The sequence below is a fragment of the Watersipora subatra genome, chromosome 5, assembly GCF_963576615.1.
Source record: "Watersipora subatra chromosome 5, tzWatSuba1.1, whole genome shotgun sequence".
Taxonomy (NCBI): domain Eukaryota; kingdom Metazoa; phylum Bryozoa; class Gymnolaemata; order Cheilostomatida; family Watersiporidae; genus Watersipora; species Watersipora subatra.
Genome location: NC_088712.1, coordinates 38,598,795 through 38,742,973, shown reverse-complemented (window position 1 = coordinate 38,742,973; position 144,179 = coordinate 38,598,795). Strand labels below are relative to the sequence as shown.

General features: G+C 34.3%; 1 protein-coding gene across 1 annotated transcript; it reads right to left on the bottom strand.

The window, feature by feature from the left end:
- Nucleotides 1–36,410: 36,410 nt before the first annotated feature.
- On the bottom strand, nt 36,411–108,619 carry LOC137397348 (TNF receptor-associated factor 3-like). Its single transcript, XM_068083637.1, has 14 exons — nt 108,543–108,619; nt 107,607–107,844; nt 100,236–100,397; nt 97,984–98,058; nt 95,755–95,952; nt 92,459–92,509; nt 84,949–85,126; nt 79,565–79,647; nt 55,458–55,520; nt 54,365–54,427; nt 52,299–52,349; nt 51,190–51,370; nt 45,435–45,517; nt 36,411–36,578 (listed from the first exon to the last, which is right to left on the bottom strand). The coding sequence occupies exons 1-14, from the start codon at nt 108,617–108,619 to the stop codon at nt 36,411–36,413; spliced, it is 1,671 nt and encodes a 556-aa protein (XP_067939738.1).
- Nucleotides 108,620–144,179: the final 35,560 nt, after the last annotated feature.

Below are 144,179 nucleotides of genomic sequence, written 5' to 3'. Positions count from 1 at the left end.
GCTCTTCAGGCGATTTTAAGCAATCATTTAATTACAGTATTAGGTCAATGTCCATGATGATCAGTTTGTATGGTAAAGATTCTAACCATCCTGATATCGCCTCATGCTACGGGGACATTGCAGATGCATTAGGTTGTATGGGGGAGTATAACCAATCACTGGTTAAACATGAGGAGTCACTAAAAATGATGAGAGCTATATATGGAGAACACTCTAACCATATAAATATTGCGCTCTGCTACAGCAAAATTGGTGATGCACAGAGCGATTTGGGCGAATTTGATGAATCTATAAAACTCTACAACATGTCACTAGAAATGATGGAAGCCACATATGGAAGAGGATCCACTCATCCAGTTATTGCTAGTACCTACAACAGCCTTGGTATAGCACATAACGCTTTAGGTAAACTTTCTGATTCATTGGATCTTTACGAGAAGTCACTAGGAAAGATGAAAGCCACCTATGGTGAAGGATCTAATCATCCAGATTTTGCTAGCTGCTACGCAAACATTGCTAATACATACAGCGCTCAGGGCAAAGTTTTTGAATCTTTAAAACATTACAACAAGTCACTAGCCTTGATGAAAGCTACATATGGTGAAGGATCAAATCATCCAGACATTGCCCGCTGCAACATCAAGATTGGTAATGCACAGCGCGCTTTGGAAAATTTACCTGCATCTTGAAAACTTTACGAGGAGTCACTGGCCATGCTGTAAGCCACATATACATTGTAAAAATGATTTAGTCATCCAGACAGCGCCGGATTTTGCATGAAAACTGATAATGCAAGAGCATTTTGGGAAACTATTTTGAATCAGTAGCACTTGACGAGAAGTCAATAGCTTGGATGAAAGCCACATACGGAAAAATATCCATTTGTCCACATATTGCTGGCTCCTACAGCAACATTGGTAATGCATAAAGCATTTCACACAACTTTACCAAATCATTCGAATATGTAAAGAAGCCAAGAAAGATGACGGAAGTTGCGGATGCAGGCTAATCTGTCCATCTGCATATTTCTGGTTGCTACAGTAACATGGAAAATGTCTACCAAATTTTGGACAACATTTCCAAATCATAAGGCTACCTTCAGAAGTCATTATCATCAATTTTGGTACATATAGAAAAGAATCTAACTATCATCATACTGCTGGCTGCTGCCATGACATGACGAATGCATATCAAATCACGAGCATCTTTAGCCTAGCCCTGGTATATGAAATGATTTGCTAAGCTAATCAGCAAAAATAATTTAAGTAATATAGGATGGCTTTATGAGATAACTTGAGCAGACTTTCTAATGTAGTGTACTTATATTCATTTGTTACAACAGACAATAACATTTAAATTAAAATATTCATTATTTTGTGATACGACTGATAGATGTAGATGCGAGTCGCGACAAAAGAACATGACCATCAAAGTTGAAATCAAAAGAATGATTGAAAAAATTTCTTTTTTTGTACAATAAAAAGTTACCCTATAAGGATGGCTGATGACAAATGACTGAGAAAACTATTTCATTGTTTTCATTATTGATTTCGCTTTGGCTTGTTAATTTCTTTGTACATAATTAATTATATTCTTCCAGATTTTCATAGTGACTATGACATTTTACATATTTTTGGTAGATTACTTACTTGTTTGATTAGCATTTTTGTGTGTGGCAAAGCTTATCATTGAAATATTTATTATCTGATTTCAGTCTCTGCAAAAGCAACTGCATAATTATAAACCTTGGTCCAATGAAACTGGCATTTTAGTAGTTGATCTAATGGCAAGATTTTTGCAACTTGTACCATGAGACTAAAAGTTGCCAACTAAAATCCAAAAGTTAGTGAAGCTGAATGACTCTTTGGTGGAAAACTGTAGCTCAGGCATGTATATTAGATACCTAGTAAGGGAATTCTGTTTTAGTACATCTAACCATTAGCATGCAGAAGGAAGAACTTATCTTGGTTACTCCAGCGGCATCAATAAAATAGTAAAACCTTTTGGATGCTTGACATATGTTTGACATATGCTTGACATATGCTTGACATATGCTTGACATATGCTTGACATATGCTTGACATATGCTTGACATATGCTTGACATATGCTTGACATATGCTTGACATATGCATGACATATGCTTGACATATGCTTGACATATGCTTGACATATGCTTGACATATGCTTGACATATGCTTGACATAGGGCTTTTTAATTGATTGCTATTTTTACTTTGTGGTTATCTAAAGTTTTAAATCAAAACAACTTGACCGTAAATTTGAAATAATTGCAAATCTTGATTACTGTATAACACAAACATCCTCAAATATAAACATAACTAGCTGTACCACCCGGCGTTGCCCGGGTAATCAAAAAGTCTGGACAGAAAAGTGATCTGTATTTAACATATAACAACATTTACTATTCTAACTTTCAAACTACATATCATGAGAGAAATGTGTTGTGTAGTTTAAATAAATTAAGAGAAAAATGAAAACAACTGTAAAGGTTTTAAAACTTTATCAAACAACTGTAACTTTCCAGCAGTTAGCCTGGCACGTTGCCAATGAAACATTGCAGTATGCTGCTAGGTTTCGAATGATGGTACTTTATGACATTGCGTCAGCATCGTTGTCCAGCTGCAGTTATTCTAATAATAGCTTTAGCTAGAATGCAGACAGACATACGGCATACACGCGGACAAATTTTGAGAAATATATATATGTATATATAGATACAGGTCGTTTAATAAATGAAATTGCTCAAAGTTTTAGTATATTTATTGGAAAGTTTTGGTATTGTTTTATTGTGTGTGATAGTTTTTTATCTTTCAAGTCATCCGACTGCCAAGATGTTTCAAGATTAATATAAAAAAGTATTTGATCATGGTTGGAATGTTCAGAAAAAAAATGATGAAAAGATGTCACTAATTGATATCATTGCCATACTTGATATCAGCTATGATTTTCAAGTTGCAGCACTGCGATTCTTTTGTGTCCCTCCTTTTGCAGCTATAGACATACTTTTTGCACAGTCAATTTTAGTCCAATTATATTATGAAACATTCTGGCAGTCAGATCACCCTAAACATCATAAACAATAATGCAAAAGGTAACTGAATACAGATGCTTTCTGATAAAATTCACTAAGATTTAGTGTGTGTTAATCTTTAAAGTGTGGCTATAAGTAATTTTGGATTTTCAAAGAGAATACCAGCTAAAGTAGCACACATTTAAGGTTCAAATTTAAGTCCCACATTTTTAGAATGAATTTTGTAGTGTTTACATTTATTGAGGTATGTTAATCATCAATTGTTCCAAATTGCTAAAAGCTGGAAAAAAATGCAGTGAAAATTTGCTGAATCAAAAAGAGATTATTGAAGTTTCAGTAAAAAAGTTTGCAAAAGGTTGAAATAGAAAGCTCTTCCAAGTTTGCAGTGATTTGGCCTAGATTTGTTGCAAAGGGTAAAGCAACTCCGCACTCTGATTTAGATCATGAATTAGGGTCAATATAAGAGTAAAGCAACTCCATAGTCTGATTTAGGTCATGCACTGTGGTCAATGTAAAGGTAAAGCAATTCCATAATCTGATTTAGGCCATAAATCGGAGTCAATGTAAGGGTAAAGCAACTCCATACTCTGATTTAGGTCATGAAAGTAGGTCAATGTAAGGGTAAAGCACCTCCATACTCTGATTTAGGTCATGAAAGTAGGTCAATGTAAGGGTAAAGCACCTCCATACTCTGATTTAGGGCATGAATTAGGGTCAATATAATGGTAAAGCAACTCCATAGTCTGAATTAGGTCCTGAATCAGGGTCAGTATAAGGGTAAAGCATCTCCATACTCTGATTTAGGTTATGAAACTAGGTCAATGTAAGAGTAAAGCACCTCCACAATCTAATTTAGGTCATGAATCGGGGTCAATGTAAAGGTAAAGTACCTACATATATACTCTGATTTAGGTCATGAGTCGGGGTCAAAGAAAGGCAGTCAGTTTCCACTATCCACAATTATTGCTGCTCAATGTTCAAATTTATACAAATTATTAAAATATGTTGCAATTTTGTTTTTTAATAATTTGTGTCTGTAAAGTTTTTGTACTCCAAACCATATCTGAATGTAGTCTCTCTGCAATATTGATCCTTGTTTATCGTTTATTTGTGTCGTTAATACTACATTTATATGAAGAAAGAGATGAGAAAGGGTAAATAGAACCAGCAGTTTCCTTTATGCGTCGTCCTTTTAGCGTAGTAATAAAGTTTTTTTCTTCCCAAATAGATTTTTTTGAATTGGATTTAAATTTTAATCATCATTTTAGTTTTCTCATTTGACTGTTTTACATAGTTTAACAAAATGAATTTGTTTGAGAACGTTGAATAATTAAATTTTATTATTCAATTGTTCTCAGGTAGATTTTATCAGTAAGTATCAGAATTTAATATTATTTGCAATCGTTATTAATGTTTGAGGTGATCTGATTGCCAGATCGTTTCAAGATTGAAATTTATTAAACTCGATTGTAAAAGCAATGCTCAGAAAAGATATACATGTACATGCAAAGTTACATCATTAGTTGTTATCATTGCAATAGTTGATATCAAAGTGATGTGGCGTTTCTACTATGTCGGTCTCTTTACAATTATTGACATCACAATAACACTTTCGATTGATCTCAGTGTTGTAATTGCAATCAACTGTCATTGGCAATGATCTGGCAATCAGATCACCTCAAACAACAACATTTGCAAAAGACAGAAAAATACTAATACTTCCTGATAAAACCTACGAAAAAATAGTGTAGTCTCATTTTTTTTAGCTTCTAAACCTAATTTTCAGCTGTGCCGTTTCATTTTCAATTGTTCTGTTACAGTGCGACTGTCACTTCATTCTTTAATTTTTAGGTTTAGCTAGGCGTATTCGCAAAAAAATTGTAAAGCCAATAAATGTTTACATGAACCTTCTAGAGTACTATTTGCCTCAACATTTTTTCTGCTCAGTCAGACAAAGTACCCTAGTAGGCTTCGCTAGTGTTTTTAGTTTCGATATTTCATTTTTACGTTTGTACCAGTATCGAGAGGTACAAGAATCATCATATTCAAAATTTTGATGGATAGTTAGAACAGTAAACCATTTTTACACACACACAAACATGCACTCACACACTCACTCATACACACTCACCCACGCACTCACCCACACGCACACCCACACACACACCAGTATCAATTTCCTTTTTTTGTTTTGTTGTAACACATCCTACTTTCTCTAGCCATTACTTCCTAATAATTTGATATCTAAACACTTTTGCAGTTGTTTTAGTTTTTCTCTTTATTTATTATAATTACACAAAAATACTTTTTCAGGATATGAAGTTTTAATGTTTGGATGGTGAATGTTTTAAATGTTAAATGAATATATTTTCTCTGACGAAGTATTTTTATTACTTGGCAACCCCAGGCATTAATGTAACAAGAACATATATATGATACCATACAATTCAAATGTGTGCCCATACAAGTAAACAGCATGCAAGAGACTGCCAAGGATCTCTGTCCATCGTTGCTTGGGAGTTTTTTTATATGGCTCTTACAATGTGGTAAGCCCGCCTTTCAGTTACAAGGTGGACTCGGCAGCCGACCCGATGGCTGACTTCGTGACTCTACCGATGGGCATGTCTTTGACCTGGTCAGGGCTCAGCTCAGTCCTGGTAGTGTCAGACTGTATTTCTGACATCTTCTTGGATCTGGGCCCAGTGATTTGCCAAAATACATCAGGTATAAAAACCCATAGTATTTGGCTAATGCAAACACCTACTGGTAAAAACATCAAAATTTTATAAGCATACGGTACGTATTAAAAATTTGTAACAAAATGGTATAGTAACTTATAACTCCCTACAGTAGCCTTAGTGTGCCTTGGCATTAGTGCCTTAGCCTTATTGTATTTAATGGTTACTTTTTTACTCATTTCTGTTTCACTCAGGTAATATCAAGTATTTACAAAACATGAAAAATGCTGAACTGGGAGATGGAGTATCGCATACTCATCAGGCCTTGTGGAAAAGATTTTGGCAATTAGCGTATTGACGTCTCAATTATTCTGATGCATTTAGCATACTGACCATCAACTTTGAATGTGAGGAGACATTTGTGTTGATAACATAATTATGGCAGAAGAAATGCTGTGCCGAGTTGACAAAAACAATATATTTTACATTATAAGACGAAGCAACCATGAAACAGGGACATCGTAATTTGGAAGTGCCGTATTTACAAAACAAAACTAAACACCAAAACATCCGACTTTCGCGGAAAAAAATGAGGTGAAAGTAGAACGTTAATTCTAAGCATTTTTTAATCAATTACACTAAAACTTGGTTACTTAAAACTATTACAGACGATAGATAAAGTGTATGGTTATGCTTGGGCTGGTTTACTCTTTAGTAGTTGCAAAATCATTCATATTGCTGTTTCTAAAAGCTAACAAAATAAGCCTTGTTAGCTTCAGTATTTGAATAAACTAGACAAACACTCAGAGGCTTGAAGTCGGCAAAGTATTTCTTCAATAGTTTTTTCAAAGTTTAAATGTCTAACAGCTAGTAGCATTAAGCGTTGGTAATTTGAAGGTTTGCATGCACTTTACCAACACTAATAGATTAAAGTCTAATAATAACTAATAAGTTTGAAGTCAGCAAAAAATTGTTTCCAAGTTAGGCAAACTAAGCGTAAATCACGTAAAAATTAAAAAACTCCGAGTAAGTCACCCTAACTTTGGTTTGCAGTTAGTTATTACTGCTTTTTAAACAGTAGAGATTTTTCAGGTACATATCAAGCCGATAAATACAGTGTTTTATATCGGTGTGACTACAGGCACAAACTATAACAATTGGTGACAGAATTCACAACTGTTCTGAGAGAAAATAGGTGGGCAACATATCAATTTGTGCAAAAGGTAATATGTTTATTGCAATATTTTTTCTGTGAAACTAACAAAATCTGATGTATACTAATGCGTGTTGTATATAAAACATTTATAGAAAAACTTAAAAAATTTTAAAGTGAGAAAACCAAAACTTTGTTTTGACAAAAAGGATTTTGGGTTACGGCAAACAAATTGCATAATAATTTGTTTCTACCAGTCAATGTAAACAGAATAAATTTGTTTTATTTTTTACTTTCAATTGAGTTGAGGTACTACTCTAATCAACCAATCTATTTATTGCTATATAAATATATATTTATTTATATAAATATATATATATATTTATATAATACATATATATATTTATTTATATATATATATATTTATATATATATATATATATATATATATATATACGTATGTGACATTTTTTGGCAGTTACTCATTAAAATTGGATAAGAAAATCTATTACTTTTTGAAAAAGTTGATGAAATGCTTATAACTTAGAGTAAAAGGCTTATATAAATCATTTACAGTTTCATTATCATTACCAGAGAGTTTCTGAATGTGCCAATATGATTTCACGTATCACAAAAAAATGTATATAAACACTTTTTTCTTATATGTAAATATATTGTATAAAGTAAAAATAGAAATGTCAAATACAATAAAACATCTGTTTAATTTTGTTCACATGTGTTAAAATTTACCCAGCTTTGTTTGGCAAGTGACTGTTAATTTTTAGGATAAATATTCACACTTGACAACACACTTGACAACAATGTTACAACCTGTCTCGGTAGTTGTTCGTATCTGACCTGATTGTTTCAGGTCTTCAGGTTGAACTGTTGGTTTATAAAAAACACTAATACAAATTTTCTGTATATTGAATCTATACACATAAATTGCAGTGTTTGTAAATTTTCGTCTGTAAATCTAGTCAAGCAATTAAAGTGTTGGAATGAAAACTCCTCGTTACACTAGAGTTGAACTCTGAATCTTTAGTTCTGCAAGCAGGTGTACTATCTACTATATATTTATCTAACTGATGACATTAATGAATAATTATGTAATCCCACGGCCAAACAAGAGTGAAACGATTGATTGGGAGAATTATGATAAATGCACATGTGCACACAACTCCCGAAAAGTTTCTGTTACCGGTCATCACCAAACCCTTGCAACAAAATCCTATCAACAAACTTAACTATTTTTCAGTAAAGTCATTTAAGTATAATAATGATACAAAACGCATATAAACCTATTTAAATATGTCACCAAGCCTTTGAAAGGTTACCGCAAATTCCTAAAACTAACCCATCTGATCGGATTCTACACAAATAGACAGATTTCTTTGGACGAAAGTCGCCACAAAACGCTTGAAAAGCTTGGATTAATAAAAGTTAAGACCAGAAATTGAAGCGCCGGGCGACAGAGAATAGAACGATGAAGTCTTGCGCGTTTCACAAAAAAAATGTGCACTTTTTACCAGTCTATAGCATTGTCGAATTGCTGAAGGTTTCGGCAATTAACATAGGAGTACAGAAATCATTTCATTCTTGCCGATTTCAATTTTTTCATTTTCAATTTCATTTGCCGACATATTTGAATACTTTTGCATTCTAACTGATGTCCAACGCAGTGTCAGTAAAGCAGATGACGACGATATTTTTTTAACGTTTCTTATGAGATTATTACAATAATTGATTATAAGTTTGGATGACTACGGAACAATGACTACGTAGTACAGATTCTCTAAAAATCTGTATAAATATCACAACTTCGTGATATTGTTGGCTATGCCGTTTTGAAATGTAAAAAAAATTGTGCTTTGGTTTTATATTATTACTATATAAATAATATTGGTTATTTTAATAATATCAGTGCATTTTACTTCTAATATTGGCCAATATTGCATTTCTCTTTTTGCAGGAGAGATATAAACATATAATCTTTTCCTTTCATTATCGCTATTTGTTTTATATAATAACACCCACACCCAGTACATTACAGCTACCATTGCAGTTATCCTATTTGACTGCTAATAAATATTAGCAGTCAGTTCAAAGAAAGGGTACTGATGGTTGAGAAATGCAATATTGCATTTCTCAACCATCAGTACCCTTTCTTTTTTCCAATATCACTTTGGTCGTGAGCTGTATGACAGTGGAATTTCTAGTACAATAATATCTTACTATAATTTAATCTGCAACCAGACAGCTTAATACAGAAATCGGTCAAATATTTTACTAAAATATAAAAAATGATGAGAAAACTGGAACATGCCATTTTATTAACAAAATTGGGAACTAAATGTTGATAAAAAATTTTCTAATTCTGATAGAATTTCTTAAATTAGAAACTTTTTACTAAAGTTCTGTCAGGTACTTGTACAGTAGACACTCCTATAACGTAAATTCCAGATAACATAAACAATTTATGAGAAGTTATTCTTCCTCACTCTTCCTCCTTCTATTCTTCCTCTTCCTCCAAGTGTCAAGTTTTCAAATTTAATATTAATGTCAGTTTATCTTGTCGCACTTATTGAAAAAAACCGCTGCGCATATGGCGTTATATATAACTTTCGCGACATTCTAGTTTGTCATAACGGTACATTAAATATGTCAACAAAAAGGAGAATAGGATAGCTGTGAAATTGTTCATAAATACAAAGGCAATCGATTGGTGCAGGTGTTACAGCATCAGTCTACCAATCTGAATGTCATGAGTTGGAGTATTGTCGGAAGCTATCTTATACTCTAACTTTGAATCCCTGGATACAGATAGACAATGGCCAGGTAGAACCGCTTTTTATATTTAAAATATTTTGTTGTTTTGTCTTATTGTACCCATACAAAATAGTTGTTATTAGTTTTACTCTGCAGAATAGACTTGGCTGTTTAGAAAAAATAAGGAAATCGTTGTAAACAAATGTCGAAAATGTGCAGTACCCATGCATCAACTTGTTGTAAAATTATAGCAATCATAATCTATAGAACTAGTGACATTGATCTTGAAGAGGAGAAGAGTTATCGATGCAAACCAATAGTGCTACAGTTACGGTACACAACTTAGCACAATTAAATCAAGTCTATCATTTTGCATGGACAGAGGGGTGAGTTGAAAAAGACCTTGAGATGTATTAGGCAGTTTACATGTATTTTATTGATTTTATAACGTAAAATCTCTAAAACGTAAACTTTCCTGGAACAGGTTATTCACGTTGTAAGAGCGCCTATTTGTACTTGGTTTTGGGTAACCATAAAGACCGGTACATATTTTATGTGTTATGTAATAACATAATGTATGTAAAAATTAAATATTTAAAGCTAAAATATATAGGAAAATTCAAAGTAAAATAAAGATTGATAGATTAAAGTTTAGAGACAGCAATTAGTAATGTTGGAAGCAGAGATAGCATAAATAACTTTGATTCAGATCTGGTAACTTGTAAACTTTTTGGTTTATGTTTCAATATTTTAATTTTTTGTTCCGTATTAAATTTTGACCAGCTTTCCTTCCATAATATAGCTGTTGTTTGTTTAAAAAAGTTTCTAAAATAGTACCTTGAAAATGGTTCTAGTGTAAAAAGTAATGTATTTGTTCAAATGTTACAACATATGTTGGAATATTGTTGTGTTGAAGAAATAGAGGCTTGATTGCAGGCTTGCAAGAATGCATATAAAGGTGATATACCTAATGGTGGCTGCAGTTTTGATGGTTATCAGGGAGCCTATGACTTCTATATGTACAGAAAGAAACAAGCATTAAAATATAATGTTTTAGCCGAGTACAACATAGTCAAAAATAGCTATGGTACAATAACACTGACGACTATGCAGTTGCTACAAACAGATGTCCAGACGAAATTCCAGAAAGAGATTCAATAGATGTCAAAGTTCCAATTGTACTATCTAAAGACTACCAGCATTATATTTGTATATCTTATATCATATTATATTCTCATCATCTTACTGGTTGTTAGCCACAACCAACCAAAATTTTACTTATTTTCAAGAAGTTAAAATGTATGTAATTTTGTTACAACACTATTATTGCTTTATTTTGTACAATAATATCTAAAGAATTTACTAAGAACTATACATAGCTGTTTGCTCACTACATCAGTCAGGAAAAGACACAAAGTTGATATCTTTAGTATTTTCTTTAAACCTAACATGGTTTGTTCTTTTCATTCAATAAGAGTTTCTCTCAATAGAGTTATTCTGTTCAATAAGAGTAATAAATAATAGCGGGTCATAAAAAAGTTGCAATACAACTTAAAGTTCAAATTTTGGTTTGTAACTTTTATAAACTATAAAATATAATTGGTGCAAACACAATAATAAAATATAATATAAGGGTGCAAACACGCTAGGCAATATTTAGTGTGATATTGCAGTGCGTGGCCCTAATCTGCGCTAGAGCTTGCTCAGCATGTTCATGCAGAGCAATAACCCTAGACGTTCTCTATCATAACTTTATCGCGCGCATTATCAATTGTTTGGTCTTTTTCAGAATGCAATTTTAGTGCTAGTAAATTTTTTGTATATGTTCACCAATGTACAGCAGCAACTTTTGCTAATTTTTTACAATTGAAACATTAAAATGAGCACTGAATTACTTTTATATTTAGTAAAAGCACATCCAGTCCTGCGCACCACAACACACAAAATTTCCAAATAAACTCAGTTGAAAACCAACATTTGGTAATTGATCATTGCGCAGGTTGACTATCTTAAGAAGGTAAATACTTAATATATTAAGATAAAAAACTACCATAAAGTAAACTAGGCCTATATATAAGAATCTTAAAATATTACTGTTAAAATGACAAGAATCATTTTTTTCTCACGTCCACTTCTAATGTACAATCCATGAAAGTGAGATAGGCCTAATAACAACAGCAGAAGTTGTTTACGTCGTTGTCTAAGAGGCACCATTGTTCTAATATTATAGAGTAGGATATATGGATAGCGACAAACGGATAGATATTTTGTCAGTTGATTTGGTTTATTCGTTTAATTGTGCCAATAATTGCGAGATATTTTCCAAACACTAGTAAGACTGTTATGTGCCCCAGTTAAAGTATGTGAGATATAGTAATATAATATAATAATATAATGTTCATTATGATGTGTGTAGGTGAGAGGGTGCAAAACTTGCACACTTTAAAAGTCCTTTTAAAATGGCCTCGCCAACCAATTAGTAACAAGTGTTAAAAACTTAAGTCACTATACTGATGGCTAATAGCAATGCTTGTAATGAATAGTGCTAATAATGTGATCATAACACTTGCCCATGCTAAGAATATTCAATTGCTGACTGGTTATTCTCGCTGGATAGATGAACAAAAAGCGGCTATTTGATGTGAGTTCAATGGCTATTAAGCTCGGAGATAATCTAAGAGAGCGCCTGATAGGTTTACATGCTATTTCTGGCTGTGATGCAGTTTCAATTTTTGTGATGAAAAAAACAAGAATCATTGGAAACTCATCAAAACAGATGTTGGCTGTAACCAGGTAATGGAAAGACTCGGAGAACCATTTGAAGTTTCGGGACAACTTTATTTGCTCTGTGAGACCTACATGTGCAGACTCTATCGCCAGAAAGATGGCACCCTAGAACATGGGGCAGACATCAACCAGCTAAGGTACAGGCTATTCATAGCTAAGTCTGATACTAATTAATTTCTCCCTTTCTGCCGTCAGTCGCTGAAAAAACATGTGCATCGTGTGCATTATGTAGCAACTATATGGAAGAAGGCAACAACACCGCTTATCAATGCGCCATCTCCTTCATTACATGGGTGGATACTGAGTAAGGAAAACAAGGAGTATGCAGTCAAGTAGCATACTGGAATCATACCTGATATTTTGCAATTAGTTCTATGCAAGTGTAAGAAGTCTAACTGCAAAGGTACCAGATGTGCTTGCGTCAAGGCAAAGCTGCCTTATACAGAGCTTTGCAAATGTGTGCACAGCAACAACAATGAAGCAGCAGCAGCAGAGGATGCTGATAGTGATTATGATGACTAATAACTTAACATGATGAACAAATATATATGATATTTTGAAATAACCAAGCTCATTTTGTTAGACTGTTGATATTAGTACTATTATTCACTTTGTTCCCAGTATTTGTAAAGTTCTTGTTACTTTTTTTTTTACTTTTTACATCATTGTCTGGATATAGAGTGTAACTTTACTGTTTTTTTTTCAAATAGCCCAATAAATCATATATATCGTATTATATATGTATTAATATATATGTATTAATATATGTTAATATGTATATGTTAATATATATATATATATATATATATATATATACGTACTTGAAATACTTCATCAATATCTATATACATATAAATCGTTTCATAAATATATAAAGATGGTTTAATAGCATAATAATAGATAATATATAATAGACATATAATAATACATGTAGATAAGGTTTTACAAAAAGGTAATAGATCTACCATTTTGTTTTATAACCTAACATCGATGAACCATGCACAAATATATCTACGTATCTATATACAAATATTTATACACTACCGTATAGATATGCATATATATACGTATACACACATATATGTATGCTTATATGCATGAATATATATATATATATATACAGTATATATATACAGTATATATATACAGTATATATATACAGTATATATATACAGTATATATATATACATGTATATATATATACAGTATATATACAGTATATATATATATATTTATATATGTATATTTATATATATATGGACATATATATATATTTTATATATATTTTATATTTTATGTATATATTATACAAAAATATATATATAATTTATTGTTTCCTTACCCCGGTTAATGCGTATGGGTGGTAGTTGCTGCTCTAACTCGGGTCTCCTACCAGAGACCTGGGATTTTGAGCACTCGCCTCAAGATCTTAGCTGTTCCCAGTAGAGCACTTTTCGGCAACTCACCTGAATTGATTGCTGTTGGTATTTGGGCAAGCCACATTTTATGCGCCGGTGTTATTGCGCCCAGTGCCCCAATGACTACTGGGATTACAGTTGTTCTTACATCCCAGCATTTTTCAATCTCTTCTCCAAGAGGGAGATATTTCTCTACTTTTTCTTTGCTGGCTATATTGTAGTCATTGGGTACTGCTATATCTATTATAGTAGCCCTCTTGTTCTCCTTGTCTACCACCACTATATCTAGTTGGTTTGCTAGGACATGCTTGTCAGTTCGGATGTAGAAGTCCCAGAGGATCTTAGCGCGGTCATTTTCATTGACCTTACCAGGAGCTTCCCACCAGTTTTGTGGTTTATTGTGGCCATACTCATCACATAGACTTCTATACACAACACCTGCGACATGATTATGCCGCTCAGTGTATGTATATATATATATATGTATATATATATGTATATACATATATATATATATTTATTTATTTATTTATATATATATTTATATATATATTTATATATATATTACTATATTGAGGATAATTTCATTTCAAGCAAAACATTGTCCATTATGTCATACAAAAACTACAAAACTAAGAAAAATTTAATTTCTATAAGGATCAAATCTGTAAGCCTCTGAAATGAATCTCAAATGAGGAAGATTTCAGATAGAAGAAATTCCAACGGAAACTGTAATCTGTCCATGAGAACAACTCATTTCAGCGCAGCAAATATACATAGATGGTTTTTCATTTTTCAATTACACAGGCTTAGGAGCGGAGATAGAAGTAACTATTATTCAGCTTGTGTAAACATCAATTTTAAAGGTAAAAATGTAGCTTTCTCTTGCTTTTTAGCTAATTTCATGGAAAATAAACTTATAAAAAATTGTAAACCCTGTTATAAAAAAACTCTATTCAAAGCCTTATTAATGTTTATTTTCTGAGAGGATTCTTTTATTATTATCAATTTTTATTTTTTATTTTAGCAAAATTGTTTGAACACTATACAAAAAACACATTCAAGGTCTGCCATATTGATTTCAACTAAAAATAGTAATAGATTATAAATTTTTCATTACATACATTTATACCAGATATTAAACAGGCAGCAGTAAAGGGTGCAATGGGCAGCATTTTACGGTCCCATTATAGAAAATGATCATATAAGAAATTTTCGCTATTGATAACTAAATGATTTTACCCTAAAGCTTGCGAAACTCAGACCATGCCTCGTCCAAGTATATAAACATTTTGTTTTACAGAGTTTCGTTGCCATTTTTAAGAGTTCTTCCACTGTTTTCTGTTTAAAAACTTTGATCTTTCACAGCAATTATTAAATGTAAAGATATTCTATGTAGTTATGTCTCAACTTTAAAGGTACTATGTACTGAGATTTTAAGCTTTACCATATTAAGATATGTAATTTTGGACACATTCTAATAACATTTACAGAAGAAGACTATCTCAAAAAATATCACAGACTACGTCTTCCAAGACTTGAGGATTTATGACGTCGGGGTTTGCCAGAACCGCGTTTTTTTAGTTTTGCTTTTTTCTTAGGCTGCTCTGATATGCTGGTTACTGAAAGAGAGTGTCTATTAATTTGAGCAGCGTTTGTTGCACTATGTTCACTTGTACCCACATCGATTAAATTAGGATTAACGGTTGAAAGCGTGTTGGTGTAACTCGTTGGAGGAGCACTGGTACGACTCTGTTTTGTCATTATCACATCTTTAGAACTTCCACTGTTATTGACTTTGACCATTGGAAAGCCATCACGGGTTTCTCGAGTAGCTTGGTTCAATGGCTTCTTATGAACTTTTATTAGCAAATTCTCTGGGTGTCTCGATTTGTTTTTTTCAAATGATTGTTTTTGTTTAGAATTCTGTTTCTGACTTGCTGCAAGGGCAGCTAGTTGTTTTTCTTTCTTGTTACGGTAGTGAAAAATTGCAACAGCAATCAAAGCTAGTGTTACTAGGGTGGCAGCAGCAACCACAATAATGCTTTCCTCTACAATAATAATATATTAAGATTAAAAAGATTAGCTACAGAAATACAAAACCTTACATTAATCTAAACCTAATTGTGATAACAGCGGTGGCCATAGCCATTGATAGCAGCAGTGGTCTAGTGTCTTAGGCACTGCTGCCATGTTCTAGCACTGTTGCACAAACAGTTTGAGTGGCATCTAATTTTACTCCCTGGTCTAGTCTGCCAGCCTTATATTATATAAAATAATTTATAGAAGATATTATATGTATAATTTCACTAGCAATCATTTCACTTCAAATAGAAATGCTTTCAAAGTTATGCCATACAACAATAATAAGACAAAAAAGGGCAACAGTTGGCAACTAAAATTGAATAAATAGTTTGACAAATAGTCTTTAAAATGCATTTCTCTGCTAAGAGAACGGATATTAGGTGGAAGATTGTTAAAGCGGCTGACAATGATACTTGCCAGATAATTGGTAGTGGTTGTACCCAAATTGATCATATCACGTAAGTTGAAATGCGTTGAAAACTTGTAAATGTTAAGGAAAAATCGAGGACACAAACCATGACAAAATTTTAAAACCTTCAAGCGACATAAAATAAACATTTAGCGTAAGCAGAGTGAGAAAAGGCGAAGATTTGAAAAAATCATTCGTTGAAATCAGACACGCTGGAACATGGTGTAGGTTTGTAATTACTTGAAATGATTTCTTTTGTCACAAAATCTTGAAGATTGAAATCCACCCATTTGAAGTTTATGTGTGGGCAGCAAAACTGAAGCAGAGTCAATGACATCTTGAACTTATTGACTCTGCTCCAGTTTTGCAATAGCAGATCTGTAGACTCAAAATATGTCATTGCTTTTGATTATCAGCTTATCTTTTGCCATATTATTTATGGTATACACATTTATTATGATCTAGCTCCAAGATATGTCATAAATGATTTATTTTTGTTACAAAAAATCGTATTTTGACTAATTGCAAATCTACATTATTTTCCAGCATGTCTTATTCCAACGGATGACCTTTCCATAGGTTTCTGTAGATGTTTTCTATAGGGCAATATAATAAAGCATTGGTTGTGCGCTGCCTTGTGAAGCAGCAGAAAAACAAGGCCTATAAGCACCCAAAAGAGTGATGCCTTTGAACACCAAGGTCACTTTTTATGGCCTAAAGACGATGCATCAAGCAGTTCCTTTGCTTCCAAATAGAGACAGTGAATCGTGATGGAATGAGAGTGATACAGTTTCCATTATGGCATTGCAGCACCATATGGGGTGCATTGCTTCGTTATCCCTTAGAAACTCATAAATGGTATCAAATGGAATGGTATGGGAACTTAAGAAATGTATTTCATTTTTTGCTTTGACAGCATAATTAGTATAAGATTAGCTAAGTTATATATAAAATAAACATCAACTCTAAGAATGAGCTAAAGTTTTTTATGGTATGCTCTCCAAAGAGACACATTGTTGAGCTCGAAATCTTCAAACTCTCAATTATTAATCAAATATTGTATTTTTCTTTATGGCACTGAAAATTTGATCTATACTTTAACTAAAATATTTTGCATAGTTATACTTGTTGTATAAACAACCCCTTTTTTGTTTATTATCTTCTCATAGCAGAAATATGTCAATTTTCTTCAGAAAGAAAAATAAAAGATGATCAAAGATATTGGTGCATTGCTTATATTTGTGTTGTCTTTTTACACTTTGTTAAACTTTTGTTGCTTGTTGTATAATTGGTTTGCACTTTACCAATTGTGTTATCTTGCTGGAAAGCGTTGAAAGCTTATACCAGGTTAGTACAGTTTCACTTTTATGAATAAGCACTAAAGACGACAAAACATGGAAAATAATACTTCACTATTGTATCGACCTGCCTAACCACTTGAACGAAGCTGAAACCTTTGATAAAGTGTACACTTTTGACAAAAAAAGACTTGCCACAAGACAGACTTCTGTCAATAATCATAATTCATATACAAAGAAGGATCAATAAAAATCAATTATCCAAGTATGAGCTTGTGAGCAGATACTACAACAAACTATTAAATTAAAAAAACAATGGCAACTTGAATGGTTAATAATGGAACTTTGTATTTGATCCGTCTCATGTTTAATAAGAATACTAGCCTTGCGCTCTTTTATAAATAAATCCAAATATATCATATTACATGGTATTGTTTTGTGAAAGTTTTTTGAAGTTGAATTTTACTAGATCTTTTGTAATGAAAAAAATGACCGCTGTATAGGTAGAGGATAGAATTTAGGCTTAAAATTTGGGGTCATTTTTTTGGCTTGTTTGCTGGAATTTATAATTAACTAAAGCAGTGTTTAGTATTTTGTCTGCAACTACATCACTAAGTGGTTTAAGCAAAAATATAGAAAAGCATGGTTTACTACCCATGGATCATTCATAAATCAAGAAGAACACAGAAAAATGTCAGAACATAGCTAGTTAAATAAAGGGCTGATAAAATTTATACAATAGACACAGGATGAATTTAATTGAGTGAGTCCCATCATCAAAAACAACTGAAGAGAGAGAAGAAAGACAAAGAGAAAAGGAGAGAATGTTTGTGTGGCGGTAGCTCCTTATTTTCTGGATGCACTACTTTTCTAGAAACTGTGTGTTGAATTCCGCTGAGATTGTCTATAAACTCAACCCTTCAGAGGTTCCTTGAAACAACCAGATTCTATGACTGAGCTACCTGCTCTATCATTGCCAGGGTGTCATCAAATAATATTGCTAGACTTTCCAGCAATTAACCTTCATGAATGCTGTCTCAAGACTGCCAGCCACGACAGGCTGCTATGGTCAGATAAACCAGTTGATTGCCCTCAGATCAGACAGCCACACAAAGCTGTGGCCATTAGAAGCTACCGGTTCGCTATCTGATACACAGCCAAATAGTTCTGTTTGTCGTAGAGAGCTTCACTGGACACAAAACCATTTTTAAAAGTAAACTACAACAGCCACAGTCTTAACCACACAGAAAACACAATTTGATCATATTGACATCAGGTCAGATAAAAGGCCTTGAACTGTTTTTGCCAATGTGTATACGTGATAATTGTGTAAAAAAGTGTAAAATTATCTTAAAATAGACTATAGAGTACACCTAGTCCAGTAGGAAACAATATAATAAACCAATTAAAACTAAGATATAAAACAAGGTAAAATGCATAATCTAAACAACAGGGATATAATAATATTTGACAACATAATGAACGTACATGCATATATATAGACATATCACAGAGAAAACAAATTTAATATGAGTTTGCTGACCATCATAAGTGTGAGAAAAGAGAGAAAGGGAGGTGAAAGTTGTACTTACTTGGGCATCTATTTTGTAGACCTTTAACAAAAGATACTCCTTCACACTCACTTTTTACGGCCTCAACTAAAAAAATGTACATTTATCTGATTTAATATTAATCAACCGTGGTCTTGAAATTTATATTAAAAAAGTGAGAAACATTTAAAAATTGGAAGTATTTTTATTTTTGTAACAAGGTAAAGAGAATATTAAATGATTATTAGTCAAATAAGTTTATGTTTTAAACCTGTTTGCTGGAAATGAGTAATTTAATAAAGTTTATGTAGTAAATCGATTTAATTTCAAGGTAGAAAATTTTATCACGTCTCGATCTAGTTTTACTATCAAATTTATCTTGTTTATACAGAGTAGACAACTTCAAACATAGCAATGTGTTAATCTTTGGGAATATTTATATTTTATTAATCATTTTCAAGTTTAATCATAAATAGGAAATTGAACTTTATGGATTTTTTTATAAGTATCCTTCACTATTTCTATACAAATTGGTATTATACCAGCTCGTCTTACCGCTCTCATTAAAGAAATATTACTCAGAGGCTGATTTAGAAAACTGCTAAAATTATTTGTGTCCCTGGACATCTCATGAGAACTTGACGGTACCTGAACAGTTAAAACTTGCACTAAAACTTTTTTTATATTTCTATCGATGAGTTAAATAGTAACAAAAACATATTTGTATGTGAACAATCCCTGGAGGATCTAATATTTCTCTGCTTAGCTTACTGCAAGCAAAGACTGTGGGTGTTTTAAACAACTTTTTTACATAAACAATGGATCTATGATCTAGACTGAACATGTCTTAATTTAAAGAGAAGCGAACATCGAAAACTGGAGACATCCAGTTGCGGAGAGACTTTTAAGGTTATATGGCATTCCGGCTAGCGCCCACAGCTTTTTGTGGTGATCGAACACCAACCTATCACTTGCAAGTGTCAAGGTGTCAATGACCACTAAGCCACAATATTTAAATCCCACAAAGTGAAAATGTATGACACATCAGCACCATTTTCATCAGATAATTGTCATTACAAATAGTTATTAGCAAAAAAGCTCTCTTCTATCATACAGGACAGTAAATCATGCAACATTATGGCAAACTCTGAGTGCCAGTATGGCTGGTGCTAAGAGTGTGGCAACAAAGCTTTAAATTTGTTCCATGAGTTTGAACTTTACGTTTAGTCACCTTGAATACAGTTTGAGATGGTTTTATTCCATTGTCGGGTTTCATTGCAGATCAAGATATCTTTGGTTCTACTCAACATATAGCCTTCATCAAAGAATAATGTAGCTATGCTATCATTCTCCAGATAAGCACCATTTTCTACTTTTGGCAGCTTTACCAAGCAGTTAAACTTTTCTGAAACATTAACAAATAAAATGTTTGTTTTTTGTAGCTACATGTAGTATATAAAATAAAGGTTATGTAAAACAAACATAATAACATGCATGTAGCATAATGGCATAAATGTCATCCAAAAGTACTAAAAAGGTACATGAGAATTCATATGAATGCGAACTTCTGGAACAAACTGGTAGCACTCCACTCCATTCTCTCTTAGAAGAGCATTTGTGAACTTTTTCACCACTGACTAGCTCGTAGCCAGCATCACACTCATATGTAACATTAGAATCATTTCTTGTAAATGTGCCATTGGAAATAGGTGATGACGCTACTTCGCAAGAGTAGATAACTGCAAGTACAAACTCTGTATAACTTAGGCACAATTCATTCATCACCTATTTCAGGTTGAAGCAATGTTATATTTGGGCTTTATAAAGCTGTTTCATATTAAAGATGTACTTGCACAAAATCTTAGTAGATTTCATCAAAAAGTATCTGTTTTTTTATCATTTGCAAATGTTTTGATGTTTGAGATAATCTGACTGCCAGAATGTTTAAAGACTAATAAAACTTGATTGTGATTGAAAAGCTCAGAAGAAAACTATGAGCAAAATGACATCACTAGTTATTGTTGCAATAGGTAATATCGGCTATTGTGTTCAAGTTGCAGCATTATGTGTCTCTATTCTGTTGGTCTTTTGCAACTACAGTCATCATAATCGCACTTTGACTTTGGCACCGGAGGGTTTTAACGGGTGATCAGGTTTATTGATTTTGATTTACAAACATCCTGACATCAAAAACAGTTGCAACTCACAGAAAAATATTTATAATTCGTATATATAAGTTTAAAACATTAAACTTCTCAATTTAGTCAACTATTTCCTAGTTATTTACTAATTTTATATACAGCAATTGCAAAGAGACAGACCCCTTCTCAAACGCCCCCCATCTCCCCTAGAAATAGCAAACAATGTTATATTCAACTATATTTAGCAGTGATCAAAATTAGAAGTAATCATCATGAATGCAGCAAGCTTTCTACAAGTTTTTATAGCGATTAATTTGAAATCGCCCCTCTTGCTTACTTACCATTGAGTTTTAATATATTCTCGTCGGTTCCAACAAAAATATCATCGCCAATTCGTGCTAATCCTGTAGGATTTGGCAATGAGCATTCACTAATAGACCCATAATATAAGACTGACATGTTTTTATCACAGATAGAAGAGAAGATCTGTGTAACAGTGTCAACAACTCTCAGTCTTCCACTTGAACGACCAGCACCTGTCACATATACTCCGCTTCCAATATCAATAATTCCGACAGATTGCGTAACAGAAGCTTCTGGAAAACTTCCATCATTCAAATCTTCAGAACTATATTCATAAAGAAACTCAAATGGTGGTTGGTTTTGTTGAAAAATATGGAGTTTCAGCAATGACTTTACACCGAGTACTAAAAGGTATTCAGGGTTTATAGTGTCAATTACTAATCCTATAACCTCCAGCAGTACTGTATTAGATCCTGCCAGTGTAGTTACTACTCTTTCTTTTAGATTCACTAATCTAATTTGAGGAGATGTGCGGATATTCTCAGCAACAAATAGTAAATGGTCGGAAGTTCCGCTACCATGGAGCAATGACAATAAAATATGGAAAACGGCCACATCAAAAGCACCATCATTGTATCCACTTTCTGTACATTTTCCGGTAAAATTAGTTACCAACTTCGAATCTCTATCAATATAGCGCAAACATTTGTTAAAGGCGTCTGCAACGATTATACTAGAGCGATTGGTTTGAACAAATCCGATAATGTTTAAAAATCGAGCTTCCCTTTCTACTCCGTTGATGTAACCAAACTTTCCATCTGATCCTGCAATTAGAACATCATCAGAGCCATTTGTTGTTCTGATCTGTGATAGACTGGAGTAAACTATGTTTTCTGGAATGTAGCGGTCTTCAGCTAAATGGTTTATGCCACTCGATCTATTAATGCTAGAAAAGTTTCTCAATTCTCCAAATCGCAACCTAAAAAAGAAAGGTTTGTTTTTTCACCCAATTTAGAAACAAAAAAATTAAACCCTAAAAGTTCAATTTATAGTGAATTACTTTTGTGTGGGATATGCAAAAAATGCTAGATTATACAGCATGATATTGTATATACTAGAGCTTAGTGTCCTTGTTAACTAATAATGGCTTGACAATCATGATAAAATGCTCACTTTCATTTGGAAAGCCATCAGTAAAAGCCAGCAAAAAGTGCCATAGTTCAAAGTAGTTTTAGCCTTCATAAAAAGTACAGATTAAATTCTCCCCAAATTCATTGTACAAAGGTAACACCTATGAGCAACCGGATAGCCACTGGCGTTTTGTAGACAACATAAAACCATCAGCTTTCATTTTATACTGAAAGATGTCTTGGCTTTTAGTAAAGGATCTCTTTGACCAATTATTTGTCCACACGTAAGAGATCCAGTAATTTAAAATTGAGCGAATAAATATATTCAATCAATAATAGTAACGTGTAAAACAGAGTGATACACATTAAATATAACAATATCATTTGAGGACTTTAGGTGATGTGTGCTGATGAGGCCTGTGTATCTTTTTGTGTTACCCCTTTGTTTTGCGGGGCCAGCAGATGTTTTCTTTTTTGGCTGGTTTGGTTTCTTCTCCTTGTCGGCTCGGTTGGTCTGTATCGAAATTACCAAAACAGCTTTACCGTTTGATTACCAAAAATACAGTTCATGTGAACATGAGTTGCTGAGTACCTTGCCACAATGTTTTGCCTAGTGATATTGCTACTGCAGACTCACAGCTAACGCAAAATTAACAGTGAAATTTTTAAAGATCAATTTTTAATTGTTGGAGTGTTGCGATGTCTTACACTAGGACAATTGCTACTATTTTGCCATACGCTTTCCCTGTCTTTCAGTACCTTCTCTTTCCCTGTAAACTCTCAGTACCCTTTTCATGATTGCAGAGTTTACACCCGATACTATGACCAGACTCTCAAGGGAGCAGCCATGAGGGTGTGGTTAATACATCATGGTATGATCGGCTCATCATATCACATCAACTTTATTATCTCTTTGCGTACATTCATTTCTATGTGCTTATAAACAGTTTTAATACTGTTAAGACTGTCATTAAGCACATAGAAAGCAATTGTTATTAACAGCACATACAAAGAGCTGTTATTAATAGCTCTTTTTAATAAAGAACATAATTTTGTCAAAACCGTTGACAGATCTTGCCGGAAGAAACAAAGAGTTACTTGCATCATGAGTTATATTTCTCTAAAGCGCTTTGTAAGCATCAGACTCACCCAGCATGTGCAATGGTCTCCTTGTGTATCACTTCACTAAGGCCTGTATAGAGAAGAAGTAAACTTACCTGTAACCATCAAAACAGAACAGATCCTTTAGGTTTAGGAACACACAGTCTCATAAAGTTTTTCCGAGTATTTTTACTTATAGGCTAACATCTACCATATTCTGTTTTGTTGCTGGCACCAGTGGCAGCTTGCAATAGCAAAAAGAAAATTGTGACTGCATGCCCGTAATGACACCGCTAATAGTCCTTGTGGGATTCAAACTACCATTTTACAGATTATAGACCCGCGTACCAGACAGTACCACCCACTATGCCACACGGCCTACTTTCTCTACAGTAGAATTAATGCACACACACTTATTACACCTTCCATTTTTATGGTTGGCTAGTTAAAATAAGCAAGTTTCACACTTCATCTAGCATGATCATACTACTAAAAGCAAAATATTTGCCCAGATTCCCCAAAAATGCTACAAATATTATAGGTATGTACACTAGCGCAATGCCCGGCATTGCACGGGTATTAAAAAACAGCTTATAAAGCAATGAGAAGTAATGTAGTTGCCTGCCAGTTGCCATTATTCTGGCACATTGCCAATGGCTAGTTTGAGTAAGCTAGTCATCTATGACTCTTACTAACAAAAGCGGTGAGAGTAAGCATAAAATTACATTGCGCTGTAATGGAGAGCGTCAACGTATTTTTACCCACATAGTGACATATATTGCCCAATGAGTCTATCAATCTTATGTAGCCTAATTGGTAAGGTCTTTGCCTCGCCAAAGGGAGGTTCCGGGATCAAAGCTTTTGCGATACGAATTCTTTGTTTCAGTATTTTAGTAGCTATAGTTGGACAAACCAAAGTACAGAATAACAGACACACAAACTTTGAGATTAATACATTTAGATATGGCACAAACATAATTGTAACCCACACCGAGATAAACAAACACTTTCATTTACGAGTTAGAATGGTAAATTAATTAAAAAGAATTTTGTTTGTGACACCATTAATAGTCCTTGCGTGAATTCCCATCCTGTTGATCAGAAAACAGAGTACTAAACACTTAACCCACAGAAGAACACAAAGAGCATTCATCTATGAAAAAAGTATGCAGAAAATATGCAAAAATTTTGCATATCATTTAATAAACGCAAAATTAACCCAAACTTGTGAGTTGTACCGTTTTTTGTAACTTTCTTACGATTTTGATTAAAAATGCAAAACCGGCATATGTAAGTTTACACTTGCAAAAATTTATCAATTTACTAAAAATGTGTCTTATGCTCCAGCAGCCATTTATGTTGTATTTTATTAACTAACCCAAAAGTCAGGCTACTTGTATATAAAAAAATATTTCATAAGTCAAAGCAAAGTTTGTAACAAAATGTAAAATAACCGATTGAGTTCTTCTATTTGCTCTATGAGTAAGCAAATCACTCAAGTGAGAGGCAATAAAGATATATATGTTTTAGCGAGTACATAATGGTACATGTAAATATGCAATAAACACACAAGTAACAGAACATGGGGAGACTTCCACGCACTTTATTTTTGGCTGCTTTTGTGGTTTTTTTATAGCTCCTGCTGGTTGCTTAACATCTCTCTTCGGGGAGCGTGGTTGGCTCGGCAACCAACCCTTGGCCACAAGTATTACCACTTCTGTAATAATACTATGTCATGGTCAAGTGCCAAGTCAGGGCTCAACTAGTAGTGACATCGATTGCTTCGAGTATCACTTCTCTCTCTTTGACCCGGCTCCCGCCTCGGTGATCAGTCGCCACGCTTTTCTCTTTAGAGAAGGCCTTGGGAGCCACCGACTCAGTATAAAGATGAGAGATTACTTAGGACCAGAGCCTGTACTGCCAGGCGCCACAAACCAGGTGACGTGCCTCTGCTTCAGCAAAGGTTCAGTCGTCTTCTTGCAGCTTTTTGGCCTATATCAGGCCGTATCAGTCATCAAGGCTTGTTTGTACCATCAGTGACTGTCTTTTAGTAGTAGATGAACTCGTACTTCCTGGAAATGATGCAGAGGCTTGTCAGCTGCTGAACAGTTTAACAAGCTTATCTTTGCTCTAAAAATGACTCAGTTTCGGCTGAGAGCTTTTTGGCACATCTCCTCAACTTAGCAGACAGGCTGTCTACTGTAGGCCGGTTTGGCCACTTGACCGATTCAGATTGGTTCCGGGAACAATCCTGCATCGTGGCATTCCCTTTAGTTTAAATGAATCAATAGGCCTATTGAGTAGGCTTGCTCCTACTCTGACTTACTTGACTTCCTGAGCGGCTCTATGAGGGGCTTGGTGTCGCGTTACCTTAGGTTTACACGGCTTCATTAAAACGTTGGCAGGTCATCTACTCTTTTTTCAGGAAAATTCCTCCTTTGGCCTCCTTTCTTACCCTGTCTTTTTAATGGTTTTATCTAGCTTAGCATGTCATAAAAAGACTAAAACATCTTATCTGGTTGAGCCATGTCGACACTTTTGTAAGTACCTACAGCGCAGTGTTTGGTCTAAGTTCAGTGTAAGGATCAGTAGATGCCCAGTAGAGTACTTGTTCTTCATGATATGCGAGCATAAATGACCCGGGCCTACTCAGCTTTTGATATTGGCACCATTACTTGACTTCTGTATTGCACAGTCGGGTTGGCTGTCACAGTAGATAGCCACGACCACTCCTTATTCTGATGTCAGCCGAGTGATTTGAGCTTGAAGAGGGCTGTGATGAATAATATGTAGTGCTGCTCGCTCTGAGCTCAGAGCCTGGCTAGCTGTCTCGAAATATCGGGTCGCTCCTCTTCAAGTTTTTTCTGGAGTTATTTTAGTTAAGCTCGTAGTTTATTACTGAACACGGGGTTGCTTGTAGTCTTAGCCCTCAGCTTGGCCAACTCAAGTTCATCTCTCAGCTCAGAATCGGTGTCCTTCCTTCTGGCCTTGCTCCTTTCATATTAGCGCTTCAGCAAAACTCGATGGTTGCTGGTGTTCGTCTCAGCTTTTCCAAACAGGCATGATATAGTTTTAGTTTGCTCTCACTCTAAACAGAGGATTGTCCGTGTTGTTTTATCAGGCATGTAGAGTTGGGCTAAGCTTTTATGACTTTTACAGCCCCACAAACTTGGTCTATAGCCTAGGATTATTTCTACTTTTCCTTCTTTTGTTTATTAGCCAAACCCTGTTTTCTCTGTTATAGGATGGCTTCTCATATTTTTTTGCTAAATTCATCATTTAGAGGAGCAACGTGTCTCTCTCTTTCTGACCTCATTTTAGCAGCAGAGCTTGGAGTAAATTTCCTAGCTGCTACTTATTCCTTTTCACAATTCTGTTGGCTCGCAGGTGATAAGAAGTGGTGTGAGTCTTTTCCACCCGCCAGAGTTTGCGAAGCTCAGTCATTAACTGACTCTTAAACTGTGCCTTTTGCTCTGTATATATCTGCTTCAGCAGGCCCATATAGCAAAATGTCTGATTATGTAGTGCACTAGCTCCTACTAGAGTAGATTAGAAGTCGTTGACCGACTTTTGCCAAAGGCGTCCCGCATAAAATTTTTGTATGCCACCAGCCATTTTTATCCTTCCGTGCTTTGCTCCCTGGCATACTTCAAAACTCCTGGTCAGTTTCGTTGCTGCGTTTGTCATTCTTACCCAGTACTAAGTCAGGCGAAGTTGTCAAATCATCGTTCTCTTTTCAAAGTAAGCAAGAGCGTGTGCTTGCTACATGATCTTTCCTGTGCTGGTTAGTGGGCTGACCGCACACCGCAGCGGTTAGACGTGAGAGGATGTCCGAGCCTCCAACACCAAGTCAGGTCACACTTGAAAAAAGAGTTAGATTCTGTGCAGCTGCCAGAGTTCATGGTCTTTTAGCTCTGAATGATCTTTAGCCGGTTCCACCGCATGCGCGATACCTTAGTATTGGGCACTGCCTGCATTCAAGCCAGCTCCGTATCAGTCGCAGTTTGAGTCTTTACTTGAGCCATATTCCAGAGTCATAGGGTCATTCTAGTTGGTCTTGAGTCAACCTTTCTTTCTCTGTCATAATGGCAGCAGCTGGCTTATGTGACTGATTGCTTTGCAGGCAGTTTTAGCAAACCCATCATCATCCTCTCTAGCACTTCAACAAGATGGTCTGTAGGTCTGTTCACGCTCTGAGCACGTCTAGTAGCCATCTTAGCTAGCACAATCATTTAGCCATAAACATAAATTACGTACTAGTGCCAATAAATCTTCATTTTCATCATTGTTTCTAAAAACGTTTTATTTTTAGCGCTCAAACTGTTTAAGGATTTGTGGCATTGTCAGCACATTGTTGCCTGTCGTGGTTCTTGCTGGGTCTGATGTTACTCGGTCAGATTCGACTTTGGTGCTTCTGCCTCGCCTTTGTTTCTGACGCTTGTCTATCGGCAGCCCAGCGCGGGTGTTGCTGAGTTTCTTGTTGACCTAGAACGCTACATTTCTTCATCACACGCAAGTAACCATATCATTGCTGGCAATATTAACAGTGATTTTTTTAACTTCTCTAATGATGACTACATTAATTTTCTTGCACCATACCATACTGCTTCTACAACACTATTACTATTCCAACTCATTACTATAAACCTTTCAACAAATGGACATGTTTAGATCATATTTTGACAAGTTTTAGTGGTCACGCTGTAACTTCTGGAGTTATGAACGCTGAATTCAGCGATCATTTGCCGACATTTCCTTTCATACAATGTACATGATTTTAAGACTGAGAATCTTATCTCCAAGCAAATTCTTACGCCATACACTATCATTAATTATCAAAAACTGAATGACCAGCTTAAGCTTATTGATTGGAATGAGTTATACTCAAAAGATACAGATTGTTTTTATAATGCTTTTTTACACAAGTTATCCAAATGTGCTCAGGATTGTAGACATCTTACAGATTCATCATATAAAAAGTGAACATTTTTTAAAGCCATGGATGAGTAAAGACCTTTTGAATAGCATAAAAAAATATGCTCTACACAGAAAGCTTCAGTCCAATCCATTAAATTCAAAACTGAAATATAAATATAATAAATTGAGAAATGATGTGGGCATGCGCTTAAGGAATTCCAAATATCAATATTATTTGCAAGCTTTAGTAATTGTACGAGCTCTCAACAAATTTGGAAGCTTATCAATTGTGAGCTGCTCGGAAAACGTAAGACTGATAACATTAAGCTGCCTTCCAAATTAGTTAAATTCTCTAATCCAACTGAAATAGCTACTACTGATACCGAAATAGCTAATGAACTTAATCATTTCTTTAGTACCATTGGTAGTAGGTTAGCTTCCAGTTTTGTTGACAGTGAATCGTTGTATTCAGTAGAAAATCATACTTTGTCCATTGGTACCAGTATGACAGATGCAGCTTTTGAATTCCATCGCTTCGACAAAACCATGCTTTTAAGGGAGATAGCAATTGTTAATAAAAATAAAGCCTCCGGTCTTGACCAAATATCAGTGAAATTTATCAAATCAGTCTCTGAAAATATAGCTGATCCTTTATGTCAAATTTTAAATCAATCAATAGAAAGCGGAAGAGTACCTCATAAATTGAAAAAAGCTAAGATAATACCTTTGTACAAAGGAGGTTCTTTGAATGAATGTGGTAACTTTCGCCCAATTTCAATACTGCCAGTTTGCAGTAAAATCATGGAAAAGCTAGTGAATCAGCAAGTTGTTGATTATTTGAAGTCAAGAGCATTGCGTTACAAAAATTGATATGGTTTTAGACCAGGCAAAGGTACATCGGAAGCAATTACAATTTTTACCAACCAAATACTAGAATCTTTTAATAGAGGAGAATGTGTATTGGGAATTTTTATTGATTTTAGAAAAGCTTTTGATACCATCGACCACAACATATTGTTTCAGAAATTAGAGCAGTTTAACTTTAGTCAGTCCACAATTAATTGGATACAAAATTATTTAACTCATCGAACTCAAGTTACAAAAATAGGTGATTCGTACTCAAATTCTAGTAACATAATATGTGGTGTACCACAAGGTTCTGTGCTGGGTCCTACACTATTCTTGCTCTACATAAATGTCCTCCATAATAGTTTATCCTACCTAACCCCCTTACTGTATGCTGATGATACAACTTTGTTCTTGAGTTCAAAAAACTTGAATGAGACTATTCATAAAGTGATCTTTGATCTGAATAAACTAAGTGTTTGGTGCCACAATTCAAAATTAACTATCAACACAGAAAAAACGTATTACACCATTTTTAAAACCTATCAAAACAAATCAACTTTCAATCTGAATATCACTTTAGATAACATGCCAATTAAACCAGTAGATAAATTCAAATTCCTTGGAATCACAATTGATAAAAACTTGAGCTGGTCCGCCCACATTCGTAAACTTCTATTGGATTTTCGACCCATCTCAGGAATTTTTTATCGTTTGAGTGGGTATGTCCCAAAAAGAATTTTAGTTATGTTCCATTATTTATTTATTCATTCAAAATTATGTTACTCAATGGAAACTTGGAGGAATGCACCGCAAATATATCTAAAAAGATTAATCATATTTCAAAAGAAACTATTGCGTATAATTAAACTTAAGTCTTTTGTGTTTCCAACAAAAGACCTGTCAATTTAGATATATTAACTGTAGATAAACTTTATAAGTATAAATTACTCATTCAAGCTCATAAATTGTTTCACACTAGTAGCTCTGTATCACTATCACATTACCATGCTCGTCATCAATTACTATCACTTCCTGTTCCCAAACATCTAACATCTGCTGGTCAAAGATCCTATAATTTTGCTACACCTGCGCTGTGGAATAAGCTGCCGACTATTTTAAGGCAAATAAAATCCCTAGGAAAGTTTAAGGTGGAGCTGAGGCTCTATCTTCACTCTGTAGGGTGATCGCTGTAGTCTTGCTTTGTGCTGCTGACTCAGGCTCGCGTACTGCTGGCTTTGCCATTTCGCAATGGGCCCCATCATCATCTCATCGGGTTATCTCTTTTTTACACACCTGACTATATGTTTTCTGCTCTTTATTATTATAACTTAAATCTGTGTATATTTTTTGTCTGCTTGATGAAATAAACACACACACACACACACGCACACACGCACACACGCACACACGTCTATGCATAAGTAGCATCATATTAGCAGTTGAGTTAACTCTATGAACAATAAATTATCTTCTAATATTTATAAAAGTACTTAAGACTTACCGCCAGTACATGGTAGATAATAAACATTTTGGGTATAAGCAGCAGTCAAAGTTAGTTTCACCTCGCAAGATAGTCAAGCTGATATAATAATGTTCCAAAATATTTAGAATTGGTTGAATTTTTGTAAGTGAGCTAATGTATTGTCTAAAATTTTGTAACCGACATCAAATATGCTTTCTGAGAAACATTATTTCTCAGATGGAGTGACATGCTTCTGTGTAGCAGAACTTGTATAGCAAAAGGTATCATGTGATATACAACATAATATGTCTCTCGCACATATACATTCATATGATTCTCACAAAAATTTCCAAAAACATACTCATTAGCTCTAAGATGGTATGGCAAAACTGTCATTTGATACTTTGTAAATTGGTCTGAGTAAATTTATAGAAGGTAAGACAATCATACAAAATTATCAACAAAAAATAATGATAGTTGCCCTAATTGGTATGAAGTTGTCTTTTCATCATGATGAACATAAGGTGAGATAAATCTAAAAGGTGGTAAGACTAGGACAACTAGAAAAACATGTATATGCTACGCTCCATGCATCAAGTGGCAACCTAATGATGCAAACAAACAAATTTGTATTCAATTTTAACTTGATAGCAAAAGCCCTAAAATGAATTTTTCGATCCTGTACAACACTGTTTGTTCCACTATTTTCTTTCTACATTTATAGTCTTTTATTATTTTCAAAAATGTTCCAAAATGTGTCTAATAGCCATTACGTAGTATGCAAAAAAGGTCATTTTCAACATCCCCATTTCATCTAGACGGGTTTGTAAAATAAAGAATATATTCCAGAATTTGTATCGAGCTATAAACTTACATGTAGTTGTGGTTATAGGTATGGAGTTGTCCTTTCTCAAGTGTTAAGAGTATGGGATGACAATTGACATGACGCCGGTTCCCAGAGTAGCTCCACCCACTCGTCACATGACCAAGCAACTAGTCGACCCCCGACAAGCATAAACTAAAATGGCGGCTACACGAAGTTTACGTTGTTTACCGAGTGATTTTGGTGAAAGCTTTTTACCGTATATTCCAACTCTTAGGCAACGAATTCAAGTAAGAAAGTATGCAAATGAAAGCTTCTTTGCATCAGTGAATGTGTTTGTTGAAAAAAATTGATGAAGAAAGTACTGTAAAGGTGACAACATACCGGTCACAGCGAAATAATGAGAAGCCGCTGAAGGTCACTGATGCACACTGTTCTTGTAAAGCGGGGTAAATTAACTTTTGAATTTTTACAAAAATAAGTGTATGTTTTAGTAATATTCACCTTGACTGCCTCATTTTCGTTCCATGAGTCCGATCTATACCAGGTACAGCACCTGTCAAGATTAGACCAGATAATTTGTAAGTTGACCATTTTTTTTACGATTTCTGATATGGCAAATGGGAGATTTTAAGAATTTTATGCAACATGTCTATTGATATTATTTTTGCATGTTACTGTCAAGATGTGCATTAATTGATACATTTAATTTTTTTGATTGAATTTAATTGAGGCCCATTATTTCATAAGACATTTAAATTTTATAGCTGGAGGAGAATGTGTCCATGTCTTGGGACTAGTTCTCAAGTTGACAGACACGCTAACCAGTGGCCTGCAAGAAGTTCCCAGTGAACCAGCCTGCACTTCAAAACCGCAGGAATGGGACAGGCTAAGGGGGAGAAAAATCATTGCAGAGCCAGTGTCCTCCATGATCATCAGTCGGCTGGTAAATGAAGACCGAAAGAAACGCCCACTGACTGCAGAAATAACTGACAATAGGTATAAAATTGAAAAAAAGTAGTGAGTTTCAACACTTTATTGAAGACACTGTGTTTATAAATAAAACACATGTGTTTTAGTTACAATGCTATGAATAAATAGTCAACAATTCTTCAAGTATGAATTGAAAAGGTGTTCCTTATAGTAATAAAATTTTAATGTTAAATCTCTAAAATATTTACAAAGTGTGATAATACATTCTTTTTCACTTTATTTCAGAAAAGTTCAGCTGCTGAACAGGGACATTGAGCTTCTCGCCGCTATGAGGAGTACACCACTTGGGTACTTAGCATCCAAGCCATACAAGACAGTGGCCACCAGCAGTGGTGAACAGAATGCTGGCTCAACGCTAGAGCTAAATATATTGGATATACATGAAACCCTCAATAAATAATATTCACAAACAAACATATATATACATGTATATAGCCAAAATATATTGACAATATTTATTTCTCTTTAATGTACTTGTGTCCAATTATTTATATGTGTGTTTCAAGTGACCAGCTATTTTTCTCATTCAGATAAAAAAATGACTGTTGGAATAATGATTACTTCTGCCCTTAGCATAAAGTACATGTATGTATGTTAATGTTTGTTCTGTTTATTGTATGGAGTCAGCATTTTGTAGAAATTGTTTTATTGAAATTCAAATAAAGTCACAAAGTCGAAAACGATGTCAACGGAGTCACAAAGACCCCATTGACATCGTTTCAAGATTTTAAATAGTCAAATAAACGATAAAAATAGAAACAAAATTAACGTTCAAAACAACATTCACTATTGTTGCTTGTCGGAGGTCATAGCGGATAGCAACATCGGTTGCTAAGCCTTGTCGTATCTGGATGCTGATTGGTCAATAGGTTAGTTTGATTGACAGGTCGTGTCATGTCAATTGTATGTGGGCAATGGGTGTTTAAATTCAGAGCTTGTGTCAAAAGAAACTCAAATATGCAAACTTATTCTATTCACAGCTCTAAGTAAACAACAAAATTTTTAAATGCGCATTATTTTATTTAATGCAATACTATGAGTTGCTGAATTATATTTTCATGGTATCCAATTGAACAATATTTTATTGTTTGATACATAGTGCTAGATTTCAAACAAACTCTGTGTCAAATTCATTGTAATCTCAGCTGTTACTTCATACCATGGTTTCTATCTGTTGTTACTGATATTCAAAGTGAGGAACCTTTTGCATGCTGCAATAAATCTTTTTCAATAAACTTCGCATCTAATGCCATTCTTCTCTACAACTGGCTATGTCTCTAGTCCTCGAGGTTCGCTTTTCACTGGGTTCAGACATGGTAAGCAAAGATCCCAGAGCTTTTGTTTGCACAACTCTTAAAAAGGACACGCACATCTATTGCTTACATTAATCTAAGCAAACATCGCACTCGACTTTCAAGGGATTACCCACAGATAACTTCTACTTTAGCATAATTCAAACTATATTTAAATGACATCCAGTCAAAACAAAGTTATAGTTTTGTTATATATTTTCAAACACCAACAAGCAATGTAAAAAGATTATAATCGGCATGATGAAATACATAATAATCATAACTTCAAATCTTATACAAAACAAAACAGGAAACTGTAAAACTCTCTGGTTGAAGTGTTGGAAAAGGATGCTACCGTTGTGACTACTGCTGGGAACGCAGTCACAGCAAAAAATGAGCATCAAAAGTTACAATAACGGGTGGCCCACAGGTTAGGCTAAAGAAGTCAGAATTGAGTCAAGTCAGCTTTTGGATTTGAAGTTATGCGTTACTATGATTTGCGATTAGAACAAAAATACATTTATTGAGTTAGACTTCTAAATAACGAGCATATAATCTAATAGTAGCAATATAGTTGGAGTAGGTGATGACGAATCCCCAAAGCACAAGAAGAATGTAACATGAAAATACTTCAATGAGTTTTGTACGGTCAAACTTTGACATGAAATGGAAATTGTGTCATGCTAAATGAAGTGAAGCATGACATTTGTCATATGTCGCAACTGTCTTGTTTTGTGACCGTCAGATGTTGCGGCTGTCTTTTGTCATGACCGTCAGATGTTGCGACGGTCTTGTGTCGTGACCGTCAGATGTAGCGATGGTTTTGTGTCACAACTGTCATATGTTGGAACAAGTTTCCATGAAAGAAAAACTTGCTGACAAAGACGTAAAGTAATTTCATACATGTGCATTTGTAAAAACATTGAATAACAACACCAATATCTATTCTCCAACTACGTAGCTATCGCATGGAAAAGCTAAAACGATATAACACAAATTATATAGTTTAACATGTAATAGAAAGTGCTTGAAGACGGTGGAGCTGGTGGGGCTAGTCTAGTACCTTTTAACACTTTTGTTTGTCACCACTAAAAGTTACAAATAGTAGAAAAACATAAACAGAGCTAAAGTGAAGTTTATAACACAATAAAATAAATGAAATAGTATAATTTAAAAACATTTAGTGGCGACAACCAGGGTAGCAGGTTATCTAGCACACAATAAAATGGGAAAGTAGCTATACCTTCCTACATTTTATTAGCACCAATAGCTTTAAACACTGACACTTGCTTAAATATATGTACTACGCATAAATAACAGTAGGAGAAATCTAAATATTGTAATATGTTGATAGGTTCTAACATGTCAATAATATGTCTATGATATGTAACATGTCAATAATATCTAACATGTCAATAACATGTAACATGTCAATAATATCTAACATGTCAATAACATGTAACATGTCTATAATTTGTAACATGTCAATAACATGTAACATGTCAATAATATCTAACATGTCAATAACATGTAACATGTCTATAATTTGTAACATGTCAATAATATGTAACATGTCTATAATTTGTAACATGTCAATAATTTGTAACATGTCAACAATTTGTAACATGTCAATAATATGTAACATGTTGATAATATGTAACATGTCAATAATTTGTACCTGATTAAGCAATTGAAAGAATTAAATTGAATAAATGAAGCATTAAAGATGACCAACATAATATGAGAGCGGTGTTTGGTGAAAAGCAAAAGGTGTTGGTCTTAGCATATTCAAAGCCTGGAGGACATAAGGTAGAAAAGTATGAGTCAAAATTTTAAAATAAATGTCATTCAGCCAAATCCTAATGAGAGATATATTAATTGCATCAAATAAAAACTCACCAATGGTTGATCAACAGGTGGCGAATGGTGTAAACAATAATCCTAAGATGATAAGTAAAGCTATTGGTGCTAGTGAATGTGTGCTAAGGTAAACTGCTACCTCATGTTAATGAAAATCTTTTTTCAAAGAGAAGGGAGCCCCCCATCCCGATACCATGCCTTATGCTGGCTTTAGTTAGACATCCATAGACACAAAATATGACTTTTGCATTTATGGATGCCATTAAGCCCCTACACCTCGACAAGGTACCAGCATGAGTAAGGGAGACAATGCATGGGAGGTGGGGGCTCCCCGCCTTGCTAGACAATTATATCACCACCAGGCTCCACTTTGACCCTGATATAAATACTGTCAGATATAAGAAAATTACTGGATTCCACTTCACTGTGAAGAGCAAACTGTGGGCAGCCTGACGCAATGTTCATTTCTGTCTGTGGTTTTCTGAAGGACGAGCTGTCAGGGTCAGGCTAGAAAACATGCAAATAGCCGATATGAGGTCATATATGAGTATTAGCTTAAGTCAATCAGTAAATTGCGTGTGTGTGAGGACCAACTCACACTCTTATCAATTGTAATGACTAAAAATTTAATTTCATCAACCTCAACAATATTTTTATAATTTAAATTTAATATGTGTTCACATTTAAATCTGTTTTGGTGGTTTTTGAAAACGATGTAAGCTGTTTGTTTCACAATTAATTCTTAGTTTTTTTACTTGACACGAGTGGCTCAGTCTTTGAAGATAAGAATTAATTTTAGTGTAAGATTCATTTACGTAAAAGAAAAAAACAAATTTGTGTCGTCAGCATATAAAATTGGAGTTAGATACTGCAGAGATTGACAAAGATCAATTATATATATATAAATATATATATAAATGTCATATCATTTATATATATATGCATCTATGTTATATATATATATCATAGCATATTATATATTTATATCATTTATGTCATATATGAGTAGTAGCTAGTTCAATATAAATGACATGATGTTATATATGAGTAGTAGTTAGTTCAATATAGAGGATATGATGTTATATATGAGTAGTAGTTAGTTCAATATAGAGGATATGATGTCATATATGAGTAGTAGTTAGTTCAATATAGAGGATATTATGTCACATATGAGTAGTAGTTAGTTCAATATAGAGGATATGATGCCATATATGAGTAGTAGTTAGTTCAATATAGAGGATATGATGTCATATATGAGTATTAGTTAGTTCAATATAGAGGATATGATGTCATATATGAGTAGTAGCGAGTTCAATATAGAGGATATGATATCATATATGAGTAGTAGCGAGTTCAATATAGAAGATATAATGTCATATATGAGTAGTAGTTAGTTCAATATAGAGGATATGATGTCATATATGATCAGTGGGTAGCTCAATATAGAGGATATGATGTCATATATGAGTAGTCTTTAGTTTAATATAGAGGATATGATGTCATATATTAGTAGTAACTAGTTCAATATAGGGGATATGAGGTCATACATGAGAAGTAGTTAGTACAATATGGAGGATATGATATCATATTTGAGTAGTAGTGAGTTCAACATAGAAGATATGATGTCATATATGAGTAGTAGTTAGTTCAATATAGAGGATATGATGTCATATATGAGTAGTAGTTAGTTCAATATAGAAGATATGATGCCATATATGAGTAGTAGTTAGTTCAATATAGAGGATATGATGTCATATATGAGTATTAGTTAGTTCAATATAGAGGATATGATGTCATATATGAGTAGTAGCGAGTTCAATATAGAGGATATGATATCATATATGAGTAGTAGCGAGTTCAATATAGAAGATATGATGTCATATATGAGTAGTAGTTAGTTCAATATAGAGGATATGATGTCATATATGATCAGTAGGTAGCTCAATATAGAGGATATGATGTCATATATGAGTAGTATTTAGTTTAATATAGAGGATATGATGTCATATATTAGTAGTAGCTAGTTCAATATAGGGGATATGAGGTCATATATGAGAAGTAGTTAGTACAATATGGAGGATATGATATCATATTTGAGTAGTAGTGAGTTCAACATAGAAGATATGATGTCATATATGAGTAGTAGTTAGTTCAATATATAGAGGATGTGATGTCATATATGAGTAGTAGTTAGTTCAATATAGAGCATATGATGTCATATATGATCAGTAGGTAGCTCAATATAGAGGATATGATGTCATATATAAGTAGTTTTTAGTTTAATATAGAGGATATGATGCCATATATGAGTAGTATTTAGTTTTATATAGAGGATATGATGTCATATATGAGTAGTAGTTAGTTCAATATAGAGGATACGATGTCATATATGAGTATTAGTTAGTTCAATATAGAGGATATGATGTCATATATGAGTAGCAGTTAGTTCATTATAGAAGATATGATGTCATATATGAGTAGTAGTTAGTTCAATATAGAGGATATGAGGTCATATATGAGTAGTAGTTAGTTCAATATAGAGGATATGATGTCATATATGAGTAGTAGTTAGTTCAATATAGAGGATATGATGTCATATATGAGTAGTAGTTAGTTCAATATAGAGGATACGATGTCATATATGAGTATTAGTTAGTTCAATATAGAAGATATGATGTCATATATGAGTAGCAGTTAGTTCATTATAGAAGATATGATGTCATATATGAGTAGTAGTTAGTTCAATATAGAGGATATGATGTCATATATGATCAGTGGGTAGCTCAATATAGAGGATATGATGTCATATATGAGTAGTATTTAGTTTAATATAGAGGATATGATGTCATATATTAGTAGTAGCTAGTTCAATATAGGGGATATGAGGTCATACATGAGAAGTAGTTAGTACAATATGGAGGATATGATATCATATTTGAGTAGTAGTGAGTTCAACATAGAAGATATGATGTCATATATGAGTAGTAGTTAGTTCAATATAGAAGATATGATGCCATATATGAGTAGTAGTTAGTTCAATATAGAGGATATGATGTCATATATGAGTATTAGTTAGTTCAATATAGAGGATATGATGTCATATATGAGTAGTAGCGAGTTCAATATAGAGGATATGATATCATATATGAGTAGTAGCGAGTTCAATATAGAAGATATGATGTCATATATGAGTAGTAGTTAGTTCAATATAGAGGATATGATGTCATATATGATCAGTAGGTAGCTCAATATAGAGGATATGATGTCATATATGAGTAGTATTTAGTTTAATATAGAGGATATGATGTCATATATTAGTAGTAGCTAGTTCAATATAGGGGATATGAGGTCATATATGAGAAGTAGTTAGTACAATATGGAGGATATGTTATCATATTTGAGTAGTAGTGAGTTCAACATAGAAGATATGATGTCATATATGAGTAGTAGTTAGTTCAATATAGAGGATATGATGTCATATATGAGTAGTAGTTAGTTCAATATAGAGGATATGATGCCATATATGAGTAGTAGTTAGTTCAATATAGAGGATACGATGTCATATATGAGTATTAGTTAGTTCAATATAGAGGATATGATGTCATATATGAGTAGCAGTTAGTTCATTATAGAAGATATGATGTCATATATGAGTAGTAGTTAGTTCAATATAGAGGATATGAGGTCATATATGAGTAGTAGTTAGTTCAATATAGAGGATATGATGTCATATATGAGTAGTAGTTAGTTTTATATAGAGGATATGATGTCATATATGAGTAGTAGTTAGTTCAATATAGAGGATACGATGTCATATATGAGTATTAGTTAGTTCAATATAGAGGATATGATGTCATATATGAGTAGCAGTTAGTTCATTATAGAAGATATGATGTCATATATGAGTAGTAGTTAGTTCAATATAGAGGATATGATGTCATATATGAGTAGTAGCGAGTTCAATATAGAAGATATGATGTCATATATGAGTAGTAGTTAGTTCAATATAGAGGATATGATGTCATATATGATCAGTAGGTAGCTCAATATAGAGGATATGATGTCATATATGAGTAGTATTTAGTTTAATATAGAGGATATGATGTCATATATTAGTAGTAGCTAGTTCAATATAGGGGATATGAGGTCATATATGAGAAGTAGTTAGTACAATATGGAGGATATGATATCATATTTGAGTAGTAGTGAGTTCAACATAGAAGATATGATGTCATATATGAGTAGTAGTTAGTTCAATATATAGAGGATATGATGTCATATATGAGTAGTAGTTAGTTCAATATAGAGCATATGATGTCATATATGATCAGTAGGTAGCTCAATATAGAGGATATGATGTCATATATGAGTAGTATTTAGTTTAATATAGAGGATATGATGTCATATATTAGTAGTAGCTAGTTCAATATAGGGGATATGAGGTCATATATGAGAAGTAGTTAGTACAATATGGAGGATATGATATCATATTTGAGTAGTAGTGAGTTCAACATAGAAGATATGATGTCATATATGAGTAGTAGTTAGTTCAATATATAGAGGATATGATGTCATATATGAGTAGTAGTTAGTTCAATATAGAGCATATGATGTCATATATGATCAGTAGGTAGCTCAATATAGAGGATATGATGTCATATATAAGTAGTTTTTAGTTTAATATAGAGGATATGATGCCATATATGAGTAGTATTTAGTTTTATATAGAGGATATGATGTCATATATGAGTAGTAGTTAGTTCAATATAGAGGATACGATGTCATATATGAGTATTAGTTAGTTCAATATAGAGGATATGATGTCATATATGAGTAGCAGTTAGTTCATTATAGAAGATATGATGTCATATATGAGTAGTAGTTAGTTCAATATAGAGGATATGAGGTCATATATGAGTAGTAGTTAGTTCAATATAGAGGATATAATGTCATATATGAGTAGTAGTTAGTTCAATATAGAGGATATGATGTCATATATGAGCAGTAGTTAGTTCAATATAGAGGATGTGATGTCATATATGAGTAGTAGTTAGTACAATATGGAGGATATGATATCATATATGAGTAGTAAGTAATTCAATTTAGAGGATATTATGTCACATATGAGTAGTAGTTAGTTCAATATAGAGGATGGAATGTCATATAGGGGTAGTAGCTACTTCAATCTAGAGGATATTATGTCACATATGAGTAGTAGTTAGTTCAATATAGAAGATATGATGTCCTATATGACTAGTAGCTAGTTCTATATAGAGGATATGATGTCATATATGAGTAGCAAGTAATTCGATTTAGAAGATATTATGTCACATATGAGTAGTAGTTAGTTCAATATAGAGGATATAATGTCATATATGAGTAGTAGTTAGTTCAATATAGAGGATATAATGTCATATATGAGTAGTAGTTAGTTCATTATAGAGGATATAATGTCATATATGAGTAGTAGTTAGTTCAATATAGAGGATATGATGTCATATATGAGCAGTAGTTAGTTCAATATAGAGGATGTGATGTCATATATGAGTAGTAGTTAGTACAATATGGAGGATATGATATCATATATGAGTAGTAAGTAATTCAATTTAGAGGATATTATGTCACATATGAGTAGTAGTTAGTTCAATATAGAGGATGGAATGTCATATAGGGGTAGTAGCTACTTCAATCTAGAGGATATTATGTCACATATGAGTAGTAGTTAGTTCAATATAGAGGATATTATGTCACATATGAGTAGTAGTTAGTTCAATATAGAGGATATAATGTCATATATGAGTAGTAGTTAGTTCAATATAAAAGATATAATTTCATATATGAGTAGTAGTTAGTTCAATATAGAGGATATGATATCATATATGAGTAGTAGCTAGTTCAATATAGAGGATATGATATTATATATGAGTAGTAGTTAGTTCAATATAGAGGATTTGATGTCATATATGAGTAGTAGTTAGTTCAATATAGAGGATTTGATGTCATATTTGAGTAGTAGCTAGTTCAATACAGAGGATATGATGTCATATATGAGTAGTAGCTAGTTCAATATAGAGGATATGATGTCATATATGAGTAGTAGCTAGTTCAATATAAAGGTTATGATGTCATACATGAGTAGTAGCTAAATCAAAATAGAGGATATTATGTCACATATGAGTAGTAGTTAATTCAATATAGAGGATATGATGTCATATATGAGTAGTAGTTAGTTCAATATAGAGGATAGAATGTCATATAGGGGTAGTAGCTACTTATAATCTAGAGGATATTATGTCACATATGAGTAGTAGTTAGTTCAATACAGAGGATATGATGTCATATATGAGTAGTAGTTAGTTCAATATAGAGGATATGATGTCACATATGAGCAGTAGTTAGTTCAATATAGATGATATGATGTCCTATATGAGTAGTAGCTAGTTCAATATAGAGGATATGATGTCATATATGAGTAATAAGTAATTCAATTTAGAGGATATTATGTCGCATATGAGTAGTAGTTAGTTCAATATAGAGGATATGATATCATATATGAATAGTAGCTAGTTCAATATAGAGGATATGATATCATATATGAGTAGTAGCTAGTTCAATAGAGAGGATATGATGTCATATATGAGTAGTAGTTAGTTCAATATAGAGGATATGATGTCATATATGAGTAGTAGCTAGTTCAATACAGAGGATATGATGTCATATATGAGTAGTAGCTAGTTCAATATAGAGGATATGATGTCATATATGAGTAGTAGCTAGTTCAATATAAAGGTTATGATGTCATACATGAGTAGTAACTAAATCAAAATAGAGGATATTATGTCACATATGAGTAGTAGTTAATTTAATATAGAGGATATGATGTCATATATGAGTAGTAATTAGTTAAATAAAGAGGATATCATCTCATATATGAGTAGTAGTTAGTTCAATACAGAGGATTTGATGTCATATATGAGTAGTAGTTAGTTCAATATAGAAGATATTACGTCACATATTAGTAGTAGTTAGTTCAATATAGAGGATAGAATGTCATATAGGGGTAGTAGCTAGTTCAATCTAGAGGATATTATGTCACATATGAGTAGTAGTTAGTTCAATATAGAAGATATGATGTCCTATATGAGTAGTAGCTAGTTCAATATAGAGGATATGATGTCATATATGAGTAGCAAGTAATTCAATTTAGAAGATATTATGTCACATATGAGTAGTAGTTAGTTCAATATAGAGGATATAATGTCATATATGAGTAGTAGTTAGTTCAATATAGAGGATATGATGTCATATATGAGTAGTAGTTAGTTCAATATAGAGGATATAATGTCATATATGAGTAGTAGTTAGTTCAATATAGAGGATATAATGTCATATATGAGTAGTAGTTAGTTCAATATAGAGGATATGATGTCATATATGAGCAGTAGTTAGTTCAATATAGAGGATGTTATGTCATATATGAGTAGTAGTTAGTACAATATGGAGGATATGATATCATATATGAGTAGTAAGTAATTCAATTTAGAGGATATTATGTCACATATGAGTAGCAGTTAGTTCAATATAGAGGATGGAATGTCATATAGGGGTAGTAGCTACTTCAATCTAGAGGATATTATGTCACATATGAGTAGTAGTTAGTTCAATATAGAAGATATGATGTCCTATATGAGTAGTAGCTAGTTCAATATAGAGGATATGATGTCATATATGAGTAGTAAGTAATTCAATTTAGAGGATATTATGTCACATATGAGTAGTAGTTAGTTCAATATAGAGGATATAATGTCATATATGAGTAGTAGTTAGTTCAATATAGAAGATATAATGTCATATATGAGTAGTAGTTAGTTCAATATAGAGGATATGATATCATATATGAGTAGTAGCTAGTTCAATATAGAGGATATGATATCATATATGAGTAGTAGCTAGTTCAATATAGAGGATATGATGTCATATATGAGTAGTAGTTAGTTCAATATAGAGGATTTGATGTCATATTTGAGTAGTAGCTAGTTCAATACAGAGGATATGATGTCATATATGAGTAGTAGCTAGTTCAATATAGAGGATATGATGTCATATATGAGTAGTAGCTAGTTCAATATAAAGGTTATGATGTCATACATGAGTAGTAGCTAAATCAAAATAGAGGATATTATGTCACATATGAGTAGTAGTTAATTCAATATAGAGGATATGATGTCATATATGAGTAGTAGTTAGTTCAATATAGAGGATATAATGTCATATATGAGTAGTAGTTAGTTAAATAAAGAGGATATCATGTCATATATGAGTAGTAGTTAGTTCAATACAGAGGATGTGATGTCATATATGAGTAGTAGTTAGTTCAATATAGAGGATATTACGTCACATATGAGTAGTAGTTAGTTCAATATAAAGGTTATGATGTCATACATGAGTAGTAGCTAAATCAAAATAGAGGATATTATGTCACATATGAGTAGTAGTTAGTTCAATATTGAGGATATGATGTCATATATGAGTAGTAGTTAGTTCAATATAGAGGATATTACGTCACATATGAGTAGTAGTTAGTTCAATATAGAGGATAGAATGTCATATAGGGGTAGTAGCTACTTCAATCTAGAGGATATTATGTCACATATGAGTAGTAGTTAATTCAATATAGAGGATATGATGTCATATATGAGTAGTAGTTAAATAAAGAGGATACCATGTCATATATGAGTAGTAGTTAGTTCAATACAGAGGATGTGATGTCATATATGAGTAGTAGCTAGTTCAATATAGAGGATATGATGTCATATATGAGTAGTAGTTAGTTCAATACAGAGGATGTGATGTCATATATGAGTAGTAGCTAGTTCAATATAGAGGGTATGATGTCATACATGAGTAGTGGTTAGTTCAATATAGAGAATATGATGTCATATATGAGTAGTAGTTAGTTCAATATAGAGGATATGATGTCATATATGAGTAGTAGTTAGTTCAATATAGAGGATATGATGTCATATATGAGTAGTAGTTAGTTCAATACAGAGGATATGATGTCATATATGAGTAGTAGTTAGTACAATATAGATGGTATGATGTCATATATGAGTAGTAACTAGTTCAATATAGAGGATATGATGTCATATATGAGTAGTAGTTAGTTCAATATAGATGATATGATGTCATATATGAGTAGTACTTAGTTAAATATAGAGATACATTAGATCTCATGTAACCATACACGGTATCTGAGAAAATTGAGCTACAGCTAAATAGGATTTCATTAAATAATTCGCCCTCTTTTCAACTGACGGATATTTAGATACATTTAAGAATGCCCTTAACAAGGCTTCATACCTTTATACGTTTTTCGGAGTTATTTGTCAACTCGTTGTGACGTCTAATGTTTTGCGAGTGGGATTCTATAACTGTCCCTTGATCTGGTAAAACAAAAACATGAACTTAAGCTAAGAGAAGGTATTCAATGCTGGTCTCCGCTGTTTAGCGGAATGCTAAAAGAAAGCTAGTGATAGATAATGCAGAACAGATCATTCTGGTATAAAGTAAAAAATATTTGACCTTGAAACAGTTAGTCACCTCTTAGATTTATCATTACTCAATTGTACCCCATGCTGCAATGGAGTACAATTACATTTCAGAATAAACTCAAAGCTTTCCAACTGCACCCAAATTAAGTAGCTAGTTGCGAGAGCTTGCGTGATTTGTTGATTAGTAAAATAAATTTTAGTTAAAGTGAGGCCTACAAACAATATAGAACTGTTACAATAAAGTTATGTTGTTGCAGAGTCTGATAAGCCTTCATCTTTCTCTTATCACAATAATGTTGTTGCTTTAATGACACAGCTTCATATTGTTAACTAGGTGAATGCCCGAGTAATAAAAGTATTTGCACAAAAAACTTATTTTCATTTAACACTAGCTGTACTACCCGGTGTTGCCCGAGTAATAAAAAAGTCTTTGGACAGAAAATTTATTTTTATATAACATACTGTATACAGCATTTGCCATTCTAACTTTTAAACTTCATATCATGAGAAAATATTTTTAAGCTGCTCAAATGAATTAAGAGGAAAAAGAAAACAACTGTAAAGGTTTTCAAGCTTTTTCAAACAACTATAACTTTCAAATTTCATATCATGAAAGAAGTGTTTTATTGAATTAAATTAGGAAGAAAAATAAAACTGTAAATGTGTTTAAATAAAAATGTAAACTCATTAGCAAGTAATGGCTAAATATAATATGATTAGCTATGAATACAATAAAAATCTATCTAGTAAATAAGATAATAATATAGTTTATTTTATTTAAATATACTTACAATTTAGTATAACTAAGTATAATTTATTTTTATTTAACATATTACAACATTTGCCACTCTAACTCTCAAACTACATATCATGAGAAAAGTTTTTTGTGTCATTGAAATAAATGAAGAGAGAAAATAAAAACAATTGTAAATGTTTTTAAACTTTTTCAAACAATTGTAACTTTCAAATTCATATTATGAGGAAAAGGTCATGTGCAGGACAACTAAATTAAAAATAAATAAAACAACTCTAAAGGTTTTCGAACAAATTTCATAACATGAAAGAAGTGTTTCGTTGAAATAAATTAGAAGAAAAAATTAAAAATGTAAAGGTGTTTAAATGTAAATGTGAAATCATTAGCAAGTAATGGCTAAATATAGTCTATTTTGCTACGATTAGAATCCAAAATTAATTGATATACAATTATATGATTTCAGTTCATTTCAGTGTTTGCATGCAAAAATTGACATGTAGGCTAATATCGTAGGCTATAGGTACTAATCATCATCATTAAAATAGTGCCAAAATACTATGTTAACCTTAGTAACTATAAGTAACTACAAAAACCTCAGTGAGTTTAGTGGTTATGGAAGATAGTATAACATTACAATATTTTTACGTTCGAGACAAACGTATACGGTATCATAAGCGCTGAATCTAGCTTATATGAATTGAGTTTACTAAACACATACTGGAAAAAAGTTTTAGTATGTATTTTAGTAAACCTCAAACTTTTAATATCAGTTTTATCATTGCGAGATGTTTTTATTGTAACGGATACCTGATATACTGTATAACGGATACAGATAACTCGCCATGGCAAGTTCAGCGGCGTATATCTTTCGATAACGTATATAATCAGTTCAGAATATGCCAAATTTTAAGTTTGAGATTAATTATAGTCGATATCGTGGGGTCAAATAAGTTAGCCCTAACTAAAAAAGACAAAGAAGCATCGCATTGCATATACTTAGGTCCCAAAATATTCCTGAACGGTAGCATCGTAATTCGTGGACGCAAGGTTAAAATAAATAGCACGCGTTTATCCGTTAAAATTGTCATGAGTTCAAATGCAGTTTTAATGGCAAGGTTGTAATAGCTATTTTTTAGCCAGACTAATTTATAATTTGCACGCGCATGGCATATCCATTATGTGAAAACGTATATAAAAACGCATAGGATTGCTATGGCGCTATAGATCAGTGGTAGAGCATCCGGATAAAACCCTCTTCGATGAGAAATTTGTCGTGAGTCCAATCAATCTGATTGCAGAAAAATCAAGATTTTAAGATCTATAACCACAAAACCGACAGATATACGACAAACGGACATACTTTGAGAAATATATATAGATATAAAAGCAGTGACCATTCTAACTTTCAAACTTCATATCACGAGAAACGTGTTTTGTGCAGTTTAAATAAACTAAGAGAAAAAATCAAACAACTTTAAAGGTTTTCAAACTTTGTCAAACAACTGTAACTTTTAAACTTCATATTATTAGGGAAATGTTTTGTGCAGGACAACTAAATTAAGAAACAAAATAAAACAACTACAAAAAGGTTTAAATGTGAATGTGAAATCACTAGCAAGTAATAGCTAAATTAAGTCTGCTTTGCTACGATTACAATAAAAGATGATTTGGTAATGATACTTTTAATATGAACTGAAAAAACAAAATAAAAATCCTTAATAGGTTGAATTATTAATAACAATTCGTTGCTAAGAAATGTGTGTGCGCGCGTGCGTGCATGCGTGTGTATAAAAAGGTTACTGTTCCAGCAGAAGAATTCTATCCAAATTTGAATACAACGACACTGGTACCTCTTGATACTGGTACAAATGTAAAAATGACATATCGGACTGTCTCTGTCTGACTGAATGGAGAGAGAATGTACTGGCTATTCCTACTCAAAAAAATACCATTGTTAGTGTAGAAATTATTGGCTTTTACCGATTCTTTCAATTGAACCTTACGCAAAACCGGAAATAGAAGTTACTGAAAAGCTGAAAAACCATCGTGTTTCATGGAAGTACTAGAGTTTAAATTAATAACTCTATGAAATTCTATTGCGTTTAATCGAGTTAATAGAATTTCAATTAAAATGTCATTTAGCTTGTGAAATCGGGAAAATGGTGTATATAGTGAGTGTTGAAACGTAAATACATCATAGTATCATGGATAGAAAATTGGATTGCAAAACTGTGGGTGCAATCCTTGTGAGTTCGAGTCCAGCATAATGCGAAGTTTTAATATTCAACATTTTAATAGCTACAGATGAACAAATACCTAAACAAACTTTGAGAAATATATATAAAGATTTAATTGATACAACAATAAATCTATGCTTTCAGTAAAACTGCAACCTAAAAATAACTTTCTTGCATCATAAAAGCTCAATTATATTATAGAGAGCAAAGAATCTTAACACTGAGGTCTCTTAAACAGTGTAGCTCTTGCAGTTTGACCCATCCTTACCCAATTGTTGGTATAGATGTGGGTACAAAGTAGTACTGTTACTGAGTAGCCAAAACTAATGGTAGTAATTGTAGTAAAATACACTGAGAACCTAACAAGAGTGGAATCAGTAGTTTTCTTACTTTTTCCCTCCAAATCTGTCAACAAATATGAAACTTACGCCTGCGAGTAAAAATAAGAATCAGTCGGTGCTAACGGTGTGAATGGTTGTGAACAAGTAGGAGTTGTCTTATGTTGTAATGAACAATCACAATTTAGCCCTGACAAGCGGTACAGTGATTGGTTAGAAGCAAAAGTATAAAGCATCGAGATTGATTTTGCAAGAGGAAAAGTTAAATTACCGTAAAACCTCTATTTGAATGCCACCTTTATTTGAACGCTAGCTCTAGTAGAACACCCCTATAGGGAAAGGGATGAATAATACAGCGCCATCCTTTGTTAGAATGCCACCTTTATTGCCCGCTACTTTGACATTTGTTGATCTTCATGAACCCATAATAGAAAATGATCAGCAGGAAAGTGTCGACAAAATGGAACTAATAATGACTCAGTTACATCAATAACAATTAATTCTTGTGTTGTTCTTGTGGCGGTTGCCATGGTCTTATTGTCATTACCTGAGAAAACCGACTGTATCAATCATCAGAGCTGCAATCTGATTCGAAGTCACCAATGTCTAACTCGTATCCATTGTCTTCAGATTCATCAAAATGTGGTTTACAATCGTACCAGAAGACTTTAAAACATTTTAATGAACGATGAGAATACTCTTCAGGAACACCATTCAATGTATTAGACGTATGTATGCATCAAGTACGTGCAGCGGAGTACAAGTGACCAAGCCCGACGTGAAGCGCTAAAATATGAGCGTGCTGGCAAATTAACAAGGTCGGACCAGTGTTGAATGCTACATCATATCGTCTGAGCGCACACTGCAGCTTTAACACTTTTATTGCTAGGTAAGAAAATATTCAAAAACATTGATTATAAGGATATATTTATAATAACATCATAAATAGTAGGTTTTAGTGAAATGGTTTTTACGAGGAGCTAACAGTTATGTCCCCTTCTTGTTAGTGTTATCTGTTTTTTTCCTTTACATGTACAGGTGCACAAAACAAATTGGAATTCCCTGCGGCAGCAATTTTTATATATTTGTATATTTTTATATTTGCAAGTATTTGATTAAGTAACACTTAATTAATGCATTTGTAATGTCAGTTTTGACAGTGATTTGTTTCCTCAGGAGGTTAAACGTTTGAGTCTACAACAATTGAGTAAAATAGATCAGTAATGATTCATGTCTACAAACTCCAACTCACTTCAGTATGTAGACACTACAGTACATATGTATGCAATGTGTACATACATACTGTAGTGAATAGCAATGTGTATGCGGGTACAGAGTGTCAAAGTCTGTCAAAGTCAAATTCAAGTCTGCTTTTTAGCTCAAAAGCTTGGCAGATTGTTTCTTCAAAACTTTGAAAGTTGCTTTATCAAAATAATTAATAACTGTATCAAGTAAATATGTTTTACTAAAAGCATTTCTTTGTTTAATTCAGTTTGATATTTTGAAAGACCTTAAATTCCGGAGTACAGGTTTTGGTTTAATAATTCTGTTTCTGACATATACATGTACATTTACCATACAGAGTGGGAGGCCGTATAAGTCGACCTCCTACTCTGGCTCAATTCACGTAAGTCAAGGATGGAATTTAAAACTTAAAATTTTGTATCTAATGTTGGGCTTATACTCTGGAATTTTCGGTATATGAAAAACGGTTTAGTGAAAATGCTGAGGTTGAGAGCATTGATGTTACTTCTCCAAAAGAAGAGTGCAAAATATAGGCGACATTATTATTGCTTCACCCATAAAGGGTTAAATTTATCTCCCCAAAAAATTGAGGACAATAACACTGATGCACAGATTCCTATTTGAAACATTTCCCAAACGTAAAAATACTTGTATTTTTCACAACGTGACTCCCTTCCATAACAGAGTGACATGTCTTATCGATGTAAAACTACAAAAGGCGTAATGACAGACTGAACCTAACAATGGAAAAATATCCAAGACATAAAAATCATTCCTAGATGATGACGCAATCTCTTTTGTAGTGGCTATCATGACATATATTACTATTCAAATGAGTGCATCCACTAGTGAAAATAACCAAGTTTTGATAATTTTAGAGTTGTCTTCTCAAAAAGAGAAAACTATCCGTTTTTGGTTCAACAAATTGCCAGTAATTGGAGGTTATGTAGATTTGCAGGCTGACTTCAATTTATGAATAACTTCACTTACCGAGTCCGGAATCTCCAATTTGTCTCTCAATCACTCCAACTTTTCCAGAAACCTGCTCAATCTGCTGTGAGCTGTGTGCAACAGTTCTCACTGCATCCATCGGGTGATCTCCATTGGTCTCTGACACTTCCTGTTTATCACCGAGCTTCTTCCCAGTCATAGCTTTCTCATCTATGATATTCTGTAAACAGCAAGGTCCCGAATACTATATTCAGAATGTATTCATTCATTAGGAAAACAATAATAATACCTGTTTGTGAGAGAGGTCTAAAATAATAAGTAATGAGTTAGTTACCTACCACAGAGTAATTATAACCGACATAATTTGTCTTTATCCTTGCATTACAAAAACTAGCCACTTTTAAAGTGATATCAGTGTGCGAAAAGTACCAGCAGGTTCTTGTACCCTAACATATTAAAGCTTAATAACAGAATTAAAAGATAACTTGTTGAGTATAACTTAAGTTTTGGAACTTAAAAAAACTTAAATTAAAACTTGGAGTTTTAATTTAACTTTCAAGCATGCTCAATATCTCTCCAAGTTTGAATCGATACCGCAAGCTGAAAACAAACTGCCCAATATTGACATAAACCATAAGAATTACCATTCAAAATTAGTTTACATCTAGAATTTGGAGTTATCACCACTACAGCGTTTAAATTCATCAGCTATTTCCCTTGTAGTATAGAGGAAGTTGACAACTCGACATTGATCAGTCAGATGCATCACACAACAAAACTATTTTCTCATTAACAAAATGTTTCACCAATATTTTAAAATAATGAAAAATGCTGATAAACAGTACAAAGTAAAAAAAGTAATTTTAGATAAATTACAAGTGGTTATTTGGCAGCGGTCAGCTTTCATATTTTTATCAAGTTATTGGACATTTTTATTGTGGCTTTTTCATGCTTTGGCTTTGACCAGTATTTTATATAATTATCTCAAGATCAAAATACTAAACCCTAGCAAGGACCCTGGTGAAAATGCTTTCCAAAAGTGTTAACGATCAAAAGATAAACAGCCAAAACTGAAAAAAAGAGATTTAGCCACATAGAATGTAGATGATTTGCTATGAGTAGTTATGATGATGTTTAGATTGTTTTACCTTAAAAGGCTTAACCTTGGCATTGATAGTCTTTTTGATATTGGATATGCCCTGAAACAAAGTTTTTGAAGAGTTAATCATCCCAATGGTGATTATGCCAGTGAGCACCACACATACAGCCGGTGAAAGTTCACCTTGACATTGTTTGGTAGCAAAATATGTGAATCATAAAGGAACCAAAGGTAGTAGCTGTAATTGATTGTATAAGAACTGTAGGTAGTAGCTGTTATTGATTGTATAAGAACTGTAAGTAGTAACTGTTATTGATTGTATAAGAACTGTAGGTAGTAGCTGTAATTGATTGTATAAAAACTGTAAGTAGTAGCTGTTATTGATTGTATAAGAACTGTAGGTAGTAGCTGTTATTGATTGTATAAGAACTATAGGTAGTAACTGTTATTGATTGTATAAGAACTGTAGGTAGTAACTGTTATTGATTGTATAAGAACTGTAGGTAGTAACTGTTATTGATTGTATAAGAACTGTAGGTAGTAACTGTTATTGATTGTATAAGAACTGTAAGTAGTAACTGTTATTGATTGTATAAGAACTGTAGGTAGTAGCTGTAATTGATTGTATAAAAACTGTAAGTAGTAGCTGTTATTGATTGTATAAGAACTGTAGGTAGTAGCTGTTATTGATTGTATAAGAACTGTAGGTAGTAACTGTTAATGATTGTATAAGAACTGTAAGTAGTAGCTGTTATTGATTGTATAAGAACTGTAGGTAGTAACTGTTATTGATTGTATAGGAACTGTAAGTAGTAGCTGTTATTGATTGTATAAGAACTGTAGGTAGTAACTGTTATTGATTGTATAAGAACTGTAAGTAGTAACTGTTATTGATTATATAAGAACTGTAGGTAGTAGCTGTAATTGATTGTATAAGAACTGTAAGTAGTAGCTGTTATTGATTGTATAAGAACTGTAGATAGTAGTTGTTATTGATTGTATAAGAACTGTAGGTAGTAACTGTTATTGATTGTGTAAGGACTGTAGGTAGTAACTGTTATTGATTGTATAAGAACTGTAGGTACTAACTGTTATTGATTAAATAAGAACTGTAGGTAGTAGCTGTTATTGATTGTATAAGAACTGTAGATAGTAGTTGTTATTGATTGTATAAGAACTGTAGGTAGTAACTGTTATTGATTGTGTAAGAACTGTAAGTAGTAGCTGTTATTGATTGTATAAGAACTGTAGATAGTAACTGTTATTGATTGTATAAGAACTGTAGGTAGTAACTGTTATTGATTGTATAAGAACTGTAGGTAGTAACTGTTATTGATTGTATAAGAACTGTAGATAGTAGTTGTTATTGATTGTATAAGAACTGTAGGTAGTAACTGTTATTGATTGTGTAAGGACTGTAGGTAGTAACTGTTATTGATTGTATAAGAACTGTAGGTAGTAACTGTTATTGATTAAATAAGAACTGTAGGTAGTAGCTGTAATTGATTGTATAAGAACTGTAAGTAGTAGCTGTTATTGATTGTATAAGAACTGTAGATAGTAGTTGTTATTGATTGTATAAGAACTGTAGGTAGTAACTGTTATTGATTGTATAAGAACTGTAGGTAGTAACTGTTATTGATTGTATAAGAACTGTAGGTAGTAACTGTTATTGATTGTGTAAGGACTGTAGGTAGTAGCTGTTATTGATTGTATAAGAACTGTAGGTAGTAGCTGTAATTGATTGTATAAGAACTGTAGGTAGTAACTGTTATTGATTGTATAAGAACTGTAGGTAGTAACTGTTATTGATTGTGTTAGAACTGTAGGTAGTAGCTGTTATTGATTGTATAAGAACTGTAGGTAGTAACTGTTATTGATTGTATAAGAACTGTAAGTAGTAACTGTTATTGAGTGTATAAGAACTGTAGGTAGTAACTGTTATTGATTGTATAAGAACTGTAGGTAGTAACTGTTATTGATTGTATAAGAACTGTAGGTAGTAACTGTTATTGATTGTATAAGAACTGTAGGTAGTAGCTGTTATTGATTAAATAAGAACTGTAGGTAGTAGTTGTTATGGTTATTAATACAAATATGTTTAGCTTGTTTTACCTTAAAGACTTTTGCCAAAACCTTTGCCATAGCCATCACAGTCCTCATGATGATGCTTAGGGTCTGAAACAAAAGGTTTTGAACAGTCAATCATCCCATTGGTGACTAAACCCGTAAACAGTACACATAAAGCCAGTGAAAGTTCGCCTTAGCAGTATCTACTACCGAAATTTGTGAATTAAAATATAATTGAAGGTAGTTGATGTTATTGATTGTTTAAGAACTGTAGGTAGTAGCTGTTATTGATTGTATAAGAACTGTAGGTAGTAGCTGTTATTGATTGTATAAGAACTGTAAGTAGTAGCTGTTATTGATTGTATAAGAACTGTAGGTAGTAACTGTTACTGATTGTATAAGAACTGTAGGTAGTAGCTGTTATTGATTGTATAAGAACTGTAGATAGTAGTTGTTATTGATTGTATAAGAACTGTAGGTAGTAACTGTTATTGATTGTGTAAGGACTGTAGGTAGTAACTGTTATTGATTGTATAAGAACTGTAGGTAGTATCTGTTATTGATTGTTTAAGAACTGTAGGTAGTAGCTGTTATTGATTGTATAAGAACTGTAGGTAGTATCTGTTATTGATTGTATAAGAACTGTAGGTAGTAGCTGTAATTGATTGTATAAGAACTGTAAGTAGTAGCTGTTATTGATTGTATAAGAACTGTAGATAGTAGTTGTTATTGATTGTATAAGAACTGTAGGTAGTAACTGTTATTGATTGTGTAAGGACTGTAGGTAGTAACTGTTATTGATTGTATAAGAACTGTAGGTAGTAACTGTTATTGATTAAATAAGAACTGTAGGTAGTAGCTGTTATTGATTGTAAAAGAACTGTAAGTAGTAGCTGTTATTGATTGTATAAAAACTGTAGGTAGTAACTATTATTGATTGTATAAGAACTGTAGGTAGTAACTATTATTGATTGTATAAGAACTGTAGGTAGTAGCTGTTATTGATTGTATAAGAACTGTAGGTAGTAGCTGTTATTGATTGTATAAGAACTGTAGGTAGTAGCTGTTATTGATTAAACAAGAACTGTAGGTAGTAGTTGTTATGGTTATTAATACAAATATGTTTAGCTTGTTTTACCTTAAAGACTTTTGCCAAAACCTTTGCCATAGCCATCACAGTCCTCATGATGATGCTTAGGGTCTGAAACAAAAGGTTTTGAACAGTCAATCATCCCATTGGTGACTATACCCGTAAACAGTACACATAAAGCCAGTGAAAGTTCGCCTTGGCAGTATCTACTACCGAAATTTGTGAATTAAAATATAATTGAAGGAAGTTGATGTTATTGATTGTTTAAGAACTGTAGGTAGTAGCTGTTATTGATTGTATAAGAACTGTAGGTAGTAGCTGTTATTGATTGTATAAGAACAGTAGGTAGTAACTGTTATTGATTGTGTAAGAACTGTAGGTAGTAGCTGTTATTGATTGTATAAGAACTGTAAGTAGTAGCTGTTATTGATTGTATAAGAACTGTAGGTAGTAACTGTTATTGATTGTATAAGAACTGTAAGTAGTAACTGTTATTGATTGTATAAGAACTGTAGGTAGTAACTGTTATTGATTGTATAAGAACTGTAGGTAGTAACTGTTATTGATTGTATAAGAACTGTAGGTAGTAGCTGTTATTGATTGTATAAGAACTGTAGGTAGTAACTGTTATTGATTGTATAAGAACTGTAGATAGTAGTTGTTATTGATTGTATAAGAACTGTAGGTAGTAACTGTTATTGATTGTATAAGAACTGTAGGTAGTAACTGTTATTGATTGTATAAGAACTGTAGGTAGTAACTGTTATTGATTGTGTAAGGACTGTAGGTAGTAGCTGTTATTGATTGTATAAGAACTGTAGGTAGTAGCTGTAATTGATTGTATAAGAACTGTAGATAGTAACTGTTATTGATTGTATAAGAACTGTAGGTAGTAACTGTTATTGATTGTGTTAGAACTGTAGGTAGTAGCTGTTATTGATTGTATAAGAACTGTAGGTAGTAACTGTTATTGATTGTATAAGAACTGTAAGTAGTAACTGTTATTGAGTGTATAAGAACTGTAGGTAGTAACTGTTATTGATTGTATAAGAACTGTAGGTAGTAACTGTTATTGATTGTATAAGAACTGTAGGTAGTAACTGTTATTGATTGTATAAGAACTGTAGGTAGTAGCTGTTATTGATTGTGTAAGAACTGTAGGTAGTAGCTGTTATTGATTGTATAAGAACTGTAAGTAGTAGCTGTTATTGATTGTATAAGTACTGTAGGTAGAAGCTGTTATTGAATGTATAAGAACTGTAGGTAGTAACTGTTATTGATTAAATAAGAACTGTAGGTAGTAGCTGTTATTGATTGTATAAGAACTGTAAGTAGTAGCTGTTATTGATTGTATAAGAACTGTAGGTAGTAACTGTTATTGATTGTATAAGAACTGTAAGTAGTAACTGTTATTGATTGTATAAGAACTGTAGGTAGTAGCTGTAATTGATTGTATAAGAACTGTAGGTAGTAGCTGTTATTGATTGTATAAGAACTGTAGGTAGTAACTGTTATTGATTGTATAAGAACTGTAGGTAGTAACTGTTATTGATTGTATAAGAACTGTAAGTAGTAGCTGTTATTGATTGTATAAGAACTGTAGGTAGTAGCTGTTATTGATTGTAAAGAACTGTAGGTAGTAGCTGTTATTGATTGTATAAGAACTGTAGGTAGTAACTGTTTTTGATTGTATAAGAACTGTAAGTAGTAGCTGTTATTGATTGTATAAGAACTGTAGGTAGTAACTGTTATTGATTGTATAAGAACTGTAAGTAGTAGCTGTTATTGATTGTATAAGAACTGTAGGTAGTAACTGTTATTGATTGTATAAGAACTGTAAGTAGTAGCTGTTATTGATTGTATAAGAACTGTAGGTAATAACTGTTATTGATTAAATAAGAACTGTAGGTAGTAGCTGTTATTGATTGTATAAGAACTGTAGGTAGTAGCTGTTATTGATTGTATAAGAACTGTAGGTAGTAACTGTTATTGATTGTATAAGAACTGTAGGTAGTAACTGTTATTGATTGTATAAGAACTGTAAGTAGTAGCTGTTATTGATTGTATAAGAACTGTAGGTAATAACTGTTATTGATTAAATAAGAACTGTAGGTAGTAGCTGTTATTGATTGTATAAGAACTGTAGGTAGTAGCTGTTATTGATTAAATAAGAACTGTAGGTAGTAGTTGTTATTGATTGTATAAGAAATGTAGGTAGTAACTGTTATTGATTGTATAAGAACTGTAGGTAGTAACTGTTATTGATTGTATAAGAACAGTAGGTAGTAACTGTTATTGATTGTATAAGAACTGTAGGTAGTAACTGTTATTGATTGTATAAGAACTGTAGGTAGTAGCTGTTATTGATTGTATAAGAACTGTAGGTAGTAACTGTTATTGATTGTATAAGAACTGTAGGTAGTAACTGTTTTTGATTGTATAAGAACTGTAAGTAGTAGCTGTTATTGATTGTATAAGAACTGTAGATAGTAGTTGTTATTGATTGTATAAGAACTGTAGGTAGTAGCTGTTATTGATTGTATAAGAACTGTAAGTAGTAGCTGTTATTGATTGTATAAGTACTGTAGGTAGAAGCTGTTATTGATTGTATAAGAACTGTAGGTAGTAACTGTTATTGATTGCATTAGAACTGTAAGTAGTAGCTGTTATTGATTGTATAAGAACTGTAGGTAGTAACTGTTATTGATTGTATAAGAACTGTAAGTAGTAACTGTTATTGATTGTATAAGAACTGTAGGTAGTAGCTGTAATTGATTGTATAAGAACTGTAAGTAGTAGCTGTTATTGATTGTATAAGAACTGTAGATAGTAGTTGTTATTGATTGTATAAGAACTGTAGGTAGTAACTGTTATTGATTGTGTAAGGACTGTAGGTAGTAACTGTTATTGATTGTATAAGAACTGTAGGTAGTAACTGTTATTGATTAAATAAGAACTGTAGGTAGTAGCTGTTATTGATTGTATAAGAACTGTAGGTAGTAGCTGTTATTGATTGTAAAGAACTGTAGGTAGTAGCTGTTATTGATTGTATAAGAACTGTAGGTAGTAACTGTTTTTGATTGTATAAGAACTGTAAGTAGTAGCTGTTATTGATTGTATAAGAACTGTAGGTAGTAACTGTTATTGATTGTATAAGAACTGTAAGTAGTAGCTGTTATTGATTGTATAAGAACTGTAGGTAGTAACTGTTATTGATTGTATAAGAACTGTAAGTAGTAGCTGTTATTGATTGTATAAGAACTGTAGGTAATAACTGTTATTGATTAAATAAGAACTGTAGGTAGTAGCTGTTATTGATTGTATAAGAACTGTAGGTAGTAGCTGTTATTGATTAAATAAGAACTGTAGGTAGTAGTTGTTATTGATTGTATAAGAACTGTAGGTAGTAACTGTTATTGATTGTATAAGAACTGTAGGTAGTAACTGTTATTGATTGTATAAGAACAGTAGGTAGTAACTGTTATTGATTGTATAAGAACTGTAGGTAGTAACTGTTATTGATTGCATTAGAACTGTAGGTAGTAACTGTTATTGATTGTATAAGAACTGTAGGTAGTAACTGTTATTGATTGTATAAGAACTGTAGGTAGTAGCTGTTATTGATTGTATAAGAACTGTAGGTAGTAACTGTTATTGATTGTGTAAGAACTGTAGGTAGTAGCTGTTATTGATTGTATAAGAACTGTAAGTAGTAGCTGTTATTGATTGTATAAGAACTGTAGATAGTAGTTGTTTTTGATTGTATAAGAACTGTAAGTAGTAACTGTTATTGATTGTATAAGAACTGTAGGTAGTAGCTGTAATTGATTGTATAAGAACTGTAGGTAGTAGCTGTTATTGATTGTATAAGAACTGTAGGTAGTAACTGTTATTGATTGTATAAGAACTGTAGGTAGTAACTGTTATTGATTGTATAAGAACTGTAAGTAGTAGCTGTTATTGATTGTATAAGAACTGTAGGTAGTAGCTGTTATTGATTGTAAAGAACTGTAGGTAGTAGCTGTTATTGATTGTATAAGAACTGTAGGTAGTAACTGTTTTTGATTGTATAAGAACTGTAAGTAGTAGCTGTTATTGATTGTATAAGAACTGTAGGTAGTAACTGTTATTGATTGTATAAGAACTGTAAGTAGTAGCTGTTATTGATTGTATAAGAACTGTAGGTAGTAACTGTTATTGATTGTATAAGAACTGTAAGTAGTAGCTGTTATTGTTTGTATAAGAACTGTAGGTAATAACTGTTATTGATTAAATAAGAACTGTAGGTAGTAGCTGTTATTGATTGTATAAGAACTGTAGGTAGTAGCTGTTATTGATTGTATAAGAACTGTAGGTAGTAACTGTTATTGATTGTATAAGAACTGTAGGTAGTAACTGTTATTGATTGTATAAGAACTGTAAGTAGTAGCTGTTATTGATTGTATAAGAACTGTAGGTAATAACTGTTATTGATTAAATAAGAACTGTAGGTAGTAGCTGTTATTGATTGTATAAGAACTGTAGGTAGTAGCTGTTATTGATTAAATAAGAACTGTAGGTAGTAGTTGTTATTGATTGTATAAGAACTGTAGGTAGTAACTGTTATTGATTGTATAAGAACTGTAGGTAGTAACTGTTATTGATTGTATAAGAACAGTAGGTAGTAACTGTTATTGATTGTATAAGAACTGTAGGTAGTAACTGTTATTGATTGCATTAGAACTGTAGGTAGTAACTGTTATTGATTGTATAAGAACTGTAGGTAGTAACTGTTATTGATTGTATAAGAACTGTAGGTAGTAGCTGTTATTGATTGTATAAGAACTGTAGGTAGTAACTGTTATTGATTGTGTAAGAACTGTAGGTAGTAGCTGTTATTGATTGTATAAGAACTGTAAGTAGTAGCTGTTATTGATTGTATAAGTACTGTAGGTAGAAGCTGTTATTGAATGTATAAGAACTGTAGGTAGTAACTGTTATTGATTAAATAAGAACTGTAGGTAGTAGCTGTTATTGATTGTATAAGAACTGTAAGTAGTAGCTGTTATTGATTGTATAAGAACTGTAGGTAGTAACTGTTATTGATTGTATAAGAACTGTAAGTAGTAACTGTTATTGATTGTATAAGAACTGTAGGTAGTAGCTGTAATTGATTGTATAAGAACTGTAGGTAGTAGCTGTTATTGATTGTATAAGAACTGTAGGTAGTAACTGTTATTGATTGTATAAGAACTGTAGGTAGTAACTGTTATTGATTGTATAAGAACTGTAAGTAGTAGCTGTTATTGATTGTATAAGAACTGTAGGTAGTAGCTGTTATTGATTGTAAAGAACTGTAGGTAGTAGCTGTTATTGATTGTATAAGAACTGTAGGTAGTAACTGTTTTTGATTGTATAAGAACTGTAAGTAGTAGCTGTTATTGATTGTATAAGAACTGTAGGTAGTAACTGTTATTGATTGTATAAGAACTGTAAGTAGTAGCTGTTATTGATTGTATAAGAACTGTAGGTAGTAACTGTTATTGATTGTATAAGAACTGTAAGTAGTAGCTGTTATTGATTGTATAAGAACTGTAGGTAATAACTGTTATTGATTAAATAAGAACTGTAGGTAGTAGCTGTTATTGATTGTATAAGAACTGTAGGTAGTAGCTGTTATTGATTGTATAAGAACAGTAGGTAGTAACTGTTATTGATTGTATAAGAACTGTAGGTAGTAACTGTTATTGATTGTATAAGAACTGTAGGTAGTAACTGTTATTGATTGTATAAGAACTGTAGGTAGTAGCTGTTATTGATTGTATAAGAACTGTAGGTAGTAGCTGTTATTGATTGTATAAGAACTGTAGGTAGTAGCTGTTATTGATTGTAAAGAACTGTAGGTAGTAGCTGTTATTGATTGTATAAGAACTGTAGGTAGTAACTGTTTTTGATTGTATAAGAACTGTAAGTAGTAGCTGTTATTGATTGTATAAGAACTGTAGGTAGTATCTGTTATTGATTGTATAAGAACTGTAAGTAGTAGCTGTTATTGATTGTATAAGAACTGTAGGTAGTAACTGTTATTGATTGTATAAGAACTGTAGGTAGTAGCTGTTATTGATTAAATAAGAACTGTAGGTAGTAGTTGTTACTGATTGTATAAGAACTGTAGGTAGTAACTGTTATTGATTGTATAAGAACTGTAGGTAGTAACTGTTATTGATTGTATAAGAACTGTAAGTAGTAGCTGTTATTGATTGTATAAGAACTGTAGGTAGTAACTGTTATTGATTGTATAAGAACTGTAGGTAGTAACTGTTATTGATTGTATAAGAACTGTAGGTAGTAACTGTTATTGATTGCATTAAAACAGTAGGTAGTAACTGTTATTGATTGTATAAGAACTGTAGGTAGTAACTGTTATTGATTGTATAAGAACTGTAGGTAGTAGCTGTTATTGATTGTATAAAAACTGTAGGTAGTAACTGTTATTGATTGTATAAGAACTGTAGGTAGTAACTGTTATTGATTGTATAAGAACTGCAGGTAGTAACTGTTATTGATTGTATAAGAACTGTAGGTAGTAGCTGTTATTGATTGTATAAGAACTGTAGGTAGTAACTGTTATTGATTGTGTAAGAACTGTAGGTAGTAGCTGTTATTGATTGTATAAGAACTGTAAGTAGTAGCTGTTATTGATTGTATAAGTACTGTAGGTAGAAGCTGTTATTGAATGTATAAGAACTGTAGGTAGTAACTGTTATTGATTAAATAAGAACTGTAGGTAGTAGCTGTTATTGATTGTATAAGAACTGTAAGTAGTAGCTGTTATTGATTGTATAAGAACTGTAGGTAGTAACTGTTATTGATTGTATAAGAACTGTAAGTAGTAACTGTTATTGATTGTATAAGAACTGTAGGTAGTAGCTGTAATTGATTGTATAAGAACTGTAAGTAGTAGCTGTTATTGATTGTATAAGAACTGTAGGTAGTAGCTGTTATTGATTGTAAAGAACTGTAGGTAGTAGCTGTTATTGATTGTATAAGAACTGTAGGTAGTAACTGTTTTTGATTGTATAAGAACTGTAAGTAGTAGCTGTTATTGATTGTATAAGAACTGTAGGTAGTAACTGTTATTGATTGTATAAGAACTGTAAGTAGTAGCTGTTATTGATTGTATAAGAACTGTAGGTAGTAACTGTTATTGATTGTATAAGAACTGTAAGTAGTAGCTTTTATTGATTGTATAAGAACTGTAGGTAATAACTGTTATTGATTGTATAAGAACTGTAAGTAGTAACTGTTTTTGATTGTATAAGAACTGTAGGTAGTAGCTGTTATTGATTGTATAAGAACTGTAAGTAGTAACTGTTTTTGATTGTATAAAAACTGTAGGTAGTAGCTGTAATTGATTGTATAAGAACTGTAAGTAGTAACTGTCATTGATTGTATAAGAACTGTAGGCAGTAACTGTTATTGATTGTATAAGAACTGTAAGTAGTAGCTGTTATTGATTGTATAAGAACTGTAGGTAATAACTGTTATTGATTGTATAAGAACTGTAAGTAGTAACTGTTTTTGATTGTATAAGAACTGTAGGTAGTAGCTGTTATTGATTGTATAAGAACTGTAGGTAGTAGCTGTTATTGATTGTATAAGAACTGTAGATAGTAGTTGTTATTGATTGTATAAGAACTGTAGGTAGTAACTGTTATTGATTGTATAAGAACTGTAGATAGTAGTTGTTATTGATTGTATAAGAACTGTAGGTAGTAGCTGTTATTGATTGTATAAGAACTGTAGGTAGTAAATGTTATTGATTGTATAAGAACTGTAAGTAGTAACTGTTATTGATTGTATAAGAACTGTAGGTAGTAGCTGTTATTGATTGTATAAGAACTGTAGGTAGTAACTGTTATTGATTGTATAAGAACTGTAGGTAGTAACTGTTATTGATTGTATAAGAACTGTAGGTAGTAACTGTTATTGATTGTATAAGAACTGTAGGTAGTAACTGTTATTGATTGTATAAGAACTGTAGGTAGTAGCTGTTATTGATTGTATAAGAACTGTAGGTAGTAACTGTTATTGATTGTATAAGAACTGTAGGTAATAACTGTTATTGATTGTATAAGAACTGTAAGTAGTAACTGTTTTTGATTGTATAAGAACTGTAAGTAGTAGCTGTTATTGATTGTATAAGAACTGTAGGTAATACCTGTTATTGATTGTATAAGAACTGTAAGTAGTAACTGTTTTTGATTGTATAAGAACTGTAGGTAGTATCTGTTATTGATTGTATAAGAACTGTAGGTAGTAGCTGTTATTGATTGTATAAGAACTGTAGGTAGTAGCTGTTATTGATTGTATAAGAACTGTAGATAGTAGTTGTTATTGATTGTATAAGAACTGTAGGTAGTAACTGTTATTGATTGGGTAAGGACTGTAGGTAGTAACTGTTATTGATTGTATAAGAACTGTAGGTAGTAACTGTTATTGATTGTATAAGAACTGTCGGTAGTAGCTGTTATTGATTGTATAAGAACAGTAGGTAGTAACTGTTATTGATTGTATAAGAACTGTAGATAGTAGTTGTTGTTGATTGTATAAGAACTGTAGGTAGTAACTGTTATTGATTGTATAAGAACTGTAGGTAGTAACTGTTATTGATTGTATAAGAACTGTAGGTAGTAGCTGTTATTGATTGTATAAGAACTGTAGGTAGTAACTGTTATTGATTGTATAAGAACTGTAGGTAATAACTGTTATTGATTGTATAAGAACTGTAAGTAGTAACTGTTTTTGATTGTATAAGAACTGTAGGTAGTAGCTGTTATTGATTGTATAAGAACTGTAGGTAGTAACTGTTATTGATTGTATAAGAACTGTAAGTAGTGACTGTTATTGATTGTATAAGAACTGTAGGTAGTAACTGTTATTGATTGTATAAGAACTGTAGGTAGTAACTGTTATTGATTGTATAAGAACTGTAGATAGTAGCTGTTATTGATTGTATAAGAACTGTAGGTAGTAACTGTTATTGATTGTATAAGAACTGTAGGTAGTAACTGTTATTGATTGTATAAGAACTGTAGTTAGTAACTGTTATTGATTGTATAAGAACTGTAAGTAGTAGCTGTTATTGATTGTATAAGAACTGTAGGTAGTAGTTGTTATTGATTGTATAAGAACTGTAGGTAGTAACTGTTATTGATTGTATAAGAACTGTAGGTAGTAACTGTTATTGATTGTATAAGAACTGTAGGTAGTAGCTGTTATTGATTGTATAAGAACTGTAGGTAGTAACTGTTATTGATTGTATAAGAACTGTAGGTAGTAACTGTTGTTGATTGTATAAGAACTGTAGGTAGTAACTGTAATTGATTGTATAAGAACTGTAGGTAGTAACTGTTATTGATTAAATAAGAACTGTAGGTAGTAACTGTTATTGATTGTATAAGAACTGTAGGTAGTAACTGTAATTGATTGTATAAGAACTGTAGGTAGTAGCTGTTACTGATAGTAAAATAACTGTAGGTAGTAGTTGTTATTAAATGTATAAGAACTGTAGGTAGTAACTGTTATTGATTGTATAAGAACTGTAGGTAGTAGCTGTTATTGATTGTATAAGAACTGTAGATAGTAGTTGTTATTGATTGTATAAGAACTGTAGGTAGTAGCTGTTATTGATTGTATAAGAACTGTAGGTAGTAGTTGTTATTAAATGTATAAGAACTGTAGGTAGTAACTGTTATTGATTGTATAAGAACTGTAGGTAGTAACTGTTATTGATTGTATAAGAACTGTAGGTAGTAGCTGTTATTGATTGTATAAGAACTGTAGGTAGTAGCTGTTATTGATTGTATAAGAACTGTAGGTAGTAACTGTAATTGATTGTATAAGAACTGTAGGTAGTAACTGTTATTGATTGTATAAGAACTGTAGGTAGTAGCTGTTATTGATTGTATAAGAACTGTAGGTAGTAGCTGTTATTGATTGTATAAGAACTGTAGATAGTAGTTGTTATTGATTGTTTAAGAACTGTAGGTAGTAACTGTTATTGATTGTATAAGAACTGTAGATAGTAGTTGTTGTTGATTGTATAAGAACTGTAGGTAGTAACTGTTATTGATTGTATAAGAACTGTAGGTAGTAACTGTTATTGATTGTATAAGAACTGTAGGTAGTAGCTGTTATTGATTGTATAAGAACTGTAGGTAGTAGCTGTTATTGATTGTATAAGAACTGTAGGTAGTAACTGTTATTGATTGTATAAGAACTGTAGGTAGTAACTGTCATTGATTGTATAAGAACTGTAGGTAGTAGCTGTTATTGATTGTATAAGAACTGTAGGTAGTAACTGTTATTGATTGTATAAGAACTGTAAGTAGTAGCTGTTATTGATTGTATAAGAACTGTAGGTAGTAGCTGCTATTGATTGTATAAGAACTGTAGGTAGTAACTGTTATTGATTGTATAAGAACTGTAGGTAGTAGCTGTTATTGATTGTATAAGAACTGTAGGTAGTAACTGTCATTGATTGTATAAGAACTGTAGGTAGTAGCTGTTATTGATTGTATAAGAACTGTAGGTAGTAACTGTTATTGATTGTATAAGAACTGTAGGCAGTAGCTGTTATTGATTATATAAGAACTGTAGGTAGTAACTGTTATTGATTGTATAAGAACTGTAGGCAGTAGCTGTTATTGATTGTATAAGAACTGTAGGTAGTAACTGTTATTGATTGTATAAGAACTGTAGGTAGTAGCTGTTATTGATTATATAAGAACTATAGGTAGTAACTGTTAATGATTGTATAAGAACTGTAGGTAGTAACTGTTATTGATTGTATAAGAACTGTAGGTAGTAGCTGTTATTGATTGTATAAGAACTGTAGGTAGTAGCTGTTATTGATTGTATAAGAACTGTAGGTAGTAACTGTAATTGATTGTATAAGAACTGTAGGTAGTAACTGTTATTGATTGTATAAGAACTGTAGGTAGTAGCTGTTATTGATTGTATAAGAACTGTAGGTAGTAGCTGTTATTGATTGTATAAGAACCGTAGATAGTAGTTTTTATTGATTGTTTAAGAACTGTAGGTAGTAACTGTTATTGATTGTATAAGAACTGTAGGTAGTAGCTGTTATTGATTGTATAAGAACTATAGGTAGTAACTGTTATTGATTGTATAAGAACTGTAAGTAGTAACTGTTATTGATTATATAAGAACTGTAGGTAGTAACTGTTATTGATTGTATAAGAACTGTAGGTAGTAGCTGTTATTGATTGTATAAGAACTGTAGGTAGTAACTGTCATTGATTGTATAAGAACTGTAGGTAGTAGCTGTTATTGATTGTATAAGAACTGTAGGTAGTAACTGTTATTGATTGTATAAGAACTGTAGGCAGTAGCTGTTATTGATTATATAAGAACTGTAGGTAGTAACTGTTATTGATTGTATAAGAACTGTAGGCAGTAGCTGTTATTGATTGTATAAGAACTGTAGGTAGTAACTGTTATTGATTGTATAAGAACTGTAGGTAGTAACTGTTATTGATAGTATAAGAGCTGTAGGTAGTAACTGTTATTGATTGTATAAGAACTGTAGGTAGTAACTGTTATTGATTGTATAAGAACTGTAGGTAGTAACTGTTATTGATTGTATAAGAACTGTAGGTAGTAACTGTTATTGATTGTATAAGAACTGTAAGTAGTAACTGTTATTGATTGTATAAGAACTGTAGGTAGTAACTGTTATTGATTGTATAAGAACTGTAGGTAGTAACTGTTATTGATTGTATAAGAACTGTAGGTAGTAACTGGTATTGATTGTATAAGAACTGTAGGTAGTAACTGTTATTGATTGTATAAGAACTGTAAGTAGTAGCTGTTATTGATTGTATAAGGACTGTAAGTAGTAGCTGTTATTGACTGTAAAATAACTCTAGGTGGTAACTGTTACTGATGGTATAAGAACTCTATGTAGTCTCTGTTATTGATTGTATAAGAACTGTAGGTAGTAACTGTTATTGATTGTATAAGAACCGTGAGTGTTAGCTGTTATTGATTGTATTTTAGCTGTAGGTAGTACCTGCTAGTAATTATAAAATAACTGTAGGTAGAAGTTACTATGAGACTTATAAGAACTGCAGGTACTTACTGTTAATTAATGTGTAAGAACAGTAGTCACTAACTGTTATTGCTTGTATAAGAACTGTAAGTAGTAGCTGTTATTGATTGTACAAGAACTGTAGGTAGTAACTGTTATTGATTGTATAAGAACTGTAGGTAGTAACTGTTATTGATTGTATAAGAACTGTAAGTAGTAGCTGTTATTGATTGTATAAGAACTGTAGGTAGTAGCTGTTATTGATTGTAAAGAACTGTAGGTAGTAGCTGTTATTGATTGTATAAGAACTGTAGGTAGTAACTGTTTTTGATTGTATAAGAACTGTAAGTAGTAGCTGTTATTGATTGTATAAGAACTGTAGGTAGTAACTGTTATTGATTGTATAAGAACTGTAAGTAGTAGCTGTTATTGATTGTATAAGAACTGTAGGTAGTAACTGTTATTGATTGTATAAGAACTGTAGGTAGTAGCTGTTATTGATTAAATAAGAACTGTAGGTAGTAGTTGTTATTGATTGTATAAGAACTGTAGGTAGTAACTGTTATTGATTGTATAAGAACTGTAGGTAGTAACTGTTATTGATTGTATAAGAACTGTAAGTAGTAGCTGTTATTGATTGTATAAGAACTGTAGGTAGTAACTGTTATTGATTGTATAAGAACTGTAGGTAGTAACTGTTATTGATTGTATAAGAACTGTAGGTAGTAACTGTTATTGATTGCATTAGAACAGTAGGTAGTAACTGTTATTGATTGTATAAGAACTGTAGGTAGTAACTGTTATTGATTGTATAAGAACTGTAGGTAGTAGCTGTTATTGATTGTATAAAAACTGTAGGTAGTAACTGTTATTGATTGTATAAGAACTGTAGGTAGTAACTGTTATTGATTGTATAAGAACTGCAGGTAGTAACTGTTATTGATTGTATAAGAACTGTAGGTAGTAGCTGTTATTGATTGTATAAGAACTGTAGGTAGTAACTGTTATTGATTGTGTAAGAACTGTAGGTAGTAGCTGTTATTGATTGTATAAGAACTGTAAGTAGTAGCTGTTATTGATTGTATAAGTACTGTAGGTAGAAGCTGTTATTGAATGTATAAGAACTGTAGGTAGTAACTGTTATTGATTAAATAAGAACTGTAGGTAGTAGCTGTTATTGATTGTATAAGAACTGTAAGTAGTAGCTGTTATTGATTGTATAAGAACTGTAGGTAGTAACTGTTATTGATTGTATAAGAACTGTAAGTAGTAACTGTTATTGATTGTATAAGAACTGTAGGTAGTAGCTGTAATTGATTGTATAAGAACTGTAAGTAGTAGCTGTTATTGATTGTATAAGAACTGTAGGTAGTAGCTGTTATTGATTGTAAAGAACTGTAGGTAGTAGCTGTTATTGATTGTATAAGAACTGTAGGTAGTAACTGTTTTTGATTGTATAAGAACTGTAAGTAGTAGCTGTTATTGATTGTATAAGAACTGTAGGTAGTAACTGTTATTGATTGTATAAGAACTGTAAGTAGTAGCTGTTATTGATTGTATAAGAACTGTAGGTAGTAACTGTTATTGATTGTATAAGAACTGTAAGTAGTAGCTTTTATTGATTGTATAAGAACTGTAGGTAATAACTGTTATTGATTGTATAAGAACTGTAAGTAGTAACTGTTTTTGATTGTATAAGAACTGTAGGTAGTAGCTGTTATTGATTGTATAAGAACTGTAAGTAGTAACTGTTATTGATTGTATAAAAACTGTAGGTAGTAGCTGTAATTGATTGTATAAGAACTGTAAGTAGTAACTGTCATTGATTGTATAAGAACTGTAGGTAGTAACTGTTATTGATTGTATAAGAACTGTAAGTAGTAGCTGTTATTGATTGTATAAGAACTGTAGGTAATAACTGTTATTGATTGTATAAGAACTGTAAGTAGTAACTGTTTTTGATTGTATAAGAACTGTAGGTAGTAGCTGTTATTGATTGTATAAGAACTGTAGGTAGTAGCTGTTATTGATTGTATAAGAACTGTAGATAGTAGTTGTTATTGATTGTATAAGAACTGTAGGTAGTAACTGTTATTGATTGTATAAGAACTGTAGATAGTAGTTGTTATTGATTGTATAAGAACTGTAGGTAGTAGCTGTTATTGATTGTATAAGAACTGTAGGTAGTAAATGTTATTGATTGTATAAGAACTGTAAGTAGTAACTGTTATTGATTGTATAAGAACTGTAGGTAGTAGCTGTTATTGATTGTATAAGAACTGTAGGTAGTAACTGTTATTGATTGTATAAGAACTGTAGGTAGTAACTGTTATTGATTGTATAAGAACTGTAGGTAGTAACTGTTATTGATTGTATAAGAACTGTAGGTAGTAACTGTTATTGATTGTATAAGAACTGTAGGTAGTAGCTGTTATTGATTGTATAAGAACTGTAGGTAGTAACTGTTATTGATTGTATAAGAACTGTAGGTAATAACTGTTATTGATTGTATAAGAACTGTAAGTAGTAACTGTTTTTGATTGTATAAGAACTGTAAGTAGTAGCTGTTATTGATTGTATAAGAACTGTAGGTAATAACTGTTATTGATTGTATAAGAACTGTAAGTAGTAACTGTTTTTGATTGTATAAGAACTGTAGGTAGTATCTGTTATTGATTGTATAAGAACTGTAGGTAGTAGCTGTTATTGATTGTATAAGAACTGTAGGTAGTAGCTGTTATTGATTGTATAAGAACTGTAGATAGTAGTTGTTATTGATTGTATAAGAACTGTAGGTAGTAACTGTTATTGATTGTGTAAGGACTGTAGGTAGTAACTGTTATCGATTGTATAAGAACTGTAGGTAGTAACTGTTATTGATTGTATAAGAACTGTCGGTAGTAGCTGTTATTGATTGTATAAGAACAGTAGGTAGTAACTGTTATTGATTGTATAAGAACTGTAGATAGTAGTTGTTGTTGATTGTATAAGAACTGTAGGTAGTAACTGTTATTGATTGTATAAGAACTGTAGGTAGTAACTGTTATTGATTGTATAAGAACTGTAGGTAGTAGCTGTTATTGATTGTATAAGAACTGTAGGTAGTAACTGTTATTGATTGTATAAGAACTGTAGGTAATAACTGTTATTGATTGTATAAGAACTGTAAGTAGTAACTGTTTTTGATTGTATAAGAACTGTAGGTAGTAGCTGTTATTGATTGTATAAGAACTGTAAGTAGAAACTGTTATTGATTGTATAAGAACTGTAGGTAGTAACTGTTATTGATTGTATAAGAACTGTAAGTAGTAACTGTTATTGATTGTATAAGAACTGTAGGTAGTAACTGTTATTGATTGTATAAGAACTGTAGGTAGTAACTGTTATTGATTGTATAAGAACTGTAGATAGTAGCTGTTATTGATTGTATAAGAACTGTAGGTAGTAACTGTTATTGATTGTATAAGAACTGTAGGTAGTAACTGTTATTGATTGTATAAGAACTGTAGTTAGTAACTGTTATTGATTGTATAAGAACTGTAAGTAGTAGCTGTTATTGATTGTGTAAGAACTGTAGGTAGTAGTTGTTATTGATTGTATAAGAACTGTAGGTAGTAACTGTTATTGATTGTATAAGAACTGTAGGTAGTAACTGTTATTGATTGTATAAGAACTGTAGGTAGTAGCTGTTATTGATTGTATAAGAACTGTAGGTAGTAACTGTTATTGATTGTATAAGAACTGTAGGTAGTAACTGTTGTTGATTGTATAAGAACTGTAGGTAGTAACTGTAATTGATTGTATAAGAACTGTAGGTAGTAACTGTTATTGATTAAATAAGAACTGTAGGTAGTAACTGTTATTGATTGTATAAGAACTGTAGGTAGTAACTGTAATTGATTGTATAAGAACTGTAGGTAGTAGCTGTTACTGATAGTAAAATAACTGTAGGTAGTAGTTGTTATTAAATGTATAAGAACTGTAGGTAGTAACTGTTATTGATTGTATAAGAACTGTAGGTAGTAGCTGTTATTGATTGTATAAGAACTGTAGGTAGTAGCTGTTATTGATTGTATAAGAACTGTAGATAGTAGTTGTTATTGATTGTATAAGAACTGTAGGTAGTAGCTGTTATTGATTGTATAAGAACTGTAGGTAGTAGTTGTTATTAAATGTATAAGAACTGTAGGTAGTAACTGTTATTGATTGTATAAGAACTGTAGGTAGTAACTGTTATTGATTGTATAAGAACTGTAGGTAGTAGCTGTTATTGATTGTATAAGAACTGTAGGTAGTAGCTGTTATTGATTGTATAAGAACTGTAGGTAGTAACTGTAATTGATTGTATAAGAACTGTAGGTAGTAACTGTTATTGATTGTATAAGAACTGTAGGTAGTAGCTGTTATTGATTGTATAAGAACTGTAGGTAGTAGCTGTTATTGATTGTATAAGAACTGTAGATAGTAGTTGTTATTGATTGTTTAAGAACTGTAGGTAGTAACTGTTATTGATTGTATAAGAACTGTAGATAGTAGTTGTTGTTGATTGTATAAGAACTGTAGGTAGTAACTGTTATTGATTGTATAAGAACTGTAGGTAGTAACTGTTATTGATTGTATAAGAACTGTAGGTAGTAGCTGTTATTGATTGTATAAGAACTGTAGGTAGTAGCTGTTATTGATTGTATAAGAACTGTAGGTAGTAGCTGTTATTGATTGTATAAGAACTGTAGGTAGTAGCTGCTATTGATTGTATAAGAACTGTAGGTAGTAACTGTCATTGATTGTATAAGAACTGTAGGTAGTAGCTGTTATTGATTGTATAAGAACTGTAGGTAGTAACTGTTATTGATTGTATAAGAACTGTAGGCAGTAGCTGTTATTGATTATATAAGAACTGTAGGTAGTAACTGTTATTGATTGTATAAGAACTGTAGGCAGTAGCTGTTATTGATTGTATAAGAACTGTAGGTAGTAACTGTTATTGATTGTATAAGAACTGTAGGTAGTAACTGTTATTGAATGTATAAGAACTGTAGGTAGTAGCTGTTATTGAATGTATAAGAACTGTAGGTATAGTAGCTGTTATTAATTGTATAAGAACTGTAGGTAGTAACTGTTATTGATTGTATAAGAACTGTAGGTAGTAACTGTTATTGATTGTATAAGAACTGTAGGTAGTAACTGTTATTGATTGTATAAGAACTATAGGTAGTAACTGTTATTGATTGTATAAGAACTGTAAGTAGTAACTGTTATTGATTATATAAGAACTGTAGGTAGTAACTGTTATTGATTGTATAAGAACTGTAGGTAGTAGCTGTTATTGATTGTATAAGAACTGTAGGTAGTAGCTGTTATTGATTGTATAAGAACTGTAGGTAGTAACTGTAATTGATTGTATAAGAACTGTAGGTAGTAACTGTTATTGATTGTATAAGAACTGTAGGTAGTAGCTGTTATTGATTGTATAAGAACTGTAGGTAGTAGCTGTTATTGATTGTATAAGAACTGTAGATAGTAGTTGTTATTGATTGTTTAAGAACTGTAGGTAGTAACTGTTATTGATTGTATAAGAACTGTAGGTAGTAGCTGTTATTGATTGTATAAGAACTATAGGTAGTAACTGTTATTGATTGTATAAGAACTGTAAGTAGTAACTGTTATTGATTATATAAGAACTGTAGGTAGTAACTGTTATTGATTGTATAAGAACTGTAGGTAGTAGCTGTTATTGATTGTATAAGAACTGTAGGTAGTAACTGTCATTGATTGTATAAGAACTGTAGGTAGTAGCTGTTATTGATTGTATAAGAACTGTAGGTAGTAACTGTTATTGATTGTATAAGAACTGTAGGCAGTAGCTGTTATTGATTATATAAGAACTGTAGGTAGTAACTGTTATTGATTGTATAAGAACTGTAGGCAGTAGCTGTTATTGATTGTATAAGAACTGTAGGTAGTAACTGTTATTGATTGTATAAGAACTGTAGGTAGTAACTGTTATTGATAGTATAAGAGCTGTAGGTAGTAACTGTTATTGATTGTATAAGAACTGTAGGTAGTAACTGTTATTGATTGTATAAGAACTGTAGGTAGTAACTGTTATTGATTGTATAAGAACTGTAGGTAGTAACTGTTATTGATTGTATAAGAACTGTAAGTAGTAACTGTTTTTGATTGTATAAGAACTGTAGGTAGTAACTGTTATTGATTGTATAAGAACTGTAGGTAGTAACTGTTATTGATTGTATAAGAACTGTAGGTAGTAACTGGTATTGATTGTATAAGAACTGTAGGTAGTAACTGTTATTGATTGTATAAGAACTGTAAGTAGTAGCTGTTATTGATTGTATAAGGACTGTAAGTAGTAGCTGTTATTGACTGTAAAATAACTCTAGGTGGTAACTGTTACTGATGGTATAAGAACTCTATGTAGTCTCTGTTATTGATTGTATAAGAACTGTAGGTAGTAACTGTTATTGATTGTATAAGAACCGTGAGTGTTAGCTGTTATTGATTGTATTTTAGCTGTAGGTAGTACCTGCTAGTAATTATAAAATAACTGTAGGTAGAAGTTACTATGAGACTTATAAGAACTGTAGGTACTTACTGTTAATTAATGTGTAAGAACAGTAGTCACTAACTGTTATTGCTTGTATAAGAACTGTAAGTAGTAGCTGTTATTGATTGTACAAGAACTGTAGGTAGTAACTGTTATTGATTGTATAAGAACTGTAGGTAGTAACTGTTATTGATTGTATAAGAACTGTAAGTAGTAGCTGTTATTGATTGTATAAGAACTGTAAGTACTAGCTGTTATTGATTGTTTAGGAACTAAAAGTAGTAACTGTTATTGCTTCTATTAGAACTGTGAGTAGTAGCTGTTATTGATTGCATAAGGACTGTATGTAGTAGGTGTTATTGATTTCATGAGAACTGTAGATAGTAGCTGTTATTGATTTTATAAGCACTATAGGTAGTAACTGTTATCACTTGTACAAGAACTGTAAGGAGTGGCGGTTTTTGATTGTATAAAAACTGTAAGTAGTAGCTGTTATTGATTGTATAAAAACTGTAAGTAGTAGCTGTTATTGAATGTATAAGAACTGTAGGTAGTAACTGTTATTGATTGTATAAGAACTGTAAGTAGTCACTGTTATTGATTGTATAAGAACGGTAGGTAGTAGCTGTTATTGATTATATAAGAACTGTAGGTAGTAGCTGTTATTGAATGTATAAGAACTGTAGGTAGTAACTGTTATTGATTGTATAAGAACGGTAGGTAGTAGCTGTTATTGATTGTATAAGAACTGTAGGTAGTAGCTGTTATTGATTGTATAAGAACTGTAGGTAGTAGCTGTTATTGATTGTATAAGAACTGTAAGTAATAACTGTTTTTGATTGTATAAGAACTGTAGGTAGTAGCTGTTATTGATTGTATAAGAACTGTAGGTAGTAGTTGTTATTGTTATTAATAGAAATATGTTTAGCTTGGTTTACCGTAAAACCCATAGCCAAAACTTTTGCCACAGCCATCGAAGTCCTCATGATGATGCTTAAGCTCTAAAACAAACAATTTTTGAACAATCAATCATCCAATTGGTCATTATACCCGCAAACAATACATATAGAGCCGATGAAAGTTCACCTTGACAGTATTTAGTTGCAAAATATGACGATCAAAATAGAATTAAAAGTAGTCGATGTTAATGATTGTATAAGAACTTTAGGAAGTAACTGTTACGGTTTGTAAAATAACTGTAGGTAGTAACTGTTATTGATTGTATAAGAACTGTACGTAGTAGCTGTTATTGATTGTATAAGAACTGTAGGTAGTAACTGTTATTGATTGTATAAGAACTGTAGGTAGTAACTGTTATTGATTGTATAACAACTGTAGGTAGTAACTGTAATTGATTGTATACGAACTCTAGGTAGTAGCTGTAATTGATTGTATAAGAACTGTAGGTAGTAGCTGTTATTGATTGTATAAGAGCTGTAGTTAGTAACTGTTATTGATTGTATAAGGACTGTAAGTAGTAACTGTTATTGATTGTATACGAACTCTAGGTAGTAGCTGTAATTGATTGTATAAGAACTGTAGGCAGTAGCTGTTATTGATTGTATAAGAACTGTAGGTAGTAGCTGTTATTGATTGTGTAAGAACTGTAGGCAGTAGCTGTTATTGATTGTATAAGAACTGTAGGCAGTAGCTGTTATTGATTGTATAAGAACTGTAGGTAGTAGCTGTTATTGATTGCATAAGAACTGTAGGTAGTAGCTGTTATTGATTGTATAAGAGCTGTAGTTAGTAACTGTTATTGATTGTATAAGAACTGTAGGTAGTAACTGTTATTGAATGTGTGAGAACTGTAGGTAGTAACTGTTATTGATTGTATAAGAACTGTAGGTAGTAACTGTTATTGATTGTATAAGAACTGTAGGTATTAGCTGTTATTGATTGTATAAGAACTGTAGATAGTAACTGTTATTGATTGTATAAGAGCTGTAGGTAGTAGCTGTTATTGATTGTATAAGAACTGTAGGTAGTAACTGTTATTGATTGTATAAGAACTGTAGGTATTAGCTGTTATTGATTGTATAAGAACTGTAGATAGTAACTGTTATTGATTGTATAAGAACTGTAAGTAGTAACTGCTATTGATTGTATAAGAACTGTAGGTAGTAGCTGTTATTGATTGTATAAGAACTGTAGGTAGTAGCTGTTATTGATTGTATAAGAACTGTACGTAGTAGCTGTTATTGATTGTATACGAACTCTAGGTAGTAACTGTTATTGATTGTATAAGAACTGTAGGTAGTAGCTGTTATTAATTGTATAAGAACTGTAGGTAGTAGCTGTTATTGATTGTATAAGAACTGTAGGTAGTAGCTGTTATTGAGTGTATAAGAACTGTAGGTATAGTAGCTGTTATTGATTGTATAAGAACTGTAGGTAGTAGTTGTTTTTGTTATTAATACAAATATGTTTAGCTTTGTTTACCTTAAAAACCATTGCCAAAACCATTGTCATAGCCATAACAATCATCATGATGATGCTTAGACTCTGAAACAAACAATTTTTGAACAGTCAATCATCCCATTGGTGATTATACCCGCAAGCAGTACACATAAAGCCGGTGAAAGTTCACCTTGACAGAATATAGTAGGAAAGTATGTGAATCAAAAAAGAATTAAAGGTAGTTGATGTTATTGATTGTTTAAGAACTGTAGGTAGTAAATGTTATTGATTGTATAAGAACTGTAGATAGCAACTGTTATTAAATGCATTAGAACTGGAGGTAGCTACTGTTATTGATTGTATAAGAACTGTAGGTAGTAACTGGTATCGATTGTATAAGGACTCTGGGTAGTAACTGTTATTGACTGTATAAGAACTGAAGGTAGTAGCTGTTATTGACTGTAAAACAACTCTAGGTCGTAACTGTTACTGATTGTATAAGTACTTTAGGTAGTAGCTGTTATTGATTTATAAGAACTGTAGGTAGTTACTTTTCTTTATTGTATAAGAACTGTAGGGAATTACTATTATTGATTGTATAAGAACTGTAGGTAGTAACTGTTATTGGTTATATAAGAACTGTAGGTAGTAGCTGTTATTGATTGTACCAGAAATGTAGGTAGTAGCTGTTGTTGATTGTATAAGATTTGTAGGTAGTAACTGTTATTGATTGTTCAATATAAAGGATATGATGTCATATATGAGTAGTAGCTAGTTCAATATAAAAGACATGATGTCATATATTAGTAGTAGTTAGTTCAATACAGATGATATGTTGTCATATATGAGTAGTAACTAGTTCCATATGGAGTATATGATGTCATATATGAGTAGTAGTTAGTTCAATATAAAAGATATGATGTCATATATGAGTAGTAGTTAGTTCGATATAGAGGATATGATGTCATATATGCATAGTAGTTAGTTCAATATTGAAGATATGATGTCATATATGAGTAGTAGCTAGTTCATTATAGAGGATATGATGTTATATATGAGTAGTACTTAGTTCAATATAGAGGATATGATGTCATATATGAGTACTAGTTAGTTCAATATAGAAGATATGATGTCATATATGAGTAGTAGCTACGTAGTTCAATATAGAGGATATGATGTCATATATGAGTTGTAATTAGTTCAATATAGAGGATATGATGTCATATATGAGTAGTAGTTAGTTCAATATAGAGGATATGATGTCATATATGAGTAGTAGGTAGTTCAATATAGAGGATATGATGTTATATATGAGTAGTAATTAGTTCAATATAGAGGATATGATGTCATATATGAGTAGTAGTTAATTCACTATAGAGTAAATGATGTCATATCTGAGTAGTAGTTAGTTCAATATAGAGTATATGATGTCATATATGACTAGTGGTTAGTTCAATATAAAGGATGTGAGGTCATATATGAGGAGTAGTTAGTTCAATATAGGAAATATGATGCCATATATGAGGAGTAGCGTGTCTACTTTACATCGCTGTTACTCTAATATTAACTCACAAGAAATGTCTCATGCTTGTTTAGTTGCGGGTTACTTGGAGAAAGCAAAATGAAGGCGACCTTCTATTTAAAAGAGAAGGTCAAAAGCTCATTATATTCTCCTCTCGTGACAACAAAGAAGATACTCAGAAGTTTTCCCCTACCGACTCCGTTACCATTCAGGTAGGCATGAAGTGTTCAACCAGTGAAACTTTCAAAGTTTCACCAGCAATTTTTAATCATTTTATTTTTCTGAAGTAGGTGCTATCCATATAAAGAAAACATTTGACAGACTCAGACACCAACACAGACAACCAAATCTTTAAACACAGAAACCTAAGATCTTTAAACCTTGCAATATATGGAATTTTCAAATGTGATACAAAGACAAACTTCACATAAACTCCTTATAGTCAATAGGATTTTCGTAATTAGAAGTTTATGATCAGAGCATCTGCTGTATATACTAAATGGCAAGCTGTTTCATGTCATTTGATAGAATATGTATTGAAATACATATAGTTAAACTTTTGGTATTTGTCTGTCAAAATTTCAGCACATTTTGAGACCGATAGCATAATCTTAATTAATTTCATTGATTACATAAACTAATAGAAGTTTAATGATTAACTGAAAGTAGTTCAGGAGTTTAGATGAGTCATTATCTAGATAATACCGTAAATCATTTGTTTAGATAAGCTGAATATATTATTTAAGTAACTTTTATTCACAATTAAATTAAATAATAGACTAGTTTTAATTCAATATTGAGTTTTGATATCTACCACAGAAGAGATTTTTTCAAACATGTAATGAACAGTTTACCTAATTGGGACGATTAATTAGAAAAGATCCTTTTAACCCAGGTAGCCAGATAAATAAAATTGTTTCATCAACTGGTTTGTCAAATCCATTATAATGCAGGCTTCACCAAAAACATTAGATGTCATGTAACCATACATGGTATTTGTCTATAAAAACATATAATGTTTTTATTAGTGCAGCGGCTGTACTTCTATTTTTAATAAAATTATATATATTTAAATTATAAAATTATAAATCTTAATTAATAATTTTGATTACACAAACTAATATAACCTAATGACGAAATTGAAGTAGTTCATGAGATTGGATGAGTGATTTTCTGGATAATATGATAACTCATTTATCTAAATAAGCAGAATATATTATTCAGATAACTTATATTTATAATTAGTTTAAATAAGGAATTAGTTGTAATCCAAGACTGAGCTCTAGTATCTACCACAGAAGACAATTATTTAGTCACAAAATGAATGATTTACTTAACCAGAAAGAATAATCAAAAAAGATTATGGTAACCAAATATATGAAATAGTTTCATCAACTGGATTGACTAGTCCGTTGTATTATGGGTTACACCAAATACATTAGATCTCATGTAACCATACACGGTATCTGAGAAAATTGAGCTACAGCTAAATAGGATTTCATTAAATAATTGCCCTCCTTTCAACTGACGGATATTTAGATACATTTAAGAATGCCCTTAACAAGGCTTCATACCTTCATACGTTTCTCGGAGTCATTTTTCAACTCGTTGTGACGTCTAATGTTTTGCGAGTGGGACTCTATAACTATCTCTCGATCTGGTAAAACAAAAACCTGAGCTATGAGAAGGTAATCAAAGCTGGTTTCTGCTGTTTAGCGGAATGCTAAACGAAAGCTAGGGATAGATAATGCAGAACAGATCATTCTGGTATAAAGTACAAAATATTTGATCTTGAAACAGTTAGGCACCTTTAAGATTTAGCATTACTCAATTGTACCCCATGCTGCAATGGGGTACAATTACAATCTCAAATAAACCCAAAATTTTCCAACTGCACCCAAATTACGTAGCTATTTGTGAGAGTTTATGTGATTCATTGATTAAGAATATATTTTTAGTTTAAAGTGAGGCGTGCAAAAATATAGAACTGTTACAATAAGGTTATGTTGTTGCAGAGTCTGATAAGCTTTCATATTTTTCTTATCACAATAATGTTGTCGCTTTAAGGAAACGGCTTCATATTGTTAACTACATGAATGCTTGAGTAATAAAAGTATTTGCACAAAAAACTTATTTTTGTGTAACATATAACAGCGGTTACCATTCTACCTTTCAAACTTTATATCATGAGAGAGTGTTTTGTGCAGCTTAAATAAATTATGAAAAAAAATAAAGCCACTTTAAAGGTTTTCAAATTACGTTAAACAACTATAATTTTCAAACTTCATATAATGAGGAAAATGTTTTGTGCAAGTCAAATAAATTACGAAACAAAATAGAACAACTATAAAAGTGTTTAAATAAGAAATAATTACTAAGTAATAGCTAAATTAAGTCTTTTTTGCTACCATTACCATGAAAGATGATTTGGTAAAGATACTTTTAATATGAACAGAGAAAACAAAATAAAAATCCTGAATAGGTTGAATTATTAATAACAATTCATTGCATTGAAGTATGTGTATATAAAAAAGTTTACTGTTCCAGCAGAAGAAATACATCTAAATTTTAATACGACGATACTGGTACCTCTCGATACTGGTAAAAATGTAAAAAAGACATATCAGACTAAGAATGTAGAGGCTATTCTTATTTGAGATGAAAAAATTGTCAGCCTAAAAAGTATTGACTTTTACCCATTTTGCAATTGAGCCTTACAAAATAGAAGTTCCCGAAAAGCCATATAAGTGTTTCATAGAAGTGTGTTTCATAGAAGTAATAGAGTTTAAATTAAATAACTCTATGAGATTCTATTGCATCTCATTGAGTTAATAGAATTTCAATTAAAATTTCATTTAGCTTGTGAAATTGGGAAAAGGGTGTATGTAGTGAGAGCGTTGAAACGTAAACCCATTGTAGTATCGTGGTTAGAAAATTGGATTGCAAAACTGCGGTTGCAATTCTCGTGAGATCGAGTCCAGCAGAATGCAAAGTTTTAATATCCAAGATTTTAATAGCTACCGATGGACAGATATCTAGACAAACTTTGAGAAATAAATATATAAAGATTTGTTTGGTACAACAATAAACCTGTGCTTTCAGTCATACTGCAACCTAAAAATAACTGTCTCGCATTATAAAAGCTCAATTACATTATAGAGAGCAAATAATCTTAACACTTAGGTCTCTTAAACAGCGTAGCACTTGCAGTTTGACCCATCCTTACCCAATTGTTGGTATAGATGTTGGTACAAATTGGTACTGGTACTGAGTAGCCAAAACTAATGGTAGTGATCGTAGTAAAATAGAGTAAGAACCTAACAAGAGTGGAATCAGTAGTTTTCTTACTTTTTTCCTCCAAATCTGTCAGCAAACTTGAAACTTACGCCTGCGAGTGAACATAAAAATTAGTCTGCGCTAACAGTGTGAATGGTTTTGAGCAAGTGGGAGTTGTTTTATGTTGTGATAAACAATCACAATTTAGCCCTGACAAGCAGTACAGTGATTGGTTAGAAGCAAAATATAAGGCATCATGATTGGTTTTTCAAGAGCAAAAATTAAATTACCGTAAAACCTCTATTTGAACGCTACCTTTATTAGAACGCTACCTCTAATAGAACATTCCTATAAGGAGAGGCATGAATAATACAAAATCATTATTTATTGGAATGCTACCTCTATTGACCGCAACTTTGACATTCTTTGATCTTTGTGAATCCATAATAGACAATGATCAGCAGAAAAGTGTCGACAAAATGGTACTAATGACGACTCGGTTACATCAACAACAAATAATTAGTTCATTGTTCTTGTGGTAGTTGCCATGGTCTTACTGACAGTACCTGAAGAGACCGATTGTCTCAATCATCAGAACTACACTCTAATTCGGAGTCACCAATGTATAAATCAAATTCATTGTCATCAGATTCATCAAAATGTGGTTTCAAATCATACCGGAAAACTTTAAAACATTTTAATGAACTCTTCAGGAGCACCATTCGACGTAATAGACATATGTATGCATTGAGTACGGGAAGTGAAATACAAGTGACCAAGCCTAATGTAAAGTGCTATGGTTATCTGCCATCTGTTTCTTTTCTTTATCATTTAACTACATGTACTGTAACAGGTGCACAAAACATATTGAAATACACAGTGGAGCAATTTTCATATTTATATTTTTGTATATACATCCATGTATATATATATATTTCTTAAAGTACGTCTGTTTGGGTATTTCCAGCTATAGCTATTAAAATTTTGGAAATAAAATTCTACATCGTGCTGAACTTCAACTCGCAAAGATCGCAAATACAGATTGATAAATCAATGCTTTAACCACGAGACCATGGAAGCTCATTGATTTCCTCCCGCTTTATACATAATGTATTCATCGTTTTCTGTTTTCACACCAAAATGATGTAATAATTACAACTCTATGAACCTTTTTAGCTCTATGACACGCAATGCTTTTTTTGTCCTCGCCGTATTAGGGCTAATTAGTTTTCGGCAAAACGATATCAACAATAGACTCTCTCGATATTAGAGTTTGGCGATTAAGTTCAATTAACTCTATAAAACACGATGCCTTTTTGCGTTTTTTGTGAGCCTCTATTTCTGACTTTTTGTAAGGTTCAATTGCTAAATCGCTGTAAAGGTTAATACTTTTCACTTAGACAATTGTATTATCTCGAGTAGGAAGGCCTCTAGATTCTCTCACTTTCGATCAGACAAAGACACTACGATATCTCATTTTTATATATCGTCGAACCAGTATCGTAATATTCAGAGTTTTGATGGATAGCTGCTGGTAGAAAGGTGATGTTTTTATACACACACTTCTATGCAAGAATTACTATTATTAATTCAACATATTCAGGAATTTTTTTTGTAGTTTGCATCAACTGTATCATTACTGAATCATATCTTATTGTAATCATAGCAAAACAGACTCAATTTAGCTGTTAATTGCTAATTATTTCACATTTACAACTCACCCTTTTTATAATTGTTTTATCTTTTTTATTTACTTGCACAAAACCTTTTCCTCATGATATGAAGTTTGAAAGTTAAAGTTGTTTGACAAAGTTTGAAAACCTTTACAGTTGTTTTTATTTTCTCTCAAATTATTTCAACTACACAAAACAGTTTTCTCATGATATGTAGGTTGAAAGTTAGAATGGCAAAGGTTGTTATTTAATTATGTTAAATACAAATTAATTTTCTGTGCAAACACTTTTTTATTACTCGAGCAACGCCTGGGTACAAGTACAGCTTATAGTGTAAATTAGCAAGTACAAGCTTAGCAAGTACAGCTCATGGTGTAAAATGTTGAAAAAATACTTTACTAAAGTTGTTTTCTTGCCTTGGAACCGGTTAAAACTTACATAATTTTGTTTTCATGGAAAAAATTGTTTCAGATCTCAAACATCCTTTTAAAACGGATTATGTTCAAGAACCGAGGTTCCACTAAACGTTATTAAAAGATATATGCCACTGAAAGTTATGAAATTTTAGATTTACATTGGTTTGAAAACCTTTACAGTTGTTTTATTTATTTTTAATTCAGTAGTCCTGCACAAAACCCTTTTGTCATTATATAAAGTTGGAAATGCACATTTGTTTAAAAAAGTTTGGAAACCTTTACAGTTGTTTTTATTTTCTATCTCAATTTATTTCACCTACACAAAACACTTCTCTCATGATTTGTAGTTTGAAAGTTGGAATGGCAAATGTTGTTATATGTTAAATACAAATCAATTTTCTGTCCAAAGACTATTTTATTACCCGGGCAACGTCGGGTAGCACAGTTAGTATTTTGATATTTGCAAGTGTTCGATTAAGTAACACTTAATTAATGTCAGTTCCGACAGTGAATCGTTGCCCAAAAAAGTTAAACGTTAGAGTTTACAACGATGTGCAAAATAGATCAGTAATGATTCATGCCAACAAGCTCCAACTCACTACAGTATGTAGGCACTGCAGTACATATGTATGCAATGTGTACATACATGCTGTAGTGAATAGCAATGTGTACGCGTGTATAGAGTGTCAAAGTCTATCAAAGTCAAATTCAAGTCTGTTTTTTAGCTTCGAAGCTTTGCAAGTTTTTTCTTCAAAACTTTGAAAATGGCATCACCAAAATAATTGATAACTGTATCAATTAATGTTTTTTACTTAAAGCAGTTCATTGTTTAACTCGGTTTGGTACTTTAACAGACCTTAAATTTTGTTGTACAAGCCGACCTGGCGTGCGAGTCGAAGTTTAAAGTTTGGTTTAGAAATTCTGTTTTTGACACGTACATGCCATACAAGTTGACCTCCTAATCTGGCTCAATTCATGCAAGTCCAGGATAGATTTTAAAGCTTAAATTTTGTGTCCAATGTTGGTCTTATACTTTGGAATTTGCGGTATATGAAAAATGGTTTAGCGAAAATGCTGAGGTCGACAGCATTGATGTTACTTCTCCAAAAGAAGAGTGGAAAATATAGGCGACATTAGCATCGCTTTACCCATTAAAGGGTTAAATTCATCTTCCTAAAAAATTAAGGACAATAACACTGATCCTCAGAATCCTGTCTGAAACCTTTTCCAAATATGACGATACTTGTTTTTGTCACATTGTGACTCCCTTCCATATGCAGGGTAGCATGTCCTACAGACATGAGATTACATAAGGCGTAACCACAGAGTGAACCTACCAATGGCAAAATTTCCAAAACATAAAAGCCACTCCTATTTGACACAATCTCTTTCGTGATGGCGCTCATGACATATATCACTATTCAACTGAATGCATCCATTAGTAACAATCAGCAAGTTTTGATAATATTAGAGTCATTTTCTCAAAAAAAGATAAAATACTTACTCGTTTTGGTTTTGGTTGAACAAAGCGCCAGTAATTGGAGGTTTTGTATGTTTTCAGGTTGACTTGAATTTGTGGAAAATATATCTTACCGAGTTCGGAATCTCTCATCTGTTTCTCGATGTTTCTGTTTCCAGAGACTTGCTTGATCTGCTGTGAGTTTTGTGTAACAGTCCTCATATCATTCATCAGGTGATCTCCATTTGTCTCTGATGCTTCCTGATGGTCACTGAGCTTCTTCATGATCATAGCATTCTCATTTATCATATTCTGTAAATAAAAAGGTCACAAATACCATATTTAAAATGCATTCATTCATGTTAAGAAAACAATAGCAATAATACCTAATTGTGAGAAAGGTCTAAAATAATAAGTAATAAATCAGTTACCACAGAGTAATTATAACCAACATAATTTACCTTTATCTTTCCCTTACAAAAAAACTAGCCACTCCTAATTAATATCAGTGTGCGAAAAAGATACTGTACATATTAAAGGTTCTTTTATATAACCGTTGAATATTCAAGAAAGAGTTATGTGAGTGAAAACAATGTCTGGTAGAATTATTATCGCAGATTACACTGACGGAACAAAATATACGCCTATGCTGCCAACCGAGTTGGCCTTTAAACCTGTACAGTTGTAACACCAAGAGGTCCATCTAAAACTTAATAATTTTGGATAATGTCAAGAACTAGGAAGCCCTAAAAATCTACAACTTATTAAACCACTAGAACCTATTTATCTGACGATTCTAGGCAGTATGAATAAAAGAGTTTTCGCAAGGTTGAAGACATGGAAAGTTTTCACCATGGAAAAGAAACCGAAATGAGGATAATGGATAGTGCTATTAATAAATGCAGTTAATCTGATATAGAGACAATGCAATGATAAGTTAATGTGAAATCGTAACATGTCAAATTACAGTGTAGCTCAAAACTCCGAAGTAAAAGATAACTTGTGTTAAAATTTGGAACTTGAAAAACTTAAATTAAAACTTGGAGTTTGAACCTAACTTCCAAGCACGTGAGCTCAATATCTCTCAAAGTTTAAATCGATACAGTAAACTGATAGAAAAAAGGCTCAAAACAAACTTAAACTGCGGCAGAATAACAATTTACAAACTTATTTACGCCTAGAGATTAGAGCTATCATCACTAAAGCATTATAAGAGTTTCAGTTATTTCACTTGTAGTATAGAGGAAGTTAGCAGCTGAACATTGATCAAACAGATGCGTCACACTGAATAAAACTATATTTTCATTAGCAAAATGTTTTACCATTATTTTAAAATGATAAAAAACAATGAAATATAAAAGTCAAAAAGAAAATTTAGATAAGTTATGAGCGATTATCTGACAGCGGTCAGCTTGAACAGTTTTATGGAATTATAGTTTTTTGGACCGTTAAAAGTGTTTATTGCGAATCTTTCATGCTCTGGCTACAACCAGTTTTTTGATAAGTTTAACCCAACATCAAAATAGTAAACTTTAGCAAAACCCTAAATTGGTGAATTGGCTTTCAAAAAAGTTAATAATAGGAAGAGAGACAGATAGGGCTGAAAATTTAAAATGAAAAGAGATCTATCCACAAAAAATGTAAATAATTTGCAATAGGTACATGTAGCTATGATTATGTTTAGATAGTTTTACCTCAATAGGCCTAACCTTGACATTGAGAGTATTCTTGATGTTGCTTGTGCTCTGAAACAAAGTTGTAAAACAGTAGATCATCCCATTGGAGAATATGCCAGTGAGCAGTACACACAAAACAAGCGAAAGTTCACCTTGACAGTATCTAGTAGTAAGATATGTGAAATATAAAGGATTCATAGGTAGTAGTTGTTATTGATTGTATAAGAACTGTAGGTATTAGCTGTAATTGATTGTACAAGAACTGTAAGTATTAGCTGTTATTGATTGTACAAGAACTGTAGGTAGTAACTGTTATTGATTGCATAAGAACTGTAGGTAGTAACTGTAATTGATTGTATAAGAACTGTAGGTAGTAGCTATTATTGATTGTATAAGAACTGTAGGTAGTAACTGTTATTGATTGTACAAGAACTGTAGTTAGTAATTGTTATTGATTGTATAAGAACTGTAGGTAGTAGCTGTTATTGATTGCATAATAACTGTAGGTAGTAGTTGTTATTGATTGTATGAGAACTGTAAGTAGTAGCTGTTATTGATTGTATAAGAACTGTAGGTAGTAGCTGTTATTGGTTGTATAAGAACTGTAGGTAGTAACTGTTATTGATTGTATAAGAACTGTAGGTAGTAGCTGTTATTGATTGTATAAGAACTGTAGATAGTAACTGTTATTGATTGTATAAGTACTATAGATAGCAACTGTTATTACAATTATTGTTATAACAAATTGGCTTATTTACAATGACATCCATTGGTCGCAGAATACTGGTCATGCCGCCGGGAATGATGACGAGGTCTGTATTGTGGCAGTTCAAATTTGATTTAACATTGCTGGTTGTATGGCATCGGAAGACGTCTAACACCAGCATCGATCGCTGTTTACCAGACCACCTTTGCGTTTCATTCAAACTGTTTTTAGCCAGTCTTCCATTAACTCCTTTGCTGCCAAAGACAGATTTTTGCGTTTTCTATGATCGAGTGCCCCAGACGCAATTTTGCGACTTTCCCGGCAATTGCTTAGTAACTTAATTTTATTATTCGTTGACATCATAACCCACGGTCTTTAGGACTTTTATGATATTGACAGTGTGGTCCGAATATTTCTCTATAAAACTCGCTTAAAGTGACGATGCAATTTAAAATTTTTGTTTAAGAATTTCCAACCAAAAAATGAACATTTTTTGTATAAGTTTTGTTAAGACCCGTGGGAGTCAAAAAACTGATAATTACTTATGTTTATGACATTATAGCCAATTCAGATTCAGATTTTTGTGATTAGACAGATAATTAAAGTAGCAGCATTGACTCTGATAGTGGTGAAAGTAATAGTTTTGTAAGAGTAAGGAACATTTAGTTTCACTGCGATAGTGGCTTCACATAGCTTTATCATCGCACAACATATAGATATATCGCATTTTTTGCATAACAGTGTTGCTTAAAATGTTGGCAAAACAAAATATGTAACAAAAATGTTCTAGAGAGAGTTTGAAATTGAAAACTTTTTCGTATACTTATCATGAACCAATTCGGCAATTTTCGGTAAAATGGCTGGCAGTTGGCCGATAGCTAAATTTGTACAAGAACGGCAGTGAGCTGTCTTCAAACCATCCTTGTTCTTGCACCCTGACTATCACACTACTTGGGAACTTGTTTTTGGGCATGGTTTTCCTCTCGAAAACGACGTACGGTGGTAACTTCGTGCCATCAGCCATACAACCAGGCATCACGGTGAACCGATTCTTTTCATTTCCAGTCGATCGCATAGTGACAGACCTTGCACCTTTAATGCTTACTGTAGTCTCGGATGGTAAGTCAAATGTCAGTAGAGTCTGGTCAGCGTTTCCAATCTGGCTTACATTTTAGTCGTATTTTTGACACTTCTTGATGACATAACTTTGAAACTTCATTAATAACTACTCGTGGTCGCTGGGTAGTCGCTGACTAATGGTAGCTCTTCGTCTTATAAATAGGTTACTTCTTCCAAAAGATCTCCTGCACCAGTTCATCGACGCTTTAATTTCTGCAATGCTTTGTTCTTTTGCCAATCTTAGAGCCTGTAAACGAACGGTAATGGTGCTGACCCCCAAGGAAATCTCGACAAGTATCTTGAATCCATTTAATGAGTGCCTTTTCCAGGTTAGGGTGGTGAGCCTTCGAGCTTCAGTTTGCCCTCTTTGCCTTTTGCATTTTTTGATGGTACTTTTAGCTTTTCTCCATTTACAGAACACGCATTCTGTCGGACCAAATTGTCGCTCAGCTGCCTGGTTTCCTTGTTCTTTTGCGTACTTGATCACATCCATTTTAAACATTGAAGTATAGCTCTGTTGTGTTGTCTTCGCCATGTTGAAAGATGGCAATGAACTGTTATCTTTAAAAATACCGGTAATACCGTAGTTAGAATATTTACACTGCCGATGTGTACATGAAAGTGTAATATCAACCAATCATTCATGACGAATGTTTCGCGAAATCATTCGACATTCGTCGAACTATTTCACAAAAATTTATATGAAACACCACCTTTTCTATCAAAAATATAGGAAATTTAGGACTAAAATTAGGATGCGTCCTATACACAGTTAGATTTTCCCATCATTTTTGGGATCCTTTTCTCTATCCTATACATGGTACAAAACATGAAACAAATGTAAATAGCATAATCCGTACTAAGATCTTCCTAAACTCACCTCTTTAGCTCGTTAAAATGAAAAAACTAAACCTAACATTTTAATTTAGTGAATGTGCAGTCACTGTGGCGCTATTGGTTTGTATTGGCAACTTTTTCCTGTTCTCTTATTACATACATTTGGTTGAGGGTTCATGATTTTTTATATTTCCAAATCCAAATTTTCCCCTATATCGCACACATCATTCCGCATGTATTCCATTGCATATATTTCATCGCATAAATCTCTTCACATTTATCTCTTCGAAGAGATTAATTCGGAGAGATTCATTGAGCCTTTCATTACACGTGATGTTATCGCACGAAATGAAAAGTCAATAAAAGGTTAAATATAAAACGTCTCGTAGCACTAGTTTTATGGTAAACACTTCGGGTTCTACCGGAAAGCCTTTATCAAATATAGATGCTTGCTACTACGAGAGAGCGCGTCTGCAATTATCAATAGATAGAACTGAAACTAATAAATCTGATTATGTGACCCATACTTCCGGCCAAATGGCCGAACAACTTCTGCAACATTTTTCGACCATCACAGGTGACCAACAGGTGGGTTCCTCATGTTTATCAGAGGATGATATGCACCCCCTCGGGCTACACGTAAATCTGAACCATTATCTTAAAGGTTGACTTGCAACAAAATTCACATTACAGTTATTTGGTATCAAAAGATTCACCATGTCTTACTCTGTTGTGTTGTAGGTGCAAAATATGTGGAAATGTGAATACAAGCTCTTAAAAGCTAAAAAACGAACAGTCAATCGCAACTATCACGAAAACGCCGTAGATTGGAATTCATTTCCAAAACAGCTCAATTGGGACATAGTTGAACAAGATGGCTTCTGTTTACACTTTCATGCAACCTCATTTGTCGAAATATTTTCACAAATATACTTCACGCATTCAATGAAACCATGTCTATTGTACTTACGCGTCTGTTTTATCATCATCGTAACGCTGTAACTGTTTAACTTTTTAACCTTAGCTAGAAGGAATGCATATCATCCTTTGATAAACATGACAAGCTCGTTGGTCACATGTGATGGTCGAAAAATGCTGCAAAATAGTTTGCGCTATTTGGCAAAATGTACGGGTCACATGATCAGATTACGACTAGATGATTAGACCAAGCTGAAACAAAACTGTAACATAGCGAGCATATTTATTTGATACGGGCTTTTCGGTAGAACCCGAAGTGTTTGCCATAAACTAGTGCTGAGAGACACTTTATATTGAGCCTTTTACTGGCCTTTCACTTCTCGTGATAACATCACGTGTCGAATCAATAACCAAGTTGGCTTGAGTACGTCAGCAAAATAAAAATATTCTAGCCTGCGGCGCTTTAGCAATGGCTGGGATTAATCGTTCGTTTTTGAGCTTTTAAGAGCTTGTAATCACATTTGTACATATGTTGCACCTACGACACAACAGAGTAAGGCATGGTGAATCTTTTGATACAATTATGTATCAAAAGATTGTAGGCAAGAGTGTGGCACGTGTGTTGTGTGGCACAATGTTGTAAAAATCTCAGAAGAAAAGAGATCCAGCCACATATAATGTAAATGATATGCTATGAGTAACTATGATGATGCTTGTATTGTTTTACCTCCAGTGGCTTAACCTTGGCATTGATAGTCCTCATGATGTTGGATGTGCTCTTAAACAAAGTTTTTGAACAGTAAATCATCCCATTGGCAATTATACCCGTAAGCAGTATATAAACCAGAACATAACAAATATGTTAAAAATGCATTCATTTCTTTTTGGAAAACAATCATACCTGTTTGTGAGAAAGGTCTAAATAATAAGTAATGAATTATTCACCTACCCCAGAGTAATTATAACCCACATAATTTGTCTTTATCATTGCATTACAAAAACTAGCCACTTCTAAAGTCATATCAGTAGGTGAAAAGTGCCGGCAGGTTTTTGTACCCTAACATCCTAAAGCTTTTTTCATATAACAGTTGAAGGTTTAAGAAATAATTATGTAAGTGAAGCCATTATGTCTGGTAGAATTATTATTGTATATTACACTGACAGTTTCAACACCAAGATATTTGAAACTTATTAATTTTGGAATGCGTCTAGAACCAGGAAATCCCAGGAATCTAGAATTTATGAAACCACTAGAATCTGGTGGTCTGACAATTCTAGGCAGCATCAATAAGAGAGTCTTCACAAGCGTGCAGACAGAAAGTTTTCATCAAAGATATCCTTCCCGAAAAGAAATTTAAATGAGCAAAATGAATATTGATGTCAAAGGATCTGACAACTAGGTGATGTGAAATCACATCTCCAATTACCTAAAACCTCAGATCAACATGAAAACTTGTTGAGTGTAACTTACGTTTGGAATATTTTCAACCACTCATACTCAAGGTTTGAATCAGAAATTGAACTGAACTTGAATGAATTTAGCTTACAAAACACATACTTAAAGCTAAATTTTAGTAAATTTAACATTTTCATCAGCTAAAATGTTATAACCCATCTGTTTCCAATTTCCTTTTCACAATAGCTAATAACAAATAACAGTGAACTGAGCGAGATCAAGCATCATATCTCTTTCATTCGTTGTTAGAAAGATTTCAGCGAATAGCATATCAGCATATTTGTGATTCTGGCGTGATCAACACACTGACTGCAAAATTTTAATTTCATGAACAACTTTTGTTGATATCTTATGGCAAGAAATGTTTCGTATAGAAAGTAAAAAATCATGGCGTTCTACATTGAAGGACAAAAAATAGTATAACAGGGTCATCGTAACCCGAGGGCGAACTGTATAAGACGTTAACTCTTCGACTGGTATTATAGATTAAGTTTAACAGCTCAGTCAAACAGATGGTTGCACTCGGTGTGCCACACAACGGTGTGACACACCGAGTACAACTATCATTGTCTAATGCAAAGGTTACCATGATTCTTGATAATACTAAATCATAAAAAACAGAGTATACATTTTTTTTAGATAAACTGAGATCGAAATGGTCAGCTTCTATAGTCTTACGGAACGTATTAAACAAACTGAATATTTCTATTGCGCCTTTTTCATGCTTTGGATATGACCAATTTTTTTAATAAAATTAACTCAGCATCAAAATATCAAACCTTTGCAAACATCCTGGGTGAATTGGCTTTCAAAAGTGTTAAGAAAAGTAGGGGTTTAAGAGGAGCTAAAAATTTCAAAGGAAAAAAGATACAGCCGCATAAAATGTAAATAATATGCTATGAGTAGCTATGATTGTGTTTAGATTGTTTTACCTCCAATGGCTTAACCTTGGCATTGATAGTCCTCTTGATGTTGCTTGTGCTCTGAAACAAACAGTTTTCAAACAGTCAATGCATGATAGTATAATTGCATTGGCAATTATACCCGTAAGCAGTACACAATACTACACATACAACCAGTGAAAGTTTCCCTTGACAGTACTTAGTAGCAAGATATGTGAATTAATTGTACACAAAACTAAAGGGAGTGACCGTTATCGATTGTACAAGAATTGTAGGTAGCAGCATTTGGTGATTTCAATTGCCTCCTGGCCGACCTAAATGTCAAAATTGATTGATTAAAAAATGGTTGATTTCATTGTAGATTATGAATCTTCTTATTTTGGCGCAAACAAGAGTCGGAGTTAGGTATTCAAGTCTTCAAACTAGATTAAATAATCAAGTGTTTGAGATATATGTACCGAGATAACCTACACCTACGTTACCTATACCAAATGAAAACCTTCTGCACAGACTTTCCATCTTATGTACTGTTTGGCAAGGCAGATAACTTGATTCTTCTCATATTATGAGATGTTACGGAAACCACTTTTGAATATTAAATTAGAAACCTTGGAGAGTATGGAACCCACAATACTTCGGTGATCGTCGATAATAACAATGTTTGTTTGCATCAGCATATACTCAGTGACGTAGTGTTCTCCCTTTTCTTTTCCATTTTTCGAGACAAAACCTCTCCACTTTCGCATGCGAGAATCAAATATTAGTCCGGCAGCAACTATCACAGACGAAAATAAATTACACTATCCATGACCTTGAATTACTTCGCGAAATAGTTCACATTGTACAGGCTGTCGTCGACATTCAGCAAAATATCAGGAAAGTTTGACAGCTGCATGCTTTCTCGATGTATCCGAGTTGCTTTGTCAATGCTATCAGTTTACAGCTCACATAGTCGACGAGTGAACCACATAGTGTGAACCAGCCATTTCAATATCATTTGATAAGCCTTCATGGTCCAATGCCCTACAGTGGTTCCTAAACCTAATAACACTCTAATATTACAGATGTGTGACATAGAAACTTCAGACACCAGGATACGACTTGAATCACCAACTTTTTTTAGTAAACACATAAGATCATGTGATCACATGTGATCACGTAAGAACTGCTGAACATGAAAAATGTTAATCTACTGTATTATGTAACTGCAGTCGAGGAATTGTCTGCTCTGGAGAGTAGCTATAATTCTTCCCTTTGCTTATAATTATATCAATGACAATGAGGTGGAGCAAGACCATGTCATCAATATAGACTGAAGGATGAGCAAATCAGTTTTTACAACTGTCACCATGAAACGCTGAAGCTTTGATCCTGTATTTTACAGAAGGAAAGATGTTGAGTTGTAGAGGCCATCATTAGTTTATGATCAGTGATGTTTTAATGAAACTCGTGGTGTGTAAGCAAAAACTGTTTGCCAACAGATTTTCTGATGCGAGGCATAAGACAGCCTATCGAGTAGAACATGAAGAATAAATGAAGACTGGAAAGTAGCTGGCAACATGACAAGAATGGGCTGAAATCAACCATCTTGAACATGAGCAAACGTCTCCTACAAGCAACCATCCGGAACTTGATCTTGGAATATAGAGCTGTAAGAGAGTGAGCAGACCATAACCAGATTCACATGCAATTCTTAAAAGCGCAATGCGAAGGATTAAATCAGCTAGAATACTTTACATTAAGACAATAATTTCCTCTAGGTAAAAAGCCTGCTGTCCCCTTAAACAAAATTAGGTTGATAGCCTAAAATTAGCTAGCTAGTTAGCTAATTTGTATAATTAACTTTTTATAGCTAGTTATCTAGCTAATTAGCTAGTTGATAGCCTTATGAAGAGGCTTCATATACAAATTACTATAATATTGGTAAGGCAATCAAGTGATTCTGCAGAACTGACATCCTGTTTTAAACTAGAAACGGACAAATCTACGACTGAAACCGTTGTGCTAGAATTGCATCACTGACGATGGCAAAGATCGCAGAATTCCAAAATCATGTTTTTATTTTGCAGGTTGTTAGACATGTTTCTTATATTGCTTTGCTTTCACAACCAACTTACATTCCTGAGTAATAATTTTGCAACAGAGGCTATCTTCCAGGTTCTATCGCAACAATCATACTGTCCCAAAAAACCAATTCCATATTTTCAAATTTTCTCTTTTAAATTTATAGATCTCATGTATTCACCTTTCACCCATCAAATTTGCTTCTGAGCTGTAGCGACACAACGGATGGTTTCCGCGGATGCTGTTATTATCATGACCACTAATTCACCTGATCAAGAGATTTTGCAGAGGAAAGCCTCACAGTAAAAACATTAATTTTAGAATATATTTCCTAATTCTAAACTAATATACAGAGGACGCTCCTATAATTTAAACTTGGCATAACTCCGCATCACGTAAAGAATTTACATAAAGTTTTTGCTTCAAGCTACTTAAAACATTCCATATAAACGTAAAGTGTCAAGCCGGTGCAAGTTCTTAAATTTGACTTGAATAATGAGAGTCCGATAGCCTTAAATATATGGCATTCTCTCTTGCCACATTCGGTGATCCACAGGGTGATCCATATTATATATAGGACGTACTAATGTGCCGATGGTCAAGTTCGCCATGAGAGACTATCAGGTGTGTCGATAAACCACAGAGAATATATAGCTGCGCCGTTATTCAGAAACACTTGAAGGTCATTGGTCGGTGCAGGTGTTGGAGTGTCGGTAAACCAAGCCGGATGTTACAAGCTGCTGTTTTGCCGAAAGCTATCTTCTATCCTAACATTTAACCCTGGCGACAAATATGCAAAAGGGCAGATAAACATCCATCTTATTATAGTAAAGATTTTTTTTCTTTGCAGATTGGACTTTCCTTCTTAAAGAAATGAGAAATAAGTTTAAACTGAGATACAAGTGTGCGCTCTTATAACTTGATATAAAATTACCGTAATCACGGACCATAAACCGAGTGAAAGTGAAAATAAAATGAGAAAAGTTGTCGATGCAAAACAATAACACTACAGTTACTGTACCGTCATTAAATTAAAAAGTTATGTCTAGTTTTTTACCTTTTTGAAGGGCCAATGGGATGAGTTTGGGAACAGAATGGATTAGAGAATTGGCAAGTATTGTATTGATCGAATAACGTAAAATCTCTGTAACGTCAACGCTCTCGGAACGAATAATTTACATTAAAGGAGCATCTCCTGTACAATGAGCTGTAAAATTGAAATCCCTCCCCTAACTTTACAACAAATAACATAGAATGCTCACCATGTCCTTAGTTTTGGCAGTTGCCTGCTCAATATCATGAATTTTAACAGCCAAAGATTCTAGATGCTTGTCCTTGTCTTTCTCCATGTGCTGCTTAAGTATTGGTACGGTTGCTGCCTCAAATTTACAGTAGTCATAGAAATGGCATTTACCTGCTGCAGTTATGCAGGGCACGTGGATTCTCTGGTGTACCATCAACTATAAAGCACAACATGCATAATTTTACTTAAAACCAAAAATGGCAACATAAAAAGCAGAAGTAGGAATACGTATGACACATCGTATTTTATTCTTGGAACCGCTCTGATAGCAATATATAATGGTATTTATAGAGTGTGTAATGTGTCATTTAACTGTACATGGCGTGAAAAACAACAAACAACAACAGAATGATGATTGGTTAGTGATTATGTACAATAGTGATCACTAGCCAATAATTCATTAAGAGCTTCCTACAATTGCACTACACTAAACACCCGCTATGAGACAAAGATACTAGTGAGAAATGCACATCAGATTCTTTCCATCTTCAATAAGCACTCTAACTAACAACTTGTTCTCCGTACATCCTTGTAGTGCCTTTATTTAATAAAAATCGTGTTCACCAGGCAAAATTATTTCAAGTTATTTTGTGAAGTTTATTATATTCATACTATCATGGATTACAGAAATGTGGTTATAAGGTTCTTATATGAAATCCAATTTTAACATAAACAAAAATTATATTTTCCAAAGTGCACGTGGGATAATCTAACTTAATTTAAACTTAAGTGTAATTCAATAATATATTTAAAGTCGTAGAATCAACATCACTAACTGATAACCGTCAAAATATTTTATGAAGAAATAAATAAACCAAATTATGTGTCCAATATTTTTATAACTTACCAATTACATAATTACTGGGTTATTAGTAAACTAATTTTGGACTTGTGGGGTCAAGTTAAATGTTCGCAAGTGCATTTGATTAACTCAGTTATACATTACTACCATAAATAACTTGACAGGTTTAATGAATACACACCTTGTTGGGAATTGTCTTCCCAGACTACTTTTTGATGCGTTAATATTGCATTGGTAACTCATGAAATTTGACTCAAGCTAGAGTTTAAGGTTCTGCACTTTAATACATTTTAAATAATATTTTCTTATCACCTGAATTTCATCAACAAACCTTTATTAAGAAAGAGACATGTGTTTTATTACAAATTTAAGTGAGATGGTTAACACCGGTAATACGGATAATATGACTTTCAATTGTAACAAAAGAAATGAACAACTCTATGTATGACGCCAGGACTTTCAATAATATTCCATGAATATAAGAATTTACAGAGGAATTCTATGGCCAGTAAGCACATAGCAAAGGTTTTACTTTCTAAAGGATTGGACAATTTCAAAGGTCAACATATGATATCCAGAGGTTGAAGGATGGCTAAGGTTGTTGTACGTCTGAGAGTAGAGCCTACTTTCAATTATATTGATTGTCAAGCTTTGACAAACAAAAGAATATCCACCTGCATAAGGAACTTAATTTTCTGTAAAAAGTGTTAATAAAGTGGGCTCGTTGTGTTTTTAGCTCAACAGTATCATATTTCATCAGGTTTCCCATGCAATGTTTTATGACATCTAAAGACAAAGTTTATTTTCCCTTTTCTATAGAATACCATAGGACACTTATATTTCGCTAGTATCTAGTTTCGTGAGTAGCACACAGAGTAAAATTTTGATGCAACTTAATTTTGCATCTCTGATGAGTGCGAAAATATAGTGATGTGAAAATAAATGCAGTGGAACAAACATAATTAGCTTCCTCAGGTTCGGTTCACCAGTAAGAAAATGTTTTTCAATGTGGAACTAGTTCGTAATTGTGAACCGCAGGTAGAATTGTGTGGACGAGATTGATAATGCAATTTGATCACTTGCTGCCATTTGTTTCTTGGACTATCAATGAACAAAGCTATTTAATTCCGCGTTTTCGCTCGTTCGTTATGATACGATGTAGTTTAGTTTCACTCATGAAATTTTCGCGAGAGCATGACTCCGCGAAAACCCGAAAGTTAGATGAGGCGAATACATAAGTGTCCTAGGGTAGTAATTATTAGCCTCAAACAGTGAGTTTATAAACAGCTCACTATAGAGAATAACACTATACAAATGACTCTTGATTGAATTGCTATGAAATATATGTTTCAAGGATGCTAAGCAGGCAAAATAATTTGAACCAACCTGTTTGCGCCTTTCAAATTTGGTACCACAAATGTTACACTGTGAGTCTGCTCTTTCACACTCACCATAATGATCCTGTAAAAGAACCATATAAATTCGTTCATAATAGTTGGTTGAATAGTTTTGCACATTGCATTTAAATTATTAGCTGATGAAACTGTGTACCATGAGTGGTGCATCATCTACCTGGTAAAATACAAGCAGAAATAGCATGTCAATTTTTTCATTTAAAAATGGAAAAGCTGAATTTAACCAGTATAATTTTATTCCTCCTAAATAACTCACATTAAAACGCCAAAACTCGTTTTCAATTATTATTTCAAAATCGAGTCGAAGAAATTATTACTTTCAACATTGACAAAAATATCTGCTAAAACCTTTTGTCACATATCAAGAACTTGTGTACTTTGCAAGTGGACTCTAAAAGTGGGAGCAATAGTGGAGTGTCTGTTGAAGGGTAACTGTAAAAGAATTATCGGAAAAGATTCCCAGCCAAAGTTTTGCCTATTGGCAAATGCAAGGTCCTGCGCTCAGTCTGGATATTCAGATATACAAATAACAATGAGAAAGGAATGCAAAAAGTCCTTACAAGTGCTGTTTTTGGTTCCACCATGCTGAAATAGTAAGGAGACGTTAAGCAGTCTTCCAAAGTGATCAGTAGTGTTGTGAAGACAATTTTCAACCCCAAACGAATGAAACTATTACAAATTTTCGGAGGCACTAGGGTTGTCCCGCACGCACCAAATTGTAGCATACTTGATAGCTTCCACACAATAATCGTTTGAAAATGTCACTGTGAACAACAGCCCGCACACCAAATGACTCTGGTGGTAAAACTCACAACACTGCTGATGATGTTGATAAATGAATTTAAATGGTAATTTAAATGCATTTAAACGAAAATTTGAATGCATTTAAATAGTAATTTAAATGACATTTAAAAGGTATGGCAAATTTGTATGACAAACTTCCATGACAAGCTGTTTTCAAAATGGAGGTGTGACATAGCATTTTATGAGTTTTATACTATAATAATTTGCGCACGCTTTGATTTACTTAGAAGCAAAAGGAAGCCAAAAATGTGTTAGATTATCCGTAGCCTACAAGCATTAAATATTTGTGAAGAACTCATGCTATGACATTTAACAACGCATTAACAGACAAGCCCATATCCACTGTCAAAACGACGGGCCTTCCTTATAGCATATTCCTGTGTAACCAATCAATGCAAGAACTACCATAATGCTTTTACATTTCAGTGGAATCTGAATGTACCATGTGTACCCATTGTGTAGCCTCTACTGATAAGCCATCTAAAAACAACTGTACATGACAGAAGAAGTTGAACAATGGACGATTTTCATAACTCTTGTACAGTTAAACATGAATAAGTTTCAGTCTGTTTCTCTAAAATATGATTTAAATAAAGCTGACATGAAAAACTGAATAGCGACAACCAGCTGGACTTCTAATACATTGCAGTAGATATATAATATTGCTCATAGTGACTGTCACTCGACGTATTGGACTAAGTTCTTTAACAATTGACCCCTGAGGAAACTAAGTTCATGGTCTAAGCATCAAGACCCATATTAGCAGTAGGTTTCAATTTATGCAGTTATATTGTCATCTTAAACAAAATTCTACAACAATGTCAAATATGAAAATGTTATTATAATGGTGAAATTTATTATCAGTTGGCTGCATGGATAGTTACCTACTTAGCTACAAAACAGTTTATTTGAACAAGAGGTCTGATATGTTGCCAGCAAATAGAATTGAGGCAAGAGAAAGACGAAAATAGGGGCGTATGAGATAAGGTAAATAGTTGGATGTTTGGTGACTTTTACGCATGAACTAACTTTCTAAGTTCTTTGTTAAATCACACGACAGAATGTACAGCAACACACTAAACATTCAACAATGGTTTTACAAGAACACTACTCGGATATAAAATCTCGTCTGCTCCATATTCGTATTCACAAAATGAACAGATCGATGCTGTCACACCTCCTTCAAGAAACATTATCATTATCATATCTTACCTCCTTACTGAAGAATTATTCAATACCTTAAATTTCAGTAAAAATGTTTATCAACAGCAAACAGCACACAATCTCATATAAGCACATCAAAATCAGTACTACCCTCACATAAAACTAGTAACAAGAACACCTTTCCTTACAAATGGAACAAGTAAAACTACCTGCCATCATGGATAACAATAAACTGCGGAATATTTCATTACATACTTCAAGTTGATTACGCTTGTATCTCTCTCCACAGAAGCGACAGGCAACAACCTGGAACTGACAATGTTCTAGATGTCTATCGAGGGCTTCTTTAGCAAACTTCTCTGGACATCCGGCATTGACACAGTGAACAGGGGTGAACCCACACATCAGCACATGATCCTAAAAATTGATGAGGCATTCATGGATTAATCTTTGTTCATTTCATCAGAACTTGATGACAGATGATCAGTTCAAGAACATTTTGTTGATTTCCAAGACAAGTGTCTAACCGTGAACCCATCCTATCAAACTCTTCTGCTACAATAAACTTAACTAGACAATGATAATGGAAATATCACTAACTCTATCATCTCTGGCTCACAAACCATTCTTTTTGCCCTCAGTATGCTAGGGTTCTATACAATGCATGTTATTGAACACAATTGAGAGTTGTTTTCTCAACACAAGGCATGCGCTTAATGAGCTATCAATTGGTCTATTGTAAACCAACAGTGTTCATCTAATGTTTGTTAGAACCTGACCATATTTAACCCATTCTCTGTCTTACGTGAGTTTACGCGAAATCAACTGCCGCGAACGAATTTTTGCGAACTTTACAGTCGCTGTGTAGTCACTGAATACTATCGATTTGTGGCAACATAACCAACGATCTTTAGTACTTCTAAAGCATTGACAGTGTTGTCTGAACATTTTTCTAAAAAATTAGCCTATACTTGCAAAGCAATTTATAATCTTTGATCAGGAAAGTCCAAGTCGGAAATGAACATTTTTTTCTGACCATCAAATTTTTTAGATGTGAAATGACTCCCTACTGTGATACAAATGGCAAAGAAATAACAAACACCTCCTGTGTTCAAAATATAATAGCTTTTGTTGATGACATTATAGTTGATTTAGATTCAGAATTAATTAAATACTCAAGCAATGAAAGTGACAGCACTGACTCCGGTGGTTGTGAAAGTAATAGTTTTGTACAAGCAAGAAACATTCTAAAGGATTATAACAGCTTTGTAGCGATGATCGTAGCTTCATATGGCTTCAGCGATGCACATAATATAGATACATTGAATTTTTTTGCAAAGCTCTGTTTGTTAACATGTGGGCACCATAGAATATGTGCCAAAAAATGCTCTAGATAGTGCTGAAATTGAAAAAAGTGTATACATATCATGCAGCAAAAAATTCAATTTTCAGTAAAATGGCTGGCAGTAGGCCGGAAGCTAAATTTATACATGGCTGGCAGTGAAATAGTTAAAACTTGATTCTCTTAACTATAAGAAGATAGCAATCACAGACCTACACCATGAACTTAAGAAAATTGGAATGCATATGATTTCAATTAGCTACAAAGACAAAGAGGAACATAACCTCCGATGACCAGTATGATGGGAGGAAAGAAACTCTGTGAATCCCTTACTTGTGAATCCAAGTGAATCCCAGACTAACAAGTAAATCCAAAACTTTTCATCCCACTTCAACCTACTACTCATGAGAACTACAACTTTCAACAGCAATACGATGGAGTAATCTTCTTCTGACTGGATACCCCCTCCCTTCATGACTATCGCTATTCGCCAGTCATGAAATTTTCAAAATTTTCCAATAGCAACGAGATCCTTTGCGCTCACATCAATTTGTTAAGCCCGCTAACAAAAACCAGCTATATGACTAGTGTGCACGCATGTGGCATCATATGCCCGCATATGATATCATATGCCACCATATCGTGATCATTGTTTGAAGTGACTGATGCATGGCTGTCATGGCAAGGTGGCAAGAGAAAAGAGGCACTAGACACCTAGTTACTGGCTAGCTATCAATTGCGTGGCTCTATAATAGTGATAATTCATTTACATTGAAATCTCTACTGAAGCTTGCAGTGCATGGTCAGCATTTTTGTATTGGCTTGTTAATCACTTAATCGTGATCCATTACAGCAAAGACTTTCGTTTAAGCATCATGGTACTCTTACTATAGCCTCAGATACTTAAAGGATATTTTTAAAACCTGATATTATGTAGCGAGTACCTTCCAAGAAGCTGTATTTTTGGCTAGCTTTGTTCATTCTGCTAGCTGCAACTGCAAGTTCAACTTTTAAAGCTTCTAGTGTCAACTTAGCCTTTAGACAATAATAATAACTGTGAAATAGGAGAAGCTTCCTTTAGTACAAGTTATGAGCGATGTGTGACACCAGAAGGTTACACCCAGGGTATTCACCATAGATATAACTTCTGTTAGATGCTCATTCTAAACATTACTCAGCTGCCTGAATGACAGTACTAACTACTGTCACTTACCTTGTTTTCTACTGGAATAAACTACCTCAGATATGTTCACTACTTAGTTCAATGACTAGGGAACTGCGTCTTGACTCAATACTATGAACCATAGTCACAATGTGGTCCATCAATGTTGTTACTCACAACAAGCAAGCTTCACCCATTCTGGTGAGCATATGCTAAGAGGAAGTCAGTAAAGGATCCTTCTTGCATGGTACATGTAGTGAGGCTAGTTGTAGTGAATGTATGAAGGCATATACATAGTGACTAGTTTCAGTAGCTGAGATACCTATGTGATCATCACAGGTGCTAGTGGATGCTTCCATTGCAAAATATCAAATAATCAATACCAGCTGTAAAGCCATGCAGTACGCCTACAGCGTCTTTAAAAGAGATTTCAGTCAACTAAAGGCTGTGAACTAGAAGAGTGACAGGATGGGGTACATGGATAGTGAGGAAAACATAGTTCTCATATCGACTGCGACTCTGGCGGTAATCTCGCGCGGCAAAACACCTGCGTCGCTAGACTCGGCGGCTTATGCTCACATAAAGCTGCGTCATGACGATCGCATAAAACTGGCCGCTCGCTATGCCATTTCGAAAGTGTTGACCTTAACGGTACAGTGCATTTTGGGAAGGTCTTGACTGAGGCTCCTTGCAGAAGTTGAACAGCGCTGAACTCTTGCATTGACTGCTGGCAACTACCGACACAGCGCATATGCTAGCTTTATAAGTAGCTTTACAAGTAGTAACTATCGCCCTCCTTTGGAGACAAACTACATCGCTATTGTAATAATCATGAAGCCTAAAGCATTCCTAATGTACAATGTACCTTATATAAACAACCACCATTTTGCTAACAACCACAGCTAAGCTATGTTGTGCTAATCCGCTAGATAAGATAGGATTGGCATTTGAATTATGACAGACATGGCAAAGGTCAGGCATACAGCGATAGTTAAATTACAGCTACTAGTGCCTGAATGCTGAAGGGTACTGGAGTCAATATGAGAGGAGAAACTCGTTAGCCTTGCAACAGACACTGCGAAACACTCTGGATCAATCAGCCATGATTCATAATCATTTGTCCTTTATTTGACAAGTCAAATTTATTATGCCGTGTGCAATATAAATCGCATACATTTTAGCAGTAGTCTTTAATGATGTTTTTCAATAAACAGTGTTGTTACGAATGATATTGCATTAATTTAGCATGATTTAATCAAATTAAACTTTTGTGTGCTCCAGTCAAGATTTGTGCCATTCACAAGTTTTTCTTCAGTTGGTTATGGCTTTAGTTGAGGCCTTAACAGAGCTATGGCAAAAAAAGCAGTCAACAAAGATGGCTTGAGTGCCATCATGTACTCATACCACTATAAAGATAACCATAGTTTCACAATTGCTAAGAGTACGCGATTGGAATCTGAACGCCAACTGTTGCTCCTTACGCATAGAGAACCCGAAAGCAGGCTTATATATAAGTGAGCATATACTTTGTGCGACATGGCTCTGGCAGCTGTTCCTTTTTATAGATTTTCAAATAAATTTCTTTTTTTGTAGCCACATTTCTGGCCTTTCATTTTATAACAAACGAAATATAGCGTAAAACCTCTAATTGAATGCCACCCACCTTTATTTGACCGTCACTACGAGAGAAAGGTTGAAAAATATGTAGAGTGCCACCCTCTATTTTAATGCCACCTCCATTTGACCGCCACTTTGACTATCTTTGATCTTCATGAACCCATAATATCGAGTGATCAGTAGAAGTGTCCACAAAATCGTATTAATAATGAATCGTTTACATTAATAGCAATCGATTCTCTCGTTGCCCAACTGCAAAGCTTTTTGTTTTTTTTTTAATTTGGAAAGCAACACCATAGAAATAATCAATAACGGTCTCAGGCTAAAAGTAGTTCTTTGTTTAACGCGGTTTTGATACATCGAAGTACTTGTACCTATATATATAAAAAATGGTGTAAATTTATGTTGGTAGATGAACTTTAAAAGCAACGCCATGGAAATAATTACTGTCTCAGGCTAATAATAGTTCATTGTTTAACACAGTTTTGATACTTCGATGTAGCCTACATATATAAAAAAAATGGTTTAGATTTGTGATAATAGGTGAACTTTGAAAGCAACACCATAGAAATAATTACTAACTATCTCAGGCTAATAGCAGTGCCTTGTTTAACGCAGTCGTTCTACTTCGAAGTAGCCTACATATATAAAAAACGGTTTAAATTTATGATGGTAGATTAACTTGGAAAGCAATGCCATAGAAATAATTACTGTCTCAGGCTAATAGTAGTTTTTTGTTTAACGGGGTCTTAATACTTCGAAGAACATGCATATAAAAAACGATTTGCAAGTTTTGGACCAAAGGCTACGTTTAACGGGCAAATTTTACGCGTTGCAATTGTGATAAATGCGATGCGTAAAAGTTTTGCTCTACCAACAAATTGTTTAGCAGAGCAGAAGAAAAGTTGAAGTTGAAGATATTGTGGAAAGTATTGGACAACTAGAAAATGTTCGTTCCATCGAAATCAACAATCAGAACGCAGCTATCCGAGCAAACTGTAAATATTTTTGTTTTAAAAACGTTACTTTTTGTTTCTGCATGTAAAACAAGTATGGCTCGTTTATGTCATTTGTCCATGAATGTATATTTGTATCATCCCATTACCAAACACGAGTGAAGCGAGTGTTTGGGTGCTTTATGATAAATGCATATGTGCACACAACTCCCGAAAAGTATCCATCGATGGCCATACCCTTGTACCGAAATCCCATCAAAGAATTTAACCATTTTTCTGTGGAGTCGTTTAAGTATAATAATGATACAAAACACATATAAACATATTTAAATATGTTACCAAGTCCTTGAAAAGTGTCGACAATATCCTAACACTTACCCATCTAATCGGATTATACATAACTAAAAGGATTAATAAAGCCGTGCAACAGATGGTAGAATCATAAAACCATGCGCATTTAACGAGAAAAACGTGCACATTTCACCAGTCTATGGCATTGTCCAATTGCCAAAGGTTTCTGTATTAAACCTAGACCGTTTGAGACGTATACCGTTTGAGACGTAGACCGTTTGAGGAGTAGACCGTTTGAGGCGTAGACCGACTTACCCTGTACGAAAATGTGGTACACAGTTTATCAGCCAAGTTTTTTTGTCCAATTACCAAAAGGTTCCATTAAATTATCTAGAACAATAACCAAATTTCTTTACATCTTATGTACAAGCTGGGCTGAACTACAATGCCCCTTTATGACAAAAAAATTTTTTATTTTGCTTTAGTTTGCAGAAAACTTATAGACACACGTGAATGCCGATGCTCACTTTCTGTTACAGATCACTATCAAAACCATCCTACATTCAACACAACCAACTTTTAAACTATGTATATAACACAACGGCTTTTCATTTTAATCCTAATATTGCATTTCTCCTATTGCAGGGGAGAGATATAAACATAGTCAAACATGGATAACTCGACCTTGGATAGCTCGGACACATGGTTAACTCGAACGGTTTTGTTTGGTTCGTTCCCACGCAATGATGAATTGCTTTAGATAACTCGACCTTAATTTTGTTAACTCGAACAGTTTTCTGCCCAACGGCTACCGAGACGGTTGCTATCGCTTTAGAATATCACTTTTTCCAAGCCATAGAGGTAAACCTCAACTTTTAGTAGTTCGTAGGCTTTGTTATTACCATCATCGGCAAAATATTTTTGTCAACGAATTTTCCAAAGGTTTGGTGAAATTTGATTTTTACCAAACATCCGCTTAGCGATGGTCCTTCGAAGGCAAGGATAAGCGAGGTAACCTTCACATAAACTTCAAGAAAAATCGGCAAAATTGATCTTGGTTAAAACGCTCAAAAGAAAAAGATGTCTTTTTTCTGAGTATTTAAACAGCAATCAAGTTTTGCCAATTTTAATCTGAAAACGTCCTGGCAGTCACATCACATAAAACAGCAAACAAATCTTAAGTGGTAGAAAAATCTCTATACTTTCTGATAAAGTTTTTTAAACTTCACATTAGAAGCATTTAATTTGAAACAAGCCATTCATGCTTTTGATTTATATTATAGTTTGTATATGTACATGTATCTACTAATAAACACATGGACTTATGGCAGTGCTCTGATAACTTGAACGCTCTGATAACTCGAACACTTGCACTCGGTCCCGTGAAGTTGAGTTATCAATGTTTGACTGTATAATCTTTTCCTTTCATTATTGCTGTTTGTTGTACATAATAACACCCAGTACATTACAGCTACCATTGCAGTTATCCTATTGCACTGCAGAACCATTTGACAGCTAATATTGCATTTCTCAACCAGCAGTACCCTTTCTTTTTTCCATTATCACTCTGGTCGTAGGCTGTATGACAGGGGAATTTCTAGTTTAATAGATTATTATTATATAAACTATAAATATGCAGATTTATAACATGTTATTTAATAGCATTTTTGCGGCTATCTCAACACGGCTTACAATGTATCGATGCTCATAGCTTCACTTGCATTGCACATAAAAGCTAGTTTTGGCTGCAAATGGTAGCAAACATAGCGATAAGCGCAATGAGCTTTTATGCAACAATGGTAATTATAAATATAAAATAAAAGTATGTCTTCAAATTTAGAATGAAGTAAAAATGGAAAGCTTCAACAAAGTGCAAAGCATGATACATCGCAGGTTAATTGCAAGCAATAGATATCAACTGGTAGAGATATTTCTCGGTTTCTCAATGCCTATTTATTAAGAGATCTTTGAGAAGTTGGAGGTAAGTTGGCAGATTTATTGCATCCAAAAGGTGCACCGCTCCACCGGAAAAAGAGGGCAAAATATAGGCAACATTCACTTTGCTCATAAAAGGGCTAAATGTATCTTCCCAAAATTCTGACGATCCATTTGAAAAATACACCGTTAGTCTCTATTTGAACGCAGCCTCCAATAGACCGCCACTATAGAGGAATGGTTGAAAAATAGAGTGCCATGGCATTCAATTAGAGGTTTTATGGTATCTTTGAAAGGTCCTATATATGTCATAGACTACTAACCTTTAGTTTTCTCCATGTGGGAGTATCATCACACCCAAAGGTTTGATGAGGACAGAAGCATTTTTCTCTGAGCAGAACCCTGTTGCTGGCCGAATCTGGCAGAACCTGATCTTTATGAAGACCGTTTTGTTGACAGGGTTCCTCAGGTAAGTCCTCCTCATCAATATCATCATGAGGCATGGGACACTTGATTATATTCTCTGAACCAAACTTATTATCGATGCAAGCTTTGCACCCCCTAAAGAAAACCCAAAATACAGAGTCAATTAGCACTGAGCCTCACAATTTCCAAACTTTGGAAGTGATAAAATCTGTGAAAACGAAAAGCTACCTGCTGCCACAAACAGTTTGGTGAGGTTGAACTAATACATCTGCACAGAGGGAGCAGGCATAGAGCTTGAGCAGATATTTTCTTCTAGTGAATTTGGGTCGGACAGAGAAGTCATCAGTTGTAGATGAAATGCTGCAAATACATTGTCAGAAACTGTTACTGTCACCATGTTTCCATGACGCACAAGTGTGAGCCAATCTGCAAGTTAACTGCATCATGAAAATGGCATAAATTCGCAAGCTAAGCGAGTTTTGGGATTCGCAAAACTTTATCGAATCCATTATGCTTGCCAATAATGGTGACAGCACCTAGGAATGATGCGCATTAAAATACCGCACCGGCTATTCAATTTTAAACATTTTCAATACTTCCATCGTCCTTTCTCGATCGAGTGTCACGTGTTTGCGTCGCTAATTATTAACTTATAGCATACAATTCCTTACATTTTTTTCAACAAGGCGCTGGAGTCAATTCGCATCATGCAAATGTCCATAGAAACACTTAATTCACCCGGTAATGTAACTTGAGCACAACTCCAAAACCTGCATGATGCCTATCAAGGAAACGTGTATGAGCTGACATGGTGTGATTACAGTTGTGATTACCTGCCATGCTGTTCATGAAGACGCTCACGCTGTTGTTCAGTTTCCATATAAGACACGGATGAACTTGCTCCTGCCATTTCCTGATGCCAATACTCAAGGATATTGAGACAGAAGGTCTTAATATTCAAACATCATCTCGGAAGATCTCGAGACTGTTAATCAATTAAAACTAAACATCAAAAAAGATTGTTAGCCAATTCCAGGGAGAAAGCAAAATGAGTTGATGTCTGCATTACAGTCATACCTGAACACGTGAGAATGCCAACAGACGAAACATTTGAGATATGAGAAAAATTCTGAAAAGAGTTTTGCCTTGAAGGTTGACTTCAAACAAAATATACATTACAGTTAATTGGTAACAAAAGGTTCACCATGTTTTAGTCTGCTGTGTTGTAGGTGTAAGATATGTGGAAATGCCAAAATACCAAAAATACTTCCTGCCAAATGGCACGAACAATTTCTACAGCATTTTTTGACTATCCCAGGTGACCAATGCTCTCGATGCCATCCAGAGCATCGAGATTCCGTGACACCGAAAAATGTGAGTGATGTGCGGAGCTTTCTTGGCATAGCTAACCAACTTAGTTCACTATGCGTTTGGGTGATCTCAGTACACTAATTTGGCTAATAATACCCTTCACCATCTAGCCTTACCTATCTTTACATTTCTAGATTATACGTTGTTTTCATAACTAGAAATCTGTTGTCATAGATATGCATAACTATTTTCACAGAGCTTTTATTTGTCCACTTTTTGTTTAAACAATACTCATATCAATCCTCAAGCTTGCTTTTTACACATTTTATGTTTTCAGTTCCAACATTATTATATTAGTTTATATTAGACCATTATATTAGACCATTCATTAGTTTTTTTGTTTTGTAAACTGCCGATTTGTTAGTTTGCTTACTGTGGTACCTTGTGGAGAATATATTGTAAAATGACTATTGATTATTACAATGAAGACTGTTCATATATAAACATATATATTCCAACGACCAAACACGAGTGGAGCGATTGGTTGGGAGATTTATGATAAATGCACACAACTCACAAAAATTATTCATTAACAGCCGTCGCAAACCCTTGTACCGAAATCTCATCAACTTTTTTAACCCATTTTGTGTAGAGTCATTTAAGTATAATAACAATACAAAACACTTATAAACCTATTTAAATATGCTACCAAGTCTTTAAAAGGTTACCCAAAGATCCTAAAACTAACCCATCTGATCGGATTGTACATTAATAAACAGATTAATTTGGCCAAAAATCGCGATAAAAACTTGACAAGCTTTTTCTAATCAAAATTAAGACCAGCCAACGAAACGCCAATAAGGCCGTGCGAACTATTAGTTGAACTATTGAATCGTGCGCATTTCACGAGAAAACGTGCACATTTCATCAGTCTATAGCATTGTCTAATTGCCAAAGGTTTCTGTAATTAATGTAAAGTACTGAAAAGTTATCATTTCTTTTTTGCCGATTTTATTATACGAATTAATTATTTGATTTTATAAAAAAGTTATTATAGTGTTTAATTATAAGAACAACCATTAGAATCACTATGTTTCCATGGTGCGCAGTACTGCGAAGCCAGACCCCTCCGAAGTCGAGGGGATTGTACGTTTCCATACTGCGCAGTGGATTTCAGCAAATACCGCAAATTAGCCAGAGAAGAGAAATTATATAAATCGAATCGCCTGATGGAGAAATATAAATGATCACGGATACCGAACGTCATAAACGGTCTTTTTATGATTCTGTCGTCATTATACTTTTATTTACAATACACATTCACAAAGTTTTACAAATCTTAACACACTTTTTACATAGTATTATATTTTTAATAAGTATTTTTAAGTAATATATTATTTAAACGTTAATTTAGGACTTGCCACCTATTTTTCGAAAAGTGTTGGCATCGATAACAAAGTCCAGGAAAGTAATCACCTCATCATCGTCGTGAATGCAGATCATAATTAAATTTAGGTGAAAGAAGATCGAAAGAATAGTAAAAAAACAAGATTAGCAGGACAACCTTTGCGGGTTTAGTAAAACGCGTGACGCGTGACGAGGCGTGATGGTCAAAAACACTTATAAATAACGTAGAAGCATTCTAGAACACTCATAGATGATATTTTGATGGTTTTCAGTAGGGTCAAAAAATTTTCGTGACAACGCGTGATGGCTAAAATCGTCCAGAATCGTCATAAAATCGTTCCCAATGGCTAACCGGATGCATTCTACGTAATATCTCGACTGACCAAAAAAATTTTTGAGAAAAAAAATTTGATCAAAATGTATTAAAATTGTTTAGAAACACTTAAAAATTGATTCTACATAGTCAGGAGACATATTTACCGTGCTTAGAAAAAAATTCGACCTGTATTAGCCTGAAAATATTCAACCGTCACGCGTTTTACTACCGTTTTAGTAAAAAACGGCGACCGTTTAGTACGATGACGGCTACGTTATAGTAAAAAACGGCAACCGTTTCGCACACGTTTTACTAAACGGGTTGCCGTTTTAGTAAAACGCGTGATGATTTAAAACACTTCAAAAATGACATCAAATCTTTCTAAAACACTCCTAGATGATATTTTGATGGTTTTTGGTTGGGTCAAAAATTTGACCAAAAATTGCGTGACAACGCGTGACGGCTAAAATCATGCCAAATCGTCGTGAAATCGCTCCCTATGGCTTACTGGATGCGTTTTACGTAATATTTCGACAAACTTTGAAAAACGCGTGATGGTCAAAGTCGGTTTAAAACGACTAAAAGACTTACAAATGTAGTCTACATCGTCAGGAGTCATATTCACGCATGCCTGACAAAAACTTCGACCTGTATTAGCTTGTAAACCGTCACGCGTTATACTATGCGGCTACCGATATAGTAAAACGGCGACCGTTTCGCACACGTTTTACTAAACGGGTTGCCGTTTTAGTAAAACGCGTGATGATTTAAAACACTTCAAAAATGACATCAAATCTTTCTAAAACACTCCTAGATGATATTTTGATGGTTTTTGGTTGGGTCAAAAATTTGACCAAAAATTGCGTGACAACGCGTGATGGCTAAAATCATGCCAAATCGTCGTGAAATCGCTCCCTATGGCTTACTGGATGCGTTTTACGTAATATTTCGACAAACTTTGAAAAACGCGTGATGGTCAAAGTCGGTTTAAAACGACTAAAAGACTTACAAATGTAGTCTACATCGTCAGGAGTCATATTCACGCATGCCTGACAAAAACTTCGACCTGTATTAGCTTGTAAACCGTCACGCGTTATACTATGCGGCTACCGATATTGTAAAACGGCGACCGTTTCGCACACGTTTTACTAAACGGGTTGCCGTTTTAGTAAAACGCGTGATGAGTTAAAATATTTCAAAATGACATCAAATCTTTCTAAAACACTCTTAGATGATATTTTGATGGTTTTTGGTTGGGTCAAAAATTTGACCAAAAATTGCGTGACAACGCGTGACGGCTAAAATCATGCCAAATCGTCGTGAACTCGCTCCTAATGGCTTACTGGATGCGTTTTACGTAATATTTCGACAAACTTTGAAAAACGCGTGATGGTCAAAAACGGTTTAAAACAACTTTAAAATATTTACAAATGTAGTCTACATCGTCAGGAGTCATATTCACGCATGCCTGACAAAAACTTCGACCTGTATTAGCTTGTAAACCGTCACGCGTTATACTATGCGGCTACCGATATAGTAAAACGGCGACCGTTTCGCACACGTTTTATTAAACGGGTTGCCGTTTTAGTAAAACGCGTGATGAGTTAAAATACTTCAAAATGACATCAAATCTTTCTAAAACACTCTTAGATGATATTTCGATGGTTTTTGGTTGGGTCAAAAATTTGACCAAAAATTGCGTGACAACGCGTGACGGCTAAAATCATGCCAAATCGTCGTGAAATCGCTCCTAATGGCTTACTGGATGCGTTTTACGTAATATTTCGACAAACTTTGAAAAACGCGTGATGGTCAAAAACGGTTTAAAACGACTTTAAAATATTTACAAATGTAGTCTACATCGTCAGGAGTCATATTCACGCATGCCTGACAAAAACATCGACCTGTATTAGCTTGTAAACCGTCACGCGTTATACTATGCGGCTACCGATATAGTAAAACGGCGACCGTTTCGCACACGTTTTATTAAACGGGTTGCCGTTTTAGTAAAACGCGTGATGAGTTAAAATACTTCAAAATGACATCAAATCTTTCTAAAACACTCTTAGATGATATTTTGATGGTTTTTGGTTGGGTCAAAAATTTGACCAAAAATTGCGTGACAACGCGTGACGGCTAAAATCATGCCAAATCGTCGTGAAATCGCTCCTAATGGCTTACTGGATGCGTTTTACGTAATATTTCGACAAACTTTGAAAAACGCGTGATGGTCAAAAACGGTTTAAAACGACTTTAAAATATTTACAAATGTAGTCTACATCGTCAGGAGTCATATTCACGCATGCCTGATAAAAACTTCGACCTGTATTAGCTTGTAAACCGTCACGCGTTATACTATGCGGCTACCGATATAGTAAAACGGCGACCGTTTCGCACACGTTTTATTAAACGGGTTGCCGTTTTAGTAAAACGCGTGATGATTTAAAATACTTCAAAATGACATCAAATCTTTCTAAATCAGCCTTCAAATAATTTTACCTTAAAAACAAACTCCCCGGTTTGTTAAGACATTATTTAAAAAGCACATAGAATGCCATTGGGAGTAATTTTATGACCTTTGAACTTCACAAACCCCTGGAATGGTAATTACGTGACTAACTTTGATAGCGAAACGTAATGTAAGCGCCATATTGGAGAGCTAATTGTGTTTTAGTTTCGTATGTACACAAACCGTGAAAAATGATATAAACGTACATGTCGAAAATATATTTTCCACCTGGTGTTAATGAAAACTACTCCTACACCGCTTTTAGAATGCCTGAAAGAAGAATTCCTATTGATAACAAATGGAGTAGATTATAATAAATGAGAACTGGAAGTGAAATAGATTTCCGTAGACCACATTATTCATACAAACGGTTGTATTACAGATGCATAAACCCAGCAAATGATATATTCAGACAAATAACCACTGTTCCATTATATTTGAAATTATATTACATATGCATAAACCATAATGGAGAAACTTAGCACATGAAGTATCTTGATAAAAACAACACATGCTGAAAAAAACAGAAACGGTTTTTAAGATGTAAGTGATAATAGCTCATGAATGTATGACATGTAGAATCTGTAAAAATGGAATAAACTACCGCAACAACTACACGAAAATTAAAAACAGTTGTAATAGAGGATAATCGAAAGAATGCAAACAAGGATATGCAGGAATTAGTGTAATCATATGATTAAACCTATACGTAAGCCTTACAGAAACTGTGTAAATTGAGAGATGAGATTGAGAGGTGAGATTTGTATACTACTGGAAATTGAGCCAGTGTCAGAGTGTCTTACAACTAAATCAGATTATAAATAGGAGTACAAAAACAGCTACAGATGAATATTATAGTAATTACATTATTACTGCCCTTTAAAAAGTACTGCTTTAGTATTTTATGCCGCAAAGATGCACCTTGCAGTTTGAATGTACGATTTTAGCATAGTTATGCTGTCTGAGATCATAGAACGACTGAATAAGGTTTTTCATCAATGAAGCAGTGGTTGGATATGCCATCTGCTGTGTCCGTAAGGTGTTTCCCAAGGCATAACACATCACTAGATCCTACACTACCGGTAACATACACCACACAATAGAGTAGATCTGGCTTTGCATTAATTCGAAGGTATCGCTCTGTAACTAGCAGGATCGTGATGACACCGTCTGATGGACGCACCAATCCTCCATTGTTTTGTAGCTCGAGTAGAGTATAGAGATGTCGGTAATGGATACTTGACTTAGTCGTAACTAGGGACTGATGGCCAATGTTACATGACAGCACTCTAGTTAGCATTCGCACAGTGTATCCAGCTATATTGAATGTACTGTTACCTATAACAGAAATTTGACATCTGTAATCGTTGTGAGCTCTAAAAACCAATTAACTTCTGGAGTAGCCTGTATGATGAGAATCTCGTCTCGAGCACTAACATTACCTGACTTACATGCATCTGATTTGGCGCCACATTTGTTGATAAATTTGCGACAGGTAGCCTTAAACTGTGTAACACTAGGATTATTATTCCAACCACCTAAACAAAAGCATCAATTATAACATTTACATATAATCAACCAAAATGAATGTCTTATTCATATAAAAGCTAATACCCTTAAAGTTGTCTTGGAACACAATTCAGATTACAGTTATTTGGCATCAAAAGATTCACTATGTTTTACTCTGCTGTGTTGCAAGTGCCAAAAATGTGGAAATGTGATTACAAGCACTTGAATGTTCAGAATAAACAGTTAATCGCCGCCATCACGAGACCGCAGTAGATTAGAATCTCTTTCCAAAACGGCTCAATTGGGATGTAGTTGTACAAGATGGCTTCTGTTTACACTTTCAATGTGATTGCAAGCTCTTGAAAGCTCAAAAACAAAAAGCCGCCGTAGATTGGAATCTCTTTATTCCAATGACGTAACCACGAAATTTGGTAGCATCTTTGACAGCATCTCCGAGGCTCTCGCCGGTAAAGATGGCAGCTCTCGGCCTCACCTCTACTCATCCCTCGATGCCCAAGCCACTTCTTGGGCACCCTCATCATTCTATCCGCCTTGTTCTCCACAGTAGGTACAAGACGCATAGTGACCGATAATCCGTACTCGGTGATCGTGTCACGGATCACCCCTAGCCGACGCTTCACCAGCATCTCTGCAGCACCATTCGTGCGGACACGATGGCGCCCGTCAATTGTATTTGACATCCAATTGACAACTGTGAGAGAGTCAACCGCCAAGATGAAAGTCTTGAACCCCCACGCAATAGCCAGGTTAACACATTGTCCCACAGCTTCCAGCTCGGCAACATTGATGTGTGAATGGTCAGACTCCTTCATCAGCCACGACGCATCCTCAACAACGCTGCCATCAACCTCAACTGCCACACCGAGGCCCAGAGAGCTGGCATCCGTCCACACAACGACCGCACCATTCGGTCTTACGTGCCACGGACCCCTAACAGGGTCCTTCTGACATACCCTCATGAAAAGCTCACTAGCCAGCAAGCTGACCTCCTTTTCAACAGGGGCATCCCAGGCTCCGTTGCATCCCATCCGCTTCAAGAAGCTGCAATAGGGCCGCAACCAACCAGCCACTTGGTAATGACCGACAAGTCAGCCACAAAACGAGAAAAGCTCTCTCTTAGTCAGCCCAGCTGGCTCAAGATGCATATCGGAGGATGCAGTTTCCCTCGACATTTGCAAATGTCCACGAGTATTTCCCTTCAGAGAAATGCCCAACAACCGACCTCCATCAAGGCCCTCCGGCTCTTTCGTCGCCAGTCCATACTTAACAAGGTGCTTCCTCAGCTCCTCCATGCCAAGCACAGACTCCTGCACTACTATATCGTCGATATAGTGGTCAGTCCCTCGTTGGACCCGCTCGTCGAGCAAAAGAATCTTGCCTAAGATTTTGGTCATGATCCTAGGCGCACACGAAAGCCCGAAGCCTAAACGTGTCAGCACTAAGGGACCCCCTTATACTTCACGATCTGGTATTTCCACAGGTCCTCCGAAACATGGATCTGTAGGTATGCGAACTTGAGGTCGACTACCCCAAGTTTGCCATGCAACTGTCTCCACTTCCGGATTTTCTCGCTGCACACAGCGACCGCGTCACCTCCCGTGTGACTCTTGACAAACGCGTTCAGTTCATGGTAGTCCATGACTGGTCACACTTTGTCCTTCGTCGGTTGAAACACCGCCAAAAGGAGAATAATACCCTCAACGGGCCGACTCCACCTTTTCAACCAACCTTTTGAGATCCAGCGCTCAATCTCAGCACAGTACCGCTCATGCAAGTTAGGTGCCCGAGTACACTTGTACTCCGCGACCCGGGTCTGCAATCCTTTTGGAGATTCCTCAGACCACCGCCAGCTAACGGTCCACCGGCCTTTGGCGAAAGTGGCAAGAAAATCAGGGTCGTCGACTCGCAGTGACACCAGATCACTACCCAACCCCGACAACGGCAGAACCCTCGCTGCCCCGCATGTACAGCCAGCCCCAGTATCCTGCCCTGCAGGTACTTTACAGCATCCATTCTGATAGGGTTTCCCCCACCTGACCGAATACTTCCTCACTTTCTCTACAGACAGTGACGCCTCCCATGTGGTCAATGACGGCACCACCCAGCAAGCAGTCAACCCCAAGATAGCACAACTTGTCCATAACAAGTGCCGTAACGCCGAAACAGTGTCCCTGTACACCGACGACCACCCGACACTGACCCTTCACATGAGACGCCTCACCATCCGTTGTCAACAGCGAGTGGCTCGGCCTAAGTCGAGTTGAGCCTGTCAGCACCTGCAGACTTACCTGAGTCTGCTCGCTTCCAGTGTCAACCAGACACTGAAAACCGCAACCATTCAGCATTGCTCGAATGACCGGCATACGACTGCTCGTCGTAAGCGCACCAGTTGCCCCGGATAACCAAGGACTGTCCCGCAGTACACTCTCACTGCTTGCATGTGACCTCTAGCCTCCCTCTGTCACGCCAACGCCACCTCGGGTCCCCCTGATGTTATGGGAGGCCCCGTAAGCCTGGCTTACATGGTGTCCATATGAGAGGATGCGGCGCCCCGAGTTGCATCCTCCTGATGAAAACCCGGCTCATCCTCAGTGAGCCATGCCGCCGCTCCAGTCAGTGGCCGTACAGGACAGTCCCATACAAAGTGCTCCGCGCTACTGCACTGGAAACACCCGACCCTCTTGCCAGAAGAGGTCTTTTTTGCCCCGTACCAGACAAAGGCCGCTTAATCTGTGGGCAGTCCTTCACCCTGTGTGGACCCCCACATCGAAAGCAACTATCTTTGCTTTTCGGCTGCTAGCTAGAAGCAGCCCCCAACTGCTTGCCAGAAGCAGTCACCGGCCGGTTACCAGAACTGGCCGCTGAGCTAATTGTTGAGGGGCGACCCTCAACCGCTCTCCGGGAAACCAACTTCCCCCTCACTCAGTTCAGCAACGAGCCAAAATCAGCAGTATACGCCTGATCATGCGTAACTGCTCACTCGTAGACTGACTCGGGCAACCCTTCATAGAACTTGGTCTTAAACACCATGTCCTCCAGCGCCACCCCCAGTCTACCACCGAGCCGATCTAAGCGGTCCAGGTACACGTAAACTGTCTCTCCGGGTTCGAGTCGACAGCTGACAAAGCAATGCCATGCCTCTTGTCGAGGCATGGCGTAATCAGCAGTCAGCACTGCCTCCACGACGTTCCACTGAGATGCCTCGCCCACCCTCATGCGTCCATGCACTCTGGCAGCAGTGCCATCGAGCATGTACGCAATCAGCACGCACGGAGCAATGTGCTCCAACTCACACAGTCGCTCGTACCGTGAGAGCCATGCGGTTACCTCAACCGCACCATCTCCGGCAAATGGCTGCATCTGCCGGCTCAGCCTTTTTAGAATAGGCCCTCGTGGCTAGTTCATCAGATTCGTTAAAAAAGCGGCATCTAGAATCAACGGTACTGTTCCAGCGCTCGCGGCGCCCTCGGGTGGCTGACCACCTCTGCCTTCGGTAGATGGCTCAGCCTTTTGGCTGCTCCCGGGCTCACTCATGGCTCGCTCGGGCTTACCTCAGCCCAGCTGAGTGGCACCACTTAAAGAAGTAGTTGCGTCAAATTTAAGTTGATCTTAAAAGAAAGCATTTTTTTTCTCTATCAGTTGATATGTTGTTTGATGTGTTACGCGATCGCATTGCCAAGATATTTGAAGATTAAAACCGAAAAAATCTGATCGCCGTAAAAACGCTCAGGCCACCAAAACGTGCCCAGACTTGCCCAAAATGATGTCACGCGTTTGGCAACCTGTCTCTATCTCTCGTATTCACATCGGGTATTTGCGATAAAAATCTAGTCTTACGAGGCTCTATTGGCATATATCTTATTTTGTATTTGCTCATGTTGGCTAGAATAAAATTTTAAATCCTGCTACAGATGCATTATTATGAATGTTTAAAAGGCCTCAAATAACGAAAATTGAAAATTTGTTCTACTCACTTTCTCCAAATGTTGTGTAAACATTTGGGTACCGACTACCAATTCTACCGGTCTACGGTAATTCTGTCAATTCACTTTATGTAGAATGCGGTCTTTGTATCAGCACAGTTCTGCAGCTACCCATATAAACGATATACAGCCTCCCATAAGCCCCGCCCACATTATGTCGCCTATTACCTATTGCCTACGTACTAGTTTCTTACTAGTATTCTTACCGAATACTAAATAATTGCAATAAGCAAGCCACCTCTTTGAAAAGAATATAGACAGGGATAGAGTTTTAAGGATGAGATGTCTGCGGCAAACTGGATTTGAACTCACATTCTCCAGTTCTGCGGACACCCATATACCATATCCGATTCACTACAATATTCTGCAAATCATGTTTTGCATTATCTTCAACAATATTATTTTATTATATAATTTTTACAAGCAAAAATATTTTCATCTCGGCATAAAGCTTTTATTAAAAATATTCATCAAGTCGTGGCCACTCACATAGTATTAGCTGATACAATAAGACAAATTCATCCACTGCAACAAACTCAAACAAAACATCATCCAGCACGCATTCAAGTCTCGCTTTCTCCTTTATGGCAGTTTCCACACTGAAAAAGCTTCTTCGGCTGGTGGGACGACATAAACATTCTGTAATCAGTAAAACAAGTAAATGTAAACAAAGTAGATGCAATAAATATGTCATTCATAGATATGTCATTCTAAAGCGTATCTATTGACAGCTTCCAAATTGGGAGTTAAATAAATTGCGAGTGTAATTTTAAAAACGAATAAACATTTAATAAAGGCACAAGTACCCCAAGCCAACGATTCGAAGCTTTGGTTCTGGAAATTAAAGATTTGCAATGATCAATCGATTTTACCCACTTCCTACGAGTGAAAATAATTTGTAATCATGACTCTAATTTACCAAAGAAAATTCAAAAAAAATATTATAGCTAGGTAAAACGGCAGATAAGCTATGAAACGATGATTGGAGATAGCAAAGAATTATCATTTTATTAATTAGTATATGTATTTATGACTATAAAAAATATTACATTTACTAAAGTATAGAAGACTCTAAGTTAATTTACCTCCATTCTGTCTTCTTCTGCAGCAAAACGCTGCTGACGCCTGTCAGCTTTGGCCATAGGCTGTCTACTCTAATCTTTTACTAAAAGTTGCTCAGATAATTCTGAGTAGTGGTCGCTCGAACTTGAAGCCATTTTAAAACTATGTATAACTTAGTAATTGTTGAAACGCGTTGAATTAGTAACGATGAGAATGAATTCTCTAACGATGAGAATCTTCGAGATCACAGACAACGCGTTTTACGAGTGATAACATTTATTACGGCCTATATAAAAATTTCGCTCGCATGATTGGCTAACGAATCGACCTCATATTTATTGCTCGTGGTTTCGTTTCGGATACCTTGCTTGTGACGTCACGAAATAGGCACCCGCTGGAACGTGAGCTTTTTAAAAGAGGGCCTCATTCAAACGCATATATCTCTGGACAGGGTTGGTCTACAAAGACAAAAATGGCATCAAATTGTAGCTGATGTTTTAGTCTTTTATGGGTCCTAATTTTATTTTTGACGCAACTACATCTTTAACAACAAGGCAAAACAAATACAATATATAGGCCAAAATAGCTTGGAAGCTGCTAAGTAAAGATTACGCAGTACCACACTGCCAGCCGTGACACTCCAAACCTCCCCTTGTGTCACTCCTACTCTACCTGCACGTTTTCCCAGAAAACACCGTCGTGCCAGACTACACCAGTAAGTTTACTCACGAGTCACCAAGAATCAGACAGACTTTTATGATCCTCAAAGCGTAACACAACTCACGAAGAGCGCAAGAGTCACGAGCTGAGCGAACGGAGCTCTGATTTACAATGCCAACATGGCCGATTCTGCTCATCCGGTGGTGTATGCCTACGAACTAGTGCTGGGCACGAGTACTTTTTGGTCAACGGGTTTAGACCCGCCCCCTTCTGTTCGGGTTTTTCGAGTATCGGGTAGGTAGTAGTGCTAAGCTCGGATATTTCTTTGCCTACAGGTTTTTCGAGTATCGGGTTTGTTGATATGGATTTTATGTTTAAATTTTCTAAACAGATATATTTTCAAATTTACAAAGCAATTATATTTCTTTTCAATTTATTTATCATTTTCCACAGTTTTTATCGACTGACATTCGTACTCACAGCGTTAACAGGCGGATTGTTAAACAGTCAAGATAGTCTGGGCCACAGGGAATTTTCGTTTCAACAGGTGGCAGAAGATAGGGTCTATGGTAGCTTAAAACTTAAGCATGTTCTATGGACCTCTCTGACCTTTTGTAGATGGTGCTCCAAATCTCATAAAAAACTTTTCATTATCGGCTTTTTCCGTTAGTAAGGCTTGTTGGCTTAGTAAAACTTGGTTATAATTAATTATGTAATCCATAATAGCTAGCTGTGGTAATAAATTTAAACAGAGTTATTAAATTTTCACTGCTACGATCGCGAAACTGATGGCAGTTTCTAACAAGGCGATAGCGGAAACGGACTAAGGACCTATGTGTTATCGTCGAAAGCAAACACGCGCTGTATTAAAAAAGGCATAGATTTGTTTACGAAGCCGATTTGGCTAATTGCGCAAATAAAATTTGATGTAAGTATTTCTACTCACCTTTTAATGACAAGTAATCACTGCTTGACTACAATATCTCCGGTAGGTACAGTAAATAAAGTATGAGATGCTTTATTCTATCTATTAAATTAAAGACTCGTTATACCCCATTGTCGTGCCTCCTTAGCAAAAATGACCCAGAAATGCCCTGTGGGCCCAGACTAAAAGCGCAAGGTGCAATAGACCGAGTTTTTGTTCACACTACCCCACGGATCCGTGTACCAAAACCCGAACTCGAAAGTCAAAACCCGAACCCGAAGGACCGGAATAACCGAAATCTCTATTACCCGATACTCGAGAAAAAATAAACCTGCGAGTTCAACGAGTATTACTACCCGTACCACGAACCCTTCCGAGCGACCATCGGGCACTGCGTGACTACTAACTCACAAGAACCACCGTTGTAAACCGACTTTGACCATCGCGCGTTTTTCAAAGTTTGTCGAAATATTACGTAAAACGCATCTAGTAAGCCATTAGGAGCGATTTCACGACGATTTGGCATGATTTTAGCCGTCACGCGTTGTCACGCAATTTTGGGTCAAATTTTTGACCCAACCAAAAACCATCAAAATATCATCTAAGAGTGTTTTAGAAAGATTTGATGTCATTTTGAAGTATTTTAACTCATCACGCGTTTTACTAAAACGGCAACCCGTTTAATAAAACGTGTGCGAAACGGTCGCCGTTTTACTATATCGGTAGCCGCATCGTATAGCGCGTGACGATTTACAAGCTAATACAGGTCGAAATTTTTGTCAGGCATGCGTGAATATGACTCCTGACGATGTAGAATACATTTGTAAATATTTTAAAGTTGTTTTAAACCGACTTTGACCATCATGCGTTTTTCAAAGTTTGTCGAAATATTACGTAAAACGCATCCAGTAAGCCATTAGGAGCGATTTCACGATGATTTGGCATGATTTTAGCCGTCACGCGTTGTCACGCAATTTTGGGTAAATTTTTTGACCCAACCAAAAACCATCAAAATATCATCTAAGAGTGTTTTAGAAAGATTTGATGTCATTTTGAAGTATTTTAACTCATCACGCGTTTTACTAAAACGGCAACCCGTTTAATAAAACGTGTGCGAAACGGTCGCCGTTTTACTATATCGGTAGCCGCATAGTATAACGCGTGACGGTTTACAAGCTAATACAGGTCGAAGTTTTTGTCAGGCATGCGTGAATATTCCTGACGATGTAGACTACATTTGTAAGTCTTTTAAAGTCGTTTTAAACCGACTTTGACCATCACGCGTTTTTCAAAGTTTGTCGAAATATTACGTAAAACGCATCCAGTAAGCCATAGGGAGCGATTTCACGACGATTTGGCATGATTTTAGCCGTCACGCGTTGTCACGCAATTTTTGGTCAAATTTTTGACCCAACCAAAAACCATCAAAATATCATCTAGGAGTGTTTTAGAAAGATTTGATGTCATTTTGAAGTGTTTTAAATCATCACGCGTTTTACTAAAACGGCAACCCGTTTAGTAAAACGTGTGCAAAACGGTTGCCGTTTTTACTATAACGTGGCCGTCGTCGTACTAAACGGTCGCCGTTTTTTACTAAAACGGTAGTAAAACGCGTGACGGTTGAATATTTTCAGGCTAATACAGGTCGATTTTTTTTCTAAGCACGGTAAATATGTCTCCTGACTACGTAGAATCAATTTTTAAGTGTTTCCAAACAATTTTAATACATTTTGATCAAATTTTTTTCTCAAAAAATTTTTTGGTCAGTCGAGATATTACGTAGAATGCATCCGGTTAGCCATTGGGAACGATTTTATGACGATTCTGGACGATTTTAGCCATCACGCGTTGTCACGAAAATTTTTTGACCCTACTGAAAACCATCAAAATATCATCTATGAGTGTTCTAGAATGCTTCTACGTTATTTATAAGTGTTTTTGACCATCACGCCTCGTCACGCGTCACGCGTTTTACTAAACCCGCAACCTTTGTACTAGTTTATGGCTCTCGAAGAATCCGTCTCCACGACATTACAGCTATGCGCAGCCACTGCGCAGTCGCTGTTTCCTTGCTGCGAATTTGCACTGGCTTCGCACTGATCAGTGCGCAGTGATTTCAGTGCGAAGACGCTGTTTCCATGATTCGGAGATAGCGCAACTCCGAAGCACTGCGCATCATGGAAACATATGTGATTGTCTAATTGATGAAGGTTTCTTTAAAGGTTGACTTGCAACAAAATTCACATTACAGTTATTTGGTATCAAAAGATTCACCATGTCTTACTCTGTTGTGTTGTGGGTGCAAAATATATGGGAGTGTGATTACAAACTCTTGAAAGCTCAAAAACGAACAGTTAATCGCAGCCACACAAGACCGCCGTAGTTTGGATTCGCTTTCCAAAACGGCTCAAATGGGACATACTCTACAGGATGAAAATATTTGTTGGTTATAAAAATTTGCGATTTCGCGAACAGCCAATTCCGTGATTTATTAAATTCTGTGAATAATTAGTTCTATTTTTAATCACAAGGGAGAATAACTACTGCATCAAATTAAAAACTAGCTGAAAAATAGCACTATCAATATATCATATCAATCATCAGGCTGTTGATCTCAACTCAGATTAGATAAGTAAACTATTTAATCTTCTACTAATATACACATATATACACACCACTCAAGATTTTGCTCTGCTAAAACTGTGCATAATGTTGGGGGAAGGGCAAGCTAAAGCCTCCACCAACATCAAAGACAGACTATAGCCCAACGCGCGAAAATATCATCAAGTCAAATGCAGAGCTCACAACTCTCCAGGATTTTGTGGGACCCTCCCGGAATTGAGATGACCCTCGCACAAAAATGAAATTTCCCGGTAAACTTCTGGTTTTATGTTTTGTGCTCTAGGATAAAATACCGAGCCATTTATTTATAAGTCGCTATAGCATTAACGCGATGCGCGTAATCTAATGATAACGAAAAACTCGCTGTATTGCCAAAACACTCTCTAATGGATTCGTGCATAGAATTACCGTTCGGTAATTTTAAGGCTTTTAAACTAGGCACTCGAACTTTTCAGAACATTTGTTTTTCGTAGGCTTATGCACCACCTAGGTCTAAGCAAAGACTTATATGTATAGCCCTTTGGGTGGGCGTTTCTTACAGCCTTAACATTTTTTTTGTTTTCAAGTCACGAGATACGATCTACCTGTATCGATCTAGACTGTATTAACCAGGAATGGGTCAACCTACAGCTAGATGATACTTCCGCATCGCAGTCAACACCTGCAAAGTTTTGGGATGCTATGGCATTAGAGCATTACCCCTTACTGACGACTTTGTTGAGGGCCATCCTCTGCATACCTCACAGTAATGCAGCAACAGAGCGCGTTTTTTATGCTTAAAAAATACATACCGAGGCTAGGGGTGACCTATGTTCTGAAAGAGTGAATGCTCTGATAGCCACCAAAATAAACTTTTCTACCTGCTGCTTTGAAACAGAGTTGAAAGCTGACCTACTCAAGTCTTAAAAGTCAGCCAAAACCTATATCTTCAAAAATCAAGGGGCAGCAGCTACCTCATCTCAAATCAGTGCAGACTCAAATGTAGAGATGATATAGCATCCCTGTCTAATTACTGAATTCATATACAGTAAACTTCTGAGAGTTTTGTATTTAGATTATGTTCATCACCATGGAAAAGGTACAATGTTTTTTGCAGAACTGAAATGTAGAACATTAAGTTCATAAAAGTTGCTCATGATTTGTTTATATACTTTTGTAATTCCCTTAAGCATAATTTTAGAGCTGAAATACAATGTTAACCTGCCTAGGTGCCCATTTATAAACTTTTTCGATAACGCGAGGCTTTAGAGGCTGATTTCTCCCTCACTTGCATAGCACCAGTTTGACAGGTCAGGTTAGATGCATGTAGGATAGGCTTCGCTGCTGCATTACTGCAAGTACAACTCAATGGCGCGCTTCGTTTAGTGTAAGCTGTATCACGATGCCTTACCAACACAGAGCAACGATATGCCACAATTGAACAAGAAGCCCTCGCGTGGGTTTGTGAAAAGTTCAAAAATTACATTATAGGCGTGATAGTTAGTATTCAAACTGGTAGTATTCACCGTCCCGGGGAAACCTTGCAACCCTGATACCAAACAAAACGAATAAAAACAAAATATTTCAGCAACTTGTTCTATCATCTTCAAGTTCAAGCTAAGTATATCTTCACCTTGTTAATCAATCGGAGTAATGCACGCTGTTTTAATCAGGAGTGTGACGCTATTGTACGGAATATTTGTTAACACATCAAAACATAATTTGAGTAAAAGTCTGTCATGTTATATCTGAGAGTAGGCAACAAAGTATTATTACCGACTCCAAACACTTAGCACTTAAAAAGCGCACAGTAAAACACTGCCAACTATGGCTATGGACATACGAACCTCTACTCGATGAATAAAGACAAAAAGAAATCTAGTAAATTGCGTTAGTTACTTCCGAGTCAAACGTTTGAATGAATTGCATTGCAATATGGGTCTGTTCTAGCCTGGGAATGGCTCTCTTGAGGGTGGGGGGGAGAAAGAAAAAGAGCCTGGGACACATAGCAACACCTGGGGAAGCCAACTCTAAAACACGACTTCTGCAGTCGTTAATATCACAATCGTTATTTCTGAAGGAGTATCGCTTGACGGTCTTATGTTCTACGCGAGTATCACCTATGTATTATTTTTAATCTGAATTGGCAGCAAACAAACGCTGGTTAGTAAGTATGAAATGTTAGCTGCATAATAAATCAATCACAAGAGTTATATTGTTTCATATGCTTAATTGATAATGGTTTGATTTAATTATAATAAAAAACTAAATCAATTAAATAAAAGATTTTCACTATAACATTACAAACGACCAACAATAGAACAACAAAAATGAATCGCACGCTGCTAGTAAAGAAATATTCATCTAGTAAAGAGTAATCTCATTTTATTTTACTCGCGAGTACGTATTATGTTTACTCGTACTCGCGACAGTTTTTTTTCTCTTTCACCAACCCCCCTTGCCTTTCCGTAGAGTTACCTTCTCATGGAATCTTGCGACGCTATTAGCAGCCTGTGTTCCGCATTTGTTTGTCAACTGTAAGAAATAAAGTTACCATTAATCGACATGAATAATGGTAACGAAGTATACGAAGTATACTTGGATACGAAGTACATGTAAAAGTGGTAAAACTGCAGACACAAAGAGGAAAGTAATAAATGAATTAAACAAGAAATTAACCTCACCAACCTCCAAGCATAACCACTAAACCATGACTAGCAAGGCCACTTTTTGAGAGCCACTTCATGGGTTTGGAGTTTTTCTAAGGTAGCCCTATATTCTTGTTGGACCTGCAAAAATTAAACAAGTGGCTACAATTTTGAAAATGTTCTTGATTACCACTACTGACCCTATTGAGTAATTGACTATGCAAGTTGATATTAAAATAATCAACAGCAACATTATAGATCCGCATGCTATCAAAGTGAAACCGATCACAATTCTCAACAAGCATATACACTCATATACCTGTTAGGGTTTCAGAGAACTTAAATTTCCTCAAAATTACTCGCATAAAACTGTTCTATACTAATATGAGACTAAACTGCTCTTACCTCGATGCATAATAGCGTAAATCAGCTTATATTTTTAAAATAATCTATATCAAATGATAGTTTTCGATAATCTTCACTAATAACCTACTTTCTTAAGCTTCTTCCGTAACATTTGTTCTATGCTCTCGATTTCGGATGTGATCCAAGTTGTAGGCTTACTTGTCGCTAGTTCTGATTCTAAGACATTCGATGAATCAATTTCTAAAATTCCAAATATACCATATTAAAATAATGACAATTATAGTCACTTTTAAGATTTAAGCATTAGCAAATGTGGAGCACTGTTACTTTCTGGACAGCGCATAAACTTGCAAATCAATATGAATAGAATGTGAGAAACGTTTGCCTGTGTGAATGGAAAATGTGCAGCAAGCAATTTATCATCATTGGCGATGAGGGATTGAATTCATTAGTAAATATGTGTATGTTAGACAGATATTTAAATCATACATATCACTTATACCTGCGCCCCTAATTTCTACTGGCCACAACAACTGATAAGATAATTGCTGTACTGCTAATAGGAAAAATGTTATAGAAGTGAGTGTCAGCTAGGAAAGTTAGAGTGTGTATGAAAGCTACATGTATAAAGAATACAATTGTTAATCACACAGCAATTTTGTTCCCATACCTCTTTGTAGTCACCTGTTAAAAGATACATTTAAATTAATAACTGAAACTTGGTGTAATATAAAATTACCTTTGCAAATATCTGTTGCGCAGTTTGATATATCATAAGCAATAAACGAGAAATTGAATATAGAAATTAATGACAAAAATTTCCTCACCCATATTTTGGCTTGTGCTGGGGAATGTAGAAGAGCTGCGGCTTGTGATTATAGTATTTTTAAAGCAGTTTTTCTTTCAGAGACAGGTGGTGGCCTGGGAGCAAACAGACTAGGAATGGCATCACTTGTCAGTCCGACGTTTTTTCGTTTTAGTCAGTGTAAAACACTTTTCTTCAAAATGTCTCTATAAGCAAACAAAAAAGAAAAGAGGTAAGCAAGGGAAACAGTAGGCTAATATGAATACTACTATTATTATTAGGCCTACTAATAGGGCTACTACTATTACTATTCAACCTATTCTTAGACGCCTATACAACTTTTTCCAATACTTTTAGCCAGGTATCTCTTAATGAATGCAACATACTATATGCTATTTTTATCAACTTCAATAATAAAACAAATGCAAAGCAATACAACAGATAAGAAAAATTTTGTAATAATAATAAAACATGACAAAAAACAATAGTGGTACTATACAAACAACTAAACTTATGAATAGTATTTATGTTAATTGTAAAATGTATTCTAACAACTAGCAGCAATGGCCAGCAATAATTACAATGAAAATAAGAATACCAATATGGTTTAAAAACCGATATACGTATAACAAGATAATTTTATATTATATTTTGACTAACCTCACAAAGTTTAGAAGAAGCAGTTGGCTGCAAAAGTTTTGGATTCTTTTTGCTACTTCCAGAATCCAACCTGTAATTTTCACATTGACACTGTTTAAATAAAATAATAAAAAATGACTCCGTTCACATTGGCCTGGCATAACTGTGAATAATAGTCTACAACTATTCTTAGCTTTCCTACTAATCAGTTCAACATTAAGTTAATAGTAATATCTAAATCTATGCAAGTGCAAACACTAAAAACAACGTGAATCTTACCTGCACACTTTAACAATCCTTGCGTTCCTTCTTTCAGGATCTTTTGGGAACTGAAAAACCTGTAGGTCTAACTCTGATCTGCCTGAGTATCCCACAGCCCAACAATTAACCATTATAATAAAGATGCTATTTAAATTACAATTAAATTTAAATGGTGACACACCAGTAACAGAGTGAGGCGTAGATCTGTAAGCCATAAGAAATTTTCTAAGCTCACTCTTGAAATTACGGCCAGAATTTTGAGCAATTTTGAGAGACTTCAAAAGAGAACGGTTTTGCCTTTCTACCTCCCCATTAGCAGCAGGCCAGATTGGAGTAGTTGAAACCCAGAACACCCCATTCTGTTTCAAATATGTTTGAAACTCGCTACCAAACTGTGGGCCATTATCGGTTCTCACAGATAAAGGAAGACCCCACCTGCTAAATATGTCCTCACACGCCTCTATAATCTTGGCTGCAGTGGTAGACCTCAAGAAGCAGATCTCAAAATACCTGCTGTAATAGTCGACAATAACAAATATACTTTCACCGTTAGGTAATGGTCCTAGAAGATCGCATGCAGTGTGTTGCCACGGTTGGTCAGGCAATTTAGTACAAGAAATTGGCACAGGTTTATTCGGCGTGGACACCAACAAGCATTCAAAACATTGATTACAAATCTTTTCCACATCCTTATCCATAGATGGCCACCAAACTTTGGACCGCAAGCGCTGCTTTGTTTTAGTCAAGCCTAGGTGACCTTCATGACCTAAGCTAACTACCGAAGTTCTCATTGTTGTTGGAATCACAAGCCTATTACCACGCAAAATGACTCCATCACACTGGCTCAGCTCTGGTGACACTGCTTTGTATATAGGTAAGCATTTGTCCCAGCGACCATCTAACAAAGCCTGCCTTACTAATTTCATTTCAGGACACTCAATAGCTTTGGCTTTAATTTGAGAGAAAGTCAATGCCACTGGAACTGATTCATTAGCCATCATCATTATGTATGAGTCAGCAACGTTAGCAACGGAGCGCTCATTGTCTATACCTACAGACAGTCTAGAAAGGGGGTCAGCTATGTTCTGACTACCTGGCTTATACACCACTTCATAATTGAACGCTTGCAACCTAAGAACCCATCTCTCTATGCGCGGAGTAGGCTGAGATGTAGATCTGTTAAAAATAAATTGCAAAGGCTTATGATCTGTTATGAGACAAAATTTGATGCCAAGTAAATACAATGCAAAATGTTCACAAGCCCAAACCAGCGCCAGGGCTTCGCGCTCTGTTTGTGAATAGCGTCTCTCTGTTTTTGTGAGACTTCTGTGACCATAAGCAATTACCCTTTCCGTTCCATTTACATTTTGACTGAGAACTGCCCCCAGGCCATAAGGACTCGCATCAGCAGTTATGCTGGTCTTAGCATTAGCATCGAAGAAAGCAAGCGTTTTACTGTCAGCCATAAGTGCTTTAATTTTGCAAAAGGCAGCATTTTGCTCTTTCTCCCAAATAAAAGCTGTGTTTTTCATGGTCAACCGCAGCAAAGGTTCGGCATGTGTAGATAGCTGTGGCACAAATTTCCCCACAAAATTGGCTAGCCCTAGAAAGCTTCTTAGCTCAGATACATCTTTAGGCACTCTAGCATCTGCAATAGATTTCAATTTCTTTGGGCAAATTTTCACACCTTTGCTTGAAATATTGTAACCTACATAGGAAACTTCGTCTAAGCCAAACTGACATTTGCTAGCATTTAATGTCAACCCAAGTTGCTTTACTCTCTGCAAGAATTTGTGTAACCGCTCATCATGTTCTTCTTTACTCGAGCCATATATTATAATATCATCAGCATAGTTCTGGCAGCCTGCCAAGCCAGATATAGCCTTTTGTATTTGATACTGATATATTTCCGGGGCTGAGGCAATTCCAAACATTAGTCTTTTATACCGGAACAAACCAAAAGGAGTGACAAATGTGGTGATACTTTTAGACTGGTCATCTAGTTCAAACTGATGAAAACCCAATTTCAAATCAGCCTTACTGAACACTTTAGCCCCATTCAGATTAAACAGTAACTCTTGTATGGTTGGAATAGGATGCCTCTCCCTCACAATTGCCTTGTTGGCTTGCCTCATGTCCACACACAAACGAATGTCATTGTTGTCTTTTGGCACTGTGACAATAGGACTAACCCAGGGAGTAGGACCTTCTACCCTCTCAATAATATCAGAAGCCAAAAGCTCATCTATCTTAACTCGGGCTAAATCTCTATGTCCAAATGGCATGCGCCTTACAGGTTGTGCAACAGGTTTCACCGTTGTGTCTATGTGCAATGAAACCTTAAAATCTCTTAGACAACCAACACCCGCAAAACATTGAGGGTACTTGCTAATCCATGGCTCCACACCCAGGCCAGTAGAGCTGCCTGAACTGCAACTGTTCACCCCACCAGCCAAAGGACCAACTCTCAACAAGCCCAAACATTCAGCTGAGCATTTGCTTATTAGTGTGGCAGCATTACCATTGAAAATGTAAAATACAGCAGTAGTAAAATTGCCATTAGCAGGAACAAAAACATCAATGTTAGCCTGACCAAGTAAATCAAGATGCTTAGAACTACTACCATAAGCGTACAGTTTCTTGTTTGTCTGAACTATCTTAGCATTTACTGACTTTGCTGTGCATTTGTCCATCAGGTTACAAGAAGCACCTGAGTCTACAAGTGCTTGCACAGCCACATCATTTAATTTGACTGAAACCTTACCAGACGCAGAAGAATTATGTGGAAACACCTCACCAGTTGTGTTGATATTAGTGTCAGTAACAGCAAACAAAGTGTCTGTATAATAATTGTCTTCTCGTTGTGTAGATGATTCCTCAGAAACGCTATTTACAATCTTTTTCTTCTCTTGCTCACAAAATTTAGAGCCGGCGTAATGTCCTTTCTTTTTGCACACCTTGCAAATTCGGTCTCTCGCTGGACAGTCTTTCGATGATGCCAGATGCTTTGGAGACTTGCATCTGTAGCATATTCTGTTACCATCACTACTAGCCGAACCAAAAAATTGTTGTCGAGATTGAACACGCTTTTTATGGTTTTTACCAGATTTACTAAAAATTCTATTCACAGTATTGTTACCACCACTACTGGAAATAGCACTATTTCTTTGTGCCTGTATTTCATCTGCCTGTTTAACTACAGACTCTTCCGTGCTTGCTAAAGCTAATACAGTGTCCAAGTCTAGTGTTGATCCTCTCTCCAACAACTTTCTCCGAAGTGTTAGCGAAGGGCATTTCTCAATTACCTGGTCCCTAATCATCGTGTCTCTTTCTTGAAACTCACAGGTAACAGCTAATTGTTTCAGCCTAGTGACATATGAAGCAACAGTTTCACCGGAGTTAAATCCAGCCCGTCTGAATACAGACCGTTCATACGGTATGTTTGTCTTCGGTGTGAAATATAAGTCAAGAGCTGCCATAGCCTTAGTATATGCATCACCGTCTGTTCCTACCTGAAGAGTATCGTATATATCCTGTACTTCCTCCCCAGCACAGTCCAACAGAATGGCACGCTTTCGCTCGGCATTTGTTACACCACGCGCCTCAATGTGATACTGCAGAGATCTCCTCCATTTCTTCCACCTCGAACCAACAGTCAAGGGCTCAGTAGACACAAAAAACGGCTTAACAGTACTGTCAGAAGCAGAAGCCATTACAAAGTTCCTTTAATCCTCGTCGCCAAATTGTTATATGTTGAGCATTTGAAACACTGGTTTACTTTAGGCTTAGAAATTGTGACTTGCTTTATTGGCAGCTGAAGCTGAACTGAAGATATGGACATTATGCAATATGACAAATATACAATTATCCTGCACTCAAACAAGTGCAGTCAAACAGGTGCACATAAAACAGATACACATAAAACAAGTACACATAAAACAGATACACATAAAACAAGTGCACATCATAACATGCGTGAAGTATATTTGTGAAAATATTTCGACGAGTGAGGTTGCATGAAAGTGTAAACAGAAACCATCCTGTAACAATTACGTCCCATTTGAGCCGTTTTGGAAAGCGAATCCAAACTACGGCAGTCTCGTGTGGCTTCAATTAACTGTTCGTTCTTTAGCTTTTAAGAGCTTGTAATCACATTTCAATATATTTTGCACCTACAGCACAACAGAGTAAGACATGGTGAATCTTATGATACCAAATAACTGTAATGTGAAGTCTGTTGCAAGTCAACCTTTAAAACTCATTAATTGAAGCCATTTTGAATAAAATTTTGGAATTTTGTGTTCCTTTCTAATTATAACTATTGATTTTTAATGTAATGATGTAGGTTTTGATTACTAGAACTCAATTACTAAAACTAATCAGGAGCCAAAATTTTACTGCCGTATGTAAACCTGTTAGCGAAAAAAAAATTGCGGCCTGGTGGGAGTTTTCAAATTCGATCTGAATGTTAAAGGTTGACTTGCAACAAAATTCACATTACAGTTATTTGGTATCAAAGGGTTCACTATGTTTTACTCTGCTGCGTCATAGGTGCAACATATGTGGGAATGTGATTACAAGCTCTTAAAAGCTCAAAAAGAACAGTTCATCACAGCCATCACGAAAACACAGCAGATTGGAATCTCTTTCGGTTTAAACCAATGGTTTAAACCGAGTGGTTTAAACCCGGTTTAAACCAGCCCGATAAAACCGGTTTTTATGGTTTTTTCGGTTTATTCATTATTTTTTGTGACAAACATAACATTTTATGCTCTTAGTGTTACATGTGCGGTAGAAATGCACTTATATGTAATCATCAGCTGTGGAATTTTATTTAGGACACAGTAGTGAATTGATGGCAGAGCTCAAGTTGAAACTACATGAAATTCAAGCACAACAATGATTTAGTGAATTTCATTTTCAATTGGTTTTATCAAGTGATATGATGATCTTTTTACTGATGAAATATAAAAACCATGTACAATATACTAATCCAATCATCGTCTCTAATAATGAATGAATACTATTTCAAGCCTGGCCAGTGAGAAAGGATTACTTATAACTAGAAATTAAAACAATAAAATCCTTTTTGGCAAAAGCTTTAAGTTTGCAAACTAATATTTCATTTATTGGTCACAAGCCAAAGTAGTTGGATTGTTAGAATTCAGTTTATCAAGTTTTTTGTGTTTTGGAAAGTTATGGTTGTGCCTCAAATTTCCAACATGCCTCGCAAACAGGATCCCGTTTGGCAGTTTTTCTCTCGAACTGCAAAAGGCAAAGGTTTTGAGGCAAAGCGTAATAGGTATGCTATTATAAGGCGAGGTCACGCAGATAGGCTTAAAGCTCACGTAGCAAAATGTCAAACTGAAAGCACCAATTTAGACAGTGATGCTAATATTCAGGTGATAGAAGTTGAGTCATCTGCGAGGGCTTCAAATACTAGCAAATGCATCCGCATTATGCTCTGCTCTACACTACCACACGACTAATCACTTGGATTAAAGTTCCTACTTATACATGGAGCTCTAAGTAAAATATTCACTTTATGTGATAAGATTTCCACTCTGTATTTCATCGATCATGTTTGATTTAAGACTCATTCTGAAATTTCCATGTTTTCTCTTTTTTTCCCATAACAACTCCCACAGTACCATCTCTAACAGAGGATTCCACATATGTATGTTCAATACTCAATCATGCAGTTATAGTAAGTGATGTTAATTAGACTTAAAATTGCAAAAACCTTGGTAAAATTATAAAAACCATAAAAACTGGTTTAAACCAAAAAAACCTGGTTTTTTCAGTTTTTTCATAGAAACTATGGTTTTTTCCAACACTAAAAGTAACCATTATTCGTTATGTATACCGGCTTAAAAGCTAATGTTAGGGTAATTAGAAAAATACTCATTTTTCTGGAAGAGTATAGTTCTTATTGGAAAAAGTTCAGCAGTTCCTTAGTTGACTTGCTGTATAAAATCTAAGATATTCGCCTGAGTAGTGAACCTAAGTTACTGTTTTAAGTATCTGGCAACTATACAATAGGAACCTGGGATAATCTTTCAGCATAATCAGAATGAGTGATGAAGGAGAAAGTCTGGCAGGCAAAGGATAAAGCAATAAGAAGGGATGGTGAGCGAATTGTGTTGTAGTTACTAGAGGTTTGTCTCTGTAAGGTATCTCCTGTGGCGTGGTTAGCATGTGCAGATAAAATGGTTCAATGTTAGGAAAATGAAAGAAAAAAGTTAAATAAATTGTAATACTTTAATACTTCGATTGAAAATACATTTTTCATTGCATTAGTATTCATAATATGCCATATGTTGTTGCGCCTAGTAAAATATTGAGAGTTGGTTTGTGTAAACCGATGAATCTTGACATTGGATTTTATTGAAGACGGGCACATCTTTCAGCTCTCAACAGTGTTCAAGAGATTGCCAGTTGCTACTTATCATTTTAATAAAATATTATCAAGTTTACTAAAGCCATATATGGTCATCTAAAAGCCTTGTGGTTAATTTTCTCTAGGTCTTTAACTAAGTATTTAAGATCAGGGTTCCGTATAGTTGACACGAACTCTGTTATAGGCAAGCGAATCTATATATCTATATAGCGAATCTATATATATATATATATATATATATTTATATATATATATGTATATATATATATATATATATATATATATATTTCTCAAAGTCTGTGTGTCGTGTGTTTGTCGGAAATCTGGCTATAGCCATTATTAGAACAGCTGAGCTGGACAACAATACAGACTCAAAGTCATGGCTTACCGTCATTGGAAGCCTAACCTTATTAACTAGCTTAGTGGAGTTTTCTATTGACAATATGCCAGGCTACTAGCTTGAAAGGTACAGTTGTTTGACAAAGTTTTAAAACTTTTACAGTTGTTTTTATTTTTCTCTTAATTTATTTTAACTACACGACACACTTCTCTCATGATATGTACTTTGAAAGTTATAATGGCAAATGTTGTTATATGTTAACACAAACCAATTTTCTGTCCAAAGACTCTTCTATTACACGGGCAATGCCGGGTGGCACAGCTAGTACCAAATAAGTGGTTCTCTTAGCTAGAGAGGAAGCGTTTTTGAAGATCAAAAGGGGTGTCATTTAACTTCTGAACAGTATTGTTTATAAACCCAGTAAAGTCTAAAAACCTGCACATACACACACCCGGGTAAACATACTTGTTTAGTTCTTGTTTGAACTCCAACAAATCTAATTAGGTACTATTATTATGATTTTTAAATGTACTTCTGCCAAGTCTTTATTTGAGAGATTAGCATACAGACCTGTATACATGCATACATACATAAGTTACTTTTTATCTTGGCAAACTATTCCTCTCCTAATCGAAATTCTTTTTTTCAATAAGGTGAGGGTTGCAAGAGTATCATCTTTTGATGTAAACGCATTGGTTAATAGCCATGAGAATGAACACACGGTAAAGTTTGGGCCCGAAAGGTCAGAAAAATCATTTACAACGCTTCTGGATTTCTGTGAGTGGCTGAAGAAGTGTTGTATTAGTCAGTACAGTTTTTGTCTCATCACCAGAGCAAGCAATTATAACTGAGGTTCTTGAATAATAAATGCAAGTTTTGTTTTTACGTACTGAAATTTATTATGCTCACTCAGAGTTGTACTATTATTAGCAACAATAAAGACTTCAATAATGTGACTTACCATGGATAGAAAAGATAAAAAGAATGGGAAAAAAATTTGTGGAAGGAAAGGCAACAACTGTAGTAGGCACCAGGACATAGCAATGCAAGAATGGAAGAGATATGAATGTAAAACAGCAAATGCAATACAAGACTAAAAGAGAGGTAAGAAAGTATTGTGTAATGTCGTGAATATCTACATGTAGGCCTTTGTTGTATTTTGTATGTTTAATTATGCGTATCTGCCATCATCATTAATAGTCTTGTTCTGTTATACCATTGTAGGTTGGATGTATCAGAGTAAATTTCTTACATCATGTTTACCCAACTAGTCTAATTTTGGTCAGGATGTTGTAGACTTACATTGTGGTGTTTGATAGAGTAACGCCTCGACTTCCCACACTGATCAAAGCATAGTCAGTGCAGCAATGCAAGCCTATTTGCCCGGGCAATTGTGAATAAAACTCAACCTGCTTTTCAAGTATTCTATCATAAGTCTATATAGCAAAATGACTTCAAGATTATAACTAAAAATCCTGTCATGTTATTCGCTACAGAAACAACTATCTGAACACCCAACCACAAACCGACGCCAAAATCTATGTCAAACTACAGTGAAGATGAATTGTCCTGCTACACTCTGTGTTAGAAAGAAGGATGATTACCTTAAAGGATGTTACCCAGAATACAAAGTGAGTGTTGATTGTGTTTATTTTTAAATAAGAATGACACCATAACAGGTTTGCTAACCTGAGAAAATTTTTGATTTAAATTTATGTCTGCTAGAAAAATTTGCAATATTATCTCATAAGATTTTTGTAGGAAATGTAAACAGGTGAGCTCACTTTTTGTATTAGATCTGTATCTGTTGGAAGCAGAAAACATTTTTGTTGATGTATGTAATGTTTATGTCATAATACCATGCAAGATACCTCATAATTATCAGCCTGCTCCATTCTATTTTTTGGGTAACAAAAAATACCAATAAATTGCATCAGAGCCGTATCCTCCTATACTGCAGCTACTGCCATGGTAGTACCATTTTTGAGGCTCAAAATCCCGGAATTCACGTCATTTTTGCTTGATTTTAATAAATCTTTAAAAATATTAAGAAACACAAAATTTTCACTTATGGGTGCCGCCATATTGAATCAGCATCTGTGGTAACAACACTAGGTCACGCGCTTTGCAAAAGGTATCATTGATGTCTAAATTATTCCACTCATCACCATGTGCGTTTTTTGCAAATTCAACTGCAACCCAAAAGATCATTGATGGAGCACATTGTTGGACTTTGTGTTGGACTTGTTTAAGCTGCGTGTGGGTTCGTTCTTCTACTCATTCTACTACTTGCTCAGTATTATAGACTATAGTAGAAGTGCATTATTTTTAACATGATGCTTTATTAATTTTACTTTTCAACTTGACAATATTATTTAGTTAAATTATTTCATAGGAGACTACTCGTCCCCTATGAAAACACAATTCCTGAATGGTGTAGGAGACTACTCGTCTCCTACACCATTCAGCATTGTACCCGGTGACCTCATGCTAGCTATGGCCAACCCCTTTAGCAGCTTTCATTTACATTATATTTTCAATAAGCGTTGTCAAAGACAATCTTGATAAACAGTTTTACATTTAAAAAACAGTGGTTTATAATGTCAAATTTGCTGTTAGAACATGTGCCCCATCAGGAGCCAAGTGTGCTAGATTTGCACCATTTTAACTAGTTATACTGAAAAAATTTTCGGGGGAAACCCCTGGACCCCCTCCCCACTAAGAGGGCGCTTGGCACTCCTCTCGAACTCTTCCCACAGTACAATCTTTAAACAGCTAGATACAGCCTTGAATAGCACCGGTGTGAAGCACTCCATTTATTGCAAACTTCTAAAGAGCCAAGGATTGAGGTATTTGAAGTTAGTATTTCTGAAATCGCAAGTCACAGAGTGGACCCAACTGGGAAGGTATGATAGTTGTTGTAAGGCTCTTGGGTACAGTGGAACCTAGGTTCTCGAATGCTTCCGCTCTTGACCAACTCGGTTTTTGACCAAAATATTTGAGATTTGTTCGTCTCGTATCTCGAACATAAATTCGGTTCGCGACCAAATCGGAGCATGCACATTGGAATTAAACGTTCGGAGCAGCTCCGGAAACAGCATGAGATAAGCAAGTTACGCTGCATAAAGTTTTACAGAAGGAAGAAACCATCTGGAACGACGTCTCCTCTAGCGAAGATATTTGCTAAGGAGACAACTCCTCCATTTGAGTTACCCTAAATTGTTTTGGAGAAGGATTCTCCTGTATTGCATCTTAACCTTTAATGTTTATGGTGTTTTAAGAGCAAAACATACGAAATTTTACTTTTTTTTCACCATCATCATAGATAGAATATCTATTATTAAAATCAAACACGGTCTACATCTATCTTTTTTATTTATAGTGTGTAGTATACACTAGGTTATGGTGTAAAATGTTAGAAAAATGCTTTACCGAAGTTGTCTTCTCAACTTGAACAGATTAAAATTTACATACATTAATTCTAATGGGAAAAATTGTTTCGGCTCTCTAACAACTCAGTTTTCGAACAACCCTCTGGAACGGATTATGTTCGAGAACCATTATATTCATATTATTGTAAGCAGGGCCTGTATTACATGTATAATATCTTGCTGGGTTTATTGTGAAATGTTGAACACTGTTACAATATTTATTGGCTAATGAATGAATTATCCAATGAAATGGAAAATTATTACCTTATATCGCCACATATAAGCCTATTTCGCATGTAAGTTGACCCTATAAATCGTAACACGCCGTACATACCTATGAAAGAAGAAAGTTCCGGCAATAGATTAGCTTTTGCAGACTTAATACAATAAGTTTCTGATTGGTGAGTAGTTGCATAATTAACCTATTGTGTCTCTGCTTAATCGAAAGGAAACAATCATGTATTTGCGTTGAGCCAATGGAAAACATGTTAGCATCTCATGCTGGCATTAGTTTCGCTTTTCTAAAGTACATTTTCAAGCTATTTGTTTTTCACATTAATCAGAAGTATTACAGCGAAGTCTCACAACTTGTAGATCAATAGACTCGCGATGATTAAATATTTAGCAATACAATAATAGTAGTGAAAGCGAGTATCTATTTTTAATGGTAATAATAATGCTATAAGCTATAGTAATAATGGTAACTTCTGATAATAGCAGTGACTCGTCTGACTCGGAACACGCCTAACTTGTCATCCACGGTTGTATTAAAAGGAAAAAAATGTGTCTGAACTGATTCTGCAACATATTTGTGGCCTTTTTATGGCATCAGAAAGTTTATTGTTTTTTGTTATTTAATTTGGCCAAATGCTTTGACAACTCATATGCACGCCAATGGTTAATATTTGGCTTACTGAATATTTATTTCCATAAAAATTTATTTGGTAGCAAGAGTTTATTAAAGTGGTAACCATTATTAGTATGTTTTGCTTTTATTAATTAAGTTGGGTTAATAAAGGTTCAGTTGTAGTTGTTGAAATTAAGTTAGCATAATTTAATTTTGTTTGCTTTTAATAGGAGTTTCGCACCACGACCAGTTTCAATCAGAGTCACATGTATAAGCTGAATCGCCAGTTTGGTAAAAAAAATTTGTTCTAGAAAGGAGTTTTATGCGGGGATATACAGTACTCATGAAATGTGAGTCTGGGTTACTGTCAGCTTATAATCACCATCAGTCGTTAAGAAACATGAATTCAGATTGACATCTGCACTTGCTTAGCTGGATTCTATTTGATCACAGATCATTTATGTTTATCTAGCAAGCAGAATGCTTTAGTCAATATATGATGAAATGGAAAAGCTAATACATCAGCTAGTAACACAAGGCGAGTTTTGAGGGAGACCTCAAACCCCATCTTGAGACATACAGGAAAGAGCGATTCAAAGGGCAACAGATACCGGACAGATCTAACCAAAGATTTCGGCCTACTGACTGTGATCTCAAGAATCATATGCAAGCCGCATTCAAATACATGTGAGTAAAATTATTAACAAAATTCACTCTCTGATATTTTACATGTATCTTAATTTCTGGAAAATTATTTTGTTTGATTTAAATCGATTTAAAATGTTTAAAATTAAATCGAAGATTTGTTGAGAAGTGGTGGAGTCTGGCAGAATTTATACGATCATTAATTTAAGAACTGAAAATTGAAGACTGAAAGGACTATGTCAGCACGTTTTTGCTGACATAAGCACAGCCCTTGGTCAAGGTGGCACATTTCATAAAATACAACTGGAGACTGAAAGGACTATCTATTTTTAAAGATTTTTCCTTACTACTTCTTTACTGTAAGAGGCTAGATTTCTGTTAACAAGTTTGCCTTTGCTCAGTTTTTTTCTATTGTGTGCATGTCGTATACCTCACAATGACATCCATTTGGAAACACCTGGATGGAGAAATTATTTGGTGTGGCTCACAGATTTTATGCCTGGCTTGTTGTAGGTTTACTGTGTGCCACTGGCCATACAACCAGCAGCAGCTTGAAAATGAATATCATAGAATAGCATATCTCTCGTTCGGTGCAGTACTTGCGAGAAGTGGTACTACTAGAGATGTATAACTCTCGAGGCAACAGATATCATCACCTTACATCACATTCACTCACAAATTAGCTGATGGTTATTTCTGTAACCCCATACTGACAGAGACAGGCGCTTGAAGTAGATGTTTTCAGTTCATTTGATAGATTTCTCGTCATTATCTTTAATCTATACTCTGATGCCGATCTTCTTATTGAAATGTTACATATACTGTACTCTGTCTTATATACCCACTGATGAGTATCCATTGTGTTCCATGTTTACTGTTAATGGTGATTACATACTATGTGTTACACATGCACACCTACTGTGAACAGGCATCACATAATCTGTGTTGTAGATCTACTGTCAATTGTTACAAGTACCACCTACTTTGCGTTGTACACATACTAGTTTTGGGCCGGTATATAATTTAGTGTTGGATAGGATATCCTTGCACTCCTTTATCGGTTTTTCTGGTGTCAGTATCCTCGGTATTTACCATCTTCGGTATCCTTTGCCAACTAAGAAAGTTCGGTATTGTCGGTATTGTAGTTCAGCATATGGTTTTCAGTGTGTGTTTAACTTCAGCTTACCTACTGCCCATTTTTATATAACGCAAGGGGGGATAAATCAAATACAAAACCTATAAATATATCAAATATCAAACGAGGGTTTTATCAAATATAAAACGTAATATACGTTTCATATTTGATAAAATACAAACCGTATATTACGTTTTACATTTTATCAATGTAAGACGTAATGTAATACTAGATAGTAGATACCTATAGGTAAGCGTGGTAATGTTCGTTGAAGAAAGAGTTATTAATATAATTCGCTTGTGTTGTGTTTTTAGAATGTCCGAGAAAAAAGTCAAATACAAAAATCTATCCGGATAACCATTTACCGATAGGCTCTCACAGATAAATACCGATCATATCAAACTGGCCGCGGATAACTAGCTGTCACCGAAAATGATTGGTTTTCCTGATACTGAAAACCTCTCGGTGTCAGTAAGAGCGAATAACTCCTTACCGGCCCAACACTAACACATACGGTCGACATAAGTATATCACATAGGCCCTACTCTGTTTTGTTGTACGCGTTATCAATGAGTATCACATGGTCTTTCTGTGAGAAGGAAAAATGTTAGGGTTACAAAAATGGTTGCAAAATGTTGCTTTAGTGTGTTGAAATAAAATTGGGAGTAGTGATCACATACTTTGTATTTTTTTACACCTACTACTCTGATAAGTACAAAAAAAACAGTAGTTTTGTGTTACAAATTAAAGGGAGCTCCTTTACTTAAAGAAACCTGTTAAACTTATTGTTTATTCCAGTACATGGAGCAAGGCACATATTTTTGGTTTAATTTTGAAACACATTTAGAACAAGAATAGTGTGCGCTATAAAAAAACAATCAGTTACCACCATAAAAAATATTACTAACAGTGCATTTCAATTCTGGTTGCATTTTGCGGTGATAGCATTTGCAGGTATCTATAACTACTAAGAGAAGCAGCGAATGAACGAAGAAACCGTTGTAGCAGGAAATGAACTTTTTCCAATAGAAACTATACTCTTCCGTAAAATTTTCCCATTCGCAACAATAAAAAATATGGAAGAAAACTACCCAATGCAATGCCATAATCTAAACTATCAAAACCTCCATAAGATTTTACATGTACAGTGTAAAAAAAAATTCTTGGTAAGCAGTAGGGCACATCTTGATAATGACAAAGACTAAATACAAAATATTATCTCGAAAAAAGTAACAAAGAAACGGAAGAATATTACTTGAATGGCTTGACTAGCTAGTACTTGATTGGAACAGATACTTAGATAACTCTGACAAACAATTATAAACATAAATAAACTCTTTGAGTATGAAAACTGAAAATAAATTTGTTAAATGTTGACTTGCAACAAAATTCCCATTACATTAATTTGGTAGCAAAAGATTCATTATGTCTTACTCTGTTGTGTTGTAGGTGCAAAATATGTGGAAATGCGATTACAAGCTCTTAAAAGCTCAAAAACGAACAGTTAATAGCAGCCATCACAAAAACGCCGTAGATTGGAATCTCTTTATTCTGATGACGTTCTCAAACATTGTGGTTACACAACATGTTATTACTTGAATTGAAAGGCCAATACAAGGCTATATATAAAACGTCTTGCAGCACTAGTTTATGACAAACACTTCGGGTTCTACCGAAAATCCTGTATCAAATGTACATGTAGATGCTCGCTACTTTACAGTTTTGTTTCGGCCTGGTCTAATCATCTAGTCGTAATCCGATCATGTGACCTATACTTCCTGCCAAACAGCACGAACAATTTCTGCAGCCTTTTTCGACTATCGCAGGTAACCAACAGGCTCATCATATTTATCAGAGGATAATATGCACTCCTTCGTGCTAAGGTTAAAAAATTAAACAATTTTTTCTGGTAGCTTTTGAGATATTAGTGCTCAAAGTGACAGCATTATGATGATGCTAAATCAGGCGTGTAAGGGCAATAGACAAGGTTTTATTAAATGCTTGAAGTATATTTGTGGAAATCTTTTGATGAATGAGGTTGCATGAAAGTGTAAACAGAAGCAATCGTGTTGAACTACGTCCCATTTGAGCCATTTTAGAAAGGGATTCTATGGCGTTGAAGTGATGGCTGCGATTAGCTGTTTGCTTTTGAGCGTTTAAGAGCTTGTAATCATAGTTCCACATATTTCACACCTACAACACAGCAGAGTAAAACATGGTAAATCTTTTGATACCAAATAACTGTAATGCAAATTTTGTTGCAAGTAAACCTTAAAAGATTGTTTATAGGATACAATTTTTTTATAAATCTCGATAAAAAGCGTTTGTCATCTTTTCTTTAGTCCATTGTAAATGAATAATCATGGAGTTGCTCTCCCATGGCCTTGTGCAAAACCATCACTTATTTTATAGTTTGCTCGCTAGAATAACATCAGCGATTTTTTATGGTTTGTTACAGAGGCTGTTGCTGCGAGTTTGCCTAACATTTGAGATTCTTATACATAAAGGTCTATGGCAATCATGGTCTATAAAACCAATGAGAAAAAAAGGTCATAAAAAGGATAAAATTTGTTGATGTCATCTAATAATGCTGCAGTTACGCCACAAATTAAAAAAGTCAAGTTTTTTCTTTTTGTATGCCCAAAGGAG

What these genes read in the sequence shown, in the direction of transcription:
- LOC137397348 (XM_068083637.1), bottom strand. Translation starts at nt 108,619, where the DNA reads ATGGCAGGAGCAAGTTCATCCGTGTCTTATATGGAAACTGAACAACAG. An exon ending in CCACATGGAGAAAACTAAAG is followed by an intron (nt 100,398 to 107,606) that starts GTTAGTAGTCTA and finishes ATCAATTTTTAG; the next exon opens with GATCATGTGCTGATGTGTGG. An exon ending in AATTTGAAAGGCGCAAACAG is followed by an intron (nt 95,953 to 97,983) that starts GTTGGTTCAAAT and finishes TGTGCTTTATAG; the next exon opens with TTGATGGTACACCAGAGAAT.